At 28.4% G+C, this 144,179-nt stretch overlaps 2 protein-coding genes, 2 long non-coding RNA genes and 1 other non-coding gene across 7 annotated transcripts; 2 read left to right on the top strand and 3 right to left on the bottom strand.

Moving 5' to 3' along the window:
- The first annotated feature begins 6,331 nt into the window (after window positions 1-6,331).
- On the top strand, window positions 6,332-7,207 carry LOC136088395 (uncharacterized). The gene has a single exon (XM_065812102.1). The coding sequence runs from the start codon at window positions 6,332-6,334 to the stop codon at window positions 7,205-7,207; it is 876 nt and encodes a 291-aa protein (XP_065668174.1).
- A 26,872-nt stretch (window positions 7,208-34,079) lies between these two features.
- On the bottom strand, window positions 34,080-123,761 carry LOC100211845 (histidine--tRNA ligase, cytoplasmic). Of its 3 annotated transcripts, none has more exons than XM_065814608.1 (15): window positions 123,725-123,761; window positions 68,606-68,691; window positions 61,904-61,993; window positions 59,530-59,649; window positions 55,881-55,976; window positions 55,420-55,545; window positions 48,534-48,641; window positions 45,632-45,730; window positions 43,915-44,008; window positions 42,509-42,636; window positions 42,161-42,266; window positions 36,535-36,611; window positions 36,218-36,283; window positions 34,584-34,700; window positions 34,080-34,318 (listed from the first exon to the last, which is right to left on the bottom strand). In XM_065814608.1, exons 1-15 carry the CDS (start codon window positions 123,744-123,746, stop codon window positions 34,118-34,120), a joined length of 1,536 nt encoding a protein of 511 aa, XP_065670680.1. In that variant the 5' UTR covers window positions 123,747-123,761; the 3' UTR covers window positions 34,080-34,117. The 3 variants fall into 3 exon arrangements, with proteins under 3 accessions (XP_065670680.1, XP_065670681.1, XP_065670679.1); XM_065814609.1 differs by lacking the exon at window positions 123,725-123,761 and adding an exon at window positions 75,378-75,712; XM_065814607.1 differs by lacking the exons at window positions 68,606-68,691; window positions 123,725-123,761 and adding an exon at window positions 75,378-75,706.
- Window positions 34,915-35,047, bottom strand: LOC124808337 (U11 spliceosomal RNA). The gene has a single exon (XR_010642827.1). It is a non-coding gene; the product is annotated as a U11 spliceosomal RNA (small nuclear RNA).
- Window positions 123,762-126,008: 2,247 nt separating the features above from the next.
- LOC136088535 (uncharacterized) lies at window positions 126,009-130,923 on the top strand. The gene is made up of 3 exons (XR_010642243.1): window positions 126,009-126,225; window positions 130,522-130,566; window positions 130,773-130,923. It is a non-coding gene; the product is annotated as an uncharacterized LOC136088535 (long non-coding RNA).
- On the bottom strand, window positions 127,656-128,451 carry LOC136089055 (uncharacterized). The gene is made up of 2 exons (XR_010642752.1): window positions 128,202-128,451; window positions 127,656-127,935 (listed from the first exon to the last, which is right to left on the bottom strand). It is a non-coding gene; the product is annotated as an uncharacterized LOC136089055 (long non-coding RNA).
- Window positions 130,924-144,179: the final 13,256 nt, after the last annotated feature.

Below are 144,179 nucleotides of genomic sequence, written 5' to 3'. Positions count from 1 at the left end.
TTTAATTGACATATTCTAATATTTTTGAATAATAATGTTTTATTAGTTTTAATTCGTTATTAATTTAGTGCTAAGTAGTGTAGCACTGTGTAGTGTAGTATATACTCAATTAAAAAAAAGGATAAATATTTAAGCAAAAAAATTCAATAATTTAGTAATTTTAACATGTATTTAAACTATAAGATATTCTAATTAGGTGTGCTTTCTGAGTTCAAGTCTTCCTGCCCTAGACTACCTTCATCTAATGATTCATAAACAAAGTCACTGTCACTTTCTATATTAACTGCTTCAGACTCTGTCCAAGGCATTGAAGTGCTAGGAACTTTATTCACAATTGCATTATTATTTTGAGGAGTAGTTATGCTTGTACCATTTTCATAACTGGTGTTTTCAACATTTTCAAGTTTTAAATTTTGTGAAATGAAAACTAGTTTTCCAGCCCTTTCAGTTGTTTAGTGATTTCCTTTTGCACTATGAATGTTAGAATAAATGCTAAAACTTCTCTCACATACTGCACTTGAAGCTGGTAGCTAAAGAATTCTAGACAAACTTTTAATAGTTCAGTAAAGGAACACAACCCTTTCCACCAATTTATGGGTTGAGTTATTCTACCTGCAGTCCAAATAAAAGGTTTTGAAAAAATACCACCATTTGATTGGTAATTAGCCAAGTCAAACATCATAATTTCTTTGTTTACTTCAGGCATATTTGCAGCAATGTTGTGTATTGCCTCACATGCATTAATCTATAAAAAGATTTTTCTTTCAATAATTCTACAATTACTTTATTAATTTAAATAGTATTTTCAAATTTGAAAATAGTATTTAATATTATTCAAAATTTTTCCAAAATTTTACTTTTAATGCCCAAGCCATTTTAGCCTTGGGCATTAAAAGTAAAACTTGGTTTTAAGAATCATATATGAATTATGTAAATACCTTTTGTTCTCCAGTCAAGACTCTGCCTTGAAATTTGGGATCTAGTATATTGGCAGCTAAGTGAATTTCTGTTAAACAAAAATCTTTTTTTTTCTTGAAGATTTTTTTGGCTTCTTCTTCTTCCTTTTTTGAAAATGGGCTGACTGTTAAGTTTTTAGAATAAAGTAAATTTATTAAATCTATTTTTATGATTGTATAATAAAATTAGTTACATAGTTCAATTTTTTTTGTAATATACATTATATTTATGCTTTTAGTTGTATTACCTAGTTCGCACAGGTAGTTTCAAGGAATGCATGTTACTACACCAGCTAAATTTTTTTGTATATCTCTAAATGCTGCAACAGATAAATGAGAATTTTTTTATCTCTTCAACAATATCAGTTACTTGTGACATCAAAACACTTAAAGTTGTCAATTTAAAAAAATCTGTGAACAGTAAATTTAAATCATCTGAAATGCATCCATAGCAAAGAAGATGGGGAATAACAATCTTTTAGACGAGTCCATGCATTTTTCATATTTGCAGCATTGTCAGTCACAACCCAGTGGGCACAGGACGTAAAAAAGACGTCTTTTAAACGTCTTTTTAACGTTTTGGACGTCTTTTGAACGTTCAAAAGACGTCTTATTTAGGTCCTGTGCCCACTGGGAATGCCCAAAACTTTATTAGGATTAATTTCTTCTAAAACTTTCTTTATTTCATTTGCAATATATTCACCAGAATGGCTTAATGTTCCAACAATACAGTTTAGGATATATTATATACTGTACTATATAAGTATTATAAACCTAATTACTGATATATTATTTCTGCTTACTGAAATGGTTTTCAGTGTTGTTTGTTATAAATTTAATATCAAAATTATTTATAAAATAATATGCATATTTTAAAAGTCTACCAGTCTGTTAAGTAAATCATTTTCTATTTTATGTGGAGTGACGATCCACTAGCATATATTGCTCTGGCTAGGTGTGTATCAATCAGTTCCTGCAAAAGATAATGTCATATTGGTACATCAGCCAATCATGAAACAAATCTTAAATCTATGCATCATGAGCTTTTAATAAGCTAGTTGCCATATCAGTTAATTCTTCAATTAAATCCTAAAATTTAAAAATATAAAACACACCTTTTCAGTTTTTGTCATACTGTCAAACACGGAAATTGGTGTTTTACTTCTACAAATTGATTCAGAAGAGGATGTTCCAAAAGAATCAGATTTTAGACATAATGTCAAAGCAAAAGGAACATTTAACTCTTTCCATTTTGCTAATTTGTTTCATGGATATAAATAAACTGGCAACTATGGTTTTATTTCTCCCTCTTGTATGGCCTGCTTTACTCATTTTTAAAACTAAAATTTACTATGTTATGCAAAATATCTAAAATTTAAATATAATTAAATAGAGAACATAATTGATTATTAAAAAGAGCTTTTAAAACTGCTTATAAATTTTTATTTGCAACTCAAAACCTTATAGGTACAGTAAATTAATAATAATAATAATAATATATATATATACATCGAATATTAAATAAAATTAAGTAAATGTATTTAAGTATAACAAATTTAGATAAAAAGTGCTTATTGTGTCAATATATAACAATAAAGTCAATAAAAATTAAATAGAGGAAGATAAAGTTAACTAATAGTTTTTTATACAGGACTGCTATAACTGTGTTAACCTAAACATTAACAATAAAACCTTTAAACATACCAAAAGAAAAAGAATTTTAGTCAAGTTCAACCTTTGTTTTCCTATATAAATCTGAAATTAAAATGTGTTTGCCATTAGGGTTAAATTTAGTATCTTAAATGATGAATTTCCCAAAAAAACCAAAAAAACGGACCACTGCGTTTTTTCCCAAAAAAACGATCAAAAAAACCAAAAAAACAAGAACCAAAAAAACGCGTCACATCTCTAACTGTTCCACTACTAGGTAAAATATAGACATAGTCTCTAGAGGCTACATCAAAAAAAAACGAAGCAGAAAAAAAGAATCAAAAAACAAAAATAAACGAAAAATAAAAATAATAAAAACAAAAAAAAATTAGAAAAATAATCTGGGCATCTCAGTTTAAAAACGATTGTTGTTCATTTTTTTATTTTTTTTATTTTCGTTGCTCCAGATTTGTGCAAGTTCTAAAAGAAGAAAATTATTTTTTTTGTTTGCTTCGAAACTTCGAACTCTTGTAAGAGAATCTTTTTGATTTTGTTTTTCGACTTTTCGTGGAATGACTTCATTCTGTTGCAATATAATTTATATAAAAGTTCATTAAATATTATTTTACCAATATAAAAACTATTTACAGAAGGTGATAAAGCAAAAAGAAAAGATTTAAATGTATTTTTTAGAGGTGGATGATGTGGATAAATTTTTCAGATGAGAGCAAATGTATATTTTATTAGTGGCTGTACTTTCTGGCATTTATACATCATGTGGGGTAGATCTTCTTTTTTATTCTTACATTGGGGGCAGAGATCATTTTTTATGTATCCTCTCTTTTTAAATACTGAGTTGGTAGGTAAAACAAAGTGCATGAGTTTATACCTTATTTCATTGGCTTTGTCGTTGGTGTTGTTTTTGTGGATTGAGCAGAATATTTGCGACCATTCTTTTGCTGTGGTGTTTTTCATGCTATTTTTGAAATGATCTTGCCACCTGAAATATTTTTTCGGGTAAATTTGTGTTTTTGTAGTTCTTTGAGACGATGTATTAAGTTTTTGGATTGAGGTCAATAATACAAAGGGGAGGTCTATTTTTTAGGTGAATAGATGTCAGTGACTTGATGTGATCGTACATAGGGTTAGGACTATTGTAATTGTAATGAAAACGATAACAGTAACAATAATTATTGTTATTGTATTAACTTAATTTAGAAACAATAACAATACTTGTGATTTAAAACTATTGTAACTCTGTAATACAATAACAATAAATATTGTATTGCAATTCATCTTTATAAAACAATAAAATTATATGAAAAAAAAATGTATTGTAATGACCCACTACAATAACAATAAATATTATATTGTAATTCGTCTTTGTAATACAATAACAATATATTGTTATTGCAATAAAAGACATTAACATGTTTATTTAAAAAGAATTATTGTATTTAACTGTTTGTGTTACTAAAGTTAATTTTCATATATATTTTAAGTTCCTTTCCAGCATTAAAATCAAGAGGAAAAAATAAAAGGGCTGAAAAAAATAATTTATGAATGTTATTTTTCATAATAGTAAGGCTATCATCAGATAGGCAATATTTTGCAGCCATTTAGAGCTTAGAAATACATAACAAGATAAGTGATGCGAAATCTAAATATGTAAAAAATAAAATTTGCAATATATTGCAAACCCGTAAATAAAAAATAGCAAAAATAGTAAGTTCGTCAGAGATGAAAATAAATACGTTAAAATACGTTAGCTTTTCTACTTTCTGGTAAAGTAATAGACTACAATAGTTATTGTAATTGTTTTCATCAAAACAATACAATAGTTATTGTAATTTTATTTCATTAAAACAATACAATACAATAGTTCTCGAATTTTATTGTATTGTTAGAAAAAAAAACAATACAATACTTATTGTTATTGTTTTTCATCACAGCAATACAATACCAAAATAAAATTTTTTTATTGTTTCTGTAATCTTACAATACAATAATATTGTATTATAATGTGTAATTGTATTTAATTTTTACAATTACATTTACAATAGTCCTAACCCTAATTGTACAATTGATTTTGAGTATTTATAAGCTGTTTCGATTAAGGCGGTAAGGAGTTTATAATTTATGTTATGTTATGTTTTATACCTATTAGTTGATTTACCAGAAATCCAGGGATAAATACTTTTGCGATATCATCTAGCTTTATTTATTATTTTTTTTTTTTTCATTTATTACAAAATAATAAATATTTACAGTTTTTTCTTTAAAAATTACATTAACTCAGGTTTTATAGTTTTAAAATATAAAGTTTTTACAAATGTATGTAAATATATAGGGTAGGGTGGGGCAAGATGACCCGTGGGGTCTTTTTGCTTATGTGAGAGTATCATAGGACGGTAATGTTTTATCCCTCTATAATACTATTCATAAAGTTAAAACAAAATCGTGGAATAAAAAATGTTTTTAATATTGCTGGTAGGTGAGGTTTAAATTGGTTTATTACTTTTTGGAGTATTTTGTTAGTAAGTTGCTTCTAATTTTGAATGTTTATTGGATTGGCAATACTTATGCGATTAAGGTAAGAAATGTGTTGTTTTATAGAGAATTTATCCCACAATAATATATAGTCAAGAAATTTTATAACTTAGCAATAAAATTAATTTTATTTGTATTAAACTTGCACTCACTACAGATGAGGCAAGATGTCCTCGGTTAAGATGCCCTCAAAGGGCTTCTTGCGTCGTGGTTTTACGGAATTTCTACCATTTTTAAAGTGTGTTTAGAACATAAAAACGTTTACTAATTTAGTTATTGACAATGTTTATATGTTGGTTTATATGTTGATAACTATTATACATATTTATAAATAGCTTTTTAAAATAATTTTATATATTAAGTAAATGTTATAATGTATATGCTAAGTAAAATGAAGCTGTATCACATACTATTGCTGCAATTCAATACATATTTGTAAAACTTTTACAAATATGCATTGCATTCAGCTGAATGAAGTTGTATTAATACAACTTCATATATTATTACATGCGCATAATACAATTTCTACTAAAAGGAGCTGTGTTTAGCATGCAACATCATTAATAATTGCAACATCGTGTTATTATTAATAATCTTGAGTAATTTTGTATGTACATGTAACTTTAGTAAATTCTTATTTAACTCAAAGAGAGTTACTTTATAGATGTTATGTAATGTATAAAATAATAATGTATTGAATAATTATATAACACTGTGTATGTGTTGGTATGTTTATATAATTAAAATTTTAAGGTTTTAATATTTCTTTCGATACATATTTAAATATTACAAATAATGGTGAGAAATTATGTGCGAAAAACACAGAGAGGTGCAACAAATGATAGAATAAAGTCAGCATTAGATGTAATAAAGATGGGCTGCAGTCTAAAGAATGTTGCATCAGAATTTAGTATTAATAAAAAACATTACAACGTCATCGAGATGGAAAAGTAAAAGTAGCTGGTGGTTTGTCTCTGGGTGGAAAATTTCCTGTTTTTAGTAAAGAATTTGAATTAAAGATTGTTACACAATTTCAGATTATGGAAACAGCATTATTTGGCTTGACAACAATAGATATGCGTCGCCTAGCATATGATTTTGCTAAGCAAATGGGAATCGATAATCCTTTTAATAAAGAGTCAAAAATGGCAGGAGTGGATTGGCTGTGAGGATTCATGTCTCGCAATCCACAACTTTCTATTCGAACTCCACAAGCCACCAGTATAAGCAGAGCCATTGGCTTCAATAAATCAAAAGTAAATCAGTTTTTTTCAGTATACAAGTCATTATTTGAGGAACATAAGTTTTCAGCCAAACAGCTCTGGAATATGGATGAAACTGGAATCACAAATGACCATAAGCCAGGAAAAATAATTGCAACGAAAGGCAAACGACAAGTTTCGAAAATAACTAGTGGAGAAAGAGGTGCTACTGTGACAGTTGTGTGTGCAATGAGTGCAAGTGGCACTTATGTCCCACCCTTATTTATATTTCCCCGTAAGCGAATGACTGATAGGCTGGCTGTTGGAGCACCTTCAGGCTCAATTATTAGAGTTAGCTCCAGTGGATGGACTGATTCATCTTTATTCATTGAATGGTTAACACATTTTGTTGCTGTGACTCATGCATCTAAAACTAATGAGCAATTAATTGTACTTGATGGTCATCACAGTCACAAAACACTTGAGGCCATTAACTTTTGTCGTGACAATGGGATCCATCTCATAACTCTTCCACCTCATTGTACACACAAGATGCAACCTTTAGATCGTACATTTTTTAAACCATTAAAAGTTGGCTACAATACAGCAGCAAGCAACTGGATGTTATCACATCAGGGACGTAGAATTTCATTTTTTGACATGGCAGGTATTTTTGCAACTGCCTACAACTTTACTAAAATTGACAAAGCAATCAATGGTTTTAGATGCTCTGGTTTGTACCCAATAAATGACCTTATTTTTAATGATGAAGCCTTTGAAGCAGCTTTGCTTACTAATGAAGCTGAGCCATTGAAAATCTGTCAGCAATCTAGTGAATTGCTTAATTAGCCTCTTGTTGCACCTATACAGTTGGCAAATGTCATGAGCACAACAACTACTGCTGCAAAATTGAAGGCTGTTGATGATGCAGTTTTGCCAATTGTTGATGATTATCTTGGCCTTAATTCTCCCTTAAATATTTTGGAAAAGATTTCTCCACGTCCCAAAATTCCTGTTTTAAGACAACGAAAGAGAAAGACAGAGTCAGCTGAAAACCTTACTTCTTCACCTTTCAAGAAGCGACTAGAAGAGCATGAAAACAATGTAAAAAAAAAGCAACAAGCAGTCATATTGCATAAAGAAAAAGCTGCACTTAATAAGGTGATCAAGCAAAAAATGAAATCAATAAATTTGAAGACAAAAAAGGTGAAAAAGCCTGAAAAGCAGAAAGCAGAAAGACCTAATGGCATAAAGAAACAAATGAAAAAGAAGAAAAATATGGTTTCTGCCTCTGAAATTTTTATCACTGATACAACTCTATGCACCATATGCTCTTGTCCATACAATGTGCCACCATTTGATGATTGGACACAATGTAGTAAATGTACATCTTGGTACCACTTTTCATGTGGTCCAGATGATTCAGACTTATGCTACTACTGTGAATCATAATCATGTATATGTTATTTGAACATTTATGTTAGTGATATAAATTAAAAAAAGTTATTTATCTTCAAGACAATTGCATAGAATAATTGCAGTGTTTATATTTCAGTTATTTTAATAAAATGTAAAGAGTTTTAATAAAGAACTATTAATAGCTTTTATTTTAACTGATAGTTATTTTTAACAATTGTTTAAAAGGTTTGGGGCAAGATGCACTCTTTGGAGCATCTTGCCCCACGGCTGGGGCAAGATGTCTCCTTGCACAATTATTAGTTTTTTTAATTTTAAAGTTTATCACCAGTAATAAAGTAGTTATTTTATCTTACCAATGTCTTCTCTTATAAGTAGACTTTGATATTAAAAAGAAAAATTCCCTGGCAAAAAAAGTTTGAATTGTCTGCGTACTGCTGTATTTTTAGGTGAAGGATTTAGGTGTACCCGGTAACGGGAGACCCTCTATTCTGCTGTCCGCTCTGATCACCAAAGCGAGAGCTTCGGCAACAAAAACGTACAGCAAGAGAGAGAGAGGGTCGCCCTGTCTAACTCCTCTTTCCGTAGGAAAGGAGGCTGACAGGAAACCGCAATTCAGAAGATATGCCGAAACTTCTGAATTTAAGGTGTTGACAAAAGATACAAAATTTTCAAAATGACAAAATGAAACTAGGTAGATTTTTAAATTCCGCGTAATCTATAAGATCACGGACTAAATGTAAATTTGAGAATATTGTTCTACCTGGGATTTTGCAAGTTTGATTTGGTTCTAAAATTTTCCCCATTACTTTTGCAAGTCTTAGGGCCAGCGCTTTTGTGATTATTTTGTAATCAGCGCCGATTAAGGATATGGGCCTCCAGTTTTTGCATTCGGTAAAATCTCCTTGTTTGGGAATCAGTGAAATGATTGATTTTTTCATAGAGTAGCTTGTAATTTTTCTACGAAAAGTATTTCGTAGGCAAGTTCTTCAAAATCTTTTTCTAAAGTGTGCCAAAAGGTTTTATAAAATTCAGCTCGAAGTCCGTCATAGCCCAAAGATTTTCCGTTTTCAAATTTAAAAAGGGCTTCTTTTAGTTCCGCGCCGATCAGGCGGGTGTTTAAAATTCGGTTTTCATCATCATTTAAACGCTTAGTGATGTGTGACAAGACATAGTTTTGGTTGTCTTTGCATAAATTAGTTTTGGTGTAAATGTTTTTATAATATGAAACCAGGGAATGTAGTATTTCACCAGGTTCACTCGTCAATGTGCCGTCATTCTTGCGAATTTCGGTAATTGACTTGTTCCGCTGTAGAGTTTTTTCCAAATTATACAAAAATTTTGAAGGTTTTTTTCCTTCTTCGATTATTTTTTGTTTCGTGCGAATAAACGCTCTGGGAAACTGGAGCAAGAAAAGAGCATCGCGTTTTTCTTTGATGCTATCTAAATTCGGATTAGCGTTTTGTTGCTCCCGTTGGATTTCGTTTTCAATCCTTTTGATGTTTTTTTTGTTTTTCACACTTTCCTGTATCGATATGTGTTGTAATTCAGCCCTAACAAAAAGTTTGCAGTCATTTTAGAATTGACTTATAGGACCAATTTTTTTCCTATGCACCTTTATTTCCAATAGGGAACAATATAATTTCCAGTATTCTGGTTCTAGTTTTACTAAAATTCCTAGTTTTACTAAAATTGACAGTTGTTGACACGAACTCGTGATCGGAAAAAGGGTTGGCAAGAATTTTGATGTATGTTGTTTTTTTTGGCGATTTTATCAGGGCAGTAGATTCTGTCGAGTCAACATTTAACCGTCTGATTGCGCCATGCAAATTCTCTTTTGTTGGGAAACTTGTAACGAAAAACATCTACTAGGTTATACCTACCTTGGAAGACCCCGAGTTCAGAAATGTCGTAGGTGTGATATTTAGAGTTGTTTGTGCCTTCTGTGTCAAAAGGCAGGCTTTCGATCATGTTGAAATCCCCGGCCAACAGGACGGGTAGTCCTGTGTCCTGCGAGATGTCTCCAAGGCCGCCGAAAAAAAGGCGCCTTTCTTTCAGCACATTAGGAGCATAAATATTCAGCACCTGCATTTCGTGTTCATCAATTTTTATCACGACGTTTAATATTCTCCCGTTATTGTCCTTTTTTAGTTCGTTTAAAGAAACTTTGGATTTAGAGAGAACCGCCACCCCACAACAGTTATGACTCGGATCGAGTTCCAAATAAATTCGCCAGTCCATTCGTCACTCCACTGTTTAACAGTAGAAGGTCCGGATTTAGTTTCCTGAAGGAGGATAAGATCAAAGGAGGATATTTTAAGAAACCCAAAAAAATTGTTGCGTTTGTCCCGATCGTTCAGACCGTTTATGTTGCACGTTAAAATATTAATAGTCATGGTGGAGAGGATCAGCTTTCCTAACTTGAAAACTCGTGTAGCTTAAACATGAATATAATATTTTTACAACCTGACATACGAAACACAAACATTTAAACCTTAACCTTAGAGCACGAGTTTTCGATTGAAATGACGTAATACGAACAATAGGACGCACTGGACCATAACATTCCACAAAAAAGCGCGAACTACAACAATACGAATTACGACGCTTAAACAAAAATGTGACGTGCGTTATTAATGAAAAACGTGTAATAGAATATAAAAGATCGAAAAATAAAAATTTTTAGCGAGAAGAAAAAATTAGAGTTTAAAAAAAAAGTTCGAAAGTCAGAGTTGAGAACAAAGCAAAAAAAAATTGGAAAACAAAAAAATAAGGAGAGAAAAATTCTCTTACGATTTCTTTTCCGCACATGGTTGGCTTTCATAGTCCTCGTCAATGAATAAAATATCAGCTTCGTCCTGATCTAAATTTTGGTCTGTTATGGAAAAACCATATCCTCATACTTTATTGTTTTGGTCCTCAAAACAATAAAGTATAAGGATATGGTTTTTCCATATCCTTATACTTTATTGTTTTGAGGATCTTTATGAACATTAATGTCAACGCTGCAAAGGTTTTCATCGATATTTACACTATCTTCGTCACTTTTCTTTTTTACGATGTTAACATCAATCGAACTCAGTAGGTTCGACATGTTTAGGTTCAGAGGGTGAAATGATTGGGCCAGCTTTTTGAGTATTATTTTCTGGTTGACCAACATGTTTGTATCTGAGAGTTAACCCATCAACGTTTTGGTAGCGAGGAAGAGGATTTTGAGATGGGTTTTTCCAATTTTTTATAATAACCTTTATCTTTATAATAAGCTTTATTGTAAGCTTTATTATAAGCGTCATTGTTTGTGGATTATTATTATTATTATCATATTGTTGTTTATTTCTCTCCACCGGCGTCTGCCTTGTAGAGATATTAATAATGAATACAATGGCATTAATTACAAGACGGTCCACTGTTCCACTACTAAGTTACATATAAAACTCACAAGAGTTAATTACTTAATATAAAAAAATGAAGACCTCACATACACAAAAAAAAAGAAACGAAAATGAAATAAAATCAAAAAACAAAACAAACAAAAAAAACAACATGAAAAGCAAGATTCGAAAATAATCGAAAAAGTTCCAAAAATAATCTGGGCATTTTAGTTTAAAAAAAGATTGTTGTTTTTATCTATTTTAATTTTGTTATCTTCGCTCCAGATTTTTTCACATTGAGAAAAAAAGAAAAAACTCTTTACTGTTTGATATTTTTGAAATTTCGAATTCTTCATACAAAATCTTTTTGATTTTGTTTTGGAATTCCTCTAACAAACTCACTTTAGCAAACATCGACTTTTCATGGAACGACCTCATTCTATTACAATATAATTTATATAAAAGTTCGTTAAGAAGTAAATTTCCAATATAAAAACTATTTACAGGTGTTAAAGGAAAAAGTAAAGTTTTGAATGTATTTTTAAGAGGTGGATGATGTGGATATATTTTATGAATAAGAGCGAGTGTGTATTTTATGAGTGGTTGTGCTTTTTCACATCTAAACATCATATGGGGAAGGTTTTCCGTTTTTTTCATACATTGAGGGCAGAGATCATCTGTTACAAAGCCTCTTTTTTTAAAAATCGAGTTGGTTGGAATAGCAAAGTGTATTAGTTTGTATCTAATTTCGTCTGCTTTATTGTTGATGTTACTTTTGTGGATGTAGTTAAATAATTGGGACCAGTCTTTTGTTGTTATGTTTCTCATGCTATATTTATAGTAGTCTGCCCATCTGTAAAATTTTCCTGTTAGATTTATTTCTGCATCATTTTTGGAGATAGTGTATACATTTTTTGGTTTGAGGTTTATAAATTTGAGAGAGGGTGAGTTTTTTAGATAAATAGATGTTAGTTGCTTTGTTGTGGTCGTAATTTTGGCTTTGAGAATTTATGAGGTGTTTCCATTTCGGTGGTAATGAATTTATTATTTTTGTTAGAAGGTGTTGCTTTATACCGAGGAGTTGACTCTCTAGAAAGCCGTTAGCAAATACTTTTGAAATGTCGCCTATCTTGATTATGCTGTTGTTTGTGGATTCTGGTGATGGTTTAAGGATTTTACGCTCGTGTCTTATATATGGATTGTAGAATATGGGTTGGTTTAGTACTTCCTCGATGGTAAAATTTTTGTGGTTGTTGAATTTTCTATAGAGATGACTCCACGTTTTTATTGTTTGACGGTAGTAGGGGGGTAGAGTTTTTAATGAGTTTGAAGAATGCATGGTGAGAAATATAAGATTTCCTTGATTTGCATGTCGGTAATTATTAAAAATATGAAGGGCTGAATCTTTCCACGCTCCCTGTTTGTTGTCATCAAAATATTCGGAAATCCAACTTAGTTGAATCGATTGCAGTTTTTTTTTCACGTCGATAATGTTTAAACCGCCTTTATTTATTGGGAGTTTGGAAATTTGTTTAGGTGTTTTTATGGAGCTATTATTCCAAAGGAAGTTGTCGATTTTTCGTTCTAATAGTTTTATGGTTTTGTCATATGGTATAGGTAGGGTGAAAGCAAGATGCCGTAGGCCACTTAGTAGTGTTTGGTTAATTATTAGAGCTTTTCCTTTTATCGATAATTTAAATCTTCCCCATTTTTCTATCTTTTTGTCCAATTTTTCTATGCTTTCGTTCCATTGTCGGTTGATATATTGATTAGAACTAGAGAAATTAACACCTAAGCTCTTAAGAGTAGTATCATGCCATACGAAATTTAGAAAACTGTCTTTTATTATAGATCTGTTTCGTCCAAGCCACAGACCTTGGCATTTGGAAATGTTCAACTTTGTTCCTGTACCTCGTTTGTATATGTTTAGAGCGTTGCCTAAAGCTATTATTGAGTTGTCAGTCGATAGGAAAAAGACTGTGTCATCCGCATACTGTTGCAGTTTAGTTTCTTTATTGTCGATTGTGATTCCTTTAATTTCTGGATTTCTCCTAATGAATCCTGCAAAAATCTCTGCCTGAATTATATATAGTATCACGGAAAGGGGACATCCTTGCCTAACTCCTCTGTATATGTTTATTTTGTTTGATAAATAACCGTTTATTTTAAGATATGCACTGATGCCATAATATAATGTTTTAATTACATTGATAAAGACAACACTAAAACCAAATTTAAATAAGCAATCATATAAAAAATTCCTGTCCACACGGTCAAAGGCTTTTATTTGGTCTATTGACACAATGGAGGCATCTAAATTAGTTTTGTTAGCTATATAAATTATGTCTCTTGTATATGCAAGATTTTGATATATCGTTCGGTGGGGAACACTTGCTGTTTGGTTTTCGTGTATGATTGTTGGGAGTATTTTTGCTAGTCGGTTTGCTATGATTTTGGTGAGTATTTTGTAATCTGTGTTTAATAGAGATATCGGTCTCCAATTGGAAATGTCAGTTTTTTCGCCTTTTTTAAATAAACATGTTATGATGGCTTGTTTTTGTGTTTCCGACATCTCGTGTTTATTTATGATATCATTTAGAATATTAACTAAAATTACACCAATATTATCAAAGTTTGATTTGTAAAATTCGACTGTTAAACCATCATTCCCGGGTGATTTGTTATTTTTCATATTCGTTAATGCGTTTTTGACTTCAGATAATGTTATTGGTTCGTCCAATGATCGTTGTTGTTGTTTAGATATTTTTTTAAATATCCGAATTACCTAGTATGAATTTTTGGAGTGTGATATCATTTTTAGTGTCTTTGTATAGTTTTTGGTAGAAATGTTCAAAAGCTTTAGTGATGTCTTTGGTGTTATTTTTTTCAACTCCGTCTTTGTCTTTTATTAATGTTATGACTTGTTTAGGAACTTTTGATTTTTCCAGGTGGAAGAAGAATTTGCTCGATTTTTCACCCTCTGTTTGCCATTTAACCTTTGCTCGGATTTCAGCACCTTTGGCTCTATTTTTTTCATACATTTCAAGTTTTGTTTTTAATGCATCACTCAAGTTTTTCATTTTTGGGTTGTTATGGGCTTTTTTTAACGAGTTTTTTAATTGTTTTTTTAGTCTGTATTCTTGAATTCGAGTTACTTTAGCTTCCGTTTTGCTGAATTTTTGTGAATATATTTTTATTTGTTTTTTTAGATGGTCCCAGTCAGTAGTTTTATTTTTGGATTGATCAATTATTGAGGCGCGTGTTTTAATAATTTGGGAAATGTTTTCAATGTATTCTATTTTTTTTAAATTTTTATTATTTAAAATCCAAATTTCTTTTCCAATATCAATGTTATTTATAGAAATCGCCGCACATACGGCATTGTGATGATCAGTAAATGTCATTGGTTCGTGTTTAATGGAGGTAAATTGGCGCATGTGTTTACTTATATATATTCTGTCAAGTCGAGAGAATGTTATGTTGTTTGTTGATTTATAGGTGTATTCTTGGGCATGTGGATTAAAAATACGCCAAGTGTCTTCGATGTTTAAAGTTTTTAATAAAGTTTTAAAATCATTTGTTGACAAACATTTTTTTCTGTTTATTTGTGGATATCGATCAATATCATCTAGGACCATATTAAAATCACCTCCAAATATGATAGACATATTATTTAATTTTTTTGTTTTGATTGTTTTTGTTATTTCTTTAAATAAATTTTTCCTTTTGATTTGGTCAGCATAACTTGAACCGGATTTTCCGTAAACATTTATTATTAAAAAAATGTGATAATCGTTTCCTACAAGTATGTAATTAAAGTGACTTTCGTGGTCTTCGTAATGGTCAATTATTTTTAGATTATGCTTTGTTTTATTAATTAATGTTATAGTACCTCCTGTGTGTGACGTACCGTTAGAATAGTAGCCAGGATTATTCCAAAGTTTTATAAAATTTTCTGCGTGTAGTGCATTAAGATGCGTTTCTTGCAATAAGAAAAAATCAAAATTCATTTTTTTTAATTTTTCTATAATTATGTTTTGCTTGTTTATGTCAGCAAGTCCACAAATATTTACGGAGAATATTTTAATGGTTTCCATTTTTGTTTTATTACGTTTTATGATATGTTTGTGGTTCGTGGTGATATAATTATTGGTATGACAGTAAGAGTAATTAAATGCGTAAAGGAATGGAATCTCAGATGTTTTACATTTACAAAAAAGTTTTCTCGTAAAAAAATAAAATAAAAAGATTAAACCAGATAAATTAGAGAAAAAAATAACAATAACAATAATATAGTATAAAAATATCTCATACCGCTTTTTTTCTTGGTAATCTCTTCGGGTCAATTTTTTGAGGAGTCGGTGGTGGGGCATTTCTTTTATAAATGTTTTTATCGTTTTGCCGTATTTCGCCTTCTTCCATTTCTGATTCTATATCGCTAAACTCATTTTGTTCGTTTATGGTGTTCTTTATCTTTCTTTCATCTTTTTTTTGACTTTTACTTTTCACAATTTCAAATGCTGGTTCAGTAGGAGCAATTTTGGTTACTTTGCTTTCGGATAATTTTGATGTCAATTCATTATTATTTTCAGCTAGTTGATAACTAGGTACGAAATCATTCGATTCGTTTTTGTCTTTATTATTGTGTTTATTTGGAATAGTTTCTGCATTTGGTTTTTCCGTAGGTTTTCGAGCAATACACCGTTGTTGAGGCGGATGAGAATACTGGCATGTAGAACAAAGAAAGGATTTACCTGCATAGTGTAAAGCTATTTTGATACCACCAATTTCAATGGTATGAGGGATCTCCTCTAATTTTACTTTTGGATTAACTCGAAATAGTCGTCGGCCGTCTTTTAAATTACGGTCAAATTTATATGTTGTGTGTGTTATTGAATATACTTCCCTAATAAATGGATCCAATTCTGAAAGAATATCATGGTCTTCGACTAATGGGTCGCATTTAACCGTAATTAGTAGCCCTATGTCAGAACGTATTTTTAAATTGATGTTTTGGTTACTTCCAGATAATTGAATGGTTGATTCGCTAACATGTATAGCGTCTTCTTTTCTTTTTAGTTAATGATAATTAATGATACTTTCTCGTAAATTTCTTGAGCTCTGTATTCTTGATATTTTTTATTGAAGCTTTCGGTCGAATCCATATAAACATGTAAGTCTAAAATGCATTCAAGTCGAATAGATTTTGAAGATATAACACTCGCGTAACTTGCCATATTACGACAACAATAAGCAAAACTTGCAGTTTCTAAATAAATTTTCACGATCTCTAAATAAACTTCAGCCAAACAGATCAGGTGCATACTTAACTCTTTTTTAAATAAACTTATTAAAACTTTTTTAAATAAAATTATTATTATTATTAAAATTATATGAGTTCTGATAATGAGCTTTGATAAATACATCATTATACCACGCATGTACGCACTATAAGTTTATATATAAAAATGTTAATATTTTTGCTTGTGGTTATATATTTTCGTCAACATGAGAGTTTATAAAAAAGCTCTTATTGTTTATTTTTTTATAACATTTAAATAATTTATAGTTATTTACCTATCATTTATTTATCTTTTCTTTATTTTTAAAATATTTTTTATAGCTATTAGAATATATATATATATATACATACATACATACATACATATATATATATATATATTATATATATATATATATATATATATATATATATATATATATATATATATATATATATATATATATATATATATATATATATATATATATATATATATATATTTCGAGATAATTGGCAAAAACTGTTTTCAGAAAATTTGTTTGTTATGCAGTTGTAATTGAAACGCTATTGTATGCATATTAATGTTATATTTATATATATATATATATATATATATATATATAATATATATATATATATATATATATATATATATATATATATATATATATATATAGTAGATATATATATATATATATCTACTATATATATATATATATATATATATATATATATATATATATATATATATATATATATATATATATATATATACATATATATATTTATATATAAATATATATATATATATATATACATATATATATTTATATATAAATATATATATATATATATATATATATATATCTATTTATATATATATATATGTTATATTATATATATATATATATATATATATATATATATATATATATATATATATATATATATATATCATATTTATGTGACGTCATACTGAAAAAGTCTGCTGCCGGGGGCTTCAGTACATGCATTTGATCGCTTTTTTTTAATTATCTAAATCGATACAGTTTTTTTAAAAAAAGGAGAAGAAAACAAAGAATATTGAATGATAAGATTGCTGACCCATCCCAAACTCTCAGTCGATGTAACAGAACTCCACTGTGAGTCAGGCTATTTGTCACTCGATGTATGTACTGAAGCCCCCGGCAGCAGGCTATTTTAGGATGACTTTACACTGCTCACCTAAATCAGCAGTGTAAGGTATATACATATGCATTTTTAGTTTCTAATCAAAGCGGGTCTTGATTTGCGAATCGAGTCGAAGTTTAAGCAACTTTTTTCAAAAAAAAACCTAAAATTTTTTTTTGCCCAGATTAATTTTTCAGCGATTGTTTTTCAGGTAAATAAAAACATTTTTATAGCATCTTCGCGTTGGATATCTAAAAAAACAACAACATTTAATATATATATATATATATATATATATATATATATATATATATATATATATATATATATATATATATATATATATATGAATATATATATATATATATATATATATATATATATATATATATATATATATATATATATATATATATATATATATATATATATATATATATATATATATATATATATATATATATGCATATATATAAGTATGTACACACATGAAGATGTGGGAAAAAAAATTGCAAATAAAATTAGTTTTTACATGAAATTGTTCGCTTAAATTGGACATCAAAACCTTAGAAGTTGTGGTCAACAAGCGCAAAAGATTATCCTAACAGAACTTGCTAAAATTTTCTTATAACTTGCCGGTGGCAGTGTACATAGTGAATTGTTATTTTGAAGGTATGTTTAATTTATGAGGAATTCGCAATGATTTGCTATCATCAAACGATGAAAATGGTTTAATCATAACCTTCCACCTTAAATTTTAAGTATCAAATATGCCAACTATTTTTTAGAATAAAAGAAAATAGTTTTGTAATCCATTTTTATGCGTTTTTTTTTTTTTTTCGTTACAATCTGGTATTTGATATTCGACCGACCGCAAACCGAATAGTAAAAAAAGTAGCCAAATATTTTTGAACAAACATTTTTGATGGTAAACGTTTCGGGAGTAGACATTTATCGCCGCTAATTTTTGAAAATATTTTATAACATTGACAAAAATTTAAGTGCGACGATTACTCGATAAACGAGTATTTTAAAGATTTTTTGATAAACGGTTACGAATATTCTTTAATTTTTATTTTAATCGTTGAACGATTACTGAACGAATAATAATCTTTCAACATATTAATGTTTTACGAATATTAATTTAAAAAAATATGTTCGTTTCCGCTTATTCGTTGAACGAATAAAATAATGGTTCAGCGTGTTAGCAGTAACAAATATCTTTGTTTTGAAAAAAGTGAAGTTCGGACTAGCTTAGCTAAATCTACGACATTTTTTAGATTTAGTTATGCCATATCGCTGAAGTCGGTGTTTAATAAAGTTTATTATATACTTTTTAAATTTAATTCGTTGAACAAATATTTATTAGTTTAGCGAATAAAAAGGGAACAAAAAAACATTCGTTCCTGGTAATTTGTTCAACAAATTTATATTTGTTAAACGGTTATCATTTATTTAACGAATATAGGTTTTACGAATATTTTCGTACCCAACGAATAATTTAAACGATTAGTTTTAACGATTATTTTTTAACGAATAGCTTTAACGAATATTCTCTAATGAATATTCGCACATCGATATTTGATAAACGAATAATCATCGCACTCTAACGAAAATCATTTACACCAGTAAATTCTACCGCCGGTAGCATTTTACGCCGGTAAAATGTTTTATAGCATCAACCCCAGAAGCAGTTTTTACACGCGGAACAGCAGTTTTATTTAAACAAAAATATGAAAATTCTCAAAAAATAAGAATAAATTAATTTAACAAACTAATTGATAAACTTAGTAATAAAGATTTTAAAGATTTTCAAATTGTTAAAGGTGGAGATTATTGTAACATGACGGAAAATCTTCACCCATAACATTGGAAAAATACAGATAGCCAGCGATGTTTAGAGGTGAGTGTCCCTCCAATAGCAGTGATTCTAAATGCAAATTTTTTCTTAAATCGGAAACATTTAGAAAATGAACAGTTTAATACTCTTCTATAAGAGTATTAAACTGTTCATTTTCTAAATGTTTGTTATTTAAGATCTTAAATAACAAACATTTAGAAAATGAACAGTTTAATACTCTTATAGAAGAGGTTTGGAACGAATAAAGACAGCAAAAGTATATTTACCGAAATGTTAAGGACTGGTAAGGAATGATGAAATGTTAAGGACTGGTAAGGACTGATGAAATGTTAAGGACTGGTAAGGACTGGTGAAATGAAAGTAAACATAAAAGTTATTTCAAAAAAGTTTAGCAAAAAACTGAAACAAACAAAGAACAAAAGAGAATTTCAAATTATAAGAAATGCATAAAAAAAAATTCATCAAAATAATAATATAAAAAATTATATGAGGAGTTAAAAATAAAACTTGAAGCCATTGAAAAAGAAAAATAAACTGATTGAACTTAATTGCTTACCACTGCGCTACGGCAGTTTAAACTAGAAGCTTTCGAGTTGATTGGAAGTTTAAATAATATTTTGTTTACTGACGACATGACAAACTCCAAAAAAAAGCTCTGATAACATGTGTTTTCAAAAAAGGAAACAAATAAAATAGGAAACTAGAGACCCATATCATTTAAAAATGTGGATTATAAAGTCCTAGCAAAGGTTTTTGCTAATAGACTCAAAAGAATTTTACTAAACATAATAATCAAAAAGCATTTAATAAAAACAGAATAATATACTATAATCTCAGTTACACACCCTTTTAAAAAATTCGCCGTAGATTCAACGGAGAATGTCCGGCAGCAAAGTGACAGCACTTTCTCCGTAAAATTTCACGGTTTCCTTAGTTTCTATTTTCCGTAAAAATCAAAGGAAAAAGTCCGTTAAAAAAGATACAGAATTTTTCCCGTAAAATTCATTTACAGAATTTACGCGAAAGTCAAAAATAAATGAACAGAATTTGTATGTTTTTATAAAAATGTAATTCGACTATTAAGAAACTACTTGTATTTTAAATGATTAAAAATTATAATATAATACACATCAAATAATAGTTATAATAAATATAAACAAATTCTATTATATTATAGTAGTTACTATATATATTATATTTTATATATTATATAATATTTATGATAACAAATATTTTTTTATGACAAACTATACCATATTATAAAAGTTATTATATATATTATATTATAATAATTATAATAAACATAAACAAAACGTCTATTGATATTCTGTCCGCTCAAACAGCGCTTGTTCGTTTACAAAACTCTAAACTTTTGGGTGAGGTTCGACATACTGCTTTTTTACCAGTTTTTTTTTTCGATTTAATTTTCTTTTTCAGGATTCATTTTTGCGATACATCTAAATAATAATTAGATCAGATTAATAAATCATTATTTACAGTAAGAAAACAGAAAAGAAAGTAATGTTGAAAAATTGTATGTATTTATATACTATAAAAACGTAATACTAAATAAAATGAACTTTAAAAAATTCAATATATAAGAAAATATTTTTATACCATATAAACCCTATGTAATATAGGAAACTAATTTTCAGAAGTATCTATCTTTAATAAATATCTATATCTATTTATAACAGCATCCTTAATCAGTACCTAAATTATAGTGAATTTTTTGTAAATGCACTTTTTTAAAAATATACAGCACTTTAGTTCCAGTAAAACAAATATAAATATATTAAAATCTCTAACTTGAAATTATATACGTGTATAATTTCTCCTCGTTAAAAAGAACTATGGCGCTCTGTAAACTAGAGGCTATACTAAAGTATACTAAAATATACGGCTAAAGTCCATAATTTAAAGTTACGGAACTTCTCTTTATCATAAATACGGACAAAATTATATAAAATGATGAGATTATTTCATAAGTCTTAAATGTATAAGTAAAAGGCCGTAATTTATTGGAAACGGATTTTTTCCGTAACATAACAACCGAAAAAGTCTTTTTTTTTTACAGTGCAAGAGACATTATTAGCATTGCAAAAAAAAAGCGAGTTAGAAGCTATACTTTCTATAGATCACTTTATACTTTCTATAGATCAGGTGAAAGCTTTTGATTGGGTAAAGAGAGTTTTTTGTTTGATAGTTTGAAACATTTTGGGTTTGGAAAGGTTTTTACGCCATTTGTGAAAACAATTTACAATAATTTAAATGCTAAAGTTAAAATAAACAGTTTGTTATCAGAAAAGATATATTAAGAAGAGTAAGACAAGGTTGTTCTTTGTCAATGATATTATACATCATTTATTTTTATTTGTTTTTATTTTATATGAATTTTCATGCTATATTTTTCTATACAATGTTTTTATCCAATGATATTGTTGGCTTAGCATAAGAACAGCCGCAAATAGTGATTAAGACTTATCCAAAGTAGCGTCCTTTATTGACCAACATTTTTGCGTATAGAAGTATTACTCAAGCGCTAGGTTGGCGGTGGCAGAATTTGAACCCCTATCGTACATCAGTCCGGGTTTTAACTTTTCGCTTGACGCTCTAACCAACTGAGCTTTCCAGCCACTTTTTTTGTATGAAACCCTCTTTCCGGTGAGCTTCATACAAAAACTTCACGTTATTAGAGAAAATTATTTCTAAACTTTTAAAGGTGTTCTTTTCTCAATTAAAAGTTAAATAGTTGCTTTTGTCTTTGAAAATGTTTTTTCTCAACCATATGCCTTAGGATTTGGCTAGAGTTATTTTGGCTCCTGTGACTTTTTTATTTAATTTTAAGGCTTCAGCTACTTCTTTAATCGAATCATCTCCAGTTAGAAAAAATTAGTTCCATCAGCATATTGCTCTATTTTTGTTTCTTTTCCTTCAACAATTATGCCTTTAATTTTTTCACTTTGTCTAATAAAAGTTAAAGATATTTCTGGTTGAATGAACCAAAAAATATTGGAAACTTTAAAGATGTTTGATATGAAAGTTAGAAAAAATCAGCTTTGTCTACAATGCAAAATAAAAAGATCATCAAATATCATCAAATAAGATATTTATATTTTCTCTTTTACACCCAATGAATGATCAGTCAAAACAACACAGCTTTCAAAGTTATTGTCCTTATATACTAACGACTAGACGGCATGTTTTCCTTTGTTAGTTGTTTCTTGTATAACATTGCAATTAAACCTTCTTGTATAACATCGCAACTGAACCAAAAAGTCCAGTTGTATTATGGAACAATACAACCGGAAAAACTTCCAGGAAACAGAAGAAAAAATTATATTAGAGTATTAGTTGAGTAATTATCAAAACAATCGGACCGTGCCCAATATAAAAGCAAGTAATTATTGAAAAAGTTATTTAACAATCAATCGCGTATACATGTCTTTCCCCAGAAGTAAAGGAGGAACAGGTTAGATCAACTTAATGTTATAGAGCTATATAAAGTTTTCAACTAGGACAAATAATATTTAGCCGTAAAGGCCTGAGAAAAACAAAGTATTTGAAAGTATGTTATTAAATAGTTATCAGTTGAACAGATGTTCAGATTTATAGCAGATAATTAAGAGAAGAAATTGGACTCACTTTACTATTAAAAGCAACTACACACTTTCTTTATGTTTATTTTATAATTTATTCAAAGCCATGCAAAACTTACTCAAGATTTTTGTTGATAATAGTTGCTAACTAAAGAAAAGGTCAAAACAATGTTTAGAATACATAAAGTCGTAAACTCCTGAGGAAAAGAGAAACATAGATACATTAGACCTTTAAGCAAGTACTTATAAATAAGGATCGCAAGTATACGGTATGCTAAAAATTTAGTGGGCAGTTTACCGTATAGTAAACAGTAAAGATTATTGTAAAGTATACCGTAAACAAATTTTTTTTTGGCAAAACTGTAATACAAGTTTGTAAAAACAAATCAATTCAAAGTCCCTGGATGTCGAAAGCCCCACTAATCTAAAATCTTCCAAAAAGAAAGAAAAATTATATATAAAGTATCTTAAACAAAATCTTATAAAAATAAAATAACTTATAAAAACTACAAAAATATGTTTGAAAAAACAAAAAGATTGTGATTCAATAATATAAAATGATTGTCAAATCATTTTATATTATTGAACCTTCTTTATTTCATGTTTTTGATTTTTCATTTAAGACAGGTATTGTTCCTGGCAAACTAAAAACTGCCCGTATAGCACTAATTTTTAAATAGATAAGTCAAATATTTTAAAATACAGGCTATACTACCTTGTTTTTCAAAATTGCTAGAGAGATTAATGTATAATAGGCTATACAATCATCTAGTTGAGAATGACATGTTGTATTGAAAACAATTTGGTTTTAGAAAAAAAAATTCCACTGAACATGCAGTAGTTAAACTTTCCGATCAAATATCTAACGCCTTTGATAATGGCTGTTTTACATTAGGACTTCATTGACCTGTCAAAAGCTTTTGATACGGTAAAACACAAAACTAATAAAAAAAACTTCAAAACTACAAACTACAAAAACAATTTTAATACTATGATCAAAATAACACAACTTCATATTCTATACCTAGCGGGGTTCCTCAGGGCTCTTTTAGGACCACTCTCATTTCATTCAAGTCTTTAAGACCTAATTTTGTTTGCTGATGATTTTTTTATTTATGTTTAAAACAAAAATGGGATTGTCCGCGAAAATCTTTAAAACTTATTTTAATGAAAATTAGTCATATTCAACAAGGTTTTCAGATAATAACGTTGTTCTTATCAAATATAATTTAAAACTAACTTCCTATTCAATTAAATTGTTGTGAATTACGCCTTCCAAGATACTAACAACAATTAGCGGTTGCATCTTAATATAAACATTAATGTATTTGTAATGATGCGGTCTTTGTAAAGGAATTGGAAAATTACGCCAACGTAGTAACATGTATTCAAGGTTATTAAAGGGTTATTCATTTTTATATGCGCGTCTATTCATTTTTATATGCGTGTCTATTGATTCTTATATGCGCGTTTGTATGCGAGTCAACCACTCATAAAATCTCTAATATAATTTTATATAAACAATAAATAGACTTTTATGTGTTTATATGGATTTATTTTAAATATAAATTGTTGTTGCCACTGCTATTTATTAAAAAAATGGTTGCAGAGCCAGCGCTGGATTTATGTAACTACGCAAATGGTTGTAAAATGGAATTAAGTTTAACTCTGTAGTATCTAAAATATTTCTAAGTTTCCTGATTACCCCTACCGTATTTCGAGGCCTTTCTTCCTGTTTGTAAGTATGCTTTAAAGAAGAAGAAAAAAGTCTTCTATGGGATTAAGCTGTGGCGTGTATGCTGGCATATACTTAATAGCTATGCTATGAGAGGCTATATCATATAAAAATGAATAAACCTGTAATATGATATTTTGTGGTTCTGAATTTTATATAAAAAGGATGATATTTGTAAATAATATATTCGCAGTCATATGTTAATAAAACAACTATAAACAAACGAGTGAACTCATTAGTATCACTTGGAAAGGTTTAATAATTCCCCACAAAATACCGTGGACCTAATCTGTGGAAAAAATTCCCAGATATTATCAGTAAAAACAAGACTATATTAAAGCAATTTAAGACTGAATCAAAGCAATTACTACTGTTCAGGGATCTTAATTTATCCGACTTTAAATGTTTCTTTTAAAGTAACTCAATCAAATTAAAACAGATTTGTTTACATCAATGAAATTTAAGTGATGATGTTAAAAATTTATCTAGTGATTATGTTAATTATGAAATTTTATATTATTATTTTTTTATTCAAAAATTTTTGTTTAAGTGATTTTAAAACATTTTAACGGTTGTAAGCATTTTAACACTTCTTAATTATTATTATTATTATTATTATTATTATTTTTAATTTCGCTTACATTAAAATGTCGCATGACAATTATATGCCGTATATACGGTGTTACAATTAATAAAACACCAATATCAGCATAATTAAAATTATAAAAAGACTCATATATAAATATAAGCATATATACACTATACACATGTATAGATGCCCACATATATAAACTGCAAACAATTAAACATAAGCTAGGATCTGAAAGAAGATCACAAGATCTTGTCGTCGGAACCTTATAAAATACAAGCAAGCAAAATGAAGACAACTATAACATACAATAAAATAAAGTAAAACTTAAAACAAATAAAGTAACAAAATTCAAGTTAAAAAAAAATTTTTTAAATATTAGAAGTATCTGAGTATATTATCAAGTAAAAATATATATTTTTTTAGATTGAGCTTGAAAAGATAAAAGAAAGTTGGTTGATCGAAATTCCGCAGGACAATATTATTCCATAGGTAGGGTCCACGAGAAGCGTCCACGACAATATTATTTCATAGGTGGGGTCCACGAGATTAAATTTTGTGTGACAAAACAGCTCATTTAAAAAATTTATGTTCCTCATATCGCATTTGTTGTTAGGTTTGAGTTTGAAAATATAATTAAAAGCGGTAGGGGGTAAATTATTTCTCCATAAATATACAAAACATAAAACTTTAAAAAGATTGAGTTTAAATAAATTTAATAATCTCATTTCAGTAAAAATAGGTTTTGTATGTGTAAAACGATCCGCATAATTATGCGGATCGCATGCTTTTGACTACGATAAAGAAGTTTTAACTTACTTTTTACAGTACTCCCCCAAGCAGTATTAGCGTAATTTATGTAACTGTGGATAAAAGAGTAATAAAGTTGGCTTAGGCAATTTTTTATAAGGTAGTTACAAGCTTTATATAGAATCCTAATGTTTTTTGAAATTTTAGTAGATACATAACTAATGTGTGGATTCAGGAGATGCTTTCATCGAAATAAACGCCTAAGAATTTTGTAACAGAATTATTTTTCATTTCAATTTCGTCTATATAAAGTTGCGGCAAGTTTGTTGGTAAAAATCGCTTTTTTGCATACGAATGGAATAGAGTCCATTTGGTTTTAATAATATTTAAAGTTAGCTTATTACATTTAAACCAATTTGATATATGTTTTAATTCTTTATTCATACTGGTAAAAAGTTCATAAATATTACTGCTTGAGAGGAATAGATTGGTATTATCTGCGTACATGATACTTATAAGGTTAGAAGCTTTATTCAAATATTTATATATATCAAAAAAAGCAGAGGTCCGAGGATTGAACCTTGAGGAACACCAGATACGATATCAAGATAATTATTTTGATAACCTTCGTTACTAATTACAAACTGTTTTCTTTTTGTTAAGTAGCTTCTAAACCATTTTAAACCTTTAAACCTTTTTTTTTTTAAAGCAGTACCTTTAATTCCATAATATTCAAGTTTATGTAGTAAAATATAATGATTTACTGTGTCGAAAGCTTTTGAAAGGTCAATGAAGATACCTAACAAGTACTGTGATTTTTCAAAAGATTTCCAGATTTCATGCACAAACTGGATTATTGCATGTTCTGTTGAGATACCTTTTTTAAAACCGAATTGTTTGTTATATAGTTATTTTTGTTGAAATGTTTGTAAATTCTATTAGACATTATTCTTTCTAAAATTTTTGAAAATACCGAAAGAACAGAGATGGGACAATAGTTGCTAATTATTATTTTGAACTCCTTTACTTTCTTAGTTATTTTCTGTTTTAAATCTGATTTATGTTTTTTTTATATATTTGTCTGTTACAGTTATGTGTGATTTTTTAAATATATATTGGGCTCGGCCATATGGCAAAATGTGCCCCCTCCCCGCCCTAGCCATCAACATCGCTATGTGTATATGCAATGTATATTACACAAAACATTTACCTAAGTAAAATTATTTAATATACGATTATTTAATTTATAAATATTTTATAGTTATTTTAGTTTTCAGGTCTTTAGGAATAACTGTGTATTGTGGTTTATCCTTCTCCGACTAATTGCCATATAGAGGCCACATTACCAAGGACCGCAAAAGACATGTTCGGCTCCAAAGGAGCGTCACAACCCGCTCTACGGACCAAGAGTAAAGTGATTTTTGGAAGAACGAAGATATGTAAGAGTGAAAGATAGAAGTAGTCGATTTAGAAAGATAGCATAGAGATAGCGGACAGGATTGCAGGCGATGTTGGAAGGTGCAATAGGTGAAATACATGCTGTTAATTAGGTTCAACTAATTAAAGCATGCAGATAAACACAAATACTGTAAAAAGTTTAGATGTGTTTTTATATATCTATAAATGTTGTAGTATATATATATATATGAAAAAATGGAATTTAGGTTTTATAGTATAAATATATATGAAAATTTATAGTATATATATATGAAGATATGGAATTTATGAAATTAGTCTTTAGAAATAACTAAGAATAAATAGGCAATTTAAAACACCATAATTTTTCATGTTAGTAAAAATTATATACTAATTGCGTATCATTTGCTTGTGGTTTTATATTTTAATTCTCTTAGTAGATTTTATTTCAGGTTTTATATTTTAATTAAGCATTCGGAACGTTGGGTTATATATATTGAATCACAGTTAGTTCATACAGATTGAATCAACGTTGGGTTATATACATTGGATTAACCTCGGGTTTAGATTGTAAAAACAATCAAATTTTTCGATTTTTCTTTTTACACACCACAATGGGCCAGGTGGTGGACAAAAATAAAAAGTTAACATTTTCAAAAATTTTATAATATATTATTGTATTATTATAACATTATTATATGCCATTTTATAGTTGGAAAATACTTTTTGTGTTTACTAATAAGCATGGAATAAATGTTAATTTTAAAACCTCTCTTTTTATTGCATAATTTAATAAAACCAAGTATTATCTTTCAAATGAGCTATTACAACACTAATTTGTGTGTAATTTATGTCAAATAAAATGATTTCAAATGACGACGTGTTTGAAATACTTTTTTTACTTAAAATTTCATTTGTATAGTTGAATACTTTTGCGGTCCAAAGCGGTCCAGTAATTTGAGACTTGAAATACATTGTTCAATATGTATATTATTGATATAAATTTGGTCTATAATCCGCGGATGTCCGCCTGGTTTTTACAGGTTAAATGATGTATCCGATTTTATGCGACGAAAACATATGTATTTTATTCTAAATAGTTATGTAATAATTGGGTCTCAGCAGGACTAGATTAGTGTTATGAACTTGTTTTAATATTTATACACTTTAAAATACATTCTTTAAAATACCTACTTATAAGATTTTGTAAAAGAAATTCATATTTTTATATAGTTAAAACATGAAAAATATTGATATTTATTTATATATAATACAAAAAGACTTGAACTTAGCTAATCCTAATATTTTGGGTGCAGTTGTAAATGGCATAAACTTAACTGCAAATAATAACCTGTCTAATTTCATAAAGCATCTTTTACAAAGGAATATACGCAAAAACCTTAAAAATCGTTTTGAAGAGAATAACAAACAATGGCTACAAAATGAATCAATATCAGTTCAGTTTGTAATTGATAATTAGAAAATTCTGCTAACTGCTTCCATTGATAAAAAAAAACTCTGCTCTTATCCTGCTGTAGTATCTGGCAGACCCCAGGCGAATTTTACTACCTTAAGTAGTAAAACAAAGAAAAGAAGATTGACGCCATTAGTTACATCATACTCATTTTGAGAGCTATTGTTTGCATCAGGTTGAAGTTTGCGCCAAGATGGTCAAGAAAAAGAATCTAAAGCTGTTTTAAAAATATCAGAATATATGAGTTTTAGTTCGAAAAATAATTTTAATTAAAAATTTTTATATTATTATGTACACAAAAAAGTTTAAGTTTTAGGTAATTTTTATATGAATTATGTAGTAGTTTTATGAAATATAAATTAGAGCCCTGGAATTGCATAAAAATAGTTAAAGTTAGTAATTGAGAATCTGTTAAAATTTTTAAATGCATAAAATAATTTTTAATCAGACTGTCACATTAATATTATTCTAATTTATGACATTGATGCTTTTAGGAAAGTTACTTAAGCTGGTAACTATGCAAAATAAACCGTTACTAGGCATTTTAGGTGTCACTATTAACCAAATAAAAATCCATTGTACCACTACATTTGTAATATAAAAAAACTCAATGTGGTAATTATGGGAATAACCCAATAAAGTCATTAATTTTTTCAGTTTTATTTTTTCCATTTAAATTTGTTAAGGTTAATAAAGTATGTGGTTGCTAAGCAATTTAGGTACCCATAGAACCCAAAATTCAAACTAATGTCACCATTAAAACCACAATCCTCAAATTTTTTTCATTAAAACCATTAAAACCACAATCCTCAAATTTTTTTCAAGACATAAGTCAAGTAGAGAAGGTAAATGATTCGGGTTGTCTGGAAAGAGTTGGAAAGTTGACTACTTGACTTAGGAATTGAGAAAGGCAAAAGTTGTGGACTTTAACGCCTGCAGAGTTACTAGAGCCAAGCCATTCATTGTGATGAGCATTAAAGTTACCAACAACAACGATATTGGCAGATGGATAAAGAGAGAGGGCTTGGTCAATTTGATCAGAAATAACATCAAAAAGAGTGCAGTCTTGAGATGAAGGAGAGCGATTTGAACAAAGAGAAATGGAATTGAGTGAAGTAGTGCTAGACGTAAGCACATAAAAGAATATAAAATAAAAGTCTGTGGATTCAAACCTAGTTTCCCAACAAATGGGTGAATTTATACAAATGTAAATGCCCAGGCCAAGCATGTGACTATTGGAGTCTTTACGAATTAAAGGAAGATAACCATCAACACGAAGATCACAAGATGAGACAGCTGAACTCAAATTAGTCTCACAAATAGCAAGTTGGTCTGGTGTACTTTGCAAGAGATAAGAATCAATTTTTTTAATTTTTTAGTTTTTTTAATTTTTTTTTTAAACTTATTAATTTCATTCTTTTATATAATACTGGAAGATATAAAATTTTATTATATTTTTTTGTATTTCAAAAAGGGGCTTGATGATAAGTCATTTTGACTTCTACTTGCCCCAGTCAGCTTGTAATTATATATATTAGTTTAAATTTATAGATAACATTGTAAAATGTGCAAAATAACGAAAAAAAAAAAAAAAAAAAATGTAAAATATAATATATATAAAAAATCTTTTAAAAAACAACATTTTAAAAATGGACTAAAAAATAAAAAATAAACTATTTCACGGAACCCAAGGACTTTGGGTTCCGTGAAAATAGTTTATTTTTTACTTTTTATAAAAAATAGTATATTTTTTACGGAAATCTTGAGCTAGAGCAAATGAATCAGCTGAGCAATGAGTATCTCGGCTAAAAAAACGAAGAGAACGATATGTGAAGGCTAGAGCGGCTAAAATAGAAGAAGATAGAGGCAGACACATTGCTTTACAAAAAAATACTATAAACAAGCATTAGTGGTTGAAACAGAAGAAGGTAGAGGCATCTTGTCCTTGAATTTTTTCAGCAGACTAAAAAGTAAATAATTGAAAATACATAAAAAAAACTTTAAAAGAAAATATTTTAAAAATGAACTAAAAAGTAAAAAATAAACTATTTTACGGGACCCAAGGACTTTGTGTACGTACACAACCTGAAATATCCAAAAAAGTCAATGACTGAAAATGTTAGGCAACTTAGTACAACTTGTTCCTGTTGGCGCCCAACATTTTCAATCATTGACTTTAACGGATATTTTAGGTTGTATATGTACACAAAGTCCTTGGGTTCCGTGAAATAGTTCATTTTTTACTTTTTAGTTCATTTTCAAAATATTTTTTTTAAAAAAATTCTTTTTGTATATTTTCGATTATTTACTTTTTAGTCTGCTGAGAAAATTCAAGGACAAGATGCTACTAACCTTCTTCTGTTTCAACCACTAATGCTTGTTTATAGTATTTTTTTGTTAAGAAATGTGTCTGCCTCTACCTTCTTCTGTTTCAGCCGCCCTAGCCTTCACATATCGTTCTCTTCGTTTTTTTGGCCGAGATACTCATTCCTCAGCTGATTCATTTGCTCAAGCTCGAGATTTCCGTTCTCTTTCTCGAGCAAGACAAGCTAATTTAATAACTTCAGTTTCCGGCTTTCTTTTTTATATTTAGCTTTCTTCTTTATATTTCTACGTTGATAAGATATTTTTTTTTTACTTTTTACTTAAGAAAAATAATTTTTAATTACTATTTATAAGTAAAGTATTAAAGCATTTATTGTTTTTTTACAGTAAAAAATCTTATAATTTCAGGTTTTCAATAACGTTTTTTTACTATTCAAGAGCGATTCTATTTATTTACATAAACTTAAAACGCTAAAAGTTTGTCGTTTGTTTGTTTTAATTACTTTTCTTAACAATTTCTTTGATTTACGCTGAAGTCTGTTTTTGCGTTGTTTGTTTTAATTACGTTTTTTAACGATTCTTTTCATTTTTTATCGCTGTATTCTCTACCGTGTTGGTTTTGTGCGGACACCAACAAGAAAAAAGAAATAAAAACAAAAACAAAAAAAACCGACAAGAAGGCAAGTTAGGGGTCGTCCATAAATTACATCGCGCAGTTTTTGACATTTTTTGACCCCTCCCCCCTTCCCTCGTAACGCATCCGTAACACTTTATTGACCCCATCCCCAATATTACGCAACAATTTTGTACCCCCTCCCCACTGAAAATTTTTTATTACGGATATGGGGAATGGGAGTACAAAATTTTACAATGCTTTTTACAAAAAATGGTATAAATTATTGCTTATTGTATAAAACATCACTATCTTAAGCATTATACCAATTTTAAAAATCTATTCTTCCGAAATATAATACATGCAAAATGTTATGTATATAATATATAATACATAATAATAAATAATACATGCAAAAATATTATTTTGAAAATAAAATTTTTTTGCACACCGAAACTTTAGCGTGGCCGAGTGGATTCTGCTTCAGATTAGTACACCGAGGGATTCAGGTTCGCCTCTCAGTATCGAATTTTTTATTTTATTTAATTAGTGCACAAAAGTTGTTTTTGTTCCTGCACACTTTTGTGCACCAACCAAATAAAGTTCTACACTTGGACCATTTAAATTCAAATCGCAGAACGTGCACTGCACATAGACTGTTACAGCCGTAACAGTCCGTAACTACTCCGTTAACGGAGTGTAAACATCGTCTATGTAAGATTTAAGCATAGTTGATTTTACAATCAACATGTAAATACATCAACTGAGGATTTTGGTTTGGTCAGATATTTTTTTAATTAAAAGAAAGTCTTCTCTAGGTTTGAAAGCAAAAAAAAAAAATATGGCATCCTATACTTTTTAATTATTTAAAATTTAAGTAACATTTAAAATGAGACTATTCTCAGAGACAGGTAACATTTTTGATCAAAAAGAGCTAGTTTGTCGCTCAAAATTGGATAGCAACTCTTTTTGCACCACACTATACCTTAACTTCTAGAAATCCTTACATAGTTGATTACTGCGAATAAAATTACATTGAGTTAGTTAAGAATTTTGTACTTTTTACCTAGGTTTACCTATGGTTCTTCATTACACTGTAGGACAATGATTTTTTAAACTTAACTTACACAGTTTGTCACGTCTTAAAAAAAATAAGATAGAAATAAATTCCGGCCTGAAATATTGTAACTCCGGCGGGAACCGGAATGACTTAAAGTTACAAAATCCGGCCGGAACGGAATTCCGGTACTTCCCTTACTTAAGAGGGTTACAAACTAAATAAGGCTATTATTTTTAAAAACGACAACAGATTTTTTAATGAACTTTAAAATCTACTGATGAATATAAATTTAGGAATATTGTGAAAAAAATATTTTATCAACTTGTTGCCCTGTTCGGGCCAGGTGTCGCCAAAATTTCAGGGCTTTTTGTTCCCAGACTCTAACCATCGCAATTTTTTGCAAGGCATTTTTATTAGATACAAGTATAAACGTTTGAAGTTTGTCTGGAAGTTAGCTATCTCAAATATTAAAAAATGTTACATCCACCCCTGGTAACTGTGGAAGCTATTTTTAGTCGCATTAGTAATTAATATTTTCATTGGCTGTTAATTAATCAATATTTTCATTGTTCTGTTAAACACGTGATATTGGATCAGCATCGGATTTGCATCTGAAAAAACAGCCGACGTTCCCTATTGTTTTACATTGGATTGCCTAATGTATGTAGGCTAGCTGAGATATTTTTGCATTAATGATTGTTTGTAATAAAAAAATATTAAAATTATCTGGCGCTGTTCTTTTACTTTAGGTGCCCCTAAGAAGTCCTTACGGTCTTATCAAAGAGCACCGCGGGAAGAGCTTGAAAAGAAGTTACGCCTGCTTCCTTACTGATGTTATAAAGCTTGTCGAGAGGTTGAACCATGGATCTCTAGCTTCTGAGGCAAGCGTGCTAACCACTGCGCTACGGCTGCTCAGTTAAAAATTTGCCCGTTCTTTAATTATAAAACAGCTATAAATAATTTTTACGACAACAAAAGAAATTTTTGTTCTCCGCAATCTCTGCTTCATAAGCGTTTTAACGAGGTGGTAAAGTTTAAGTCATACTTTCGACACGATATATGATTTTTTTTCTTTATTTCTTTAAATGAATTGGTATTAGTTAAAAAACCTTAAAATTTCATTTGATAGTTCTTCTCGTTTAACCTCATACTGTTCTCTTGTAATCATGTTCTTAAGTGTCACAAACCCTTTAGATAGTTCCTGGTCTCCCAGCACAGCACAAAAAGGTATGTTATTTTCTTCGCAATACTGAAACTGATTAAGAAGTTTAGGGTTTGCTTTATACAACATCTCAGCCTATAAAATTAATGAAATAAATTGATTTATGAATTTCAATTTATTTAAAATAAATTTATTACTTCGGATAACTTTTAGAGAGAATAAAACTGTTTTGTTTGCTAACATGCGCTGATATATTTTAATTCACATTAAAATATATTTTTTAGAGTGTGTACCCATACATTCTACTTAACTATATAATTAAAAAAAAAAGTTATCCCCATATTGTTTAGTGAGCAGTTTTACTATTAATACATTCTAATTATGTTACCAATAAAAATACCTCTATATCCTGACTCCATAATTCGGCTAGCAGTTTCATACGTTCTTCTAACATGTTTTTTTGACCACTGACAACTAGCACTTTGGTTTTAGTCGTTCGAGTAGGATCAGCAGCTGCCTATCACAAAAACATTTAAATTTTAATTCATTTAATACCCAAATGCAATAAATTAAGTTCAACGTACGCCAACAGATGCTGGGCGGACTCAGATAATGATAAAAATTTTTGTCACACGCCAAGAAATACAAAATTTATTTTAAACGACTATTCAATCTAGACACATAAGATGGGTGTAACTGGTACAACGATAACTTTAATTTCTTCAATAAAGAGGGGCGCCGGTTTGAGCGAAACCAACAGCCCACGGTTCAAAAGATTATACACTCGAAATCTCTTGATAGCGATTCCGCACGAAGTTCCTTTACAGAAACAAACGCGTGCCACTGACGGCAAGTGCCCTTTTCAACTTTGATAGAGTTGCAAATTCAAGATTAATTTTGAGCAACTATATTACTTGTGGGTAACTAAAAATTTTTTTAAAAATTGATAAACAAAAAAAAAATATATATATAAAAAAAAAAATATATATATAAAAAAAAAAAAGAGGGGGGGGGAGTATACCATTGCTAAAATATATATATATAGGTTAAAAGTTTACATAAGTACTTTTACAAAAAATATGGAACAAATCTATTAAAAACGACATTTAAAATTTTTATATACTTTTTAATAATTTTAAATTACATCCTAAGTTTAATATTTTGATTTATATAATATTGCAATTTATGTAAAAAAAAATTTATAATTCAATAGTTATAATTCAATATTGATAATTTTTATTTATAACTCTAGTTGTTATTTATTATATGACTATAGTAGGCTATAATATTGTGTTATATTACTATATATTGTAATATAACACAATAAATTATATTTAACTAATTAAACTACTTCAAAAGTTATATTAAATAGCTATTTAATATAAGTTATTATTATTATTTTTTTGCGGATATTATTTGCTTATTGTTATTTTTTTGCGGATGTGTGGTCGTTAAGGTACTCCAGAGAAGCCCTCACGATTTTATAACAGAGCGCCGCGGAAGACCTTTTAAAAAGGAAGTTCGTGCCTCTTTCCTTAACCAATGCCGCTTAGCTGGCCAGAGTCGGCGTAACATAAATAAATATCTAATAACATAAAATAAATATCTAATATCTAGTAATTACTATTTATTATGTTATATAATTATTCACAAAAGGCTGGGTGAATAAAAAAAAGAAATTGCTTTTGCTCAGCGTTTTTGGAATAAATTTTCAGCTTTACATAAATAAAATTTTGAGCAAAATCGCTCAAATTTATATTCACGTAAAGCTGAAAAATTACTCCAAAAACGCCGAGTAAAAGCAATGGCTTTTTTTATTCACCCGGCTTAATTATTAAAATTAAGAAATAAATAAATAGAACTTTATAAATATTTATATGAACAATTGATTTAATTTAAAACTTGCAGTTGGTAATTAAATAACAAATTAAAAATAATAATAACAATAATAAAATATATAATAATTCCATTTTTGTAAAAAAATTTATATATAATTTATATATAAAAAGTTATTTCCAGTAGCAACTTCTATACCTGCGCTTTAGCTTCCATTATAGCAAATATCCTTTCAACACCAATGCTAACACCAACACATGGAACCTAAATAAAAAATCATAAAACCTAAACAAAAACTCATTTAAGCAACGCTTCGTTTTTCATACAAAAAAAACTACTGAAAAGACTGTTTCCATAATTAAAGCGTTTATTTCCCTCGCAACCACTAAATACCGCGTGGCCTAAAAAACTGAACAAGATAAATAATTTTTACACGCTTTTATCGCATCATTTTAAATATGTTGAGTATTTTTATTTTAACATATATATCTTTAATAAAGTTAGCATATACTAACCTTTTTTCCTTTAGAATCAAACATACCAACAAGTTCATCATAGCGACCTCCACCAGCAATCGAACCCATGCCAGTTTCTAAATAAAATTGTAAAAACTTACATTACAAGTAAAAGAAAAATAAAATATCATTTTTATCCATTAACAGTAGTTAAAACTGATTTGGAGTAATAAAGACTTTGCAAAAGTGGTTGATTGATTATTAAATAATATAATAAATTTATAAATATATAATATTATAAATATTAATACAATTATTTGGAAGCTGTTGATTGCAAAAATAACGCACCAAAAAGTTATTTTTTTAGTCATACCTTTTATTTTTATATTTTATACATTACAAATATTTTTAAAGCCATCGGGTGAATAAAAAGGAGCAATTGGTTTTACTCAGAGCATTTGGAGTAATTGCTCAAATTAGGTGAATAAAAATTTTGAGCAATTGCCTTTTTTTTGCGCGAAAGCTTTTACTCTGAGCAATTGCTCATATAAGAGAAAAAAGTGCGAATAAAAAAGTTTTAACTCATTAAACGGCGAGCAATTGCTTCAAATTTTACGAGCACCTATAATAGTTGCTTTTTATTTTATTATTTGATAATTGGACATTCATTATTATTTTACTGCTTTATTTTACTATTTTTTGACTATATATATATACATACACACACACATAGCATAAAAACAGATGCTAAAATCATAGAAAAAGACGTGGGCATAGATGATAGGCTAGAGCGTCTAGCCATGAATACAGCATTCATTACCTTATAAGATCATAAGGATAATTTCTCCAACAATACACAGTGCCGATTAATAAATCCAGCAAAACCCGAACTCGGAAAACTAAGTAAATTTTATTAGATGATATCAATAGTAAAGTTAGAAATGCTAACCATGTACACCAATAGCATAGCACAAATTATGTCATAAAATGGTTCAAATCCATTCCCAAAAAAATAAATAAATGCACTTTCATTCAGTACAATATTGACAAGTTTTACCCTTCTATTTCAAAACAACTTCTTCAAGATTCTATAAACCATGCAAAACAGTTCACCAAAACTCCTGATAAATCAATCGAAATTATTTACCACACCAGAAAATCTTTACTTAAATAATAAAATATGTGGATTAAAAAATTGCCGGACCCTAATTTCGATGTCACCATAAATAGTTTTGATGGAGCCAAATTATGCGAGTTAGTTGGCCTATATATCTTATATAATATTGCTAAAGAATATGGTCTTAATACTACCGGTATATATAGAGATGATGGTCTTTGCTGTTTCTATCGCTGGTTCTCAATCGGAAAAAATAAAGAAAAATCTAATAAAGATTTTTGATAATAAGAATAAACAAAAATTGAGTAAGACAAATATAGATGCCAGAATGGTATTTATATTTGCATAAACATTATTATAAAGTTTAAAAGCTTTTTATTACTTCTCTTCAATTTTAAGTCAAATTCTAGCTCACATTTTTCACCATCTTTTTTACAAGAACATCTCTCTTAAGAACAAATGTACTTTTGTTATTGCAATAAGCTATTGTAAAAAAGTCCTATCTGATGTTAAGCTCTGTTATTCTAAGTTTAATAAATCTTTTATTTTATTTTAGATATTAGGTTCTAGAGACTTTAGGTTAGTCTTCAACAGTGTCATTAACTAAAGTAAGTCTAACATTGAATCTCTAATTCATAAGCCTGATCTAAGTCATGGGTCAAAACTTTACTTTACCTCTCCTCAGAAAAAAGCAGAGTTATTTGCAAAGAAATCTTATTCTAATTTGACTCTTGAATATAATGGACATACTCTTCTTGAGAGTTAAACAGATTAACCCATTGTCCAACATCGAAATCATTCTGGCTTCCAATACTAAAATTAATTCTCAATTAAAAACTTCTACAGTTTGTGCTTCAGACAAGATTTCTATCATAATCTTAAAAAAGTGTTCTCCAGAACTCTCTTTAATTTTTGCTAAACTTTTAAAAAGTACTAAATAAGTGATTCCAATTTTTCAAAACTCTAGAAAACACTGTGACCTCTCTGACTACCTTATGATTAGTTTTCACTCTGTTATTAGTTTCTTTATATAAAGGTTTTGAAGTCATTAAATTAATTCTTACTAACTGCAGTACTAAAGTTATTCTTGAAGGCCTACCCTCTTCTTTATTTCAAGTAACTTTAAGGGTACCACAAGGTTCTATCTTTGCTCCTGTATTGTTTCTTATCTACAATAATGATCTTCATCAAATCTAAAGTGAAATCTATACTCTTGTCTTAAAACTAAAAATCTTTACTTTCTATTTGCTTAGAACAAGCAGCCAATTTTAAAGCTGATTTCTTTTCTGTCACAACCTAAGGCTTGCAGTGGCTTTTAATTCTGCAGTGGATTTAAATTCTGGACTTAAAATCCACTGTTTTTGTTAGACAATAAAACTCATTTGTTTAATGCAAAAAATATTGCAATATTGTTGGCATTCCTATAATGATGAATAACAACCCTCTTTCTCTCAGACAAAGTCTAAAAGCACATTGTTAATATAAGTAGACCTGATTTATCTGCTTTAAGCTTAAGCCACTCTTGCATTGTTGTAAGGTTGCATTTCTTGTCTATAAAAACTTTTAATAGCATTATAATTAATCCAGTTTTTTTCCTTGAACATCAAAAAAACCTTATAACTCTTACTCATCTTGATTTTTTTCTTTTTAATACAACTTACAACTTTTTAAGTCTTCAGTTATACATTTCCTAGTATTTTAACTTAATCTCTATTTTAAAGTAACTCATAACTTAATAGTATACAGTATTTAAGAAATAGTAAATGTGAGCATAAAATTATAATATATTAGGTACTATAAATTTTTTTCTAGCCCCGGCTATCAACCCCTGCTAAGTCTAATAATTTTGATGGGGCCGGGTTTGCAAAAAGTCTCATTTTTAGACGGGGCCCCGGTCACTTACTATTATAATATGTATTACCAACAGTTAAGCATGGATGCAGAAGTATAATGGTTTGGAGTTGTTTCTCAGCTCATAGTATAGGCCCAATACATAGAATTGAATGCATTATGGATAAGTACAAGTACGCTGCTACACTGGAAGACATAATGTTACCATATGCAGAATGGAACATGCCATTGAGATTTATTCTTCAGCAAGACAATGATCCCAAGCATACCTCAAAGGTTGCAAAGAACTGGTTTGCAACCCTTATATCATCATGCTGAAAAGATGCAAGACAGTTATTGAAATATAGGGCATTGGAAAAAATATTAGTTTTTTTAATGTTTTCTTTTGTTTGGGTAAGAGAATTAAAAATTATATTTAGTTGCTTTCTATTTGTCGCTCTACAAAATTAATATATCTTTTAGTTTTATATTATTTTTATTTGTACGCTTAAAATTATATTCATTATATTAAAATTAATTTAAAAAGACATTAGTTTATTAATTTTTAATCCTGGTTTAACAATTTGTTTAAACAGTTGATCTGAAAAATACAATTTAATTTTGTTGCTTTCTTTTTATCAGATACAGATATACATACATACATACATACATACATACATACATACATACATACATATATATATATATATACACATTAATTTTACATTGTTGAAAATGCAAAAAAAAAAAAAAAAAAAAATTTTTTTTTGAGAAAATAAGTGGGGCATGGCCCCAGTGCCCCGGATCATGGACCCTCTGGTTGTCTGCCCTGAAAACAATTTTAACTCGCATTCATCAGAACTACATAAATGCTGAAGTTGTCAGAGCTCCAGTTTGTCTGGAAAGTAGTGAAAAACCTAAAAAAAGAACGTGACACAAAAAAAAAAAAAAAAAAAAAAAAAAAAAAAAAAAAACCAATCCAGCTTTTATTCATTCAAAGTTTAATTACATGAACTTTTCTTTCTCTTTTGTTCTACTCATTTATAAAAAGAGCGCGCTATGAAATAAAAACTTTTCTTAATTAACATAGAATTAAAATTAGAGATCAAATTAAATTAGAAATAAATAAACAATGAGCAAAGCAACTAACAGTCCAATCTGGGACTATTTTGATATTAATGAAAATAATCAACATAAACAACAACAATAATCAAATAAACAACACAATATCGCATAATTTTAGGGTTTTTTTTATTTAATGTTTAGTCGTTATAAATAATAAGTAAATTTAGTTCAAGATATATTACAATATTTACAGTTGCAATATAATAAAAAAAAGATGTTTAATGTTGAACTTTTTATTTAGTTTTTACCTACATATTTATACATTTACAACTTTTTAACTACATATATTATAAAAAGACTTTAGTAACCCTTTCATTAAAATCATTTGTTTTAAATTATTTTGACATGATTATTCAAACTAAGTTTTTTTGATAGACTTCCCAAACTTCATGCAAAGCAAATCCAGACGAAATATTGTCTAACCAAATAAAAATGCTATTACTAATTTTATACGGGTAATTAATATAAAACAATTTTTTATCATAATGTTGATTGAGATAATAAATATTCATCATTTATTAACATTAAATATAGTGCAATAACCATTTATAGCAATGAGCCAGCATAAAATATTTCAGGTTTTTAATATCTTTTTTAAATGTTAAAAGTAGAAAATAAATAACTAAACAAATAATGAAAAAATTTATGAATAAAAATAAAATTTTTTTCCTTTTCATTTGTCAAAAGTCTACCGTGACATCAAATACTAAAACTTTTATGAATTAAACACGCTTCAAAGGAATTGCCAAAGTCTGTAAATTGCGATATATAATTTAAAGACTCCAAGTTTTTGAGTAAAATAGAGAAGGTGAGCTTTGGCTAAAACAACAAGATTGTTTTTCTCGGTATGCATTCATTATTTATTTTTAATCAAAAAAACTTGCTTCAAACCTTTTTTTTAACATTATCTTAAATATGAACACAACATGTGTCAGGAGTTTGAGATCCCTTTAAATTAGGTGATCAGACACACCATGATAAAGGTATTTTTACATTAATAATATAATAAGATATATTATAATAAGGACAATAAAGATATCTTTTTGGGTTATAAATTGTAATTTTTTGGAAAATTGTTAATTTTTTTTATTGTCTACCTAAAAAAAAAACATTTACTCAAAATATATATAAGTTTTAAAAATTTTGTTTTACTAATTGAAAGAATAAAAATAAAAAGACATCTTTATTGATTCCACTCGCACAGTCCTGTTTACAAAATTTCTAAAACCAAAGTTAATATTTCTAGTAATAATGTTAATAATGTTAAGTAGCCATTGTCAGGTAAAAGTTTGTACTAGCTACTGCTAGGTAAAAATTTGGCTCAAAAAGGCTTTCTGTAGTTATTGTTTTTGTGTGTGTGTGTGTGTGTGTGTGTGTGTGTGTATATATATATATATATATATATATATATATATATATATATATATATATATATATATATATATATATATATATATATATATATATGTATATATATATATATATATATATATATATATATATATATATATATATATATATATATATATTATAATACATGCTATTATAATATAGCATAAAGGGTATTATAGTAAAAAGTATTTCAGCAAATAATAATTATATTAACTATTTTACCTTGATCATTGTTAAGTAACTCTGGCGGAAATGATGTTATGACAGCTTCATAGATAACTCCAGTATAATAATCCAGCCCACGTGCAAGACTCATATCAAATGAAACCTAATATTAATGAAGCACTAAGCAATATTCTATGTTTAACATATAATATACTTTTTTCATTAATGTTAAAATATTAAGTCCTTTTCCAAAAATATTCAAGTGCTTTAAAAAAAATAAATAAAATTTTTTAAAATAAATTCAGTTTTTTATTTTTTTTGGTATTTTAAAAAGATGTCAACTACTTGGTAACAACAGTTAATAAAATAAATGTTTTGAAAAAAACAAAAAAACATTTTACTTACATTTTCTAAAACATTTAACACTTTACAGTAATTAAGCAGTAAAAACATATCATCAATTCCTTGTTTTCCTAATTTATTTTTAGATAATTTTTCGTCATTTTTCAGTTTCTCAACCAGATCAACACTACCTTTAAAAATTGAAAAATATAACAGTATATTTAGGTAGTTAATGGTTGTATATATTAAAAGATTGAAATTAAAAAGAAAAATTTACAACCGTTAAACCCACCCTTGAGAAAAAGAGCTCTTAAGGGAGATTTCAATGATACATTGATAATTATTTAAAAATTATTTTAAATAAATGTTTCGGTTTTATTATAAAATCATTATTAAAAAAATTATCAATGCTTATAAATTTATGTTCAAATGTTAATATATATTTTTGTTTTAAATTTCTGTAGAGAAAAAACTAATATTTATAGGTTGGCAATGCCTCATCATGATAGCCGCTGTTGTTATTTATAATTTGTAATTTTACAAGCGTCAACTTGTAGTTTCACATGTTAAAGTTTTACCTGTATATAGTTTTAATTGTGTTTGTAAACTTAATATATTCATATTGTTGATAAAGATAATTTTTTACATTCATACATAAAAATCTAAAATACAATTACTGCACAATGAATGTTAATGCAATCTATGACAAGTTACTGGTATGCTAGTCATGCTAACTAACGCTATTAACATTAATGCTAGAGTCTGGTTACGTTTCACTAGTTACTGGACAATTACTAACTTCATTTCTTTTTCAAAAACTGTATAGTAAAATGATTTTAAAAAAATATTTCAATTCTACAGCAGCGCTGTTTAATTAAAATACGTTTTTTGAGTATTTTAATGTCTAGGAATTTGAGGACTTTCCAAAATTTTATAATATCCTTTATACAAGCTATATTTAAGTAGTCTTTCTCTAAGTCTTTAGTTTAAGCATAGCTTTTTTAACAAAAAAAAAAAAAAAAAAAAGAATTATTAAAACAAACTTTAATTTCTATAAAATAACAAATGTATTTCTTTTCATTTAAAAAGTTTTAAACGCATTTTTTTTTACAATTAATCGAAATGATTTTTTATAAAATTTGCATGATTAGATAAGGTTTTATTTTTTTAAAACTCAGTCAAATTGGTTAGATTTGCGCAATACTTTGAGAAATTTCATAGCGGAAAATAAAGGCTCAAACTTCATTGAAATCAATATAATTTTATACTATTTTAATTAAGAAAATCTAACTTCATGTTAGCTCACATAAATACATTTTTTTTTGTGAGTTAACCTGGTGCACCCCTACTGAAAATATTTCAGTAAAAAAACAAAAAAATCAAACAAACAAAAAAAAATCAAAAAAATGCAAGTTCCACTCAAATCCTGGAAAAAAAACAACAGCAAAACAACTCATAAAAACTTTTACCATTTAGCTGAACATATTCATATATTTTATCGGCAACATCTTCAGATAATCCTTTTTCATCTACCATTTCTTTTTTTACTTCATTCCATGGTGTCTATATATATAAACCACTTTTAATGTAAACTTTTTGTAATGAATGCAGCAGTGGATAAAAAACTTTAAAAATCAATATAAAACTTACTAGACAAAAAATACTTCTAGACAGAAATATTTCTTTGTTTTAACCAAATTTTAACAACAACATTAATGTAATGATATTAACAATAAGATCAGCAACACAAACTTTAAATTTGAAATTATTAGACATATTATCATTATGCAGATTGACTGGTTATTTTATTTTTATATACCAGTGCTGGCCAGATACAAGAGCTGCATTTTAATACTAATGTGAGCTAAAAAATTAAAATTAATAATTTGTTTTGAATGTTTAACATCTGTCTTTTAAATAAAATTTTCTTCTTAAAATATTTTAAAATTTATGTGTTGCCAACTGGTGATGAAATGCTGTATTGTTATACAACACCATAATATGTGGTAGTGGTGTAGGTAGTGGTAGAGCATACATTTCATAAGCGATAGGTTCCAAGTTTGATTCCAACCCCATCCCTGGTAGTACCACGCTCAACTTGTTTCTCCGCACAGCAGCCTTGTTCATCAAGGCTCGTTTTTTGGGGTTATAGAGTTGAGAGAGGGCTATAATATAATATTTAATTTTCTAATAGATTTCACAATATTTAAACTTCTAGCTTCATTATATAGAAGACGTTAAGGTGGTGCCAGCAGATATTTTTTTTATTTATAAATAAGTATAATAATTTATACAACCAACTATTTGCCAAGACTAGCATTGCAGAAAGTTGTCACATGAGGAACAGTGGAAGAGAGAACTTTTTATGAAACATCAGATGAAATCTACATATTATGTTGATTTCATATGTTATTTAAATGTTATATTAAATATTATTAAAATGACTGATGAAATAAAAATAACAATTAAACTTCCAAATAATGCATTTCCTGAAGAAACTCATAATAAATAAAAAAAAGTAGAGTTAAAGCGCTAAATTGTAATAAATTACTTGACCACCATTTTTAACCAGGAACATTTCCACAAAGAAAATTGTGTAATTCTATTTATGATTGCAACACCAAGCAGAATATTTAATCGAAAACTATGACCAATATTTACCAAAACCGACCTTTTGAAAAACTCAATAATTTGATTATGCATCCTAACCACCAAAAATACATCAACCAAAGAAAAGCTCACTTGCAATTTAGAATAATTACAATTTTAAATAATTTCATTTTAAATAATAAAAGTTTCAGTATTAAACCGATTATTTTAGCAATTATTTGTGACCTTATTGTCTTTTCATTTTCTTTAGTCTTTCTTATTGCTATTATTATATTTCTAATTTTATACATTTGTTTAAAGTTTGTAATAAATAAATAGATAAAAAATTTAAAAACTGTTTCAGTGTTTAAAATAAATAAATAAATTATAACAATGTGTTTAAAAAAATAAAAAAATTAAATAATGAAGCCTGTGGTTTTTTTGGTTGAAATAAACTGGTTGAAATGGCAATCAAAAAGTAAATTTAGATTATATTTAGCATTTCAAAATAAATTTGAGCAGAATATATTAGCGACTTGCTAACTTTAATCCTAAGGAAAAAGTATATGTTCACACACACTCAATTAAAATATTTACTTTATCTAACTTGTCAACAGATGAACAGATTGTACGAAACAATTTCTCTGGAACTCCGCAAACAGCAAATATACCATCTAAAAGTTTGCGATGATTCACCTAGAGACAAAGCAAAAGCAAATTAAATAAAAAAAGGAAATATAATTATCATTACATAAATATATTATGTAAATTAAATCATCAATGATATTACATTTCTTTTAGTATTAACAGAGCAATATTTGTCAACAAGTCCAATTACTATATATATATATATATATATATATATATATATATATATATATATATATATATATATATATATATATATATATATATATATATATATATATATATATATATATATACATATATATGTATAAACATTGCATGTGATGAATAAAATTTCCCAGCGCGATATTGCACTCGTAAAAATGAAACAATTCATAAACGAGAACAATTATGCGCGCTTGGCATCAAGTTTTGGAGAGCGATATTCAGAGTTGGAAATTGGTTCTCATGAGGCAATCCATAAATTATGTACGCAGGCATAGAGAGGGGGTCATTCAAAAGTGTACCAGTGCATAAGGAAAAGAGTGGACAATTTTTTGTTTGAATTTTTTTCATGTGAAGTCTGGGAAATCAGATGAAAAAGCTTTGGTTTTTTGTTAATGAATTTGTCTATCTACCGGAAAAAATATGTTACTGCAGCTTTGATATTAAATAAAAACAATGAAATATTGCCATTTTTTTGTACAAAACAAAAAACTGTTTTCTCATTTAAACCGAATGCTAGATTTAATTATTTTCAAGTGAATTATTCTTTATATACTTGATTATATACTTAATAAATATACAATAGACTTATATAATATACTTATACTAATATAATATATATTAGTGTAAGTATATATATACTTACAAAAATTTAATATATAAATAACTTCTATACTGATGTATATTTGTAGAAATGTGTTTGTTACATCAGTGAAAACCAGATTATGAAGTAATGTTACATTTTTCTTTTGTTGTTTGTGAGCATGCTTCCAAAAGTTTCAATAAACAATACGTATAACAAACAAAAATAAACAGCAGAACCTTGTTAACCTGGATTTATATTTTGTCTGACTTAACAAACTAAGCAAAGTTTTCCATGTGCCAGACTTTTTGAAAATGTCTGACTTATGGAGGTTAGGTGACTTATTATTCTAAATTTTTCTGTTATAGTTCTAATTTTTCATTTAATTTTTTTAATAAATAGACTTTAATACAAGCTTAACCAATTCGAAGATATCAGTGAAAATATTTAGTTTGTTAAATTATATTTGACACAAAAATATTTGATATTCAAACATTTTGAATTTTATTTGATTTTTTTTTAATTTTAAATAATTGTCATTAATTAATAGAATGTGATTGAACCTGTATGAAATTGAAGCTATAAGTGAAGTTTTAGCTTGATAAATGATATTATGCTGGAAACTTAACTTTTAAACATTTGTTCGGAATTTTTATTGAAGTGTTGCAAGTTTTGATATTTTATTACATGTGGTAGTGGTGTAGTGATAGAGCGCTCGCTTTACAAGCGAGAGGTTCCGAGTTTGATCCCCACCACATCCATGGTAGTACCGCGCTCAACTTGATTCTCTGTGCAGCAGCCTTGTTCGTCAAGGTTCATGTTTCGGAGTTATAGAGTTAAGAGAGGGTTATAACCACAATTAAGTAGCCTCTTTTTCTGTAGTGGCCTTCTCGGCCTAGGGGAGATAAATTAACAAATAAATAAAAAAAACCCATGGATTTTTATGCAACTCAAAGTAAAAGTCCTACTTAAGCAAAGTTTTTTGTCAAATGGACCTGTACAAATTTGCAAATGGTTCGACTTAACCAGGGTACGATTAAGCAGATAATAAGTTCAACTGGAATTAAAAAAAAACAATCACACTGAATTTAACTTTCAAATAGAAGAAATAAACCATCGGCTTTCTTGCACTGAGATTTTTAATTTCAATCTATGCCACATAAATTAAAATTAGAGTATGTCACACATAAATTATGCATGGTTTTGTTATTTACTTTATTATAAATATAAATTCTTTATTTAATAATATGCAAACTCTACTGTTTAAACATATTTTCACTTCAGCAAAAATATAACCAATAATATTTTCTTTAAAATACTATCGTAAAAAAACAGGCGTGTTTCACATGCCCGTGATCACATCACTTCTACTTCATCACAAGACCTGTATATAGGTGTATGTTAAATCTATATATATATTATAAATGTATATAGGTGTATGTTAAATATATATATATTAAATATATATATATATATATATATATATATATATATATATATATATATACAACCCTCGGAATTAGGAAAAATGAGGTCGGCATCAGATTGGCAAAAACTATTTGATACAAAGGTCTGACCATAAAACATAGAAATGAAGTCGAACACTTTCAGGTCGGCATTGCCGAATGCCGAAGCTAATTGCAAGGGTTGTATATATATATATGTATATTAAATCCAGTTATTATAAATATATATATGTATGTGTGTGTATATATATATATATAAAATATATATAATATATATATATATATATATAAATATATATATATGAATATATTTAACATTTTTTGTCAGCAAATAGAGCCAATTTTGATGTAAGATTGTCAGGAAGATCATTAATGTAGATGAGAAATAATACAGGAACAAGTATGGAATCTTGTGGTATCCCAGAAGATACTGAAAATGAACTGTTAACTCTACAGGTCATCTGTAGAGTTAACAGGCATCTGTAGAGTCAGTTATATAAATAAATATGTATATGTGTGTTTGTATACATACATACACACAAAAAGTTGTTATATGGTATTTTATAATAAAATGAATAAACAATAAATTTTTAATTACCTTAACTAAAAAATTCCCTAAATTTAATTTTTGTAGAATTTCAACAACTATTTTTATACACTCGGCATCTGGAATCAACGGATCATATTGTCCAGCAATATCAAAATCCTAAATGAAAGAATATAAAAACTTAAACAACTACTTTGCAAAATATGACAAGTATTTCATAAAGAAAATTATTTTTCATAACTATTTCTCTTCAAAAATAAAAAAAAAATTTATTTTTATTTCTGATTTAATATTATAATCATAATTCAGAATTTCATACACAATCCAATTTTAATACATGATTATCTCGAGTAACTCCATTTTACTTTTACACTAATCTAGAGATAATCATGTATTAAAATTGGATTGTGTATGTAATTCTGATTTATGATTATACTATTAAATGTTGCAATTTATTGTTTATAAATGTAATGAAAATGAAGCGCGTTTATAAATAATACTTTGTTTACCAGCTACAATTTTTGTGTATATTTTGTTGTACAAAAAAGTTTTGTTGTCATATCCTGTTGTTGTAAAGGTGTGCAGAGGAAGAAGTTGCAACCATATTGGAGAAATCGATGGAAAAATCATTAGTATGGTTTAATTGTAGTCATCATATGTCTATGAGGTTGCTTGAATTTTAAATCTTTTTTTGTTGGAAACTACAAACTTTAACATAGTTTAATCATTTTATATCAGGGTTTTGTTATTTGAAAATGTGACACAAGCATTCTATGGAGAAAAAAAAAGATCTAATTAACAACTATTCAAAAGATTTCAAAATGTTTAGAAAACCATCAACCAGTCAAAATCAATCAAATAAATCTAAAAAAGTGCAAAAAGGAAGCAATTAAGGAGAACAAGATTTAAACAATCAAGGAAATTCAAACAATTAAGGAGATTCAAACAAGAATCAAAAAGAACAAACATCTTTTTATTTAAAAAATAGTTTTATTAAAAAAAGTTATTTTAATTGTATAAACTTCAACCATAATTTCGACTTTCATTGTTTACAATTGAACTACAAGCCACCCAGATGGATGATATTATCCCTGACTTGATCAATATAAATAGAGTTCATTAATAGAAAAATAGATCTAGTTGCAGAATAAACAGTATTGCTCCGTGAAATTTGATTTTTCAAATCACTGTTGATAGACTTGTCACCAAGCATGGCTTTAAGTGCAATCAAAGACTATATACAGAGTTCAACAAAACAGTCTCAAATGCATTAAAACTCATTAATGGTTTTTAACACTGAGAAATATCCTTGTGCTGGCCAAGGATAAGTTAAATGAGAAAATGCAGTATGGGATTGCCTAAATATTGCTGCAATATCCCAGAAATAAAACATTCATCTATATTTTTTTAATTCCTCAACAGTAAAAAAAAAAAAAAAACTTACATTTTTTTATTTAACAAATTCACTCCTAATAAAGCTGCAGGCCAAATTTGTTGCATGGAATCAGTTTTTTAACAAACTCAATCCTAACAAGGCTGCAAGCAAAATATGTTGCATGGAATAAGTTTCTTAACAAACTCAATCATATCAAGTCACATTCATTGCACAGAATAAGTTTTTTGGACATGCCTTCTTGTTAAACAATTAAAGATAGTAAGTCGACAAGGTTGTGTATAATTTTTGAAACATATGATCAAACTTTATTTTATAGCTTTAAAGAGTGTATTTTTAAAATAATAAGTCTTGAAGAATAATAACCTCTTTAAGTAATACAATATTTTTTATAGACAATTCCTGCAAAATATTTTAGGAACTTTTCTACTTTATTATATATCTTTATTATGGGATTCCATACTGGAATTTTGAAACAAAAATTTAACATAGGTTAAACAAACTTTGTAAGCACTTATCAAAAGTTAATAATCATTACTGATGAAGAACTTAAGAAGTTAGATTCGTCATTATAATCATCATGATTGTCAAGATCATTATCACCATGATCATTATGATTGTCATCATTATCATCATCTAGGCTAGATATGTGTGTGTGTGTGTATATATATATATAAATTATGTTAGTGTATTCTACAAACAGAGTGCTCTATGTTCTAAAAGAACAGAGCAATAATAAATTAGTAAAAACACTTATCTAATTTTTGATTTCTTCTACACTGTGTTTCTCCATCAGCAGGTTCATCAGGAAGAAAGATTCTTCCTGATGAACCTGCTGATGGTGAAACACAGTGTAGAAGAAATCAAAAATTAGATTAGTGTTTTTACTAATTTATATATATATATATATATATATATATATATATATATATATATATATATGTATTGTAAATAGAGAGTGACACAAAGAAAGAAACAATTGCCACCACCACCTCATCCTAAAATAAATTTTCCCATTCCGACTCCATTCCCATCAATTTTGTCCCCATCAACAAAGCAAATTTTATAAACCAGCAAATCACATCCAAATAAAAACTCTTGCTTTTTAAACCTTTTTTAATAATTCATAAATTAAAACTGTCCATGATTCAATTTTATTGTTCCATATACCTATTCTTTGTTCAAGCAATGCAGAATTAACTCAATTTATTCGAGATAAAGAAACACTTTACATAGTGGAGTATAAAATTCTCTTTAAATTTGGTTATTTCCTATTTAAAAGTAGATTATCAGGATTTTATTTTTATTAACCTGGAGCCTGTAATAAAGCCAATTATAGCTAAAGTATATTTATCAATCATTTTTGTTTTAAGGGAAAAATAATTTTTTAAGTTTTTCATATATACTAAATAACAATTTTTTTTAAAGTTTACAGCAGATACTCTATACCAGCTGACCCTGAGTATAACTGAGATGGTAGCCGTGTAATGAATAAGGAAAAAAAGATGGTAAAGATGGCAGCATTTTTTATATCTGGTTTTCAAAATCCTATATGATGGACAAGTTGACTTAAAAGGACTTGGCTGCTTTTAAATCAGCGTTTGAAATAAGGTGTAACACTGTCAAAAACAGACACGCCCTTTTTATCACCATGGAGCACCATATTAGGTAATTAATAAAACAGTTAGTTATGCTGGCCCAGCCAATAGTGTGTTCAACATATAATGAGATCCTGATATATTCAAAAAAAAAAAAAAAAAAAAAATTATTCAAAAGTATAACTATAAAAGTAAAAATTTAATTTTTTATACTGTTAAATCTTCATATTACTTCGCTTCATTTGAGACACAATATGAATAATTTTTCTTGATAATATTAAGAACTTGTTATATGTTCAAAGATCTTGAGGGACCCCTAAAAATATTTTTTTATTCAAAAATTTTTTAAAACCAGTGTTTTTTCATCATACAGAACACATTAAAGAGGTGGCAGTACATATCTTTCAAAAATGTTGTATTTTGGGACATCCTACTAGCCAACTATGATGTTTAACAGGATAAAAAGAAAATGTTTGAGAAGTTGGTCAAGTGGTCCTGACCAGTTTCATATTGGTATATTGAAGGTAACGGTTATTAGCAGGTCAGCGATCTTACTAAACTTGTAGGTTCCCAGAGCTGGATCCTGTTCAAGGTAGCTAAGATTCTTTTTGAAGATGTGGAAAAGTGGATCAAGGGCGATGTTATTCAAACATTTGATATATTTAAAAGATTTATGAGGATGATTAAATGTGTCAATGACTGTGCTGAAAAAAATATCAGGCTGATCAAGCTTTGTTGAAGGCTACAGATCAACAGTCAGACAACATGAAACAGAGAAATATGTTGGTCACTAAAAAAAATTTAAAAAAAGACTTAACAAAAAAGCAGCATTAAATATGGTTAATTTTTTTTAACTATCAATTTTATAAAAATAAAAAACAGGTTTTTTGTATTTTCAGTCTGTTTGGGCCTTAGAGAATGGGTAAAACTTGAGTTTTTTTTTTTGGCACACCTTCTTGGTGTAGTTAGGGTGATTTTAAAATATTATAGCGTCTGTATGATATTTTGCTGACAACATACTTCCATTAAATGATTATATCTGTAAATTACGAAAAGATAAAAAAATTAAAAATGATAAATTTTGCCGTAATATATAATTTAAAAGTGTTTAAAGTAAAAAAAAACCAGACCAAAATTCTTTTTTTTCTTAAAAAAACTTTTTAAAATCATGATTGCTTGTCCAAATTTGAATAAGATTTAAAAAAATATATGTTGTTTAAGTGAAATGAACATCATAGTTTATTAATATGATCTGTTCTGATCGTTTATTAACAAACTTTCCTTATTATAACCTTTTTCTTGATCAGATTTCTAATATTTTTTGTAAAAATTGATAGAAATTTTGTGCTTTGATAATTATATTTGATTAATATGTACTAGAACAGATTAGAGCTAGGATCTATAGTAGAGTAGGGCAATTTTTAAAAAAAAATTTATTAAGTTAACGCTTTTGAGCAGAATTGATTTAAAGACTCAATAAATTCTTTAGATTCACAATTAGGGGTAATAAAAAAGTTTTGAAAATTATATAAATAAGAGAAAAGTTTTTTTAAACATAATAAAAGCTTGAAGCAAAAAAAAATTATAGCATCTAAAGTTCTTTTTTGAACGTAATACGCTGACAAAATCATGCTAATTCCAAATAAAAGAATTTGAATAATTTATAAATCTCCTTAACTACACCGAGTTAGCATAGATACTACAAAACATTGCCTGCATCATCATTATTTGTTTGGTCATCGTCCTGCCAAGAAACCTTTAATATTATTAAAGAATTGCTTAGCACAAATAAAATTTGCCTGAGACCATTTGAATTGGACTTGGAGAATTGCATTGGCTATCCAACAAAATACTAATGTGCTGTGATAAAAAATATGAAATAATCATAAATAATATTAATTTTTGAACTTTTCCATTTGTTTATAAACTTTTGCACGGTTATACTTTCAATATATTTTTTAAATTTCTTCTACAAGTTATCATTTTTTTTTGAGTTAATTATACTATGTAGTCACATGAGAGGAATAATTGGTATAAATTATCAATTAAATGGCTGTTTTAAAACTTTTGCACGGTACTGTATACTTTTTCTGCACAGTAAAAATAGTGTACATATATATAGTATATAATTCTGTAAATATAATAAAAACTCAGAGTTTTATTGTGATTTTAATTAATTTTCGTTGTTTCTTAAACCATAAATGTTTATGTTTTTTAAACTCATTACCATTAAAAACTCGCAAATTTTTTTCAGAAATTATTTTGTTGAGTTTTTATTGACAAAGCATCATGTAAAATAACAAAAATTGATAAGCGATTTCTACTTATATATTATTTAAGTAGAAACCAATAATAAATTATTTTATACGATGCTTAGTCAATAAAAACTCAAAAAATTTGTGAGTTTTTAATGGTAATGAGTTTAAAAAACATAAACATTTATGGTTTAAGAAATAATGAATTAAATAAAAGTAATAATCAATTAAAATCGCAACAAAACAGTATTATGAGTACCTACAAGATATAAATAATACAATAACACTAAATAGTAAATATTACAAATAGTAATAACATTTCATTTTTATAATAATTAATAGAAAACATTATGATAATCAAAATAAACACACTAACAATATTACAAAAAATTATAGAATAGCTGTTGTTCCACAAAAACATTGCTTTTGTGACCAGAAATATATTATCTCAAAGTTTTTGTGTTTTTGAGAAAGTTTTTGATTTATATAAAATACTGAGCATTCTTCTCAAATGTTCCTGATATTGATAGAATTGTCTACAAGGTACAAGAATTGTCCAGAATATTCTAAAAAATAAACCTTCTGAACTTTCAAGGAACTTTCCAGAAAATTCTTTGACCTGTCCATAAGTAGTCATACAAGTAAAAGCGCAGGTGACTCGAACCATTTTAGTTTGCTTTATTGGTAAATAAAGAAATAATGAATTGTATTTAAATAGCAATTATTTATTTGAATGACATTAAAAAAGTTGTTCGCATACTGTAGATGCATTTTATAAAAAATACTGTAGATGCATTATAAAAAAATATTTAAAAATATTTCACGGAAGCAAGATATAAAATGTTTTATGTCTACAAGACATAATTCGACATGCCTGTACATGCAAATATTGCAAGAGAACTCTTGAAGATGTGTTAAATAACTACTTCATGCTTAGATGTGTTTTATCTGTAGAATTTCAACAATTTAGATTTATATATAATTCATTCATATAATTCGAGTAGTGCAAAGTTTCTGTATATAAAACCAGGCTTGGGTAGCTTAAATATATCCTGCACAAAGTATAAATTTTTTGGTAAAAATATTAAACCTCTTGATGTTTTTTATTTTATTTATTCTTTTTTAAATTTTTCACATAATGTTCAACATGAATGTAATTTCAACATGAATGTAATTTCAACATGAATGTAATTTCAACATGAATGGCAAACTTCACTTGATTCATTTTTTAAAGAAAAAAAGAAAAAAACTGAATTTAAAATTTTTTTATTTGATTATTATCTAATACTATGATAAAGTTCACTCGAGAGTAAGGAAATCAAACAAAACAACAACAACAAACAAACAAAAAAATAAAAAGTAAAACACATAATAAATGACTCTGAGCGAAAAACAAAACAAATAAAAAACACAGGGTAACTTTGAAACCTATCATTTTAACATTAATATGATTATAAAGAAATATTAATTTTCTTGTTCTGTCTCAATAAAAACAAATTTGTACTGTTGATAAAATTAAAGTTTTTTGCCTAATGTATTCATTTTTCCACAGCATTTAGACATGAGCAATTGAAATATAACACTTTGAACCCAAATATATAAATGAAGTTACATAGTTTAATTAAAAATAATTAAAACAATGATTGCATATAAATAACAGTTTTTCATCAAATTTTTTAATAAAAACTTACACATTGATAAAACTCTCTGTACCTTCCTTTAGTCATTGCGGGATTATCTCTTCTGTAAACTTTTGCAATATGATATCTTTTTATTTTATCTATTTTATTCATAGCAACAAAACGAGCGAAAGGAACCTGGTAAGTTAAGAAACTTTTTAAAAGAATTTGGTTCAGTTTTATGGTTTTAAAAGATTTAAGATACAATATGTTTTAACAACAACAAAAAGATTTCTGAAATGAACACAAAATCAGAAATAGTCATCTTAGAAGTTCATATTTCAGATTATATATTATAGTTTTGTAAATTATTTTATTTTGATGAAGAAAATAATAACAGCATTTAATTATGAGACTGTAAATAACAATAACATAAAAATAGTCAGTTATACTCAAACAAAAATGACATATAAAAAAAGATTCTAAAATATATTTAACATATATGATAAAATAAATAATGGTAAAAAAGATACAGTTAAATCATATCGAAGTGCTAGCAGTTCACCACCCTGATCTTTTAAATCATATATAAGCTTTGAATCTTCACCATATTTGCCAGTGAGGGTTTCCTAAAAAAAACTGAAAGTTAAAAAAAAATTCTTTAAATTTTTTATTGTTTTTTATTAGAAAAAAAATTGAATTTTCCAAGAAAAAAATTAATTTTTTAAGAACTTTATAAAAAATGTTAATATGATTGATGAGATCATTTACAAAAAGTATTAACTTAAATATAAGGACAGAAAATAATAATATAGCAAACAATTAATACAACAACAAAAATTAAATATATAAGTAAATAAATATAATTCTAACTAAATTACAATAAATATCAAATTAATTTAAAAATTTCAAATAATTAATAAACAAAAAGAAAGGATAGTTTAAATACACAAAACAGATAACAAAAATTTAAAAAAAAAAATTTTTTAACACCTAATTTCGCAAAGAAATCTTTTTTTTAAAGTTTTTTTTGATTATTTATCATTTTTGAATTTACCAAAATTTATATTTAAAACTTTTATATTTCAAATTTTTTTTCGATATGTTCAAATTTACTCATTGCTCTTTTAACTTTTTATTATTTTAGTCATCTCCCTTATACTCTCTCGTTCTTTTTTTTCCATTAAAGTCAGTCTATTGATTTTTTCTATTTTTTTTTTCAATCAACAAATTTTTTACAATTAACAAATTTTTTTAATATTGATTACAATCATTTAGTTTAAAATTTAATCATTTAAAATAAAATCAAATCAATTAAAACAATTTATTTTATTACATCATTAAAAAAAGAATACAATGCCGTTATATAAAAAAAATTTACATGACCGGGGCTAAAATAAGACAATATTTGCCTCATCACTACGCCCTGACGTGCTTTCATCAGCAAGCGTGTATCATTAAATGTAAACATAACATTACTTTGTACCATATAAAAAATAAATAAAAATTTTACAAGTATGTTAAGATCAGTAACTAATCTATAATAAAAAAAAATCGTAAAAAAAAAAAAAGATAAAAAAATCATAATAATAATAATAATTACACCTAAAAATTAAAAATAAGTTAATAGGAGAATTTAAGGAAAATATAAATTAAAGACCAGTTAATAAGATAGTTGTTAAAAAAAAAAAAAAAGAAGACGAAAAAAAGAATCTTAAAAAGAATTTAATTCATTAACATCGTTAAGAAGTTTTTGTTTGAATAGAGAAAGTGAAGAACAATTTTTCAACAGGTTATTTAACAAAGTGTTCCATAATTTAGGACCTCTGATGGCAATAGAAAATTTAGTAATTAAATAGTGCATTTTAGGTTGTTCATAATTGTAATTTGAAAATCTTGTAGGGTACTTGTAGTTAATGCTATTGAAAAGTGTATTAAATATTATAGGAGTTAATTTATTATGAAATTTGTACACAAATATAAGAATTTGATAAAGGTTCAACTGAAAAGCATTAAGTATGTGATGATTTTTAAATAGTTCTTTAGAATGTGTAAAACAACCTGCACCTGAAATAATTCTGACAGCGTGTTTTTGCTTACTAAGCAATTTTTTAACTTTACTTACATTAGAGGTGCACTACACAATATTTGCATAGTTTATATAACAATGTATGAGGGAGAAATATAGGTTTTTAAACTTGATTTAATAATTGCTAAGCTTTGTATAGAGTGCCAATATTTTTTGAAATTTTTTCTTCTAACGTTCTTATGTGTTTTCTCCATGTCAGGTTTTTGTCAATTATCACTCCTAAAAACTTTAATGATGACTCTCTATATATTTTAAAATTACCAATATAAAGATCAGGAAGTTTTAATGGAATATTTTCTTTATCGTGATGTCTATGAAAAAAAGTATAAATAGTTTTATTCAAATTTAAGGACAATTTGTTTGCCTTAAACCATTCCACTAGATTTAAAAATTCGTTTTTTACTATTTTAAATAAAATTTTGACATCTCCATTACAATAAAATAAATTTGTGTCATCTGCAAATAAAACTGAATTTAAAATGTTTGAAAACTTATGGAAGTCGTTAACATAAATAAGGAATAACAGTGGACCCAGAATTGAGCCTAGGGGAACACCGCAAGTTATAGTCAAGTAATCAGTTTTTCCTTCTTCGCGTGCTATGTATTGTTTTCTATTGCTTAGATAACTTTTGAGCCATTCTAAATATGTGCTTTTAATTCCATAACTTTCAAGTTTTTTTTTAAGAATGCTATAGTCTACTGTATCAAAGGCTTTGCTAAGATCTATAAAAACTCTGAGGGTAAACTTACTTTCGTCAAATGCTTTAAATATATCGTGAACAATATTAATAATGGCATGGTCAGTTGAACACCCTGGCTGAAATCTAAACTGTTTATTATATAGAATATTATTTATATTTAGGAAAGTTAAAATTCGGTTATATATAATTCGCTCTAAGACTTTCGAGAAGCAAGGAAGAATTGAAATTGGTCTGTAATTTTCAGGATTAGAAATGTCTCCTGATTTGAAAATAGGTATGACTCTCGCAATTTTAAGTTTCTCTGGATAAATACTTGTTTTAAAGATAGATTAAAAATATGTAAAAGAGGGATTGTTTTAAAAGAGGAAGTATTTTATCTATTTTTTAATTACATTACTATTAATATTATCATACCCCACAGTTTAGTTTTAAAAGATATCCTGCATCTGAGAGTTCCTTTTCAGTAATTTCATAATTATCCATCTTAGAGGTCTTATTAGGAGTAAAATATGACTCAAAGTTTACTTCAGTAGTTTCTATTTTCGATGCTAAAGTGGAACCTACACTGACAAAATATTGATTAAGTGTTTCAGTTATTAAAGATTTATTTGTAATAGTTTTATTTTCAATGTTTAGATTTATAGGAAGACTATTTCCATCAGTTTGTTTCGTGCCAATTACTTCCTTAATTATGTTCCAAGTATTTTTTGGATCATTTTTATGTTTTATTAAATGCTCGGTATAGTAATATTTATTTGACTTTTTAATAACCATCTCAAAAACACGTTTGTAATTTTTGTAATTAGTTTTATTCTTGAAAGTTTTTTTTTTTGAGAAACTTATTATATAATCGTTGCTTTTTTTTTGATGACTTTATAATTCCAGGTGTTATCCATGGATTTAATGTGTTTTTTTTCACACATTTTGAACCTACAGGAAAAGCCGCATTGTAAAGTTGTTGTAATTTATCAATAAACTTATCGTATGCCTTATCTGTGTGTTCAATATCAAGGAGGTCATCCCAATTTAAATCTGATAAAAGAGTATTAAAATTTTTCATGGATTTTTCATTTATATTTCACGTATTTGTTCTAACTTTTTGTGCATAAATGTTATCACATTTTTGTGAGATAAGAAATACAGGGAAGTGATCTGAAATGTGGCATTTAAATATTCCTTTTTTGATTTGAATTCATTAGTGATTATTTGATCTATAATTGTTGCGCTTTCTCTAGTTTCAATCATTTATTGAAATTCATAGACAATTAAACAATAATTCATTTAGGCTCACAATCATTTAAATTAAAAAGTTTAACACATTTAAAGATGTAAATTAACAGTTAAAAAAAAAAAAATTATTATCTAATTTTATTAATTGCTACAGCTTCCTACCTTTAACTCAAATACAGGAGTGTCAATTTGAACAGCACCATGTTTTTGAAATACCTTTATTATGACATTAAAAACATTTTCACGAATAGCCATTGATTTTGGTCCATAGTCTCTTGTTCCCTAAATTTATTGTTATAATGGCAAACATTAATATACTATATATATATATATATATATATATATATATATATATATATATATATATATATATATATATATATATATATATATATATATAAAAAAGTAAAAACACTTATCAAATTTTTATCTTTAATAACTTGTTTCACAGAAATTTAAACATATAAATTAAAATTGAACAGATAAATCTTCCTATTATCCTGATTAACCTACAGATGGTGAAACAAATAGTCAAAGACAAAAATTAAATAAGTGTCTTTACTAATTTATTATTGCTCTGTTCTTTAATAACATTGAACCTCTATTTGTAGAATACACTAACATAATTACATAGATCATCCAGGTCATATTTTAAAAATCCAGAAAATCATTTAGGTAAATACCCAGAAAAATCTGAAATATATTTTTATCTTAATTTTGCTTTTAGCTGAGTTGTTTCCAATTTTTTTTTCAAACTTTTCATAATTTTTGCATGAGTGATGAGTGAAAAAGCTTAAAAAACAATATATACAAAAATTTATACCTAAACTTATATGTATGGAAAACGCTTTGGATATCTGGAACAACTAAAGTTGAGAAAAAAATCTGGAAACCGGCAAATATCCGGTAAAAGATAATCCCTGTAATTAATTGATATATATATATATATATCTTAATTTTTATGAATTTGAGTAAATTAGAGTTAAGTTAAGCTTAATACATATTATAAGTTAACAGAATTTTGTTTAATGATTAAATTGGTAAAACACTTTGTAACAAGAAAAAAATCATATTTACTTGTGTTAACACACAAGTAAACATGGTTTATGCTGAAAATTAAAACAGAAAAAAAACAAAAAACGAGTTGACACATTTTTGATACAAGGTCTTCAATTATAAAATTTATTATTTTGTAAGTTAAAATCAAATTTCATCAAAATATTTAAAACCAAACTTTTTAAGAAGAAGTGGAACTGCTAAGTAACCAGAGTGCATGTTAGGGGAGTCTGTAAAAGGTAATTTAGTTAATAGTAAACATCAAAACAAAATGTTTAGACATTTTGCTGCAATTGTTAAACATGACCTAGCATTGTTTATAATGAGAGTTTATTTATAAGCATTTTACACTATTTTAATACTATTAACATGAGCTAGTTACCAGATTAGTTTTAAAAAATCATACAAGAATTTATCACAGTAAAACATTTTATGATATATTGTAAAAAAATATATCTTATGATGTATTGTAAAAAGTAAAATGCCTCTTAATTGGTTGTTTTTAATCGGTTGTTATTAATTGGTTGTTTTTAATTGGTTGTTTTTAATCTCATCTCAATGATCTCATTTGGGAACTAAACTGTTATAACAAATTAGATTCATGAATCATTCAGAAGAACAATTGGTGTACAATAGCTTAATTTTATCCAAATGAAAAGTCTTTAAAAAAAAAAATGGATTTAGACTCAAAAGTTTTTCAAGACTTTACTACTTATAGAGCTATAAAAATGTTTAGGAACTTTTGAACTTCATAAAGAGAAAAATTCTTATTTTGCACAGCTATCCAAGAAAATTCCTTTTCATTTCTGTACACTTTGCATCAAAGAAAAAGGTTTTAGCCAAAATGATATTCATAAAATCATATAGACACTACTTGAATTACCAAAACCACTTCAGATCAAGCATTTGTAAACATATTTTTGGATTAAATTAATTTTTTTTGTTTTTAATATTATATTTAAAAAATGTCACAAATCAGTCTGTTTTTCAGTGAATTTTGGCATTGAGCTTCTCTAAAATTCATGTTTTAAATATTAATGGCATAGAACACAGATCTAATATACGCAAAGGAATAACTTATACAGAACAACTTTAAGTTTGGATATCTGGTACATTTAAAGTTTGTATATTTTACAAAACTATTTAAAATTTTGGATATTATTGTATCAGGCACATGTAAGTTTATTGTTATAGCTGCTATATATAATGGGACAACAGATATACAACAATAAAATTTTAGTTTAATAGCAAACTCTGTGTACTTCAATTTGCTTAAAAAGGTACTTGCCACATCTGTGTTCTATGCCATTGATGTCAAAGTCTAGGTCTATTTGTTAGTCTTTTTTATTGGTGTTGAAGTTTAAAGTCAGTTAATAGAGACATAAAAAAGGTAGCAAAGAAATAAAAAGTTATTTAAATGTTCTTGACAAAATAATGATAAAATAATGGTTTTAACAAAAAAACTTTCAATAAGTTTTACTTTTGGATTTTTAAGGACAAACTTTTGTTTGGATTGGTCTTCACCAAGCTGCTTTTTTAATTCGAGAAGCTTTGCAACTTCATCTTTAGTCTAAATGTAACAAAAAAATAATTTTATATGTGAACATAATTTTTTTCATATGATATTTAAAAAATGGTAATTTAATCAATGCAACAGTACCTCCACAAACAATGGTACTGCTCTAAGCATAAATACAAGCCTAGGCAATAAAAGTTTGAGGTCTCCTACACTCCCCTAAGGTGACTCTCACAAAGGTATAATTTTATCATAAACATAGACTACTTTTTTTTTTCTATTTTTAGATATTGATTAAAAAAATTAAAAAGAGTGCTAATTGAATTGAAAATATTTTTAATTAGATTGGGCTAACTAATTGGTTTCTTAAATAAAAAATCAGTTTTTTAAAAAAAAGGCCATTTTGAAAAAATAAATTGATAATATTCTGTCACAAAATATGAAATATTTTTTAAACACATCTGAAAAAGTAAAAAAATATTTTTAACAGCTTTTTTATTTTGCTTAAACTCATTTATATAATATAAAACTATTAACCCCTGGTGACAAAAATTTAGCACAATCTCTGAGAAGCTAAAACTTATTGAATTTTTAGTTATCCAAACTTACTTTTTTAGTTGTTTTGTTTATAAAGTGTTAGTTATCTCTTACTGAAAGTTTTGTTTACTTAGATTAATTAATAAAAAAGTTATCTAAAAGTGAAGCTGACTACACTATTTGAACAAGTGTACAACTATTGTAACTTGCATCCTAACACTAAAATGAAGAGCATCTTAGTATTTTTTTGCCTTTAATCACACCAAAAGAACTATCAAACATTATATGGCAATGTGGAAAAACAATGAGCCAAAGTCTCGTAAGCCTGGATCAAGCAGAAAACCAAAAATCATGACTGTTAGGAACAATCACCTGAAAGGTCTTTGGAACAATTGGTCTGGAACTTCAACAAGAAAAATTGCAAATAAATTCAAGCGTGATAATTCCTACATAGTAAAAATATTAAAAATCAAAACAAACATTTGTTACTTTAAGAAAACACAAATCCCTGATCGCACTGATAAACAGTTAAAGCAGTTGCAACTGAAGTGTGGAAGAATTTGTCACAAATTCAGAAACTGCAATTTTATCATAGAAAATGAGTCTTATCATTTAACATACAAATAAAAACTCTAATGCAGGATTTTACTCAGATAAAGCCAAAAATGCACCAAAAAATGTAAAATATAAGCGGAAAAGCAAATTTGAAAAAAAAAGTGTGGATTACCATATCCCCTCATAGAAACTCAAAACCATTTATTGTTCCTGCAAGACTGGCAATTAACCAAACAGTGTACAAAAATGATTGCATCATCAAACAATTGATTCCTTTTATTAACAAACATCACAGTGATGGTAATTATGTATTTTGGTCTTTTCATATTATGCTAGAGGTGTGACCAATTACCTCGATGAGAAAAATATTTGTTATGTAACAAAAGATGATAATCAGGCATGTGTCCCAGAATTAGGACCAATAGAAGATTTCTGGTCAATCCTTAAATGCTACATGTATGAAAACAATTGGGAAGCTGAAAATGAAGTTCAGCTGCAAAAAAGAATCCATTCTTGTTTAAGAAAAGTTGATTGAAATCTTGTACAAGGCAAGGCGAACATGTATATAAAAAAGTTGATGCAGTATGTTGTAATGACGAGAAAGCATTATTTCAGTCCCGAAAGCAAAAAACTAATATATTGCTTAATATTTTGTACTAATTTTTTGTTCATTAAACTTTTTGTTGAACTATTACTGCTTGTGTTTATTTTGTGTCAAATTTTTGTCGCTAGGGGTTACGCACTAAATTATTGCTTAATTACTTTTATACATTTTATATAATGAATTGCATAAATTTTTCTCGACTTGAGCAAAATTTAAAAAAAAAATGCACAACTAAATGTTTTTGCTAAAAAGTAAATGTAATTACATTAACTTTTTTTATTGTGGAATCTAAAATTGTTGTAATAACTCTTAAACTACATGCTTTCTATTACAGTAAGAAAATATAAAATACTTTATACAGGGTTATACAGAAATGTAAATAAAATTATGCGGAAATATAAACTAAAAAATGCCGAAACATATATTAAAACACAAAAATCAAAATAAGAAAATATAAACAAGAAAATATGAAATTAAAATAAGAAATGAATAAAAAAAAAACCCTGTAATTAATTAAATAAACTTATTTAAGTTTATTTAAGTTAAGTTTTGCATCATAATTTCATATTTTAATGTTTATTTTTTTAAACTTAGATTTTCTTATTTTAATTTATATTTTCACATAAATCAATATATATTTTGCATAATTTAATTTATATTTCTGCATAACCCTGTATAAGCAGTTAACACTTTTCAAGCTCTTTGTTTGTCAAGTTTTATATTAAATAAGTAAAGTTGTTATTGAATAATTTAATCACTACTGTAAAAACCAAAAGAAAATGCTTGTCTGCAGAATTTTTTCAAAAATAGAAGTTGTCACAGTGAGATAAACGACACTTGTTATGCAAATATGCTTGCAACATTAACGTTAGAAGCTTATGATTGTGACGAGTATTAAGTCAAATTTTTTGTATCTAATAAGCAACTTATTTTACGAAAAACTCACATTTTCGGAGAGCATTTCTCCACACTGGCACTCATTCATTTACTAAAGGCTTTTCAAAATAACATTTTTTTTCCATGCTTTATATAAGGTTACTTTCTATATATATATATGTTTGTGTGCCACAAAATTTGAAATCAATTTTTGAAAGCTTTTTTCTCAACCAATTTTGCTCAAATTTTGCACACTTAATCATTTTCGATGACAATACAAGGAAATGGAAAAATTTGACCAAAAAAAGTTAATTAAGTTAACAAAAATTTAATTTGTATTTCCCCATACATTTTATTTATTTGATACGAATTGCGTATTACGTCACAAAAACCATTGATTTGCAAATTATTTGCAGTTTTGAAGACATTAAAGCGTAGCGATTCAAAACCTATTGTTTTTTAAGTCTTAAGTTATTAAGTTAAAAACAAAAATTTAGTAAAAACAGTAATTTTTAAATTTAAAAAAAAAAAAAAAACAGTAATTTTTCCTTCTACAAAAGATAACAAAAAAAGAATTTCTAGGCCCAATAGAATTCTGCTTGCATAAAGCATTGATTTGAAAAAAGAATTTTTTTTTGATTTACTAGTTTTAAACATCAAAATTTTTTAACTTTTTATTAAATTTAATGTTTTTAAAGTTGAGTAGTTTTTTACTTACATAAACAAAAATAGTAAAAAACATCTAGCACATTTAAAGTAAAGTAGGGCTATTCCATGTTGCACAAAAAGTTTAATATAAATTTCAAATCCTAAAAAATAAAAAAATAAAAGTATCATTCAAAAGTTAGAGGTTTGTAGTTTCTAAAAACATGAAACATGTAGAACTGGTTTTCGAAGAATTTTAGGATTTGATGCTTAAACTTTAAACAAAGTTTTTTAGACTTCAAATTTAAATTACTTTTCTAGTATATCATTTTGAAACCTTTTTTTTTGAAACCTTTTTAAATTTCTATGTAGATTTGTCTCACGCAAAATATAGATGGGGCTCTTGCTTTTCAAATTGAATATTATTATAATAATTAAATAGTCTTTGATTGAGAAATTTCTATTTGGTCTTCTTTAAGTTTGTCACGCTGCGACATGTCACGCCATGACACTAATAGTAACATTTTTCATTCTAGCATAAGAATATTTAGTTAATGAATAATAGTTTTATATTTTCAACTAAAATTTTTTTAAAAATAAAACATTAAGTTTAACCTATGCAAACTATTTATTCTAAAATCAAAAATTTTATATATAATATGAAATATGTTTAATGTAGGACTTGATTAAAGCAAAAATATTAGTTACATGCATATTTAATAACTGAAAATCTTTTTTCATAAACAGTTATAAAAACTTGTTCTTTATATCACATTAATTACTAAAACATTTTCATTTAATTTAGAGCTATATAATTGCAATTTTTAAACTTCAAATAAGGAAAAAAATTTCTCAAAGAAAAATCAAATGAATATTTTTTTTATGAAAATAGAAAAAAAAAAAGAAACAAAAAAATATTTATAAAATAATCAGTAATTTTGATAAAGAAAAGCAATCTAAATATATATTGAAATAAAGTTGAAAAATTGGTTCAAATGCAACATTCTTTTAAACAATTTTTCTAGAAAACATTATGATGCTTGAATAAATAAATATCAGAAAAAACAACTGTTGCTGACATTGTTTTTGTGATGTATTTATAACATCATACAAAACAATACAGTGTAACTAACAAAACTATTAATAAAACCTAATTATATTAGCATTAATTATTTTCTTTTCTTTTCTTAACATTATCACACACATTTTATTTTCTCAACGCTTTTTTATAAAATTATTAAAAAAAAAAATCAGCGAAAATGATGATCACCTATGCAAGCACTATCAGAGCAGCTGGGTGCAACAAATCGTTTTTTTTTAAACAAACGTTTACATTTGTATCTATATTTATTGACGGACATCTTATTTAAGAGATATATGTCAAATAAGCCAGTTTTATTTTCAATTCTTGCAATTTTTAACTTTTTTTTTTTCAATTAATTTTTTATTAAATTATAAGGGAGTTTTATATTCAGATAACTCTAGTTAATAAGTTATTTGATATATCAAAGACGCTTATTGAATTTGAAGAAATTAAAATAAAAGGGAACTAAAACTAAAAGTTGTTTTGACATTTCATTTAAACCTTTAAAAATAGTAATATAATATTAGGTATTTAATAATAAAAATATCACATTATTGGTGTTGTTAAACGCACCATAAAAAATGAAAACTATAATAAACATAATAATTCTATATATTCTATTAGATTATATTTTGGCTTAACTTATTATTTTAAAGCTTTTAAAAGTGCAAACAAACATTATTTCACTTTAATGATAATAAGAAAATTTAAAAAAAGCACGCTTTTGAAGAAAGCAACACTTTAGCATGGTTTCTTTTAAAGTGATTGCAGATGCATTCATTTTAACTAAAATTTTGCATGCCTTTGCAAATGCATGTAAAAACCATGATCAACATAATTCTTTTCTTCAGTTGCGCACATAGATGAAAGTAATCATATTTTAGCATGGTTTCTTTTAAAGTCGTTTTGAATTTTAGTAACTAACTGTTATTTTATTATAAATATATTTTTTATAATAAATAAAAAGCTACCAACCGCATAACTATTTGGAAAAAATATTGCTGATATAATGCGTTCATTTTTAAAAATTTTATGCGAACGTCAAAGATTGCATAAGTAAATGTAAGGAAACGTGACATTCACTTTTTTTAACAAACATACTTTGAACTCCCAAAATGAATTATGGCCAATCAAATTCAATCACCAAATTTTGAAAATCAAACTTTATAATAAAAAGAAGTTTAACACTTAAAAAAGAACCTTTAAGTTATCAAGTCAGCATTATAATTTAAAAAAGTTAATGATTGCTAAATTAAACAGTTTTAAGACCTTAACAATCTTTAGTTCACAATAAAAATATTAACTTTAAAAATACATAAAACTTTGATAGTTGGAAAAATTATTTGATCGTCTACTTATTCAAGTTTTATCATTTATGACAATCATTGTTGATTGGCAACCTTCATATAGTTATTTCAAGCGCTTCATATTTGGTATATATGTATATATACCAAATATTGGTATATTTATATGCTAATATTTGGCATATAAATATACACAGGCCTCAGCGGCTTACGGCCACCTCCCCTAAAGTGGTTTACAGGAGAAATTTACAGGCTCTTGCAAAAAAAACCATTTTCTTTTCTTTTCTATTTTCCGATATTGATTAGAAAAGTTAAAAATTCTTGTGCAAACTTTATCAAATAAACAAAAAACAGTTTCAGTTTGAACAAAAAAAAGTTTCAAACAAAAAAAAGTTCCAGGTTCAGATTAATTTTTTTTTAATTACAAAATGTGATTGTTTATTTTTAGTAAAGTTCTAATAAATAATTGGATAGCTAGTTTGAAAACCTAAAGAAAATGCTCATCAAAGAAATTTTTTCATGACGCTATAAATATTATGTTAACATTAACATTACAAGCAAATGCTTGCAATAAAAGTAAAATTAAATTTTGTATTTAATAAGCAATTTCTTTAATAAATAAACAGCTTGCCTAAAAACTGAAAGCTCTCGCAAAAAGCTGTTTAGAGGAGCAGCTTGCATGGCTCCCAATTTATTTTATGAGAGCTCCGCTGCCACACTCATTTACTTTCGCCGAGGCCTATATACACTACACATATCTATACAAATATATATATATATGTATATATATATATATATATATATATATATATATATATATATATATATATATATATATATATATATATATATATATATGAATATTTAATACAACATATACATTTTAATAAATTTACAAATATTTAATATGACACAAATATTTTAAATATACAACAGGATCCATCACAAAATGTTGCCAACAAATGCAACACCAGCACTTCCCTGTGTTACTCTCATAAGTAAAGAAATAAAGAATTTATTTTCAAAACTAATGAGATATGAACTTAAGCTTAAAAACAAACCTCTGATAAGCTAGTAGTTATCAACCGTAAAGTTGTATTTTGAAATAATAGTCTTCTAATTATTGAAGTTCCAATCATTTTCAAGCCTACAATAGGAATAAATGTGCACCGGACAAGTTGCGGACTAAATTAGTCTGTTTTAATAGATAATTAATCTTATAATTTTAATGTAAATAAGAATTTAATTATTAAAACTTTAATAAATTAAAATTTGCAAAATATTTAAAATTTTTTTAATTTCAATTTATAAAATACAACCTTAAAGATAAAGTAGCACACAAAGGAAAAGAATAGTAAATATAATTTGGTTTAATCCACCATATAATAAATATGCTTTAATAAACAAAGGGAAAACTTTTTTACAACTAATAAATAAACACTTTCCACATCATAAACTGTTCAGTTGTAACTCAGCAAAAACTTACTAAAATTATGAAAAATCATCACAAAAAAATTGAACCCAACAAGAGCTTTAGCTTATAATTGTAAACAAAGTAAAATCTGCTTGATGAATAGAAATTGTAGAAGAATATAATTAACCAATACACTAAGTTATTCTTAAACATACGAGACAAAACTTATATTCAACAGAGAGCAAGTGGAAAAAGAGATGGTTAAATCAAAAGAAATCAACCAAAAATAAAAACTAACTAATGTAGCTCTCAAAATATTTATGATACAAAAGTAAAACTTAAAACAACAAGGGCCAATCAAAAAAAGCATTCCCTCATGCCAAAACATTACAAAAAAATGTCTACTATGCTTATATATAAAACTAACTTTGTTGCACATAAATATGAAAAGATTATAATCATAAAACAAGAGCTTTTTTCAATAGTTTTCTTAATACAGAATAATTTTTACGAAAATTTTTATCTTATGATTGCAATTAGCATGAATCTTATAATATATAGAACCCTTAGATGTTGTCCGAAAGTTTTTTCCATATTTTGTTGACAAAAAGTAAAAATTAAAATGCAAGACCGGAATTTTTTTTTTTTATTAATGATAGACTGCCTGCCCCAACCAAACCCTCAGTCGATGTAGCAACACTCCCTTGCGAGTCAGGCTATAAGATAGTCGATGTAGCAACACTCCGCGCATGATTTACAGTAAAAAAAATAAAAATAAAAACATTTTATTAAAAAAAAATAAAAATAAAAACATTTTATTAAAAAAAATAAAAATAAAAACATTTTATTAAAAAAAATAAAAATAAAAACATTGTTTATATTGTTAAAAACATTCAGAATGTTTTAAAAACATTCAGAATGTTTTTAAAAACATTCAGAATGTTTTTAAAAACATTCAGAATGTTTTTAAAAACATTCAGAATGTTTTTAAAAACATTCAGAATGTTTTTAAAAACATTCTGGTCAATTAAATTTGCGTTTTTGTGGTTTTTTTATATAACTATTAATTTCTAATTATGTTAATGGTTTTGACTTTCGTCCAACACGAAAATGTTGGACGAAAGTCAAAAGTAATTAAAAAGGACGTATGTGTTGGCGTAAGAATCACTTTTTTTCTTCCGCTCTTCCCAAAGACAACAAACTATAGATCTATATGTATATATATATATATATATATATATATATATATATATATATATATATATATATATATATATATATATATATATATATATATATATATATATATACAGTCTTGGCCATAAGTTTGGAACCGATTAGGTTTTTTGATATAATTACACTTTTTATACCCAAAATATCAACAAAAACTTTTGAAATCATTTTTATTTTAAATATTATATACAAGTAAATATTCTGTCATGTAAAAAATGGTATCAGTATTTTGAATAATGTCCTTTGGCACCCAGTACTGCTGCTATTCTTGCTGGCATTGAATCGGACAATTTCGCGCAGTATTCTGGGGTTATGGCAGTTGTCCATACACGCTTGTTGGCATCAATCAGAGACTTCTCTGACGTTGGATTTGTGGCAGCAACCTTCTGCTTAATCATTGTCCACATGTTTTCTATTGGGTTTAGGTCAGGACTTGAGCCAGGCCATGGACCCAAGACTTCGATATGTTTCTGTCTTAGCCAGTTGGTTACAACTGCTGCTCTGTGGCAGGGTGCACCATCATGCTGAAATACCTTACATTTCAGAATGTTCATGTGAGTGTTCAACTTTTCCTTTAATATCCCAAGGTAAACTTGAGCATTGATGGTTGTATTCTTTGGCATGAACCATATGCCACCTCGACCTGATGCCGAGAAACTTGCCCACACCATAACGGTAGGCGCCTGCTTCACAGTGGGAACAACATACCTGATGTTGTATCTTTGTTTTGCAGGTCTCCTGACATGTCTGATATATGAGGCAAACTGAGAAAAAGTTGACTCATCTGAAAACATAGTTTTTTTCCAGTCTTGTGCAGTCCAGTCTTTGTACTTGCGACAGAATGTCAAGCGGTCACGGATATTCTTTTTACTTAACATGGCTTTCTTTGCTGGACGACATGATGGCAGCTTGAATTCCTTCAAAAGGCGTCTTCTGATTGTTCTTGTACTGGCAGGAAGTGATGAATTTACTGCTATCTGGAGAGATGACCATGTTGGATTTGCAGCAGCAAGCCGATGTATCACCCGATCCGTTGTGGCAGAAGTTATGCGAGGTCGTCCAGACCTCTTTCTGGATTCCAGAGTGCCCAACTGCTTTGCTCTTGCAATGCCTTTGGTGACAGCAGACTTAGATATGTGCAGTATACCAGCTATTTTACTGTGAGAATAATTCTGCTGGTGTAGGATCATCATCTGTGCCCTTTTCTCCTTCGACAATTCAATACTTCTAGTCATTTTACGCACTGTACATGTTAATGTAGAATACTTACTGCTAATAATATAAATAATTATAAATTAATAGATCTATTTTTATGAATAGTATATATTATTGAATGATAATTTGCAAACATTTATACAAATAAAGCGATTTATTTGCATATTTTTACTTCTTATATAACAATAAAAGGATAAATTAATTAATTTTATACTTATAAGAAGTTAAGCCTTACCTTTCGCACTGATATGCAGTTAATATATATGTAAATCAGCTAATTAATTGATTAAAATATAATGTATAGTTTGTTAATATAAGTAAGTATATTTCAACATTAGTTCAACCGAATATTAGTTCAGGTAAACATTAGTTCAAGGGAACGATAGTTTAGGCATTGAACAGTGTATAATGCAGCTTAATGAGGGTCATATTGTTCACGATGCTCTGCTGCGGTGTAAAGTTACACGATTCACGTTTTGCAACGATTAAGAAGTCGCGAAGGCATTTAACTATGCAACTGATGCTGCATAAACACGATGCTGCAGCAGTTAAATGCCGTACGCGTCATAGAAACGTTCCTATGAGAAAAAAATTCATCGGTTCCAAACTTATGGCCAAGACTGTATATATAAACAGGGTGTGGCAGCGATTCACGAACTAATTTTTGGCTAGGTTTTATGATGTCAATAAAATACTTACGCTATTTGTTTTTGTTGATTGTTTAATGACCGTCTTAGATTTTAATAAAATAGTAAATAAAACACAACTTAGTTAAAAGTTTTACAATGGAAGCCAAAAGAACTGAAATTTTAAATTTGATTAACACAGGCTTGTCTGCATGTGAAGTGATTCATGTTTCTAAAAATACATTTTACAAAGTGGTTAAACGTGGCAGTGCTGAAAGAGCCAAAATGCCTTCTCCAGTAAATAAAAAGAGTTGATAAAAAGTTCACAGAGAAGCTTAAAAAGCATGTTGAAAAGAATCCTACTACAAGAATCCAACAATGTTGATGAAAGGACAGTCAGAAGAACTCTAAAAACATTAGGAAAAGTTGGTGTGGCCCAACCTTCATGTCAACTTTTAACAAAAAGACTAAAAACTTTACCATTGGAACGATCAAAGAAGCTTCTAAATCAGCTAAAAGCCATGCTTCGTCAACAGTTAAAGTTTTCTCAGACTTTTTAGTATTGACTGTGTGATGAATAGGCAAAATGACAGATTCATTGTGCAGAAGGGTGACAAAGCACCACCTGTGTGTCACACCAAGCACCCTCAGTCCATCATGATGCTAGGAATGATCACTTCTAATGGAGAGAAATGTCCACCAATCTACATCAAAGAAAAAGAAAAAGTTACCTCTGATGTGTATATTAGCTTACTAAAACACTATTTGTTGCCATGGCTGAAGTAGACATTCCCAGAAAACAATTACATTTTTCAACAGGACAATGCACCTTGTCATGGGTCCAGAAAAACTCAACAATATCTTCAGGACAGTATAGCTAATATCTGGCCCAAATACTTTTGGTCACCATCCAGCCCTGACCTGAATCCCCTTGACTATAGTGTGTGGAGCATAGTTGAGAGTAAGGGTTGCAAAAAGGCCCACTCAAGTGTCAAGTCACTGAAGTCATCAATTACCTGTGCTTGGAACTCAATGTCAAGGGACTATATAATTAGCACTTGCCAGTCCTTCAAACCTAGGCTTGAGGCAGTGATCAAAAAAAAAAAGGAGACTTAATTGAATGTTTAGGTGGAAAAAGTATTTATCTTGAACTTTTCTTTTATTAATATTTTATGAATATCATTTTTTAGTGCTTTAAAAATTCATTTTGAAAAATTTTCTAAAAAGTTTGCGAATCGCTACCACACCCTATATATATATATATATATATATATATATATATATATATATATATATATATATATATATATATATATATATATATATATATATATATATATATATATATGTTTAGAGTAATAAAAAAAAGTATGTACATATCCAGCAAACATTTGGTCTAAAAAAGACATATTTAGTACATCTTATAAATGTATTAGAAATTTTCTTTAGGCTTAAAAGACATCTTTTTTGGACCAAATATTTGCTGGGTGTATATATATATATATATATATATATATATATATATATATATATATTTCAATGTTATATCTTGTTGTACGTGAATATATATATATTTAAAATATAAAACAACAGCTGCCTACAAACTAAATTTTTCTTTATAATAACGAGAAAAAATTTAGCTTGCGCGCAGCTGTTGTTTTATGCTTTTTATACATACATACATATATATATATATATAAATATATATATATATATATATATATATATATATATATATATATATATATATATATATATATATAAATATATATATATATATACTTTTTTATATTACGTTAAACTAAATATATATGTACATGTATATATATGTAACTCCTAACTGGTTGTCAGAAAGTTTTTCCGTATTTTGTTGACACACAATAAAAATTAAAATGCAAGACCAGAATTTTTTTTTTTATTACTTGATAGACTGCCTACCCCAACACCAAACCCTCAGTTGATGTAGTCAGGCTGTAAGATAGTCAATGTAGTAGCACTCCGTTGCGAGTCAGGCTATTTATCAGCAACACTCCGCCCATGATTTACAGTAAAAAAAATAAAAATAAAAACATTTTATTAAAAAAAAAAAAAACATTGTTTATATTATTAAAAACATTCAGAATGTTTTTAAAAATATTCTGGTCAATTAAATTTGTGTTTTTGCGTTTTTTTTAAAAACTGATTAATTATATATATATATATATATATATATATATATATATATATATATATATATATATATATATATATATATATATATATATATATATTAATTTATATATATATATATATATATATATATATATATATATATATATATATATATATATATATATATATATATATATATATATATATATATATAAATTAGACTTGATCCAATGATGCATGTGTTAACTGGATTAATACAACTTCAATATTTTGACATAATAGTCTATTAATTTTGATAAATTTATTCTTTTAAGGTGTCTTAATTTAAAAAAAAACCCTAACCCATAAATTGCTTTTTTGTTTATATTTTATACTGCCTACTCAGGCACATATGAAACATTACTGATATTATACTGAAACAAGTATAACTGGATTTAGCCGAGCATTATCTAGATATGAATGGCATACAATGTAGCAATGTACTTTATGGAAATATATACAGACTTAAGTCAATGCATCTACTGATCTCGTCAACTATTTGGCCAACTAGACTTTTACTGAGCTATATTCTCTTCATCTGTTACAAGAATTGTCAATGAATTTCTAACCTTGCCTATTACTTGTCACATAACTATTTATCAATCAATCAATCATCAATCATTTATTTCACTTTATAAAATAAATTTAATACAAAGCTAGGATCAGTCACAAACAGTTATGTAACTGACAAAAACGTGACGACCTATTTAGAACTACTCAGAATTACTTATTGTAATTAAAATTAAGAATTTAATAGAGAAAAATATTTTATACTAATTTAGAAAAACAAATATTTAAATTGCTTACAATTTAATGTTACTAAGCAATAATGAATAATTCATAAAGTATATTATAATTTGAATTCAATCAAGTATTATATAATTATACATCACTTGACTAAATTCAAATGACTTTAATTTAGTATGATTTTAGAATAATCGGTTACTACTAAAGTTGAAAAAATTAAATTTTTAATAAACTATAACAACAAAAAACTATTTTCAATTCAATACTTTTCAATAATTTTCAATAATTTTATGTAAAGTAAATAACTTTTCAATAACTTCAACAGTAGAAAAGCTTTTTTTTACTTTTAATAAATTTAACAGTACATTAACTTTTGTACAACATTAAATTCAATATGAATTATTTTACTTGCGATTTTACTTCATCAGTCTGCTGAGGTAAAGATTTAAGCTTTCTAACAAGATCGCCTTGCTCTGTAATTTTTTTTTCAAGTTCCTCTCGGGTTAAATTTTCTGCCATTTTTTTTGACTTCGTATTGCCCGTCAGAAAGAGTTCTTGTGCCGCGTATTACAACCTTAAAACCTTACTACACTACTACCGCGTATTACCTTACTGCACTTACTACCGCGTATTACCTTCAACATTACTACCTTGAAACCGTGCGAAAAAGGAGACAGGTTTCAACATTAAATGTTGTCCCCTTTTTCGCACGGTTTTAATCTAGTAATACGCAGCACAAAAACTCTTTCTGACGGGCAATACGAAGTCAAAAAAAATGGCAGAAAATTTAACCCGGGAGGAACTTGAAAAAAAATTACAGAGCAAGGCGATATTGTTAGAAATTAAATTTTTACCTCAGCAAACCGATGAAGTAAAATCGCAAGTAATATTATTCCTATTGAATTTAATGTTGTAATAAAAGTTAATGTACTGTTAAATTTATTAATTATAAATAGTTAATGTACTGTTAAATTTTGTATATTAATAAACTTTTTATGTGAAATATCGAGATATGAATAATATTTTAATTGAGTTAATTTATTGTAAGTATGTCCCCTTATTCACCAATTTCATATACCATATTTGGTTTTCGAGTAAGCTTTAATATTTATGTGTCCTAAATTACACTCTTAATGAGCTCAATAGGGACAAACACAAATAAGATGACAGATTGTCACTTGACAAATTGTCACTGATAACTTATTTCAAAAAAAAATTTTGTACAAATGGATAAGGGTATAAAACTTTCGAAATTTAAAACTAAGACAGACTTAATTATATACTCAATTCGAGAGTCTATTTTTTAAAATTTGAAAGATCAAGGAGGTATAATAGACTGGAGAGAGAACGAAGTTAAAATAAGTCATTTCTAAGGAGCAGTCTTAGTTGTAACATAATTTTCTATTAAACACCGCGTAATTATCATAATTTAAATCACATACCACTTTTAACAAAAGTTATCTAATAATATTGTTTCAAAACGCATATGTCATAAGAGCCGTTTTTTCTAAGAATCAGGCAAATTCCTAAAACTGTGGAAGTGACCTCCTCCAAATTGCTTGAATTTTTTATATATTGATCAGAATATAGAAAAAACCTGTTGGGGAAAAAAAAAATTTTCAAAAATGTTTCGTTCACTCGGAATCTGGGCTTAAATTTTTGAGATTTTTTAAAAAATTTTTAGAAATTTAGTTTTTGCCACCTTTGAACCCATTTTTTTGGCAAGGCAAAAAGTTGCACATAGCTTTTGTAGTTAATATCAGACGTAACCCAAAAGCTCTCTCCAAAAATATAAAAAAGTTGCGTGACACTGTGCGGTTGGCTAATTATCATAGTTCAAAAGTACAAAATCAATCACTTTTGTCAATTTTTAATCGGAGTTAATTCTAGCGGCGAAGTGTTGCACACAATTTTTCTTTTAGGATTTGAAATTATCAAAGGTATTGAGTCTAAAAATGCAAAGAAAGTTATGTGATACCTAAGGCCTATTAATATATTAAGGCTTGAAATTGGAAAAAAATGTTTTAGTATACTTACAAAATGAACCATTACGGCAGAGGCGCTTAGTTTTGTAAAAATGTAAACATATCCAACTGTCAATACAAAAAGGTCCTAACATAATAATAAAAAAAATTCGTGTGATTTTGTCACACGCATGATATAACATGAATTAAAAACTGAACAAAAATCTAACATCAAGATAACTATATTGCTAATTAAATAAAACATAAATCAAACATTTAAATGTTTTTCCATTTAAAAATTAGTTTTTCATTTATTAATAGAGTCATTTACACACATTATCCACCACATCACACATAATTTCTACTCTGCTGCAGTAAGTTTCTCTAAGAATAATGATATGACTGTATTATAGTCTTCTTCGGATAATGAATAATCGCCACAACCACTGATTAGAAAAGGAGCATTTACTAAACAGATAATTTTATCAGTTTGGTTATTTATCTCCTCGGTAGTAACTGGTCAGCGAAAAGTATTCTTCTCTTGCCCGTTAATCATACAATTAACTCTGATCCCAGTTATAGATACCTAAAAGTATTAGCGCAACATTTAAAATAATATAATAAAGAGTTTATGACTTGTTTAATTTTGCTTACATTCAATAAAACTTGTAAAGTCTTATATAATGTCATTCTGAAATTATTTTTACATTTTATTTATATTCCTTTTATTTTAGAGCACTGTTTTGTAAAACAAAATAAAAACTTGAAACTAATATATACTTTGAATAATATTACCTCCACAATATATCCAATATTCCATTGTTTTTCATATGCAACAGCAACCCAATCATTCGCTTTCCATACAAGACAAATTTCTTTTGCAAGATTGGCGATGTCTTCCTCATATTTATTATCATCTTCATTGTCTCCTGCCAGATTAAAGTCATCATTTTCGCCATAAACTTCTTTGTTATCGTTAACCTGACTATTTTCATTATTTTCTGTTGTCGGTTCTACCAGCTTACCTTTTCTTTTCAGGTTACTAAATCTATAACAATATCAATTGTACATATTTTTAAACATATGTAAACAAACACACAAAATTATAACTTTCACCTAAATTTTAATTTCATATTTGTAAAAGAACTATTTAACAGTCAGAAACATAATCTAATTTGCAAAAGTTTTGATAGCAACAATGCCTACCTTGAAAATAAAGATCTTATCTGTTGGCTAGTTACATATTGATCAGGCGGAAGTTCTCTCCTCAGCTGCATGTGAACCTGCTCAGGGCTCATTTTATTACCTGATTCTTCTCCACGAATAAAGTATTTATACAACAGTTCTTTCTGCTGATTTGAAAATCTAAAAGAACTTCGAACTGGTAATGCCCAACCTTGCAATAGAAAAATGTTCATGCAATGTGGTTTGTCTTTTACGGAAGCACTGCTAGAGGATGAAGAAATTGGCATATTTAGTTGTGAAGTAATTTTCATCTTATGAACAAACGAGTTGCGAACTTTATCCAATGATGTTAATGATTTCGGAACTGTATGAAGACCGGATAGCATGTGTTCTTCTAACTCAGCATCTCTTTCAAATGATAAAGTACAATTCATTTCAGTGCAAAATCTTAATGAATATAATTGCCTGTCACTTCTTTTCTGTTTTTCCTTAAGTGACTTGTTACGCTTAATTGAATTATCTGTTTTGCTATATGGCAACAACAACTTAATCGAGGGTTGAATTTTAAGATTTCCATACTCTTGTTCAATTCCCTCACCGATATTGAAATAACGCCACATCTTCATACTTTTCTCACCAAACTCAAATGAGTGATAGTTGCTAATGTTCTTAATCTTTGGTCCAGTAACTCCAGTTTTATCATTGCTAATTTGAGCAACTGCTACTTTTGCATCTTTAGCGCCAAAACTATAATGCATAGCCTTGTGTATATCTTCAGCAGTCAAAAGATTATTACCAGAGTCAACGTAACTCCTTAAAATTGTCTTTACAACTGCACTCTCCCTGTCACATTGATCTTTTCCACAACAGGGTTCATTATAATCATATCTCAGCAACTTTATATCTCTCTCTTTACATACATTGTAGATTGCTTCAGCTGAAAGATTTCCCTGATAGCAGCCGGCATTATCAGATTTGGTAAACATTTTCTTGATATGCGGTTGATCAATTCTGAATTGGTCTAAAACTGCAGTGGCTAACGAAACAACATCACCTATTCCCTGATCACACCTATACATTGAAGTAAAGTAAACACGTTTGAATAACTTTCCTGCTATTTTTATGAAGAATATATCCACATGTAAACTCATTCCTTTCTTGCCAAAATACTCTCTTTGGCCCTCTCTGTATCGAACCGGAAGAATTTTTTGACAAAAATCTTTAAGCCAGAAAGCAGTTTCATCGTTTAATTGCTTAAAAGCTTCGATTTTTGCCTTTTTCTGTTGAGAATCTCTCATCAGGTGTTTTATGTAGTTGAATACATCCTTTACAGCAATTTCCAAATCATAAATAGAATCAGCATCGTCAGAATTTTGAATTGTTAGTTCTTTGATCATCTCGATAGCTTTGCACAAATCATAGGAATCGGCACATACCACTTCTGATATCTCTGTGTTGGATTGAAGATTTTTTTCAGATGGATCTGATAAGGCATGTTTTGAGCTATGAGAAGAAATGTTTGAGTCATTGACACTACAATTGGTTTGATAACTTGTTTTCAAATACCTTTTTCCTTTTTCAAGGGCAGCTTCGAGAGATTTAGAACTAAATCTTTGTGCCAATTTTTGTAATGTTTGAAAACCATTCATGCCTGAAGCAGTAACATCATCTAATCCAGCTAAGCTTTTTCGACTTGAAGGTTTTATTGCATGCAATACTTTCCACAAACTTGAATCAGATAATGGTATATAATTGTTTTCACTACAACTTTTTCGATAGAACATGATAGCGTGGCTATATTTTGTCGTCAGTATTGCATGCACTATCTTTTGTTCTTCACCGCTGTCGTATTTTAATTTGGTTATTCCATAAGCAACATCATGCAAAATACCGCTTGTAAATATAAAGTCTAAGAAATGTTCACACTTTGTTTGATCAAGACTAGATCGGAAGAATACTTTCTTCTCTGGAAATGCCAACCCTTTATGAGATGCATGCCATTTTCTTGCTGTTTCTATACGATGTTTGGTACACTCAAATGTGTTCATTATAAACTTTTTGGTATACTTGGTATGGTCTAATAATGAGAGGATAACTAACTTTCCCATGGAATCACTTTGCTTATATACTTTCTGAGCACGAATAATTTCAATTGGAAGAGGGCTATTTATTTCATCAACATTTTTACTGTTAAGAAAATCTATAAGTATTTCCTCTTGTCCAGGAGCAACAGCTTCCGCAAATTTTTCTTTAATAAGTTTTCTAGGCGAACATACTTGCGTTTTAACTTATCTTTAGTAGTATCTTCCAGATATTCGAACTTCCTTTTTAATCTAAATTTTATTGAACTTGCATTAAGAACCTCAGTTACACTCTCACGGCTTCTTAGAGATTCGTCCAAAATCTCCTGTGAAACATTAATTTCACCGGGATCAAATTCTTCATCTGGAGTAGCAGGTGTCATATATGTTTGTTCTTATTGTGTTTGTGTTTCTGTACATAAATTGGTGTTTTCGTTGACTCTAGATAAAGCAGTTTCTTGCTTTAAATGGGTAAAACACAGCATTGCACCAACTGAAAATACTTCATTGTATCGCTTTGACATTGATATGACGACATGTATTGGTGACGCCCTTAAAGCGGGAGATTTTTTTCCTTTTATATTTAGATGGTGAGGATGAAAGCATGTTTTTGGAGGACTCCATGCAATACCAAACGTGTACCGGTGAAAAGCACATATTTGTTCATCCTTTTCAAGATTTCTTTTAAGTCTATTTGCAATAAGTCCATTTTCTTCCCAAATATTATTATCGTTTAATCGCATGACCTAAAAACAATTTTTTAAACAATTATTAAGTGTGTCATTTAAAGCATTGTTTATAATCTGACTCTTCACGAAAAATGTTTACAAGTTTGAAATACATTGTTGTTATTATTAAAATACAATATTGCAAGAGTGTGATTAATTTAGTGATTATTTATTAAAAGAGTGAGGAATTAATTAAAAGAGCTATTTTTTTTTGTTTAAAGAACTTTGTCTCAAAATCTTTTTGCAGAGAAGTTATAAAGTATGTAATTATAAAAATTATATTACAGTCTGCGTAAATTTAAAATACATAATTACCTTTAAGTTGATGAGGCGTTTCTTAACATCAACATCTCCCAGCTGATGAATGTAGAACATTTTGTTTATAATTTTATGTTTTTTGAATGATCCACAATTTCCTTTTGAAAAGCAACAACAGTTTTTATAAAAATATTTGTTTTGTTTCATACTCAACTAAAAACAAGTTCTATTTATGCAGTACCTATTTCTCAATAGCAATGATAAAATATCTACTCTATTTATGCAAATTTTAAAGATCGTTAAAATAAAGTTAAGACATTTTTATGGTAAAGTAAACAACCGCCCACTAACTTGTTTCTCCACAATCGTGATATCAGCAATTCTTCTTCCATTCGATCACCACAAGTTATTTGGTTATGACGTAAATTTAAATAATTCACTTCTGATCATGTATTGTTTTCTATTATTATTTATTTCAATTGTTATGATTTCTATATCATAGTCAGAAACGCTTGAATTTTTTCTTAACATTACGTGCAATGTTTTGTGTAATGCTAAATGCTAATTTTGGATGATAGAAATTTTATTGTGAGCGAAAACCTCATCTGTGTGTCCAAAAAAATATCTCTTCGTACTTAATCATTTTTAACAATTTATACCTTTATTTTTAACTTAATATCCAAAGATCACACGAATTTTTTTTATTATTATGTTAGGACCTTTTTGTATTGACAGTTGGATATGTTTACATTTTTACAAAACTAAGCGCCTCTGCCGTAATGGTTCATTTTGTAAGTATACTAAAACATTTTTTTCCAATTTCAAGCCTTAATATATTAATAGGCCTTAGGTATCACATAACTTTCTTTGCATTTTTAGACTCAATACCTTTGATAATTTCAAATCCTAAAAGAAAAATTGTGGTCACTTCCATTGACTGCCTGATTCTTACAAAAAATGACTCATAAGCAATTAAAGCATTGCAAATAAAAAATTGAAGTTTAAAAATTCGTGAACAATTAATAGAGTTTTTTTATTTTTATGTTTTGCTTTTTGAGCGACTAATAACAAATTTCTAGATTAGAGTGTTATTAATAAATGTCTAGATAAGAACTGGTAGTATTTTTTTCAGTTTTACAAATAAGGTATTTTGTATCTCTATATTTAGATTATAGCAATTAGGGTTGAGCTGTTACCGAAAATTTACCGGTAAAATTTTGTTGGTAAATTTTGGTAAATGATTTTTACTATGCTATAAATTAAACAATTCATTTTAAATCCCCAATTATAAAATTAATTTTCTTTTCTTTGCTACCTTTGTGAATAATATTTTGCTGCAAAAAGAAGTTATAATTTTCAGCCGCACCTGATAGAGTATTAATTTTCTTATTGTTTAAAATTTCGTTATGATTTATTAATCACCGTCAGAAACCCACATATCGTTCCTAATGTTATGCATACTGTTTTCCTTTACGTAAATCAGAACTCCTCCACCTCGTTTATTTGTTTGTCTCTATAACGAAAATCTAAAAAATGAAAATGGTAATCAGAATTATTATGCTCAAAAATGCTTTAAAATATTTTAAAAGGTTTGAAATTGCCTTATCAATAGATTAAAACTTTAATAATCACTTTCCTATCAACTAAGTTGTTCGTTTTGTTTAGAAACTAATTCTGTTGGTTAAGTTTTGTCTGAACATCATAAGAAAGACATTACTACTTTCTTGTGATATATTTATTGTTGCATTTATCAATCAATTTGATTTGCTTTCGGTCAAAATGTCAGACTTTTGGAAACACTACACCTTAAAAAAAGGAAAAACAGTGACTAGCAAAATATGTGGAAATACCAGTAAATACTCAAGTTCCACAACTAGAAAGTGGTATCACCTAGACAAAAAACATGGAATCAAAAGAGAAACAGAGGAAAGTTGACAACAAAAGCTGTAAAAGAATCAAAAAAGTCCAAGATTTCAACCTTTTTGCCTAAGCAAACAATTGAAGAAGCAAAAATCACAAGCAAACAATCTTGTCAGGTAAAAAGGTTGCAGCTGGCATGAGAAATGACCATAAAAACACTTTTAAATTTTTAGTGACCATTGGAAAACGCTTTACAATTACACTGGATGAGTACACTTCTTTGAAAAACCGAAGGTACATGAATATTATTATTCATCAAAAATACATGTACTAGAATCTGGGCTTGACTCGAATTTCTGGATTACTGCCAGCTGAAAAAGCTGTAGCAGTAATCACAGAAAAAGTGGCCGAATTCGGGTTGAACATTAGCAACAGTATTGCCTGCTCAGTTACGGATGGAGCTTCTATGATGGTTAAGTTTGGGAAACTGGTTTCAACTGAGCATAAAACGTGTTACACCCATGGAATTCATTTGGCAGTTCAAGAAGTGCTGTATGAGAAGTCTTTCCAAAAAATCGATAACAATACATTGTAAGTAACAAGTGACGAAGATGAAGTCTGCAGTGACGAATCCGAATCTGACACCGAAGTCAGTTTTCTTGTTGTTGCGATGAATGAAAACATTCCCATTTCAAAAGTGAAAGTGCATTTGCAATCTGTCATCACAAAAGTCCAAAAAATAGTAAAGTTGTTTCGAAAATCTCCAGTCAAAAATGACGTCCTCCCAGAAGAAATCAAGAGACAGCACGGAAAAGAGGTTTCACTTACCCTTGACTGCAGAACAAGATGGAACAGTCTACTGTCATTGATTCACCAGTTTTTTAAAGTTAAAGTTTCACTCAGAAAAATATTGAAAGACGTTTCTTCACATTTAATTTGCAGTGATGATGAAGTAAACATTTTATATGACAGACTGAGACAACGAGATTCAACTCTTTGCATTGCTAAGGCAGACCAATCTTCTAAGCTTGTACAGATACCTTTCCAATTCAGAATGTTTATCCAACATCGAAGAACATGTAGTTTTAAAAATGCCTTTTTCAGCATTCGGCCAAAAAACAGCGCCACAATTCAAACGACGAAGTCAAAGCCATTTTAAAAGAAATGTTGGTCTATGAAGCTATTGGAAAGAGAACTGCCAATCTTGAACTTTTGTTTAATGCACTTGAGACTATCCATCCATCAAGTATTGAGTCTGAGCAAGCCTTTTCTGCTGCTGGATTATTTGTGACAAAAATTCGATCCAGAATGAGTGACAACTTACTTGATACACTTTGTTTCCTCAAAGCTTATTTTTTATCAACATAACAGTTATCAATAAAGATATTAGATCTGAATCTTATAAAAACTTTATTTTGAAACGAAAAAAATTTTATACGAGTTTCTATGATTTTTTTATTTTTTACCGATTTTACCAATATTTACCGGTAAATTGTGCTTTTTATTTTTTATTATTATTTTTTTTTACCGATTTACCGGTAAACTTAAAAGTCGGTAAAAGCTCAACCCTATAGCAATTTGTTTTAAAATCCAGCAAAAATACACAACATAAAATAAAATCCTGATAAGATATAATAAGTTCCTTGTCGAAAATTTTATTTTTAAGAACATAACAAATCTATTGCTGAACGGGAAGCAAAAGATAAGGTTCAATCAAGTAGTATAGATTGTCTAAAATTTTGACATTTATACCTAGTATCGAGGTATTCAAAAAACGATTACTTTCCGTAGATCATGATTTTTGTTGTGATTACTACTTGATATTTGGATCAGTTGTTAAAAACTTATCCAATCAACTTTTAAGAGAGTAATCCATTTTGATTACAGCTTACAAACTACATTTCAAATTTTTCCTTTTTCAACGCAAAGACGCCATTTTGACTGGCGTCAACAAAGACTGTACTACGATTTTAAACGATTTTCGGCTTCGTTCTTTGTCCATTTTTTAAGGATTTTAGATCGATTGTTAAGTTTTCAACACATGTTCGTTATACAAAGAGTGATTTGCGTCAGTTAACATAAAACACTTACCTTACTTTTGTTTATCATAAATTATATTTAGTTTTAACATTTATGCACTTGCACTCATGATGTTACAGTAACTAATATAATTGATACAGAAAATTTTTATTCAACAATTAGGTAACACCAGATTTAAAAGAAACGCGGGGTTGTTAACGAGTTACGAAGGTTTGATGAACTAAAATACATAATATTTTGTTGTGGGATCAACCCAACTTTGAAAACAAAGTTTTTGCTCAAGATTTCAGAGAATTGTATATATGGTAGTATCTTTTTGTGGTTTATGTAATACTAACTATAATCTTGTATAATAAAAGTTAATAAATTAGTTTGATAACGTTTATGTAAAACTTTTTTAGTTTTTCTTTAAATGGGATTTCTATAGAGTTTTGAGCATGGGATACCTTAATAATTAAAGTTACAATGACTTTCAATTATTAGATCAACTTCCCGTAATGCTTTCATTTGTGTTATTTTCTTCTTATTATTAATATCAGTTCTACATTACTTGCTATTTTTTTTTTAACAATTCAGTTCAAAAAGATATCAAACATGGTTTGATATCTTTTTGATATCTTTGATATTGATTTGATATCTTTTTGAGGGGATTTAATCTAGATCCACGCTTTTTCAATGCATGTTAGACTATACCAACCTTTGTTGTAACTATATTCCATTTTATAAAGAGTGGTAATGATAGCATAGCTTTTACTAGAGGCAATCCAAAGTCTTCTTTTTTTTCTTAATTTTTGTTGAGCCACAAACTTCGGAATAAAAATAATTTTTTTCAAGCTGAAATGCATCACATAGTCTCCAAAACCACTATCAAAAAAAGAAAGTGCTTTTTTTTTTGTCCTTTTTTTTTGGTCCTTTTACCTGCCAATATAATCCAAATCAAAGCATTTTTTTTTTAAATATTTTACATGGTTATTCGAGGCTATTTAGCTACTTAAGTTTTTTCTCCTTTCCATAGGTACAGGTACAGAGTTTGGGTCAATTAGATCTGAAGCTTTTAGTTTGTTCGTATATGATTGTTAAAGTTTTTCTCCTTATTGCTGTCTCAATAACATCTATATTTAATTCTATTACGTTAAATGCTTTGGGAACAAGTTAGATTTTACGTCCAGTTGTACTAAACTAACGAACACCTAAAAAGTTAACAAGCTGATTGATTGAAAAACTTTAAAAAGTTCCCTAATTTTCAAGTGGCATGTTAAAATACTATTTTCATATAAACTATTTGATTTTAAAGAAACATTAAAAATTAAGACAAGCGTTCTCAAAATGTTTTGTTTACAATTTTGTCTTCCCGAGAAAAATATTTAATCTCAAAGGTCTATTGTTTAAGAATGCACTGATTAAATGAAGCTTTGTTGGAAAATTGCGATTGGGTTTTGATCGAATGTTTAGGTTATCAGGCGTCACATATAATCCCCCTCCTCATAAAATGAAAACCTGTCATAAGGGCCCCAAATTATAAAAACTTTTACATTAAGTATCACTAAAAAAAAAAAAGCTTCTTACATTTGCAAAATGGCCCCTAAATTTGCAAAAAGGAGCTCAATTGAAAAATCCCCCCCATCCTTCCCAATTGGTGTGCGTTAGGGAGCCTAGCCACAGTTATTATGTTAGTAAAGTTCTACACGATAGTAGCTGCATCACCACCAACCTATTCTGACAAACCAAAAGATTATGCTTTCCCAATCTTTGGTGTAATTTGAAAGTTTTGATAATGTTTATGGTATTTCTGAGTATCATCACCATGCAATCGATTACTAACATTAAAGTTTTTATCTTTTAAATTTTTTTTCGAGCATTGCTTCATCAACTTGAAACTAACTTAAAGTTACAGCTTCCTGCATTAACCTGCATTTTACAGTAACTGATAGCAGTCTATATAAACTCTTTTTTGCTATTTTGTTTAGTACTACTTTAATGACATTGTTGACACTGTTCATACTTACATTCATTGAAAGCAATTTCATAATTTCCCGAATGTCATCACAATATCTGCCATCTTCAAAAGTTATCGTTTCCTAATCATCTAACAAAGAAACCAACTTATAAAGTTATCTTGGTTAGCTTCTTTCAAAATATTGGTTCAAAATATATAACGCTGTCACTTCTTCTTCTAAACTTTTTCATATTGTTTTCATTGAGTTTATTTTTTCAATTCAGAAATGTTTCAGAACTTTCAAGCATTAAATTATTAACTACCACTTCTTTTTTTAATTGTGATATTTTACAATTTGTTTCTTTTTTTGAAGAAATAATTTCAGTCGATTTTGAAATAAGTATTTGCAGATTATTTGAAATATCTTCGAAATTCTTTAGATGCTTAAAATAATCTACTTTTAAATCCATCATTGATTCAAGTTTCCTTTTTCATTTTTTCACTGATAAGGATTGTTTCTTTAGAAACTTCAAAACTATTTGATGTATTATTAGGAATATTTGCCACAGGTGGAGTATAGGCTTCACCTAATTACAAATCCAACTTTTTATTTTTGCATTGTTTCTTTAACTTTTTGATATTATCATATAATTAAATTAACTTGTGGCTAATTGTTTTTCATTGCAACGGGGCTGTACATTAATTACGTCAACAAATTTTTGACAATTTTTACCTCCCCCCTCCTCCTTGTCAACAACTTGTCAAACTTTCAAAGACCCCCTATAAAATTATGTCAACATTTAATTAACCCCCTCCCCTCCTCCTTAAGAAAAAAAAATTTATTTTAAGTAGGAGTTACATTAGTAGTTTACAACTTAAAGAAAAATTTCTTTTATTTTCTAACATATTTTTTACAAATAAACCCAAATCTTAAATCGTAGCCTCTACATCTTTCCATGGAGATGCCAAATCCTCCTCAATTGTTATTATTGGCATAGGGTCTGATTGAATAATTTCTTAGGGAACCGAAACACCAGACAAGTCAACAGTTTCTTCATCCAGCCATTTTACACTTAGCATCTCTCCATAAGCAATAACTGTCATGAGTTCTCTCTGTCTTTTGGCAGCCACTCGCATTGGACGAATTCTTTGTTGTTGGGGTGCATGTAGTATTTGACTGGACCCAGACATACATTTTTGGTGTTGTTGAATGTGCTTCTTTAATATGGCTTGCGAAGCAATATAAACGTGACAGATTTTACAGATCCGTTCAAACAATGACAACTGAATAGATGGACAATATATATGAAAGAATTTTGAAAGCTTTTGCTGATCGAGGGAGTATATTTTCAACTTTGATAGACTAACTACAGAAAAGAGATGGAAATTTATGTAAGTTTATATCAGATATATTTGGTGCTTTAAGACCCTCATTAGATTGACAGCCATTTGTGGGGAAATAAATCTATTAGCAATAATTTCAAAATACGAGCTTCTAATTGGTTGGCAACAAGTTAAATCACAGCATTTGATAATTTGTAGAAAATAGTGACTTGTTCTTACATGGTTATGGAACCAGACTTGATCTTTGATTATTAAATTATCAACTTCAAGCTCAGACTTTTCAGGCACAATATACTCTGCCACTGTTGGAAAATTATCTATACTTACTTGCTTCCATACTTCTGACAGTGTTTGCCCAGCATATTTGAACTTTAATTTTTCCAATTCTTTGTCAACTGTTCTACCTTGTGTGTCAAGGTGGCTTCCAAAATGTTCATGCGACAAAATTAGTGCGGACCATTCTTGACTAAGGGGAGCCATTCGTCTTTCTACTCGATTAAACGCACTTCTACCAGGCGCATTTGTTGCTACAAACATTGCATCAATGTTTTGCTTTACAATATGATGGACAGCAGCATCAATAACTTTTTGATACCTTGGATTTTCATCAGGTCCATCATCCACAGACATAATAAGAATCGGTTTGATCAACTTGCTGCTTGGATCTTTTGTAACAATGTCAAACTCCTCCAATTCAAGAAGCCTTTCATAATCTAGTCCATGACTATAAGCTGATGATGAGCAATGGTTTCCTGATCTGATGGCTATGTAAGTTGGGCCTGAATATGATTAAACTTCCGGTTTACCTAAACCGTCTTTTTGGATTTCAATGCCAGCATAAACAGATGGTATGAGTTTGTGTCTAGATGCTACAACCCAGTTGTGATCAGGCAATGTAACGCGGTATTCGACGTGCATTAAAAGTGGAACTTGCTTGTTAGCTGCTGTCAATCCTATAGGGACTCTGGCTTTGTCATCTTGACTGATGAAGCATACTTCTTAAGGTCCCCACAAAGAAGCCACTTCCTCTAGGTGAAACAAAGTAGCTGTACAAAATCGACCATCAATGTGTTTTGAGTGTAAATCATTTTGTGCTCGAATTAATTTCACTGGTACAGTTGTTACATGGCGTTTGGCCTCCGATAATAAACTTTGTTTTGGCAGGAGCCGAGTATAAACAGCACTTTTACTTATTTGAAAACCGTTAATACTTAATTGTTCTGTCAATTCATCAAGATTTCTAACACTACGATACACATCACTTTGTCTTTTTCCATGAGCAGCAGACTCATACAATGCAATGTCAACGATGGTTTTTAAAAGTAGTGGCTGATCTTCTTCAATTGTTGGTCGCCCAGCTGTCTGTCGGATCTTTAATTTACTGCTGATGTCAGGATTTTTAGCACAAATTTCCGCTAAAGTTTCTTTTTTCTTTTTTCGAAATATCTTTTGCTTTTCTTATTCATATTTTTTTCTTTTGAGTTTTTTTTCAAGCTCATCAACTTTAGGTTTCTTTTCCTTTAGTTCCTTTTCTTTCTTTTCCTGATCTGAACTTATAACACCACATTTTTTTCGTTTATACAAGCCAATCAAATCACTCTTGAAGATGATTATCTGACTCTGTAATTCATCTTGTGCTTTTGCTTTGTATTTTACAGATTTTTCATTACAAGTAGTACTAGATAGACCAAATTGATTTCTATGTGGTCTTGTTGAATGCTTTGTGTTTGCGTTTCACAACTTGTAACATTTTTACATTTGGTGCTACTTTTTTAAAAATTGATTTAGATATTATTTAATTTATATCTAAATCAATTGGTAAGAAATTTGTTATTTAACACAAAAAAACATATAGACCTAGGCCTGTTTAACAACTGTTTAATGGTTCTGAATATTCTAGACATGTAATGTATTAATAAGATAATAAATAAGTCCTAGATAAGACTGTCGAAAATCGTAAAAATGCTTGCCCATGTACCCGTCAAACGAATGGGCGGTTACCGGCGAAAAATACACTTTATATAAAAGTTGTACCTGGAAAAAAAACCATTTAAATTAAATGAGTAGTTTTTTTTTTTTTTTTTTTCAGATTTCAACTTTTATATAAAATTTATTTTTTCCCAAATTTTCATTAATATTAACAGTCGACATGTTAGTTTTTCTCAACCGTAATCGGGACTTAGATTTTAATGATGTTATTGGTTTAAAGTTGTTCTTCTTTACTTATATCAAAACTTTATTTTGTTTTAAGTTTTCTTATTCACAAATCCCAAATACGGTTGAGAAAAACTAACATGTCTACTGGTAATGTTAATGAAAATGTGTTTGTTTGTTTTTTCGAATAATAAAATACCTTTTTAAGAAGAATTTTAAACCTTTGATATATAATTTGCAACTGAGACTTGGATTTCTTTGAATGAACTTTCAGATAATTATGTTTTCCATCTTCCAGGTTTTAAGAGAAATTGTTGAAGAGACTAGCTAATAAACGAGTCGGAGGAGTGCTGATTTATATAAAGAAAAAAATATTAGAGTTAACTTAAAGTGTAATAAGTGGGTTTCAAAACTTTCAAAACGTTATGTTCGATGTTTTCAGAAATTCTTATTATGATAAAGAAATCGTAACTATTGGAATTTTTTACAAGATCTTCAAAATCTTTCACATTATGTGAAGAAACTACTCTACAAACACAGCCTAATTTTTTGTTTTGGGAGTAATAGAATTAAAAAAATAAAAAAATATTGATGTCAACTTTACTTGACCTCCCCCCCTCCCCTTGTCAACAAATGTCAAAAAAGTTCAGACCCTCTTCCCCCTATTTTGTTGACGTAATTAATGGACAGCCCCAAAGTAGCTGAACATTTAAATCAACGCAAAATCTACAATATACTGCATTGTAAGAGGTAGATTACTTTTAGCGTTAAATACGAATCAAAAATTTTTTCATTGAGCATTTTAACAATTTTTTCAGAAATCAAGCCAAGAAAATATATAAATATTAAATCAATCTTAACATCATACCTCAATTAATTTCAATAAATTTAATGAACGAAAAGGTTATTTGTTTAGCAAAACAATACAATTGCATTTTAAATAATTTATACAATGTTTATATATATATATATATATATATATATATATATATATATATATATATATATATATATATATATATATATATATATATATATATATATATATATATATATATATATATATATATATATATATATGTTAGTATTAACGATGTTATTTATGAAACTTACAGGTAAGTCACAAAATAATAAAACTTGTTTTGAATGTTATTAAACAAATACTATATAATAAACCAAAAATCATACTGTATCACTATTAAAAAAAAAGAAAAGGGAAATGTTCAATTATAATGTTCAATAAAAATAACAGATTTTTAAGATCTGTAGAAAGTTTTCACTACGCTTTTACTTATGTAAATAAAACGAGTCAAACTCTACAAATCACCTTAAAGAAAACAAAAAACCACCCAATATACAAAGTTAATTTTTCCGCGATAAAAAGTCACGCAACTAAAGTCCCTACTATATGCCATTGCTCGAGGTTTTTTAATATTTATTGAATTAGTAAAAAAATGGTTTTCAGCTCTTGTATTTGGAAAATGTATATACAAGAGGTTTGATTAAAAGTATATAATAATGCATTTTTACTAATAACAAGAGCACTTTTGCAAAGTACAAGCATATTGCACAGTGGGCCAAACAGTGGACATTGCTTAAGAATTAATGTAACCAAAATAAATTTAAGTTAGGAGTTATTGAAAGCCAAGTAAATTTCCAGTTCATTAAAAAAAAATTAATGTTAAAGCATAATTTGTTCAGGAAGTATACAAATTTGAATAATGTAAATTTGTTGCAAAAAATGATACATAAAAGTCATTTTTGGTATTATATAAGAAAAAATGTTACTATATAAGCAGTGCTAATGTGATAATTGTATGTAAACTAATATTATTTAGTTACTATATAAGCATTAGCACTGCTTATGTAGTAACTAAATGTTACTATATAAGCAGTGCTAATGTGATAATTGTATCTTTGACTGCAGTTTATGGAAATGTGAATGTTAACATCATAGATTATAGCACAAAATTTTTTTTACATGTTACACCTAATTAAACAACTAAAATTTAGCAAAATTTTAGTGTCTTTTAACTAATTTTTTATCAGAAAAAATAATATCTGAAAAAGTTCTAAGTTGGTACTAGTAAATCCATATATTTTAAAACTCCTTTAACAAAGAGGAATAAGATGCTTTTAACTAAATTGTGCCACTTAGCACTTATTAAAAAAGCTGTAAAAGAATGAACCTACCCCTTTAGTTAAACTTTTTGTAAAATATATTAAAAAATATTAATGTAAATAGTTTTACATTATTTTGTACATATTTTCACAAGGGGAAGATGTGTTCAGTAAAAGTGTATGTCTAGAAATTAAAAATAGGATTAATACCAATTTTTGACCAACACCTCCACCCCCTAGCCCTCTTTTCTATTGAACTTTTTTTTTGACTAAATTTAATCTATTTGTACCACCATAAATTAAAAAAAATACTGCAGCATTGAAATCTGTTTTAAAATGAACAAACTTGCAAGAGTTAAAATCGAAACCGAAGGCTTTGTGGTGTATATAGTAATAATATAACATTTTTACTTTTCACGTGAACTTGTTTATATTTTGAATTATATTATTTTAAGTTTAAATCATTTTGTTTAAATAATTATTAGACAATGAATCAACAAAAATATTTACATCTTTAGTTTAATAACAATGAAGCTCATTGAATTTAAAACATTTGAAATTTTCATTGCTGAGGAAAATAAACAATCAAAAACTATTTCTGCAAACATAATAGGTTGTAAACTAGTAATTGCTAAGGCACTTGGCTCTGATAAATTGACATTTGCACAAGAAACAATAGTTCAGAATAGCTGGCAAAGATCTGCATCTGAAGAAAAACCAACTTAAAAATATGGGCTATGCTGTCTTATAATTCAAAGCTGGTAAAGGAAACCTTGCTTGAAGAATATGCTAAAGTATAACTCTTTCAATAAGTTTCCAATAAAAACAATGTCAATTTAAACAGTTTATGCTTGTGTTGTTATTATGATCATGTGCACAAGCTCAAAAAATCAGTATTTGAATATTGAAAGAATTGAAAATGGTTTTGTAATCAATCATGACAACATAACTATGAATGAAATATTTAACCAACTTGAACAGGAAGACGTTCCTTTACTTAAAAAAAAACCAATTATATCACAAGGGCCGGACAAACCATCAAACCAATTTCAATCTGTAATGTAAAGCCAATACAAGTAAATTGGTATCTTGTAATAGTGTTCATATTATTCTATATTTTTAATAAGTGAACATACTTGATATTAAAAGTTATTACATTTAGAAATTACTGATATTTTTATAGGTTCTTTATGCTTTACTGGGTATATTTGACCATTTCATGAAAACTGTTGTACATGTGAAAGCTGGTGTTTTTGATTGGTCTGAGTCTTCTTTCAGTGCTTCAAATAGCTTTTTGAAGCAAGCAGAGTTTTCATTACAAACAGAGATATTAAAAAAAACAGGTATAAAATGGATCTACCTTTATGAAATTGGAAAAAGAGGAACAACAACAACAACAGGTTATATATCTAGAGAACTATTGCACAAAAAATCAAACAGGGATTTAATTATTGCATAATTACCTGCTTAACATCATGCAACGTTTCAAAAGTTCTAATCGGTGCTCTCAGTAATTCTTTGTGTACTTTCCTCAAAAAGAAAAATTTATGTGGATCAATATAACTATATTTGTATATTTCTATTGTACAGACTTTTATTTATTCCTATTTAACGAGTTTTCACCTATTACATAAATTTACCTGGATCAGTATAACACCATCATCACAAACTGATTAGCCATTCTTGGGCGCAAATTTTGAATAATGAAGAAAGTGCTCTGGGAAATCTTTATAATTCAGGGTTAAAAATTAATAACAAAATATTAAGATTGATACTGGACTAACATACTAAACTTTCAAGAAAATTTTTAATGGTTTAAAAATTTAGTTAATGGTGTATGCTAAATTGTCATTTTAGCATACACCATTAACTAAATGTGGATATCGTCTAATCAAAAATTTTTTGACAAGAGATACAAGTCAAAATCATTTTGCAAACTTTGGTATGAATGAGGACATTCTGATAAATATTCTCATAAACAAAATGTCTCTAATAACATTTTATCTGAAGATGACACATATTTTAAAATGTTAACATATGAATAAATTACGTATTTTAGTACTTCTTATGATAATTTCTATTTTTTTGGCCATTGATGTACCTATGTTATCTTTGTAATACAAAATATACATACATATTTATAAACATTTATACGTATTTTTGCTATAACCTATAAAAAAGCAAATTTTATGAAACTTTCAATATTTTGTTTTTTTAAATTATGACCTAAATATTCTGCAGCAAAATTATTTTTTAGTTTTTCCAAAGTTTACACATAAAAACCTTTCCAAAAAGTCTTTAATCAACCCCATAGCACTTTCTATTTATATATTATGAATCGATGTCCGTGAAATGGCTGTTTGGCCCACTGTGTATTGTGGGCTTAAGTAAGTAGTATTTAGGAATTAACAAAACTTAAAAAAATATTTACATTTTTGCGACATGTTCAAAATTGAAAAAAGAATACATACACAACATAAACAAAAAAAGTCTAAGCTGTAAAAGACTAAGTTATTAAAATGAAACAGAAGACAAAAAAATATAAAAACAGCAAAAAATCTGAATTAGCCATGTTTAGCGAGCAAGAAGCAGCACACATATTTGGGCTTACGAGGCATACTTAAGTATTTTAAAGAACAAATAAAAAATGCATCACTGTATAAATGTATAAAACTGTATAAATGTATAAAATGTATAATTGTATAAAATATTCAATCGGTATTAATAACGAGAGCACTTTTGCATAGTATAAACATATTGTGGGCTTAAGTAAGTAGTATTTTAAAAAAATTTTCAAAAAATATTTACAGTTAGGCCACATGTTTATAAATGAAAAAAAGGTTCCAAATAACCCCGGCCCCCCCTACCCAGTAAACACAAGCATTCTAGATGTCTATAGACGTCTAAGATAGGTCTAGATTATTAAAAAAGATTGTTTGACTAGGGATGGCAATCCCAGGAACCAGTAAAAATTTTTGATCCCAATCCCAATATTATTCTCCGAAAACTTTCCTGGATTTCGGGATCTCTAACATCGAAAACAAAAATAAAAACACAAAAAATAATTATTTCTTGCAAAACATATATTATATAACATATGGAAAATGTAGATTATCATTAAAGTATAATAAAATAAAAAGGTAACATTTACTGATGGTAAGAGCAAAAATCTTTATCAAAAAATATAACTTTTTAAATTTTGATTTTCGGCATTTTATTTCTACGAGTAAAGTTGGCGCAACATCAGTCGCCAACGTTGTTTTTATATCATTTTGGTTAGAAATGCGACGCCGTCAACAACAAAAACCCGTTGGCATAATGTTGTACTTTAAGTTAGCGAAGTGGAATATTTTTAAAATTTTAAAAAATAATAACAAAATGTGATTCCGATAAACATTAAATGCTAAGTTGAGTCTACGTAAAATACTATGCTGTGCCAACTGAAAAATACGACGTTGAATCAACGTAAGATATTACACTTGGCCAACCAAAAATACAACATTATGCCAACGTTGGATTTTTGTTGTTGGCGACGTCGCATCTCTAACCAAAATGATATAAAAACAACGTTGGCGACCAATGTTGTGCCAACGTAACTCGTAGAAATAAAATGCCGAAAATCAAAATTTAAAAAGTTATATGATGGTTTTTATTATGTAAACATTATTTGTACGAGCGTGCAAATAATATGACCAACAATGTAGTAAGAACGTTATTTGTTCGAGCGTACAACTAAAATTTACAAAAAAAAAATTTCACTTAGGACGACTGGAACCCCCAACACTATCACCCGCGCCTCAAAAGAGGAGTATTTATACATACACAGCACTACACAAATATATTGATGACGCAACAAATCATAATCAAATTTGTAGACTTACGTTCTTGATGAAATTTTTTAATTTTCACATTTAAAACCAACTCTTAAAGAGTCTTATAAAGTTGACTTAAGTAAAATTTTCATATACTTATCCTACTATAAGTAGTTTCTTCTATTTTCTATTTTTATATAATATTAATTTATATGAATGTTTTTGATTTTGGTCGAAAATAGCTTTTATTACAAAGACACTCACAAAGTCACAAATCAGTGGTTTTAGAAAAAAAATAAACCATTTATGTATTTTTTTTTTAAATCGTATTTGCTGGTTCTGAAAATTAATACAAAATATATTCTTCGAAGTTGTTTCACCTTTAGTTGTAAAACACACATTTCAAAAATTTGGCCTGTGAAAAAATGCAAAGTATTTCCAAATCACGCCAAAAATCACGTTGAGAACAGAAAGCTTGTATGCTTTTTATGTCTCTTCAAAAGTAAACGCTTATTAACTAAGTTTATGATTGAAAAAATTAAACAAATTTTAAAGCAACCAATGATTTTAATGAAGCAAGAGTTCCAACTGACATTTGTGAATGCTGCCGTTCCTTCTTCAAGGCTTGAAACGGGAAAGCTTCAAACTAATCAATTGCTTTTCGACTTACAAAAGTGATTATTAAGTAATTGACGCACATGGCAAACAAAGCACAGTTTAAAACATCTTGCGAGCCCGAAAAATATAAAGCAAACCAAAAACATAGTTAAACTAAGATGTTCTCAATGTTTTTTTAAAATTTTGCTTGGACCTTTTACACAATTGCTTAAAGTGTACCCCGAGAAAAAATTTAGCGGAATTCATTGCTAACAAGGAAGCTTCAGCTACGGAACAGTTCGTCTATGTAGGTTCACTGCAAAGACTTACAATTGCTTTGTCAAAAAGTGCTTGAAACCAGAAGCCTTTCTGATAACTAAATTGTGAAACTAGGATTTGATGGTGATGGTGGGTTCCTTAAAGTAAGCTTTGTTATCTAGAAAAGTTTCAACTTTGCAATCTCTCTCTTCAAAACAACTTCTCACCGATTCTCTGGCGACAGATTCCTGAGTTAAACATCGGTTACTAGTTACCATTATCGAAGATCTTAAAGAAAACTATAACAATATAAAGCAAGTTTTAGATCTGTTGAACCTCAATTTCTTTTCGTTTTGGTCTGTAATATGGCGCTGGCTAATATTATTTGTGGTCTAAAAGCATAATCTAGTTGCATCAAAAGATCTTTCTAAGTGCTGATCAATAAGAACTTTTGAATCAATCACAAGGAAATTTTAAGCTTTCAGCATGGCTGGTGCAAACATCAAGAAAGCAAGTGAGTATAAAAATTCAGCCCATGCACATTAACGCTTCTGATAAAACTTTTGTACTATATGTGCTTCCACCAATGGAGCTCCATCTGTCACTTTGAGTTGTAAATCATCATTTACAATCTCTATCCAAGATTTTGGCACATTCTTTTAAATAGCTTGCTTTACTTCACATTTAGTAGCAATCATTTTACGGTGGAAAACTGGCTAGAAATGAGTGCAAAATGCTTTTGAAAAATGTAGACGATTGAAGAGATTAGGCGAGCAGCATTTCTTCTCTCCAGCTTTTCCCTTTATTGACACACAGCTTTTCTCTTTATTGACACACAGCTTTTCCCTTTATTGACACACTAAAAAAGTTCAATGGTGTTTTTGCAGCTTTAGCAATGCTCTTGATGATAGCTATGCTAATAAAACTTATCAGTTCAGATTCTCCTATTTTCAACCACGGAATACCACCATCAATCCAAAAGTTCATGCTGTTCATTACTTGTGTTGCAGAGACAACTAAAAAATCTTGAAACCAACTTTTTATTATGCTTATGATTTACTTATTTAATGCAATTTTATGCAAAATTGAAATCGAGTTTTTTTTTCAAAATAATTTTTATTTTTATCTCTATTAGACATTTATTTAACACTTGCAATAATCGATAGTAAAAGCGATAAGAATTAAAGTTTTACAACAATTTATAAATATTTCAGGTTTTTGAATGCTCTTATTTACAATAATTAAAATAAGGTTTTCTGCCGAAGGTTTAATCAGATTTTTTAACCAGACTTTGGGATTTATGTCCTAGTGACTACTAAAGTAGTATAATCACATTAAAAGGTTTTCTGGAGTCATGACATTAAGCTCTTCTTAATTTTTTTACAGCAGTGGAGCCAATCAACTTTCTAATAAATTTTTTTTCTCATAGAATCAATTGCTGATTGAACACAATGTTTTATTCGGTGGTTTATCTACTTTATTTAAAATAACATTGTAGATTTTTTAAATGGCTTTTAAATTAATTTCTAATTTATGAATCTTTTCATTAATGTACAATTTTTGGAATTCATAATGTAGACAATAAAACTAAACATAACTTGATCTAAAAAACAAAAAATTATTATTTTGGCGGGAAAAAGATGTTTAATCCTAGAATCCCGGAATTTTTTCGGAATTCCTAAATTTTGATGCAATAGGTTTTCTGGCTGTTTTTTAGACTATAGTTATGGTTAAACGCTGTTCCGACCAAATCCCTCAATCGATGTGTATATGTTTCTCTGCATGTTCTATTGAATAGTCAGTCAATGTATTTAAGCTTAGCTATAAAAAATTAAGATTCAAATTTATTTATATTTAAATCAACGAAATATTATTGGTTCTTAAAATATAAGAACCATTGTATTTAAAACATTTAAAAAAACACTTTTCATACATTTATAAACTATAAAAATAACAAATGCATTTAATAAAAAAAATAATTAATAAAAAATATGATAGGAAAAATATAATCAATTTTTTCGTTGGCCCTAATTGTTCGTAGGCCGTAGGTACAGTGTCTACTGTGCTTACTGGATAAAATGGCCCCAATTGCAACTAACTTCAGAGTTTTTTTAATTCTTTTTTACAAGTTTTCTAATTATTTAACCATAAGTGAAGTCAGGATTAATGATATCAGGCTTATATTACGTTTGTTGTATTATACATATTGCTGAATATATATACAGTATTGGAAAAATATGATGGGACAGAACAACACTGGAACAAAATAACTGATAAAATAATCCGAAATCGTTTACATGAAAATGGGATTATTTGCTAAATCTCATGAAAATAAGCCAAAACCGTTTTGTAAAAAAATATTGTGGTCAAATGAATCCAAATTTAATTTGTTACATTTAATAGTAAACAAAATGTTTGGAAACAAAAATGTTTTCAGTAATATGTATAATACAACAAACGTAAGCCGTAATAAGTATCATCAATCCTGACTTCACATATGGTTAAACAATTAAAAAAATTGTAAAAAAGAATAAAAAAACTTTTATTTTTTATTTTTTTATATTGTGAAATTAAAAATAGCGAAAAAAACAACAACAAAAAAACAATATTTAAATTCTTTTATAATTAGAAACTGTTTTAGTTCAGCTATTATATAAAGGTAGACTGAATTATAGACTAAATTACAAAAAAGCAAAAATTAGCAAAATCGCAAATAACATCTTCTAATGTTATTTTCCGCATTAAATTGTTTTCAATTGGAAGAAGTGCAAAAGAAGACAATCATTATTGTTCCATCGTTGACCCCAGATTTTTGAAGAGTTTTAGTTTTAAAAAAGATTGTTCACTGTCACAACTTGTTTTGAAAATTGAAAGATAAATGCGACACCTTAAAAATTGAAAGATAAATGCGACACCTTGAAAATTGAAAGATAAATGCGACACCTTGAAAATTGAAAGATAAATGCGACATCTTGAAAATTGAAAGATGCGACACCTTGAAAATTGAAAGATAAATGCGACACCTTGAAAATTGAAAGATAAATGCGACATCTTGAAAATTGAAAGATGCGACACCTTGAAAATTGAAAGATAAATGCGACACCTGTTTGTTTCTGACAGACTTTGTAGAACAAAAGCATTTGCTTTTTTCGTTCTTTAAATTTATTACCATCTCTGTGGTGAAGCCGAAAAGAAAGTATATGCTAATTAAACAATACCAAAACAGTTAACTGCTGCTAAATGACACTCCACTGCAGATGAGCCAAACAAAATTCTCTGCTACTGTTGATCACTCTAAATCTAGCTTGAATACCAGAATAAGTTCCACTCATGTTGCTAGCATTATCATATGATTAAGACATGAAGTTTAAGAGTATTCACTACTTGATCGAAAAAGTATTTTTCCATCGTGATGTTTAATTGGAATAAACGAAAAAAGTTTTCCACAACATATCCATTTGGGATGACATAGCTTAAACCATTGTAAGTTGATACATGTGACCAGGGCCGTCCCAAAGTGGTCTTCCATGAGGGGTGTTGTATGTATTTTTTGCCAAATGGAAACACCAAAAAAAAACGAGGTCTTCAATATTTGCAATTTGTCCAATATAGTTCAAAACTTGCTCAATGTGCCAACTCAAATGCTAACATGACAGCTTGAGGGCGTTCGTGGGTGCAACGGCCCTGCGTGTGACATCTGTATTCTTTATTTAAGAAATTATCTGCATCAATACTTTGGAGCCTAATATGACAATAAACTCATTTAATATAGTTGAAGACATATATAATACATTTTCCATTCCCTGGTTTCCATATTTTCGGTGTCATTCCATATGTATCAATACAACGAAGATATTTGCCATTGTTTTGACAGCTATGCATAACATTGTTATGCCAGCTATGCATAACATTTTTATGCCAGTTATGCATAAGCTATTCCCTTTTCAGTAAGAAATTTTTAAATGCAATTATTCTTTTCAAAATATCAATTCAGTATTTCTCTTTTCCTTTATGGAGTTTCTCTTTTCCTTTATGGAGTTCTACATCAATTCATTGTCAGGTCAGATTATCCTGCTAATGTTAACATATAACCCAGTACAATCTGCTTCATGTCCTGCTGCTTTTTTAAAATACACCTTTTTAGGCAAAGGCTAGGAGATGCCAACTCCGACTTAAAACACCCCCTGCCTTGGGGCTCTTGGTTGAGTAAAGACTAGAGATGGTATCTCGATAAAAATACTCACATTAGGCAGATGTTAAGCAAAGACTTAAGGGGTAAACAGATTCTATCTGTTGACCAGCCTCGCACCCCTTCTTCATCTATTAGGCTAGCGCAGATGTATTTTTAATACATTTTTTCCAGTTTAGGATATTGAATGCTGGATCTTCTTGACTCGATGCATAGGTTTTGCTTGTATCTCTGTTTTTATGACTAGGCAACTCATTCTATTATCTTATAATGAGAGTATAACTCCAAAACTCAGTTTTATGTTTCTGAGTGGTAACCAGTTTTCCCGAACTCTGTGGTAGCTCTCAGAGAGGCTGATTCCATCAACTGCTGAGAAATATCAAAGAATTAACAGTGCCATGTTGCGCATTGATGGTGTCCCTATTTGTTCTTTTGGTGTGCATTGCCAAGGCCACATTTGGAGCCCTTTGTTACAGCTTAGGGTTTATTAATAGTAATGAGGCAATTGCTTGGGCTATTAAGCAGTGTACTGAGTACTTTCTATGCTTTGAGTAAAGTTCTTTAATAAATTTAAAAATGAATAAAGTACCAAAACTATAAAACACAGAAAACCATCGTCATCACCAAGCTCTTTAAACCTTTATTTCTTCTGTTGAGCCGTATCTCGTGCAAAGTTAACCAGACCTACTTGCTCTTTGTGAGACTAATTTGAGTTCAGCTGTTTGATCTTGTGATCTTCGTTTTGATGGTTATCTTTCTTTAATTTATTAAGACTACAATAGTCACATGCTTGGCCTGGGCATTTACATTCGTAAGAATTCACCCATTTGTTGGGAAACTAGGTTTGAATCCACAGACTATTCTTTTATGTGCTTTTGCTTACCACCACTTCACTCTATTGTCTTTCTCTTTTCTATATCACTCTCATTCATATCAAGACTGCACTCTTTTTGATGTTCTTTCTGATCAAATTGACTAAGCCCTCTCTCTTTATACATCAGCCAATATAGTTGTTGTCGGTGAATTTAATGCTCATCACACTGAATGGCTTGATTCTAGTGTCAATGACTCTGCAGGCATTAAAGCCCACAACTTTTGCCTTTCTCAATCCCTAACTTAAATAGTCAACTTTCAAACTAGTTTTCCAGACAACACGAATCATTTACCTTCTCCACTCGACTTATATCTTGTTTCTAATCCTAGTCAGTGCTCAGTTTCTCCACATTCACCCTCTGGTGCTTCTGACCACGGTTTAATCTCTCTAAAACTATTATCTCATTCTTCTTCATCACCTGAATCCCCTACCATCGTACCTCTTACAACTACCTTTAAGCTGACTGGGATTCTTTCCGTGATTTTCTTCTTAATGGCTTTTGGGTAGAAATCTTTCGTCTTCCTGTTGAAAAATGTGCTTCTTACATAACTTCGTGGATTCAGGCTGGCATGGAATCTTTATACCCTCTCAACAATTCTAGGTCAAACTTTACTCTTCTCTATGGTTTTCCTCACATTGTGCTGCTGCAATTGCCAATCGAAACCGTTACTTCCATATCTATGAGCAAAACAATTCTCCAGAAAACAGACGTTTGTTTATTACTGCTAGAAACCATAGAAAAAAGGTTTTGTCTAACGCCAAATTCTTAGGTAATGAAATCTTGTATTTCATCACAAAAATAAGGCTCTCGTGACTTCTGTAGAATCTTTAATAGTATCAATAATAAGGGTAAATCTGTAATTCCACCTCTTTCGTATGGTTCAGATTTTGTCACCTCACCTAAAGACAAAGCTGAATTGTTTGCTAAGAACTTTTTATCAATATCGTCTCTTGATTCCACTAGTTGCATTCTACCTGAAATAGCCGTCAAACATGTTGATCCATTGCTTGACATTCGAATCACTCCAGCTTCTGTATCAAAAGTGATTTCCTGCTTAGACTCTTCCACAGCTTGTGGTCCAGACAACATTCCCGTTATAGCTTTGCAGAATTGTTCTCCAGAGCTGTCACCTATACTTTCAAAACTATTTAACAAGTGCTTATCAGTGTCTTGTTGTCCAGCCTGCTAAAAAGCGGCATCTGTTATTACCATTATCAAAAATTTTGGAGAGCGATCTAACTCGTCTAACTACCTTTTTAGTAGTCTTCTTCCTATTATTAGCAAGGTCTTTGAATCTTTGATTAACAAACACTTAATCTCTCATCTTGAATCTAATAACTTACTTTCTGATCATCAATATGGATTTAAATCTTCTTGTTCGAGAGCTGATTTGCTAACAGTAATAATCGATAGATTTTATCGTGCATTAGATAAAGGTGAAAAGGTTAAGGCCATCACACTTGATATTTGTAAAGCTTTTGATAAAGTTTGGCATGCTGGTCTTCTCCACTAACTTTCTTCTTACGGTGTATCTAGTAACATCGTCAAGATTATTGAATCCTTCATTTCCAATTGTAGTATAAAAGTTGTCCTCGATGGACAGCAGGGTTCGTCAAGGTTCAATCTTTGGCCCTATACTCTTAATTTACATTAACAATCTTCCAGATATTCTCACATCTAAGATGGCATTGTTTGCTTATGATACTACCATTTATTCTTGTCATGATAAGAAGCCAACACTCTCTGATTGCTTGAAGGGGGCATTTGAGCTTGAAAAGGGTCTCACTTCTGCTACTGCATGGGGCTCACAGTGGCTGGTGAATTTTAATTCAGATAAAAATTAATTTTTTTCAGCCAATTTTTATCGCAATAATTTAGATCTACCTATATTTATGAACGGTAATGCACTCGATGAATCATCTACCTTCTACTATCTATCTTCTTGGATTAACTCTTACTTCCGATCTTTCTTGGAAACCATATATCAAATTGATTGCAAAGTTAGCATCAGCTAAGGTTGCATCTCTTTATCGAGCTAAACACTTTCTTAGTCCAGATTTTATTTTCTATCTCGATAAATCTCAAATCTGGTCTTGTATGGAATACTGTTGCCACATTTGAGGCGGATCTTCTAACGACGCCCTTTTTCTTTTAGACAAAGTGCAAAAAAGCATAGTAAACATAGTTAGACCTGCTCTTGCAGCCAACATTCAACTATTATCACATCTTCTCAATGTTACTTCTCTTTTTCTTTTCTACAAAAACTATAACGGGCACTGCTCTAAAGAGCTAGCGTCTCTTGTGCCATCTACTAAAATTTATTCTCGTGTTACTCGTCATTCATTAAGTCTCACCTTTTTTTTGTGACTGTTCCTAAATGCTCCTAAAATTTTTATTCCTCTAGTTTTTTTCATCAAACATCAGCTCTTTGGAAATTGCTTCCTTCATCTTGCTTTCCTGATAATTTCCATATAATTTGCAATCTTTTAAGTCGTCTGTCAATCGTTATCTTGCTCTACAATCTTCATCTTTTCTCTTTTCTTCAGTAACTTCCAACTCTATTTAATGGTTGCTTGCAGCCTTGTTGGAAGCAAAGATGTTTAAAAAAAAAAAATAAAAAAAAAAATAAAATAAATCCAAGTGGACTTGTGTCGTTGCTGTATCATTAATAGAGTAGCAAAATGGTCTCTAGATTTCCCATGCAAAATAATCATTGTGGTTGAATTTTTCTACTCTTTAAAACCAGTTTGAAACTGATTGCAAGATTCATTGACATCACAGTATTTGTAACCAAACTCCTTCCACACATAACAATACACTTTACCTGTTCAAGGAGAATAAATAAGTCACTTTCACTTAATAGCATCTCCATTAGTCAATATTCTAAAAAAAAATTTTGCGTGCTTATTTTGTCTCTAAATTGTCAACCTGTAAAATTCTTCTAGCCTTTAAGATCTGCATTTACTTCCCATTCAGCTGGATTATTGACTTTGCACTTATTGATATTCCTTTTTTTAAAATCTTCGTTCAATCTAACCTTTATCTTTTTAATGTTTTTTATCTTTCTTTTTTTTTTCTTTTGTTTTTCATATCCAGATTTTTGTGTTCTCTGGTATCCATCAAACATGATTCCGAAAACTTAAACTATTTTTAATTACTAAATAAAAGCTGCAAGGCCTACGAATGCAGATATGGAGAAGTGCCTATGGCCTAAGACAACATTAAAATGGTCCTAGTTGCAATAAAGTAATAAAGTCCTTAGTAAAACTAAGGAATTCAATTTTTATGTTTATTTTTAGCTATTAAAATTTTCAAATTATATTTTAACGTTTATATTAAAATATATTTGTATATTAAAAATATAGTAACACGTTTTATGCATTAAATCGTATAAATTTAAATTAAAAGATGTTTTCACATTCAGTTTAACAACTGTATTATTTAGAAAATTTCTTATAAAAAGGTTAGGGTTACGGTAACCCTAACCCTAGCCCTAACTCTGACGAGTATATTTTCTAAGTTTGCAAGTGTACTGTAAATCACATTCACAAACTTGTCCCCAAATGTAGTCCTCCGTTAAGTTTTTGTTATACTAGTCTTGGTAATGATGGTCAAAGTCAAATGTATCTTGATGAAAGCGCTAACCTTGCTCTCCTAAGCTACTATGTTCTCCTTAAATTTATCAAAATGATCATCAAGGATATGGACTTTTAGTGACATTTTTCATCCCGTTTTGGCGTAATTTATTTCAAAACTTAAACCGACCTCACGTTCTTTCAGCCCTGTAATTACCAAGGAAGCCATAAATATCGGATGTGTACCAAAGGCATAAGCAGTTGCTGAGATTCTATCAACGCCTTTTACTTCTCATTGCTCTCACTCACATTAAACTCAGTCAGTGTGGCCATTCCCTTCTGTGATAGTGTGCTTTAGATTTCTTTTTGTTCCAAAAGCAAATGAAATAAGAAAATATGTTGAAACTGCCTTAAAAAGTTATAAGAAATGACACCATTTTGAAGTCTATTATGACCTTCCATCCATAGTTGTCATACTTCAAGGCACTCAGTAACATCTTAACACCGGTGTAGTCTTCTTTGAAATGCAGTTTGTGCATCTCATTTTAAGAGAATTGTACGGATATACTAATATGTATATATGTATATACATATTAGACCAGTTCAAAAAAAATATTATTTAATAATTAAGGGGCTAGATGTTGAAAATTTGCAATTTTGAACTAATTTTCCTAACCACAAACCACATCAAATCAAGGGTTGCCCAAATAAAGTTAAAAAAAAATCATTTTTTTTATATACAATTTTGAAATGGTCTAATATATATATATATATATATATATATATATATATATATATATATATATATATATATATATATATATATATATATATATATATATATATATATATATATTTATTTATTTATTTATATACGACGACTTTTTACGACCATTGCACAGTGGATCAAGGTGTGCCAAGTTTAAAAAAAAAATTTTTGTTCAACTTAGGTTTAATGGTAATAGTTGTTTTCCATACTTATCAAGCTTTAAAAAAAAGATATTTTTTAGTCACTAGCTTTTATATTAAATTTTTTATATCGCCTGTTGAAGTTAATTTTTTTGCCAGATTTGTAAGTTTTAAAATAAAAATTAATAAGATATATGTGTTGCTACACAGAAACTGTCAACTATTTTTTAATTAAATTTGTTTATGCTATAATTTTTTTATAATGATATATTGATAGATTGATACTCTTTATACAATATATTGATAGATTGATACTCTTTGAAACAAAATAACTTCCCTGCAAATTTTTTGCTTGTAAGTAAGAAATTTTATTTAATTTTTAAGATGATGTGTTTTTACAGGTTTTTTTAGTGTAAATTTTTGCTTACTTTATTTAATTAAAAAAACCTCCAACATCATCCAGTCTGAAAATGCATTAAAATCTTTACTAAGTATATATATTATAATTTAAAGTTAGTTTTAGCTTCAACAAAGTACCATCTTGCCCACAAATTAACTTTTAGATAGCAGGTTATAAATAAAATTTTGCCCGCGACAAACAAATCACGAATTTTTTTAATTAGTTAATTTTTAATTAATCACTTGGCTTTTTAGTTAAAAATAAAACACATCATCTTTAAACTTTTAGGCATTAATATACTGTCATTTAAATGATTTCTAATGAATGTATTTTAGAATTTATAGGTTAAAATGAAATACATTGATATATATATACCGACATGCTAGAAAATAAATTAAAAGTCTCTGGCAATGGTGTTTTAAAGGATGTTATCAATGGTATGAATCTGGTAAACCCTAAGCTGGAAACATTGCTAATTCATATAAGAAAGAGATGGCAGGATTTAAAAGGTAACCGTATTTGTTTCGAAAAAAAGCATAAAGAGTGGCTACAGACAGAGATTGACGTTTTTACTGATATTCCTGTGAAACAAGATACACGTGGCAGGCCTTCAATTGAGAATTTTGATGACTTTTCACTTCGAACAAAGTACAGGCGTACCAACTCTCTACAACATGGGCATTCATCGAATGAACTACTTTTTGCAGCAAAAGTTTCTCTTAAAAAAGAAAATAAACTTGATGAGGTACATGCAGTAAAGAGAATTTTTGACAATACACACTAAAAATTAAAGGTAGAAATTTTTAGATAAGGTAGGATATGTGATATACCCTTAGTAAGGTATAATTTTCTACCTTATAAGGTAGAAAATTATACCTTTAAGTTAGAAAATTGTATTAAAAATAATTGTTTTTAATATAATTTTCTACCCTAAAAGGTAGAAAATTATACCTTACTAAAGGTATATCACATATCCTACCCTAAGGTAGAAATTTCTACCTTTTTTTTTTAGTGTGTAGTAACAAAATATCTCGACAACTCTCTGGCAATGAGGCTCTAGCTTTACTTTTAAATACAAATATGACCAAAGATGGATATCAACTACATCGAAATGCTGCTTTGAGAAAAAACTGTGAATTTTATCCTTCATATCACATAATAAAGGCAGCAAAATTATCTTGCTACCCAAATGAAATAGAGAAAGATGATTTTTTTGCTAAACTCTCAATGCAGAGCTTGGTCGACTACACTGCGCAAAGACTATGTCAAGTACAGAATGAAGTTATTGAAACAGTTGCTGGTGATACAACCATATTTGCTACTTTAAGACACAAGGCAGGATTTAATGGCTCAACAGGACAAAGTGTCTATAAGCAAACAGTGTCTAAAGATGGTATCCGTAATATACAAATAGAAGAGTCATTGTTTTTAACTTGAATAGTACCACTTGACTTGAGCTCATTTGCTGGTGGAAAAAAGACAACTTTGTGGCGAAACCTAAAACCATCATCAACTCTGTATTGTCGCCCTTTGCGTTTTCAGTTTCAAAAAGAGTCTAAAGATATTATAATCTCTGAAGAAGCTCAACTAAAAGAAGAAATAAGGAATTTAAATTGTACAAAAATTATATTAAACAATGGAAAAGTACTTCAAGTAAAGCATGTGATTGAAATAACAATGATTGATGGTAAAGTACACACAGCTTTATCTGAGACCACTAACTCAAGTCAGTGTTGCTCTATCTGTGGATGCTCACCAAAAGAGATGAACAACATTGATGCCAGCATAGTAAAAAATTACCAGGCAAAAGGCTTGCAGTATGGTTTATCTACACTGCATTGCTGGATTCGATGGTTTGAATGTTTTCTGCATATTGGTTACAAGTTGCCTATCAAAAAGTGGCAAGCAAGAACAGCAGAAGACAAAGCACAAGTTGCTGAAACAAAGTCTCACATCCAACAAGCTTTTCTTCAACAGATGGGCCTTGTTGTTGATCAACCAAATTCTGGAGGATGTGGTACATCTAATGATGACAACACTTCTCAACGAGCATTTACTGATGCTATTTCTTTTGCAAATATAATAGGTGTCAATAAGGAACTAATTTTAAAATTGCACATTATTTTGTCAAGCATATCAAGTGGCTATGAAATAAATACTGAAAAGTTTACCATGATGTGTACAGAAACTGCAAAGTTGTTTGTGAAACTGTACCCATCGTACTACATGCCACAAAGCCTCCACAAACTGCTGATCTACGGCCCAGCCATCATTAATAGAATCTCACTGCCAATTGAAATGATGAGTGAAGAAGCACAGGAGGCAACAAACAAATTTTTCAAACGGTTTTGTGAACGTCATGCTCGAAAAGCTTCAAGATGTATGGCAAATGAGGACATTTTGAAAAGATTTCTATGCTCATCTGATCCTGTCATAGCATCTTTGAGACAAACCTGCACTTCAAAAAAGAAAGACTTTCCTGTTGAGGTTTTGGAGTTATTATTATCAGGAGATGACATTTTAAATTTTTAAATACTTCATTTAAATATATGCAGACATAGATGGTTGCCTTAAAGTTGTAAATTGTGTTTGAATGAGTTGATAAGACATGAAAGTGTTTTTTTCATAAGATTGTGTACCTATTAAAAACAGTAAAATGTAATTTTTTAATGTTTATTCTGTGGATTGTGTTTGAATTGAGTTGATAAGATGTGAAAAAATGCATTTTTTAATTTTTTTTTGCTGTATTTATAATTATTAAGAAAAAAAAAATTAATAAAATCATTTTTTTAGTCACAAATATGTTTAGAAGCTCTAAGTATGTTATTTATATCAAATTTAATAATATTTAATAAAAAAATAATTTTGGCACAAAAATGGGCATTCTGACCCACTATGCATTGCGGCATTATTTCACCAAAGCATTTTTATTTAAAACAAATCAATTTTAAATTTTTTGTTTCATTTAAATTTGCGTTATTAACATTTATTGTTTTATTATAACTAATACACGCACAATAAATATTTAAAAGAAGATTTAAAAGTTTTCAGAACTTGTGAAATCATCTCGCCAATTAAAAGCTTCAAATAATCAACGGTCTAATTTCGCATTTCAAAACACTTCATCCAAAAATAAGTGAAAGTTGTATTTGGATGAAGTGTTTTAGTGGCAAAAATCATGGTCAGTATTTCATTATAGATACATAGAATTGATTATTCAAAACACAAATCAAAGTTGAAAAAGAGTGATATTTTGCTTAGCTTGTTCATATTTTGTTGAAAGTTACACAGAAAAATATATCTTTAAAAATATTAAAATAATTTCTTATTGGCATTTTTTTTAAAGAGATAATCCAGCAAATGCAAAACGAGCATTCACGGAACCAACCTGCATCTTTAAATCTGCTAGATGTCTAAACCATTTTTTGCAATTTGTTATAAAAACACTTTGGTGCAATCGAATCTCTTATAGAAAAGTAAAGAAACTTATGCGCAGATGTGGCTCATTCAAAACTTTTCTACGCAAAGTAATAAAGACCGCAGCTATAAATTGCTATAAATAGAAAATGGCAGCCCTAAGCTGAAGAATGATGATGAAACAAAATGACATAATACATAATACATGATGGAAAGTATGCTTCCATTAAAACCAGCTATTGCAGCAACACCTTAAAATTTTAGTCAAAACAGTTGTTAGGGAGTTTTTTGAAAAAAATTATAAAAATATTAAGTGTGTTTGAAGATGCAACACAAATATTTCTAATAATATTGAGTTCGGTTGAAGATGCAACACAAATATTAGGTGTGTTTGAAGATGCAACACAATTATTGTCTCAAAGTATGAAGTGTGTTTGAAGGTGCAACACAATTGTAGTCTAAAAATAATACATGTATTAGTAGCTGCATTCCTATTGTAAACAACCTTTCAAGCTGGAAATAAAAAACAGGTTTGCTGCAATTGAATTGACTGATCGTTTATTTCATGCAGCTCTCCAAGAAATGGTTTTTCAGGTCTCCAGAAGCACATCAACATACAAAAAACAAGCTCTGGACAGAAGTAGCTTAAAATGAGGATTATACACAAACAACAAATATTGTCGCAGTTGAACCAATAGTTGAAGAATTTAAATGCATCAGCTAATAACAGGAATGCTTTCACAATTGAAACATGAAATGACTCACAACCAAATAGTTGCAGCTGGTGATAGGAAAACCCAATTAATTAACAAATTTTTTTTATTCACAAGTATTACCATCATTTTTAAAGACTGCGAAGAAGTATCTCACTCCATCATCAACATCAAAGAATGTTGAGAGACTCTTTGTAACTGCTTAGGATATTTTGACAATCGAAATAAATTGATAATTGCTTTCTAACTTGGAAAAAATTTTGCTTTGTAAAGAAAGTTTTTCAATGTTTAACTTTTGAGTATTGAAAAAATCACCAAAGCTGGAATAAAATCATAAATTAAATAAATTTTGAATATTTTTTCTTAAATCGCGGCAAACTACAGGAGGAGGAAAAAGGGGGAGTCTGAAAAGGTCAAAGGCCTTATATTTTATAATAAATATAATTTAAAATATAAAAATAGGCAAACAATTTTTTCGCTCTCAGATAAAAACTGGCACCGCGACCCCTATTTTTGAAAAATTATTTTCGGTTTAAGGTTTTGACAGCTTTATAGCCAGAACTTCAGTTTCGGTTTTGGTTTGAAGAACCGGCTAATTTCAGTTTTGATAAAATTCGGTTTCGGCTAAAAATTATTTTGGTTGTTTACTGGCGACAGTCATGTCGAAGTACGTCTTCTAGGCTTCACACATTTTATCACTTGCTTCTACAAAATACTCTTTTGATCTTGGCTATACAAATTTGTCCTCAAACAATGCAAAATGTATGCTGGATACAAAGCACTGCTTTATGTTATTCAAATAAACGATTTTTCTTTATTCTTCAATAAAATGACCAGAAACGTTGATTTGAGTTACTTTAGCATTTTATACTTTTATGACTACTTTTTAGATAGTTAAGGAACTTAACTATTTAAAATTAGAAAAATCAACCCCTCCTTTGAAATTTGTATCAAGGTACCCCATGGGTCTGGTACCTTGAAACAAATGTTGATACCTTGATTCAAAGTTGTAATTTAAAAAAAAATTTGTTTTTGGAATGAAATTATTACATATAATCTCAATGTACTTTTGTTGATTCATTCTTTTAATAAGTAAGTTAAAAAATGTTGTTAGAGGTACCAGTTGCTGTAAACTTATCTACTGTTTTAGCTAAATAAGGTTGCAAAACATTTAATAGAATGTTTGCTAATTATTGCATAGAATTTCCAAGCAAGACTTAAGCGAATAATTGTTTCATTAATTTTTTCAAAACTATCATTTTATTCATCATATTTGGTGGTACTTTATGTCAAAGTTCAATATATATATATTAGGGTTGGCCAAAATCTAAAAAATCTGAAAATTACACGTGGCTGCATAAAAAGTTGTTCCTTACCATTTAAAAATTATTATTGTAAAAAAAAATTTTTTCTAGGATGTTTTTAAGTACTGCCACATTTTATTTAAAGAATCATGTTTTAACGCAAAAATATCACTACAAAAAATAGGTGATGTGGGATCGGGAAACATTTAGCATCTATTCCAAATGTTTAAAATGCTTTAACTACCACACAAAATATATTTTAACATTAAAAAACGAATCATTTATTCTATATAACCAAGGTGCTATCTGGTGCAGTGATGCATGGTATAACGGAAATTGTTATTTGAATTGAACAAAGTCAGAGAATAACTCTTTCTTATTGAAATTACCTACAAGTTTTCTATGATTTTCAACAACTTTTATTATTTCGTTTCGTACTTCCTCATCCTAAAATTAGTCTAACATACTGTATAAAACATCTAAATAAAACTTTAAATACTTTTTTAAAATACCTTTGTCCCACTTTTGTGAGTATCTGAAGATAATCCGAACATAACTTGATTCCTCGCTCTGCAACATCGTTTGTAACCTTGACTGTTTTAATAAATTGTTTCATCTTTAAAAAGTTTCCATCTTCCTCCCATTCTGAAGGAGAAAGTTTGAGCCATTTACCATTATTGTTTAAGTTATGAAAGAGCAACCAAGATCTTTTCCCAACATATGATAATATCTCTGAGTTCTTGTGAATAAATGGAAGATTAGGTTTTCCAGAGTTGATAGCAAGTGGTTTTCCCGCCTTTATCATTTTTAACGCAGTATTAGCCTTTTCTTCAGCAGAAACCTTATTAGAAAAGAGACTGAAGACTGACACCTCCTCAGTTAGATACCATAAGTGCCTGTTAAGAACTTCTTGAGCTTTCTGAGCTGCATTAGAGAAGCCTGAGATCTGCCCTAGATCATTGTATAAATGAATATCGTTAATTGGTGCATCAGAGCCTTTTGTTGCTTCTAACCAAGCTTTAACATATAAAACTGAGCTGAAAGTCAAAAAGATTTTTAACTTTGCTACACCAGAATCGAGTAAATATTCTTTAAAGATGAACATCTTTGGTGCATATAACAAGTGTGACATCCATCTGGCATGATGATTTGCTCCACAGGCAATCTTTCCAGATTTTAGGTTCTGGTCCGCCTTAAAAGATTAAGTGCTAACTCTAGAGCTTCCTTATAATCACCTCGGCGATGCTTACATTTTACTTGTTTCTCTAAGAACACACGAGTTTTGTCTGCTTTCGTTTTAAGGAAAGGATTAGAAAGATCTAGAAACCTGTTTAGTTTTTTTAGTGGAGCCTTCTCTGCGCAAATCCATTCTTGTTGAAAATCTTTGAAATCTATATTATAATTAGCTTTTTTTTGTTTTTTAAATAAGGAGTTCCAAAATGCTCCCATGATCAATTCTAAAATGTGATGGCGACAAGCCAGCCAAAGAAGAGTTTTCATTGATTTACAATCCTCTAAATGAGTTGCAGCTCCATTTTTCACTCCTGTATTACACGCAGTTGTATCAAAACCTGGGTAACAATGTTGGCTTTGAGATTCCATTTCTCTAAGTCTTTCAAGATTCCTTTGCAAATAGAAAGTCCTGTACCAGACTGTATAGGTTTTATTGATAATATTTTTCCTTCAATGCAATTTGGAAAACCACTGGCCAAAACAGTTAAATACTCAAACCTTTGCCTTGAGATTTGTTTTAAAGGTTTTCCGTCCCAATGAAGTGTAATCTGATTTAATCTTATTTTGAAATTCTATTATTATTTTCCTTGCCATTACTTGCCTATTTAGCTTTCTTGACCTTCCTATAGCATTTATTGAAAGGCTAACATCGTCAGGTTTAACACCACCTGTATAAAAAATTTTTAAATTTGTATACAATAATCCTGTTTATTTATTGATAAGAAAAGAACCTAAAACTAGAATTGCAGAAGTATTCATCATCAGCTGAGGATTTGATAACTTAGTTCTATCTGCAGTTGCTGTTATCATTGGGTGAGAAATGAAGTTTTTTTGGCAAAACCAGTGTGATATTATCTGATCCGGTTTTTTTTTTCTCCTTGCTGCTTTTTAGAAATATTAAACTCAGGATCACTTTTAGGAGAGTTTGGAGATGCAGAACTCATAGAATGACTAGATTTAGTAACATGAGAATATTCATCTGAGTCACTACTATAACCAACCAACTTAACAGTTTCTTCATCATCTACTTTTCTTCTTTTTTCTTTTTCAGTTGCCCCCTGTTTCTTTTCGATTCTTTTTTTCTCCTAACACTAGAATGTAGCAAATTATCTTTTACACTAATTCCTCCAGTTTTATTCCATTTTTAAGAGCTGTAAACCAGGCAATATCTTCATCTGCATCCTTAGCTGATCTGGTTTTTCTAATGTCATCTTTCCAACTAGGAGAACTAATATCAAAAACGCCATCTAATGATTGAATAAAATTTTGTTCAAGTAAACTCTTCATATTAGAAATCCTATTTTTAGATTTGTCTTGTTTATAAGGAATGCCATTCTTATCCCAAAAGAGCTTGACTGATTTAATAGTAAGCAATGCAGCTAACTTAGATATCGAAATGTTGCTTTGAGTGTGCCATGCCTCTCTAACTTTAGTAAACTCTTCATAAGAGCTATCAATAACTTACAAGTGATACCTTGAAATGGATGATGCAAATAATTTAAAACTTTAAATAAACTTTCAAAAACACAAAGTTATAACTTCAGTCTTAAGTATTAGGCCTAGCCTGAAAAATTTATAAACATTTCTGGTAGTGGGCAAAGAGCTTGTTTTTAAATCTTCTAACGGATATCCAACCAAGCATATTTTGTTAGTTGACTTCAATACTTTCAAGTATTTCTTTTTTACCGACTTTTTTTAATTTAGTTGGTTCAATGTCATTTTTCTTTGGTTTAATTAGTGACATTTTCTTTATCAAATATTTACTTTGAATTACATAAACTGGATTTGAAAACAAGATAAGCATATAGTATTAACCACTTAATTATCTTAATTATATAGACAATAACCTGGCTGATAATAATAAATAGTCAGTACGTATGTAAGTAAGCATCTAGGCCTACAATTTGTAAAAAAATAAACATAAGATAAACATATTGAGTTTTAATTTAAATTAAACATATTTTTAAACACAATTCAACGTAAACCGCAATTCTTACAGGTAACTAAATAAAGTTAAATTGTGTTGTAAAATAAAAATCTATAAGTATCAGAACAAAAGATTTTTGTTTCGTTTTGCTTTACAAGAAAAGGATTAAAATATGAATTTCTTATTAGAAAGATACTCAGGCATCTTTGTTAAACTCTTAGTACTTTTTGCATAAGCATAATTAAGTCTGATTTAAAAATTTCGCATTATAAAAAACAGCGCATATTCTGTTTGTTTACAAAAAACACTAATATTTTTGTATTTAACCGAATAAATTAAATAACGGAACAGATATAATGGAGGATTTGTGTTTTTCGTTTAGATTTCAAATTCACATTAAAAATGAAATGTGGCAGTACTTAGAGATGTGCTACAAGAATATTTTCATAACATAAAATGTTTTTTAGAGTAAAAGGAACAATATTCAATGCAACTAGTAGCATAATTACCTATTTTGAAAATTTATATATATATATATATATATATATATATATATATATATATATATATATATATATATATATATATATATATATATATATATATATATATATATATATATATATATATATCAGGGACGTGGTGGCACCTGAAAAGTAAGTACGAATTTCCAGAAGAGGGGCCCGGTGAAGTACTTTTAACGACAGACAAATAAGCGATCAAGGAAAATTATATTTATACTAAAAAGCAGCCAGCTCAAAAGACTGATTCACATCCTCAAGAAGATATTTGCACTTCTCAAATATATTATTTCGTTTCCTTGAGTTTCCGTAATGAAAAGTCTTTAATTTCTGCACATCACCAGGCTTGTTTTCTGTTACAAAAAGATTAACAGAAACAGCAGAAGATTTTGCACAAGCCAGATTTGTTCAATAAGATCCACAATAAATATACTATTGCCATGGGAGAACACTGCTTCAAATGTGTTACAACTCTTTTGTTTATTACTTGCATATTGCTCGCACCATCATAAGGTAAACCCACACACTTTTGAATATCTACGTTGTTTTTTTTGAGTTCAGATTTTTTTTACTTATTCCTTCACCAGTAGTTATTTCAGTTTTAACCATTGAAATCAGATGTTGTTTTACAACGGCCTCTTCTGCAGCAAGCGTGACATAACGTGATACAATAGAAGTTTACTCACAGAGTGTAATATCAGTGGTGCCATCAGCTGAGAGTGAAAAGAATACTGAATTATTTACCTCTCCTGAAATATCCTTCTTGACCATCTGAGTCATAGTATGAATGAGCTTGTTTTGTGTATAATAAGAAAGAAACGTAATTCTAGCACCACTTCCAGCAGATTGTTTTTGAGTACTGCGAATGTTTGAAAGTTTTTCATTCAGCACCTCATCGTACTGACTGAGTAAATTTAACAAATTTAGAAATTTACCCGCACCACAATGAAAGACTTCACTTTTTTCAGAGTCATTGTAAAAGTTGGCTTTCTCATTTCCACGTAAAGAAATACTCTCTACAATCAAATGCCGAATAGCATCAATAACTTGTATTAGGTATTGATGTAGTTTCTCCACTTCTTTACGTTTTTTATTCAGATGTCTCATGGTTTCAATATTTAATATTTTATCAATTGTGGAGTCTGATAATGCATGAACCATAGCTTCAGCAGCATCACGATGGTTTTTCTGGGTGCAATGCTTTGTTTTGATGTTACTTAAGTTTGACCAATTATCAAACCCACCACGTAAAGAACTTGCGTCCTCTCTTGACCCAAAGCATAAACAAACTATGCAAAAAATTTTGTCTAGTGATAGAGTCATGACCTTTTCTGCACAACTTGAATGTCTTTAACTGATTTAGTGTAATACTTAGATAACCTCGAATGATTTGTGGGTTGATTAGGCCCTAAAAAAATAAATTGCTTTTTTATCAATCATCTTTTCATTTTTCAGCTCTAGAAATTTAGCTGGATTATTTTCATTGACATTTACAACGTTGTCTGATTGTTTCTGAATAATCTTTTCTGCTAGAGTTAGGTCTGCCGCTGCAGTTACAGGCACTTCATAATTACCCATTTCTACAGTCACTCTCTCAATTTCAGTAACGTTTCGGTTTCTGAATGTTTCCGAATATTGCAGTTTTGCTCCTTTATCTGCTGCAATTATGACATCTTGATTATTTTTTTGCTTCTTGTACAGATGATTGGTCACTAACTTCTGTTATTGTCTCTGTTTCAATAATAGGCTTACTTGTGATAATCACAATGGATGTTGATGTTAATTCTACATTCTCTGTTACTGTAAAAGATGTCCCAGCTTTTCTCTGTATTTGTGCCACTTGCACTGACACGAGACCTACCATTAACTTTAATTGTTTTGGATCATTACGAGCTGCTTTTAATTCATATTTTTGTTTTTGAGCTTTTTTTTCTGCACCAGATTTGTATTTCCATGTTGCCTCTTTCTTTTTTTTTCCTTCATTTCACCTGTAACATAAATAAATATAAAGTTAAAAATACGTCCTAGGATGAAACCAGGGCATTGATTTCTTTCGTTTGAGATATAACTACTATCGGTCCATGGAATTTATAAATAGTAGTACTATTTATAAAATCCATGGACCGATAGGCAGTGGACTGTAGCATATTGAGTAGTAGTGAATGAAAGTAATAACAAAAATTCATTAAACACACAGTTTTATCTATCAAACATATATTAAGCATATTTATCAACGCAAAGCAAATAAATTCATGAATTTTATATATTTATTGTTTTGAACTTTTCAATAACAATTTTCTCTTCTTTCTGTTGATGGGATGGTTAATTTCATCAGATAAAGAGGAGGCATTGTTTAATCGTTCGTCACTACATGCTTGTTTTCGGTATTCTTTTCGTTTAGCAATACGTCTGCCTCTATCTTCTTCTGTTTCAGCAGCCCTTGCCTTAACAAATCGTTCTCTTCATTTTTTTAGCCGAGATGCTCGTTGTTCAGCTGATTTATTTGCTCTAGCTCGAAATTTCCGTTCTCTTTCTCGAGCAAGAAAAGCTAATCGATCAACTTTAGTTTCTAGCTTTCTTTTTTATATTTCTTCTTTATATTTCTTTAGCTTTATACTTTTTTATACATCTTTAGCTTTCTTATTTATATTTCTATGTTGATAAGATATTTTTTTTTACTTATTTACTTAAAAACTTTAATTATTATTTTTAATTGCTATTTATAAGTAAATTATTAAAGCATTACTTACTTTTTTACAGTATAAAATCTATCAATTTCAGGTCAACAACGTTTTTCGTTGTTATTATTCAACAGCGATTTTATTTATTTACGCTAGACAAAGTTTTTGTTTTTTGTTTGTTTTTATTTATTTTCTTAACGATTTCTTTTATTCACGCTAAAATAAAGTTTATTTTATCATTACCGCTAGTGTTTGCTTTGTGAGAACACCAAACAAACAAACAAACAAACCGACGTGAAAGCAAGTTAAATAAAATGTTGTAAAAAATGCCCTCATAGAAACTTATAGAACTTAAATTAATTTTTTCTCTTTGAGTATTGGGGACCCAGTTTCTTTTTGGGGGCCCGGTTTCCTGAGCTAGAATCAGGGCCCAGTACAAATCCTCGTACCCTCGTACTGGGTCACCACGTCCCTGATATATATATATATATATATATATATATATATATATATATATATATATATATATATATATATATATATATATATATATATATATATATATATATATATATATATATATATATATATATATGGTGGTTGTCTTGAAACCATTGCTTGACTACTTTTGCAGTGTGTTTCGGATCGTTGTCTTGCTGAAAAACCCATTTTATTGGCATATTCCATTTAGCATGAGGTAACATAACATCTTTCAGGATATTTTTAAACATGAAACGGTCCATTATTCCTTCGTTTCGATGTATTGGACCTAGACCGTTAGCAGAAAAACACCCCCAGACCATTACATTGCCTCCACCATGCTTCACGGTCTTATGGCAGTAACGTAAATCGAGGCGTTTTCCGGCCGGTCGGCGTACACGGCAAATGCCATTGCTCCCAATGGTGTTGAACTTCGATTCATCACTGAACAGGACAGTTCGCCATTTCTGCATATTCCAGTCAATATGAGATGTAGCAAACAGGAGTCTTTTCGTCTGGTTTTTTAGTGAAATCAGCGGTTTCTTTGCAGGACGCCGAGAAAACAATCCGGCTTCAACAGCACGTCATCTGATTGTTCGGTCCGATACATGCAGCTCTAATTGCTTTTGTATCTCGACTGATGATATCCAGGGATCCTTCTTGATGGATCTGACGATCATAGAATCTTATTTAGAAGCGGTGGAACGCGGTCTTCCACCTTTGTTATCTGCTGCCAACTTCCCCGTAGAACGATATTTGGAACATAGTCTTGATACGGTCCATTTCTTCACGCGATATTTATCACAAATACTTTTTTGTGACATTCCACTTAAGTAATCGCCAATAATTTTCTTCCTTAGTTCCAATCCAAGACCGTCGGGAGGCATTTTTGCTCTTGAAGTCATAAAAATAATAAAAATAAATAATCACGCTTCTCAAGGCTTACCGTGTTACATTTACCTTGTGATGATACAATCATGCTCTGTGGAACACAACGTCTTGGTTGGATGTGGACTGTATTGATGTAATGAAACACTTGTTGTATTTCACTTCTTGTATTGATGTTCTTCGATAAAACACTTTGATAAAATTCACGATTTGATAAACTGTCTTGATAATACTGACTAATTGACTTCCATATACTGACTGAATTACATGTCGAGAACCTGTTCTGGAATATTCTAGATGCTTCTTTTCGATGCTTCCGGAAGCTTCTGGATGCGTCTGGATGCTTCTGAATGTTTCTGGATATTTCTGGATGCTACTGGATGCTTCCAGATGCTTCTTCTGGAAACTTCTGGAAGCTTCTGCATGCTTTTGGAAACTTCTGGATACTTCCTTTAATCATTAAAAAACTTCCGTGACGTTGACACGGACCAGATTTAAAAAAATGAAACAAACCAAAAAAGTTGCACTTGTTTTGTCCGCTGCAAAATGGCACTTGTCAACGAAATTCTGCCTGTGTGCTGTCACCTGCCTCAGGTGATTGCGCATGTCATGCTATGACTCCAGACTCCTGAACTGTTTGCTGTGGTAGTATAGTTCGTTTCGTTTTTAAGACATGTAAATTAGGAACACTTTTTAGCATTGTTCGATGTTGGTTGCAAATGTTTTGTCCAATACTGTATATATATATATATATATATATATATATATATATATATATATATATATATATATATATATATATATATATATATATATATATATATATATATATATATATATATGTATATATATATATATATATATATATATATATATATATATATATATATATATATATATAATATATTTAAAATAATAATATTTAAAATGATAAATTATATAAAAAATACCGTCATTACTTAATATTTTAGCATAATCAATCTTTTCTAAAAGAATTCTTGTGTTTTAACCCTTTAACAGATTCGTGCTTTTCTTATTACGGTCGCTATTAGTCCTGTTTTTTTTTTTTTTTTTTAGAAGTGGTCTCTAAATGTCCTGAGTTTTTGAAAAGCATCGTGTTATTTTACTAATAAAAAATGAAATTTTTTTTTGCTATTTTTAATACTACTACACACTACAAAATGTTTAAGTTTAAGAAATTAATTGTTAATTTGAAATTTAATGTTAAGTTTGAATTAATTGTTAAGTTTATGAAATATATTTTCATAACATATAATCACAAAATTTTATAAATCTTCCTGCATTTGCATCGTCATCATATAGTTCATTAAAAAGAACCTTTTTTCTTATTTTAATCAAATATTTGATGCCTTAATGACTTGGAGATATTTTTTAGGTGGAATTTGTTTATCTCTTTTCAGAACTTGTGATTTATTTCATTAAAATATGCATTGTTATTGTATTAAAAATTATGTTTGCCCTGAAAGAAAAAATGTTGTTCACAATTTTAAACTATTTGGCTTCTCACTAAAAGCTGATTTACGCGTTTGTGCTCGCACTGCATTGCATGCTAGACATGCTTTAAACTTTATTAACTATTCGTTTTTAGTGTAGTTGTTTCTTCGCTTCTCGTGTTAACAGAGCGTGGTCATGTTGTAATTATAATATGTCTTGCAAGCAATTATGTTATTATTTAGTAAACCGTTGAGTAGCCTTTAAATACTTAATATGGAAAAGCTATAAATCATTGATTCATTGATTTTATATTCAATAGTGCTTCAAAAATCAAAAAATGTTTGCTTTTGTTTAAGTCCATAAAAGAAAATAAAGAAAAAAGTTTCCAGAGAGGAACAAAAGCAGAAGACAAAAGATGAAAAAATAAAAACATAGATACATGACAAAAATAGATTTCTCCTGGAATTGTTGATACAAAAAAATATCTCCGCCCTAGAGGTAGATCTAAGTGCCTTAGGTTTTAAGCCTTGTTACATTTAATAAACATAACATTTGTTGTTGTTTATTTTTCATCTATTTTTTACTTATTTTAAACTCAAAATATTAGTTGAACAAAACTAGCAAAGAAAAAAGATGTGTTTTTGCATATGTTACACCGCTAAATGTGTTTTGTATTTTAACGAATTTACATCATTTTTATATTTTCGTTTAGATTTTTATTTCTAAGAGGCTTGGCAATCAGACTGAATCTATTTTCTCTTCTTAGCCATGTAATTATATATAAGGCTTTATTTTGTAAACATTTCTTAATGGGAAAATACATTTAAAAAATATCTCAACAAAAACCTTAAAAGCACTTTCTAAGTAAAAAATGAGAAAAAATACAGGTTTAGGTTATTATGTACAAAAAAATATAAGTGTAGCAGTTAAAAATAGGTGGTTTTTAGTAAATCAAAAACCCAACGCAAAATAAACGTTACAAAACATTTTGCATACATTACTAAATATAGCTCAGTTTGTCGACCATGGCTACTCTGTTAAAAATTTTGGATGCTATAAAGCATGTTGGTTTTTTTTCACCCAAGTAACTAGTATACTAGCATACGTGGTTAGCAAAGCTTTATTCACATGTTGAAAATCAATTTTCTTACAAAGCACCATTTTGAAGCGTTGAAAGTGTTGAACTTGATAAGGAATTAAGACAGTCGGAAAAGGCTGAGAGGAGGAGGCTGAAAGATTTGTCAAATTAATGACACCTTATAGAGAAATGTTCTAAAATGTTTGTTGATAATTTATAGTTAGCGGAAATAGTATTTTGTTTTGTAGCCATCAGAAAATATCAGACATGGTTATGACGGCGACTATATAGCAGATGTTGAATAAAATAATTATATTTTAAAATAAAGTAATTGATATGCTAACTGGTAGGATAACCAAGTTCTTAAATTCAAAACAAACTTCAATCACAAGACGGAAATTCAACATGCAAGGTAAAACTTTATAAAATTTTTTATAAATTAGCAAATGATATTTGCTATCGACACTACCCAAGATGAAAAAAAAAACCAACCAAGTGTAATGATTATAGGTCCATATTCTAAGACATGATCAATTTGAACCTATTATGGATTTAAATTTTTTCGAGATTTTTTAATCAAATAGATCTTGCTGTAGATAGGTTGAACTAAAACTTCATCTATATGAAACAATATGAAGATTGAAAAATAATGTATTTGTCAAAGATACGATGGTGCAAATATAATGAGCAGTATTTGCAATGGCCTGCAACATAAATAAAAATCACTCAACAAAGTGCAGAGTACATTCATTATACCAATTATAATTCAAACCTTGTTGTATAAGATGAACCATCGTTTTACAAGGTTTTTCTAAAATAGTAAGTAATCGGAATGTTGATCCAGAGTTTCACGAATAACGACTACCCAAAGTGAAACAGCATTTTGATAAATTTGCGAACTTTTCTTAAAAAAAAACGATATGTTAATATTTTAAATATATAGTGTTGTCATAGATACTATTTTAAATCTACTACATGAAAAACAAAAGCACGGAAAAATTAACATAAGTATTTCGGATTTCTGATTCTTCAAATATTATTAGTTTTGAAAAAGAAAGACATTATTAAAAAATTAGAAAATAAGTATTTTACTTTTTTAAGTAAACAATTTCAATTCATTTTTATTTGCTATTAAAAGACTAATCAAAAGAGCTGCAAAATATTTCTCTTAAATAACGGCCGAATGTAATTGCTTAAAAACTATAATAAAATATATATTTTCTGTTTATATATATATATTTTTGTACCATTTATATCATTTGTTTCTGAAAAAAAAAATGTTTAGTTAAAGTAAATAAAAATTGACCGTTTTTCAAATGTAATTCAACAACAACAACAAGAAAACATAATGGTGAAATATTCAAGATGAATATAAAATCTAAAACAAATTTATTAGGAGCAGCAAATAATTGAACCGATTGAAAAAATAAATTCAACTTCAACAACTGAACAGCGTACCGCTTTAGTGACGTCAAGTTGTTTATTTATATAATATCAATTCTACAATCATTTGCATTTTGAAGAAATTGTGCAATGTTTGTCCAAATATCAATCCCAAAATTGCGCTACTGAAAAACATCTGTTTTTAAAACACAAACTTTACACTATTTAAAAATAAATTGTAATATTTTTTATTAATTTGTAACTTATTGTTTTTATGTAATGACTTCATAGTGTTGTTACTGGTTAAAATATTTACAGTAAATATAAAAATAATTAATAAAAAGACTAAAGAAGAAAAAGTATATAACTATCGCGGCTTTCTATATCAAAACTTTATTTAATTCATTTTTTTAACCTCTCTTTAGCAGAGAGGCCAAGAAAATGGATTTAAAAGATTTGAGTAGATAGATGAAAAAAAAAAAAAAAAAGAAGAAAAGAAAAAAAAAGAAACAGCTTTTGAAATTGATCAATAATTAGCTCATAATTATAATCGCTCATAGTTTAGTAAACACAAGCATAAGATTAATAATATATTTTACAAAATTTAATATATCTTATAAATTCTTATAACCAGGGCTGCCGAGAGCCGTCACGCCGCCTCGGATAGCAACCCTTATTGGCGCACTTATTTATCAAAACTTCTCTATATTATAAATAAAGGACCTTTTTTTATTTATTGGTACCTTATTTTCATTTGACGCCCCTTGAATATCTGCCGCCCGGGACAAACTGTCCCTTTCGCCCCCCCCCTCCCACAACTTGGCGGCGCTGCTTACAACTCAATAAAAACTTTTAATTATTATTATTTTCAAACGTACAAATTACTAAAACTGCTTAGTTTCAGTTTACTATGGTAACTGTTTACCATGATATGAAACTCCGCATGAAGTAAATTCCGAAATTCAGTTCAGGAGGTATAGTGATATGTAAGGAAATTTAAAAAGTTGACAAGTAAATATAATGCTGCTACTTGTATGGATATAAGCTCTTTTTCATATAGTTTGCTTTATTTTTCCGAGTTCAATCATTTTTAGCTTTTGCATAGCACATCTAGTAACTGTCAATTTTACAATTGATTTTCTGATTTTGAATTTTGTCTTATTTTAATTGACGCTGTTTTAAGATCAAACAAAGAATTCAACAAAATTAATGTTGTGCAACTTATCAGGGGAATAATCAAACATTGACGCAAATGAATAAAAAGAATTATTCAAGTACAATTTATATCATTAATATATATATATATATATATATATATATATATATATATATATATATATATATATATATATATATATACATATATATATATATATATATATATATATATATATATATATATATATATATATATATATAATAAACTTGTTTTTAAAATTTCTGTATAAATTCGTATTCGTTACAATACTTTATATATTATTATTATATTTTATGGATTTATAAGTTATAATTACAAAAGTATAAAATTATGCTCTACCTACTTTATGATCTTTTTATTTAGTTTTCTTTCTTTGTCAAAGTTAAATGTAAGTTGTAAGTAATTTTTTTTTTTTTAAACAAATAAAACGTCTTAAAGACATCAAAACTAAGTCGGTTTTAGGAGTCTTTGAATAGACATTTTAAATACTTTCACTCCAGACCAGTCAGAGGCGTCTACGATCCTATGGACGTTTTTAAGACAGTCTTTTTTATATCAGCTGGGAAAGTCTAGCCTCAAAGAAATCAGAGCAGTTTTTTTGCCACTTCGACATATGGCGTACTTAAAAATTGTTATTATTAAGTTACTAAAAGCAAAACTAAATTACATTTAACAATATTTCTGCAAACAAGGTAAGGAAATGTTTGTTGTTTAGGCAGTTTACTTAACAATAGTCTAAAGTAAAAAAATAATAAAACCAAATCAAAAAAACTCGTTTTTAATGCAACAATGTTAATTGGCTTTAGTTAGAGCAACAAGCCCTATGAAGATTTAGTTTTAAAATTTTTTAAGTAAAATCAATTTTGGTAAACTAATATATAGTAGCTTATTGAATAAATTGACTAAATGATGACTACTTACCAGTCTTAAAGCGAATAAAAAAATTTTAATTTAGGTGATTTTAGGTATAGACTATGTTTATCTTTTACATTTTACCGATATATGTAGTCAATCAAATAGCTTCATTGATTTTAGTAAACCATTTTATTTTGTTTCTGAAGAAAAGTTGCGGCAAAAAAAAGTTATTTTTGGAGACATTTTTTTTGTAGAATATTACCAGTAATAAAAATATTTTGTATGAACTTTAAGGAGAACACATTCCTACGAATGCCTTCTTCTTTAAGTTAAGATGATATTAAAAAGAAAAAACACTATAAATTGCAAAAGTATTTGTTTTGTGTTGTATTATTTGTTAAGGGAGGCATCTTGCCTTGCCCTATCCTACATTACTGTTTTGTGCCAAAAGGTATCGGAAGAAAGCTAATTAAAGTTTTTTATTTTGTTTATAATGAATATTTTTAAAAAGAAAAATGAAAAGATTTATTAAAAAATGAAAAATCTTTGCTTTGTTATACCTACATTTAGGCCTTTTAAATCTTTTAGATGTTTGAGAGGAAGAAATGAGTTTTAAATCTTTTAGATATTTGTCAGGAAGAAATGGGTTTTAAATCTTTTAGATATTTGGGGGGAAGAAATGAGTTTTAAATCTTTTAGATATTTGGGAGGAAGAAATGAGTTTTAAATCTTTTAGATATTTGGGAGGAAGAAATTTTTAAGAAACGAGTAAATATCAAATAAAATGGGTTTCCGAAATTATTTCGTCAAAAAATAATTGAATATTTATTTGAATAATATAGGTTTTTTCAATAATTCCAATGTACAGTCCATATGGTTCCAAAATCTTCCAAAAAAAAATTTTTTTTATGTGTGGAAAGTTGACGAGGAGTTCGTTTTCGATTTTTCTGGCAAGTGACTCTTTCATCCAAAAAAACTTTTCGTTATCTTAATATTAAACTTTTTTTTCTATCTTATAAAAAAATTTAAAAAAATATTTCTAAACAATAAAGCCTTTTTTAAATTAGTCCGTTATTTTATATTTAAAACTTTCAAAGTATATAAAATTAAGAATACGCTTCACAATTGATTTCGGTACGTGATGATATGTTGTGTGTTATTTATGTTATTATTTGTACGCTCTATACTACACGTGTTTTAAAAAATTTACTTTGTTTGTCAAATTGGATGTCAATCTCATTACTTGTATCTTTATTTTCTTTATCTATTAGTATTATTCGCAGTTCCTCTTTCATCTTACATTCGATTGTGTAGCATCCAAACCCGAAAATAGGCTCCTTTTTAATGTTTAAAGATTTTCGTTTTCTTTTGCTTACGTAATTTTCTGAAAGTAAGATGCCAGACAAAATCTTAGATTCTCCAGATAAAGGACTGTTTTTTTTATTCACGAGAGGTACAGCCATCAAAGATGAAAGTAAAATAAACGCAACAAAAAAAGATATTTGAATCTTCATTTTTCAAATGATTTCAATCGGTCAACAGGTTATCTAAATTAAAATACTACTTAAAGAAAAGTGATTTGATTGGTCGATCAACAAATATAATATAATGAAGATTGTTTTGTGTAATGATTTATGATTGAACTAAAAACATTCGACCACTCTTGTTGAATGTTTTTTATTTAATCAATGGTACTGGTTGTAAGCTAAATTGTTAAATAGAAAAAAATTTTAAGTAGATGTTCGTGATAGTGATAGCCTTTTAGTGAAAAAAAAACACATAAAAAAACATTAAAAAAACAATTTGTACAAACGTTAGTTATAACAACCCATACAATGCTTAGAATCTTTTTGAAAATTATTTTTTTACTGCAACTGTTTTTCCAAAAACACTTTAGTCATATATATATTTTATAAAAATCAGGAAAAGTATTTCAACTTTACAATTACGTGTTTAATTAAAAATGTAACCAAACAATAAACGTAATTTATCAATTATATATATATATATATTCAATTTTTTTTTCAGTTGTTTTTTATTAAATAAAAAAGACTTATTTTAAAAACAACTAAACTAAAGCAAAGCTGTTATCAAATGCCATGTGATGAGATGAATAAAAACACGATATTTGAAAAAATTTTCTTTGTTCACAGTTGTTCGATTTTGAGAAAGTTTAAACGCAAAAGTAGCAAGTAAAAGCGTGACAGAATTTTTAAAAAAACGAAATTTTATTTAAAAGCTCCGATAAATCTACAAACATAAGAATAAATAAATAAATATATGTATATATATATGTTAAGAAAAAAAATCTTAAGTATGTTTGCAATATATATAAGTAACATTATGATTCATATGTAAACACTACAAATGTTGTTAGGTTGTCACAGCTGTACTGCCCTAAATACCTTGCGTTTAAAAATTACTTTTTAAACATTTAAATGAGGAGTCATATAAATGTTTTTTTAGCTACTCTGTAAGTTTTTTATAGACACGACACAATGTTTTTTTTATGGTTTCTACTCTGTTTTATATAATCTCTACTCTATTTTATATAATCTCGACTCTATTTTTTTATATAGTCTCTACTCTATTTTATATAGCCTCTACTCTGCTTTTTTATATAGTCTCTACTTTATTTTATATAGTCCCTACTCTATTTATATATATATATATATATATATATATATATATATATATATATATATATATATATATAGTCTCTACATTTTTTTTTTTTTGTATAGTCTCTAAGAGAGGATTGGGTACAGTGGATCGAGGGGTACAGTGAATAAGAGGCAATTTCGCAAATACTAGAATTTTGTTTATCTAGATAATGTAATCATTTTATGTATTCATATATCAGCCACCTTTATTTATAGTTGTTACCAAATAAATTTTGACTAACGGTTTTTGGTAGGTAATATTTGTTTTTAGCTAACTATTGTAAATTTTTTTAGCGTCCTTATGTTGTTTATGGAGATCATGGTTAAAATAAATTCAAAAGTTGAATTTTTCCATTCGGATTATTGATATTTGTGCTTCCTTTTAGTAGTTTAACTTTTCTTTTCAAAATGTCCCAAGAAATTATTTTAAGACTTTATTTGTTATGGTGGGAAACAGTGAGTTGAGTTACAGTGAATAGGTTGATTCACTATGCCCAATTAATGATCTTAAAAATTAGGCTCATGCATTTTTAACAAACAAACTACATGAAAATGAATTTATTAGTTTTAAGTTATGAATAATAATATTTGAATAATTTTTTAATTTTTGATATTTTTATAAGTTTTGTTATGAACAAAATTCTTTTTTTTTCTTCTCAATTACCAATATGTCTATTTTTTCGATTTTATACTAATCTAATTAATAAAAGTATGCCAAAAGTATAGTGTACAGTGTCTTTACTCTCTCAGCCTCAAAGTTATTTGGCTATGCCCCTCATTATCATTAATTCACGGCTGTGTTCATTTATTCACTGTGCCCAAGTACTGGGGCACAGTAAATAACATAATACAACTCACTTTAAAACTTTCTGCATCTTTCTGTGAGTCGTTAGATAATAAATACTTTGATTTTAGTGCTTTTTTATCATGAAGGACATCTCAATCCTTTTATCTTGAAAAAAATAAAGTACATATTTTAACTTTTGCTCAATTTAAAAAATAAAGAAACCCAATCCACTGTGCCCCAACTTCCCCTACTCTATTTTATATAGTCACTATTTGATGTTTTATCTATAGTCGTTATGCGATATATTTTTAAAATTGGTTGATTCAGTAGTGAATTTCAGTTAAGAAGCATTGTCCATCAACGTTCCAGCATTGGTTGCCATTAATTTTTTTTTTTAATTTAAAAAAATCTGATATTGATATAATTTCTTAAATACTAAACTAAACTTTGAACAACCTGAATTTGTTAATATATATGTTCAAACAATATGAGATAAACTTAATATATTTCAACTTTACAACAACCCTTGAAAAAGATCAACGTACCCTAATCAATAAACCTATGATGAACAATAACCTTTGAATTTATACAATGTTAGCATTAAGGTATCTACATTCTTATCTAAATATATTTTGTTGATTGTTTCAGTCTTTTATATTGTTCTGTTTTGTTTCTATATTTAGGAAAACTGTTTTTTATTGCCACAGAAGATGGAGAATTTTTAGGACGTATGGATTTTTATCTGCATTAAATTAATTAAATTAAATTCATTTTCTGTTCATTTAACAAATTTTTCATGCTTTTAACAAATTTAGATTCTGTATTTATAGATATATTCAGAGTAATTTAAAATTAGTTAAATTTTCATCAGTGTTAAAGAATGTATCATTAACACTGATGAACATTTGTATATATAATGTTTATATATTTTTAGGTTTCATTCAAAATGTTTGCTGAATATGGAGCGTATGTGTCATCTGCAAGAGCACTTAATTTTACTTGTGTCCGATCTAATTTTAACACACCAATATTCTTTTTGGTAGAATTGGAATCATTTATTTTAAAATATAAAACATATTGTTTAGTATAGTCATATTAACTGCAAAGAGGTATCTTTTTGTACAGAGCTTGAATACGAGCCCTGCTATTTGCAGCGTAATGACATCGAACAATTTATGTAATAGTTAACTTTTTTTTAAACTAAAAACCTATTTTAATGGATTCTATAAATTTTTGCTAATGCTAGTAGAACAACATTGTTGGAATGATTGTTCCAATAACTCGCTTTATTATTGAAGACATATGTGGATGAAGGATTCATGTTACTTTAATACGGAAATAATAAATATCTGAGATATATCTAAATTTCAAGTTTTAAACACGCTTTGTTCTAGATATTTTTCTATAGCAAAGATGCGCAAATATTTAAATATTTAAATATTTAAATATTTATGGAATAATATAATAATCAAAATAACATTTGTTAATTGATAAATGTATCAAAGTCCATTAGGACCTTAATCCATTTCATGTATTTTTAAGACCTACATTAATGTTATGTATTTTTTAGAACCTTCAGCCGTGTTATGTGTTTTTGTGGGTAAATTGATGTGTAACATAACAATTAAAACTAAGTCTACTCGCTGCTAACGTGCCTAAATTAAGTAGCTTGAAGCGATTTTCATAGCAGAAATGTTTTATAAAGTAAATAACATAGCTTATCTCTAAATAAGTTTAACTCAGTATATCGCCGTTTTGGAATTGTTATTACAGATTGGGGGTGCAAAGACTAAATATGGTTTAATATACAAAGTAAATAAATGTAGATTTTCACGCAAGAAATGCATCAGTTAATTGGAAGATCTCTTTAGTACATAAAAACTGTTCGTAAAATATTTTCGTAATTCTATTTCACAAATAATGGCGTTAAATATTACTTAAACATATAATCCGTTCAAGGTTAATTGCGTTTACTACACAAAAATTATTAAAAATTGAGTCCCCTGCAGCGATAATCCAACTACTTAGAATAGAATCTTTCAAATGCGTCTTTTTCAACTTCTTCTCACTTTAGAGCAGTTCAAGAAAGTTGATGATCACTTAGGTTGAAAAGGTGATCTTCAATATTTGTCACTAAATCATTTTTGAAAAAATGCCACTTGTTTCTGTCGTTTTCTGTGACAAATAAGAATATTGTTTTATTTGATGACGTACAAAAGATTTATGAAAATCTTTTACCGAGCTGTAATTTAAAAAATGTGCAAATTACAGTCAACATGGTAATGGTTTATTGTAATATGGTAAATAATAGAAACTTTTCGTGGTAGAAAGTTCGCAGAAAAGAAAAATGGAGGAAAAATATAAAATGAAAAATTAAATATAAAATGAAAAATTAAATGCAGATGAAAAGTTATTAAAGTAAAACCTTAAAAAAAAAGTGAAGACAAAAAAATTAAAAAAAAGAAAGTTATGCATAAAATGGTTGACAATAAGGCTGATTAAAACAGATAATCATGTTGAATATTTTTTTCCTTTTTAGTCAAAGAACCTTAAAATTTAATTAATAATAAAATTGCTAGTATTCCTGCTTTTTCAATTTATATACCTAAAAACGTTAGTACCTAGTCACGGCGTTTCTTTTTAATTGGGGGAAGTGAAAGGTTTCTTTTGATTCCCAAAAAAAACAACGCCCTTGTCGAGTCATATAATAATAATATAAAGTTACAAATGTATTAATCTTTTATTTGAAACCATGGTTACATTATAAATCAGACACAAAAAGCAGATTTTATGATGCACAATAAATGTCATTAATATATTCGATTTGCGTGAAACACAAGTATGTGTTTCACACTTATCGTATATATTGCGTGAAACACATGTATGTGTTTCACGCAATAAGTGAAATAATATGCGGTTAGACTGGAATGCTGTGTTTTAATATATACGATAAGTATATATTAAAACACAGTAAGTGTCAACAACATGCGGTTAGACTGGAAAACTGTTTTTTAATATATACGATAAGCGTCAACGGTATGCGGTAAGACTGAAAAACAGTGTTTTAAAAGTTCAATCAAAATTAGTACATAAATGAATTTTATTTCAGAGCGAGAACAAGTTTAAAAAAACCCTTAAAATGTTAGACTTGTGGTTGCAAAACTTCCTTTCCGATTCTTTCCACCTTTTAGTAATCATATTTTTTGTTGTAACTTTCCTTGAATGTACGGTAAGTTCGAATCCTAGTTAATAATGAAGCAATATTTTTTATTCCTATGTATTTATAAAAAAAAGCAAAAGCTCTTTTTTCTCCCTCTTTTGATCACATAACAGTTTGCTTAACATGTTTTAAAAGTTTATTTAATAACAACCAACCATCTTTTTTTCAAAATTTAATTACGCACACTCGCGAAAAAAATCTTTTAAAATAGGCATATTACATTGTTTGGTCAAACTATTCTAAAAGCGAATTTTTTCATAAATATTTTAAAATCCTAGTTTTTTTCTTAACATGTTATAAACTTTATCAGCATTATAAAAACTTTATTGTAATAAATTGTAATAAGACATTGAAGCAATAGCATAGCGATGGGTACGCTGGTTTAGAAGAGGGCGACAGAGTTATTGGGGACCCAAGCCGACCAATGAAATTTAAAAAAATTTTCACTGTGAAAAATAACACGCATATCAGCATTTAACAATTTGTACTATTATTGTGTAGCTAAGAAATGCAAATTCTTTTTCAGATTATTGTTTTAGCTTTAATAAATAATCTTGACTAATACTTCAAATAGTGAGCAATTTTTTATTTATTTATATTTAAAAAATTGAAATAAGACTTCATTAACTCATAAATAATAAAATAAAATACAACTTTAAGACGCAAAGTAAAATAGTTGGCCGATTTTAATAGCTAATAGACTTTATTAAAGAAAAATCCGCTCAGGGCGCAGTTTAATATCAAAACCTAGAAATACTTGCATAATTATTTTTCGATAAACAAATATTTATTTTCATGAGATATATTTCTCTTTAAAGCTACAATTAAAAAAACTAAAACTTTTTTGTTTTTTAAATTTTTTGTATTTAGTTATTGAATTAACTCATATTTTTTCTGCAACACTTTTGTCAATTTTTCTTTTCTGAGTTTATTAATTCATCTTTTTATATTTGACTTTTATATTGTATTTTTGATGAATGTTTTGTTTTAAACAGAAAATAAGATTAAAATAAAATTAAAGCCTTTAATAATAGTCCTCGACAAGTAAATTTTAAAATAGGTAAAATCACAAACGAAAAGATTTATATAAACTAAATTCACGTTAGCTTTGAGCAAGGCTGGCGCAAAGAGGAGGTGTGACACCCCCTCCCTCCACCGTCATAAAATTTTTTGTTCATTTAATCGGCAAATTTGACCCTTTTAGAAAAGTTAGTTGGTAAATGTAGATCCTTTAGATAAGTCAGTTGCCAAATTTAGACAGTTAGTCGACAAACGTAGACAAATCAGTCGGCAAATTTCAAAAAACGAGAACCTTTTTTTTTTTTAGTAGGCAAAATTTTAATAGCACTCTCTCACGTGACACCTACTTGGGTTTGAGTTAAGTTTTTTTGTTTTAAAATCTTTATTCAATAAAAATAATTATCAAAGCATAAATTTTTTAGTTTTACTAACCAAAAAGTTCCATAGACTTTCCTTTTTGTTTTAGAAATTAGAAAGAGGTGTTGTTCGTGATGCTGTTTCAACAAAAACAGGTTGTTTATCCCCTACCTTACTCAAATGATATTCTGATAACACTATTAAAACACTTTAAAAAAAATAATAAATAAGTCTATTGACAATAAAAGCTTATGAAATTTCTTTCTTTGTTTTAATCACAGGTAACAACTCTCTATGTTGAGCTCTACCTCTAATATGCCCACCTCTTGCATCTGGTCCAACTACAGACATAGATGTCAATTGTTTTACATCACGTTGAGTACTTTTGGAATTTTGACGAAAGGAATTATTAAAGTTATTAAAGATGTCAGTTTGAGCAATTAACAGCTTATCTTTAGTAAAAACAGGTTCTTGCACTTCTTCGCTTTCCCATTTAACTAGCTCTTAAAGAGCTAGTTAAATGGGAAAGCTGCAAAGTTCAGTTTAGGTATTTTTCTTGGTCAAATTCGGATATTTCTAAAGGTTGTTTCAGCTTAAAATAAATACCAGCAACCTTTTTATCTGGCTTATCTGGATGAATAGGTTCTTACGGGGTAAAACGACTAAAATGACCACGGGGTAAATTAACCGCGAGGTTCTAAAGTCACGACAATGTGTTGCTCTTTGATAATAATATGATGTATCTGTACGTTTGAATCATTTATAATTGCTCGTGTTGAATCTTTTCTTCCATCAAAATAAACACCAGTATTATCTGCATTCGGAAGTTTCAAATTATCATTTTTCTTTGCATCCATCATAATATTCTTCTTTGGTAATGTCAACTTAGAAGGATGAAATTCCAAACCTATAAAATAAAACTAGTATATGTTTATTTTTATTAACTTATCATCCGACGATTTGGTGCTCTATAAAACGGCCGTGCTATGCGGCCGTGGCGCAGTGGTTAAAGCGCTTGCTTTATAAGCAGGAGATCCAGGTTCGAAACAAGCTCTGGACAAGTTTTCGCGTCACGGTAAGGAAGGAGGCGTGAACTTCCTGGTTAAATGCACTTCCGCGGTGCTCTGTGACAAGACCGTTAGGACTTCTTGGGGCACCTAAAATAAAAATTGAAAAAAAATAAAACAATAATGCATAAAATCACCTAATGCTAGCCATAGCTGTAATTTATATTGACATGGTGTGTTTTCTTGATTTCTTATCTAGAAATCTTGTTACAAGGAAGCATAGATGCTAATTTTTCCTTTAGAAGCCTTTTAACCAACTATTTAATTTCATTATCTTGTTTTAAAGTAAAGTAAACATTAACTTGGATCATAGTTTTTGTTGAAGGGAGAGCTAGGAGAAATATTTTCTTGATGCTCTTTGTCTAATTATGTGAGCTAAACCAAACATTTATAACTATTAATGTTATTATACATACATCCCTAGTAGCAAGATATATTGGTGCAATAATGGTGCAATATTTGAAATATATGATATTGCGCCAATAATGGTATACCAATATTGAAAAGTATTAGCATGCTGATATTGCTCCAACGTTGTTTATCCAGTATTAATATGCCAATATTGGAGCCGTATTGGCATGCTCATATTGGCCAATATCAATTTTGTCTAATTAGCTTTTTAATATTCTTCGTAGTTGTACGTTTACCTAACAAAATTTATTAGGCCAATAAATTGACTTGATAACTTTTTGTTAATTATGGGCTTTTATTAGATTTTTAACTGTAGCAATTACTCTTAGAAACTTTTTAACAGAGTTCCATAGGTTTTAAATCACCATATTGAATCAATAATCTAAAAAATTAAAAAGATGTATTATAATCGTAGTTGCGTTAGCTTCTGTTTGGTCATGTTTTTGCCTTCTTAAGTTTTTATAAAGCCGCAAGTAAAAATGTATTTAAAATGTCAACCATCGTTGTCTTTCCTAAATATAGTCGTTAGCTATATAATTAACTTAATCTTTAAGCGGATTTTCTTTAGTATACGTCTTTAAGTTTGTTCAGATCTTTAAAAGCTTTTAAATGCAAATTTAAGTGAACGACATTCAAGGAAGAAGATTTTTAGGTTATACTTTTTGTCATGGCGACTTCATATGCACATGCAACCAAGCTTCATACGGACAGATCCGAAAGAATTGTTGAATTCAAAACGAGAATTGATTTTTCCAAAGTTAGTAATCCAAGATACATAACTGAAAATGCTGAAGAAATTGGTAAAGGAAAAATTGAGAATCTGACTATTCATAGAGACGGAAACTGGATAGCCGTTTTTAGAAATATAAACGATGCCAACACCATAGCTCGATCGAAATGGAGTTGACCGAATCTCAAAAACCGATTTATTTTAGAAAAAGAGAAGATTTTGGCTTCCTGATAACAATCAAATGCGATCCAATTATTACAGACGAAGAACTTTCGGAACAATTAAAACCACACTATAAAAATATAAACTCAATTAAACATACAACATATGATTTTGACAGAACCATAGAAGACGGACGAAGACTCTTTAGAGTTAATCTTACGAAAACAGTTAAAGAATTGCCACACGAAATCGAAATAAACGGGCAAAGGATAACTCTTAACTTTGCCGGAAAAGAATTCCTCTGCCAAACATGTGGCTCAACCCATAACCCGAGACAAAGGTGCAAAACTAAAGAAACTCAAATAAACCAGCCCATCTCAACAACCATCGCAATGACTATCCCAATGGAAACTAAAAGACAACAAGAACGCGAAACAGAACCAATAGGAGAAAAAGGAGCCAAAAAGGAACCAATAGGAGAAAAAAACAGAACCAATAGGGTAAAAAACTCAATATCTGTAAGCAAAAAAATATTCCTAAATTTGTTGTCCTTGACGACGACCAAATAAAGTCTCCCTGAGGAAATTAAAAAGAAAGTAAGAGAAACACAGAAAAGGAATGAGGCTGCCTTTGCTGAAGCCAGAAAAAAAAAAGAAAAAGAACTAGCACAACAAAAACAACACTCTGAAACAACAACAGAAGAAATACCACACATATATTTTAAACCAAAAAACAACCACAAAGAATCGAAAAAATCATAAAAATACAAATAAACAAAACAATAGATCAAGAACAAGAAACAAGCGCAATCATTGACAGAGAAGAAGAAGAAAGCGAAAATGAAGAAGACACAAACCGATGCAACAACAAGACACAGTATGGCGACGAAATAAAGGAAGATTCGAGCGGAAGATTCGATCAAAAAAACGATACGAGCGATAAGAAACAAACGCAACCTCCAACACCAGAAAAAGAGAAAATGACCCTGAAAGAAAAAAGACCCCGAAAAAAACCAAAACCAAAAATGTCAAAAGTAATTTTATCTACACAGAGAATACGGTGGTATGTGCATTTTTTGCTATGTTCTAAGTTTGTTATCGCAATTTATTTTATTTGTAGTCTATATAATGTTAACCGTTTTTTACACTATATATTATCCGCCTATGTGCTCCAATCAAAAGCTTTCCCTTGATTAAGGAAAGAAATACGAAAACACTATATTTTTTTCCTGAGATTTAAAGGAAATATTAAAAAAAAAATTAAAAAAATAATGTTTACTTGAACGATTAAAAATGGAGAAAATAAGTTTGTTTACGTCAAACGTTAATGGTTTGAATAATTTAAGTAAGAGAAAATAATTATAAATTTTTTAAAAACAAAAGCACAATTTGTTTTTAATACAAGAAACCCATTTAGATAATGAGAAAATAAATTTACTAGCAAATGAATGGAATGGAGACATTTTTTTCTCTCCTGGGAGTTCGAAAACCCGTGGAACTGCAATTCTAAGCAAACACATCACGAGCACGTGATTTTTTCAGGAAATGATACACTTGGTAATTTTAATTATATAGCAATAAAAATAAAAAACGTAAACTATTTAATTGTAAATATATGTGCTCCCTCAGGCGAAAACACGCAATCCCTAAGGAAAAAATTATATATTGAATTAGCAAATATATTTCGCAATAAAGATCTCAACGATTTTATTATTATCATGGGAGGAGATTTTAATTTCAATTAAAGACAGATGAAGGAACGTGGATATTAAACAACGCGCTCCTTCAAAATAACAAATACAAAACTCTAATAGAAACGACCTGGGAAGAGTGGAGACAACAAAAAGAAAATTTTACAAGCACAAAGGAATGGCGGGAAGCCGGAAAAGAAAAAATTAAACAAACTTCTACATAATTTAGTAAAAAATTAAATCAAAATAAAAATAAAAAAGATTATAAACTAAAAAAACTTCTAAAAAGTGCATCCAAGAAAATGCACTTAAATAAAAATATGAAAATTTTATATAAAGACGTTAAAACAAAGTTGGAATTAATCAAAAAAGTAAGAGCCGAAGGGGCGGCTATACGAACAAAAGTTCAATGGCGATTAGAGGAAGAGAATTGTACAAAATTATTCTTTGGTTTGGATAAAAACAAACTAGCAAAACAATACGTTTCAGAAATAAACGACAAAAATGGTGAAACAAAAAATACATCTGAAGACATCCTATATGAATTCAGAGAGTTATATAAAAATTTATACAAAAATTAAAAAAAAAACGATAGCGATTCCAAGGAAATTCTTTTAATTAACTCTAAAGTTAATAAAGTTACTAAAGAAGATAATGTACTATTAGAAAAAGAAATATCAGAATACGAAATTAAACAAACCCTATCACAAATAAAAAATAATAAATCACCAGGATCAGATTGCCAAACAATAGAATACTATAAAATATTTTTCGATCTGATAAAAAATGATTTTTAAGACACGTTAAATAACGTGTTGAATACTGGCAAAATGACGCCCTCATAAAAAGAAGCCTTAAGTACATGTTTTTACAAAAAAGGAAATAAAAATGAAATCGGTAACTGGAGACCTATATCTCTGACAAATGTAGACTATAAAATTCTAACAAAAACTTTAGCCAATAGATTGGACAAAGTTTTACCGAGAATTATAAATAGTAACCAAACGGGCTTGATCAAAAACCAAACTATAAATAACAATTTAAGTTACACTAGAGATATTATCAGCATTTCTAATACTGATAAACTAGAAACATTTATACTTTCCATAGATCAAGTTAAAGCTTTTGATAGAGTAAATAGAACTTTTTTATTTAAAAGTCTTGAACACTTTGGTTTTGCAAAGGTTTTTATTTCTCTTATTAAAACAATCTATAATAACATAAATGCTAAAATCAAAATTAATGGCTTTTTATCCAAAAATATAAAAATCTTAAGGGGAGTACGACAAGATTGCCCTTTATCAATGATATTGTATATCATTCAGGATGAAATATTTGCAACATATATAAGACAAAATAAGGGTACTAAGGGGATTATAACTGGAGGAGAAAAAACAAAAATCCAGCAATACGCTGATGATACAAACTTCTACCTCTCGGGTGATAATTTGATAAAAATGGTAGGTCAAGCCTTAAAACTAAACAAAAAAGCCACAGGCGCTAAAGTAAACCTAGCTTAATGCCAAGGTATGTGGTTAGGAGAAAATAGATTTAAAGATAAGGAACCATTACTAAATTTTGAATGGGGGGAATTATCTTTTAAGAGCCTCGGTATCACTTTCTTAGCTTTAGGCAGTTTCTCCTACTTCATCCACTAGAGGGACCGATTCCAGAAAATGAATTAAAAGAAAAGAAAATTATTATTAACTCTTTGATAATCCCACAAATAACACATCTAGCCTTTATAGTACCCCTCTCAAATGATGGAGTTTTAAGCAAAATGGAAACAAAACTAAATAACTTTATATGGCGCAGGAAAATACCCAACCTGAACAAAAAAACAACACAACAAAAAATAAAAAATGGTGGATTTGGAGTTATAAGTCTAATAAAAAAACTTAAGGCAATCCAAATGCAATGGGTCTCCAAATTACAAAACCCAAGAACGCAATGCTTCACATAATAAACTCGCATAGGAAATCAAACCAAAACGTACAAATATTTCAAACTAATCTCACACAACTTAAAAAACTTCCATCATTCTATCTTCAATTACTTAAAAAATGGTAGGATGTTAAACATCCTATATTGTCCCAATAAGAGATATAGAAGAAATACTTAATCAACCTATATTTTATAACAATAACATCCGTGATAAACGCCACTGCTTTCTCATCCCCAAAACAACCCATATTAAAAATGAAATAATGCTCGTTGCTGACATAGCAAACACTTTTCAGCCCAGATTCCTACACCATAACTTAATAGGGTTAACGGAATCAGAGCTTGATAGTATCGTGTTAGCTTTGCCGCTTCAATGGCATAACAAAGTTAAAGAGGAAGGACAAAGTTATGACCGTAACAAAGTACCCATTTTCTTAGCAAAACGAAAAGATAAATATGAATATAAAGATATTGCAGTAGTAACTATGTACAAAATCCTAAACAAACCTAAAAACCCTGTAAATCTAAGATATAAAAAATGGTCATTGAGTGATTACAATAGTATGAAAACACTAAACGAAGATGACTGGAAACAATTCTTTTTAAAAATACACAAAAGAAACACAAATAGAAAAGTAAGTGATATACAATTTAAAATAGCGCATTTTATACTACCAACAAATGAAAATATGTTTAATAGGAAAGAGTAGACAAAATATGCCCGCAATGCGGAACTCAAGACGAAACTAAAGAGCATATGATGTACAATTGCAATAAAGTACAGCCTTTAATTCTTCTTGCTTTAGACATTCTTGATTAACTTTACCCTTCTGAATACCCCCATCAAAATTCTCCTAAATTTTTATTATATGGGTATAGCGTAAAGAAACATGATAGAGAGTTTGGAAATATTTTACTTGAAACTCTAATTGTAGAAATTTTTTTCAACAGAATGAAGTCGTGAAGAATGAAGTCATATTATGATAAGAAAATGTTTAGTATAAAATTTTTACTTAAGAAATTTGATGATAAAGTTAAAAGTACATTAAAAAAAGAACTTCTAATAATAAAAACAAACAACACACAAGATAAACACATTAATGAGATAAGAAACATTTTTTAAAAATGGAAAACTTAATCTGGTCGCTGATATATAGAACTATTATAGGTAATCTTAACTTGCTCGAATTTCGTATTTTCGTTTTATTACGCTTTTTCGTATTGTTTCGCTTTTTCGTTTTATTCGAATTTACTTCGATTTTTGTTCTTTCTGTTTTTTATTTTAGTTTTTAACGGATATAAATATTTTATATTTGGTTTTTTACTCTTACGGATCTTTGTAAAACGGTTTATTTTTTATTTTTTTAATCACGAGATTAACCCTCCTAAGAGGGATGTCAATAAGGCAAGTAGCTGGCTGACGGTAACAAATGCAATATATCTTTGAGCGGAACCCCATATTTCTTAACAATGCGCGTGTTGTCGTTTTGCCTGTATGTACACATGTGTATGCATACGAATACATACCTACACACACTTTCAGTATTAGACTTGCTTACTTGCTTGCTTACTTAACTCTATACTTCTATAAAATGCTTATGAAAAAAAATATGTTGGCGTTATATTGCAGTTTACATACAGCCAAAATTGTAAATCAATATTGACTATTTATATCGAAATGCGGACATTTTATATTGGTACAATATTTAGCCAATATTGAGATCAATATTGCGCCAATGTTGCTTTCTACTAGGGATAGATATGATATTCTTATTATTAGGGATAGACAATAATATTATATATATATATATATATATATATATATATATATATATATATATATATATATATATATATATATATATATAAATATAAATATATATATATATATATATAAATATAAATATAAATATAAATATATATATATATGTATATATATATATATATATATATATATATATATATATATATATATATATATATATATATATATATATAGATATATATTTATATATATATATATATATATATATATATATATATATATATATATATATATATATATATATATATAGAGAGAGAGAGAGAGAGAGAGAGAGAGAGAGAGATTAGGTACGCGAAAAAAGAAATTTATGGAACCAAATTTTGTGCTAAAATTCTGTGACACGTTTTTTTGACTGTTTTTTGAGGTAGCGTAAAGAAAACGTATTTTTGAGGAGTTTCTTTTTAGAAACATATATACACATACACTGAGGCATATTTGTTTGGACGCATCAATTTTTTTCTCTTTATCTTAATTTTTTTCTATGTATTGTCAATTGATATGCATGCAAGTTATTATCAAAATAATTGTTGTGTTGTGGGCTAATAAAAACCACAAAAAAAATTTTTCTATGTGTCTTTACTAACATGAGAGTATGTTTGATATACAAAAGCACATTTTTTAATTGGAATATATCTATAGACGCAATCAGGTTAATAACGGTAACTATTGATTATTAATCACTTTTACACAAATAAATTGATAAATTTTAGTGTGATTTGATCTTTTGCTCTGCCTATCATTTTTATTGCATTTTACGAAATGGCTAAAGGAAAGTATTTGACAGATGCTGAAAAAATACAAATTAATTTATATCGTGGCTCAAAAATCTTACCAGCACTTTCTATACGAGAAATAGCAAGAAAAATTGGAAGATCTGAGCATGTTGTACGAAACGACATTGCAAAAGGTGATAATTACGGTGTAAAAAAAGCAACAAACGGCAACAAAGTATTAACAAATCGGCAAATTAATCGAATTCGCTTCGAAGCAGCCAAAAATATATTGAATGCAACACAAATAAAGGATAAATTATTATTGCCTGTCACCAATAAACATGTTGCACATATTCTACGTACAACACCAAACGTAAAGTGGAAGAAACCACACCAAAAACCAATGTTAAAAAAATGCCATAAAATTGCTAGATTACAGTTTGCTAAAAACCATATGCATTGGACTCATGAGTGGCAAAACGTAATATTTTTAGATGAAAAAAAGTTCAATTTAGATGGTCCGGACTCTTACTTATTGTTTTTGTTATTGGCATGATCTAAGAGGAATAAATGACCCACAAACAAAACGAGATTATGGAGGAAGAAGTTTAATGATTTGGGGTGGATTTTCTCATTCAGGAAAATTGACTCTGTGTTGTGGTTTAACTAAAATGAACTCGATAAAGTATACAGAAATGTTGGATGATGTTCTCTTAACTTATATGGATGAAAACATGGACGATAATACCATATTTCAGCAAGATATTGCTGCAATTCACACATCTAGGCATTCTATGAAATGGTTTAAAGACCACAACATCCCGGTTCTCGAATGGCCAGCTTGTAGCCCGGACTTAAATCCAAACGAGAACGTGTGGGGAATGCTATCAAGAAAAGTTTATGACGCTAAAGCAGCTGGACACCAATTTAAAACTGTTACTGAGTTAAAGTGTAAAATCCTTGAAGCATGGTCCGAGTTGGATCAAACAACACTTCAACGACTAGTGGAGTTAATGAAAGGCAGAATTTTTGAGGTGATCCAGTGTAATGGAGGACATACGCATTACTAATTACAATCATTTAATGTCAAAAATATGACTGCGCCTATAGATATATTCCAATTAAAAAATGTACTTTTGTATATCAAACATACTCTCATGTTAGTAAAGACACATAGAAAAAATTTTTTTGTGATTTTTATT

The sequence above is a fragment of the Hydra vulgaris genome, chromosome 12 (genome assembly GCF_038396675.1).
Source record: "Hydra vulgaris chromosome 12, alternate assembly HydraT2T_AEP".
Classification (NCBI taxonomy): Eukaryota; Metazoa; Cnidaria; class Hydrozoa; order Anthoathecata; family Hydridae; genus Hydra; species Hydra vulgaris.
This window is presented reverse-complemented; position numbering and strand designations above follow the sequence as displayed.

Bases quoted from the DNA above. Each gene is read 5' to 3' on its own strand.
- LOC100211845 (XM_065814607.1), bottom strand. From the start codon at position 75,488: ATGGCAGAAAATTTAACCCGAGAGGAACTTGAAAAAAAAATTACAGAG. The intron at 55,977-59,529 runs GTAGGAAGCTGT...AGTTTTTTTTAG, and splicing joins CTCCTGTATTTGAGTTAAAG to GAAACCCTCACTGGCAAATA. The intron at 44,009-45,631 runs GTAAATATTTTA...TTATATATATAG, and splicing joins CTGTTGACAAGTTAGATAAA to ACACCATGGAATGAAGTAAA.
- LOC136088395 (XM_065812102.1), top strand. From the start codon at position 6,332: ATGTCTCGCAATCCACAACTTTCTATTCGAACTCCACAAGCCACCAGT.